The sequence below is a fragment of the Cucumis sativus genome, chromosome 3 (assembly GCF_000004075.3).
Source record: "Cucumis sativus cultivar 9930 chromosome 3, Cucumber_9930_V3, whole genome shotgun sequence".
NCBI lineage: Eukaryota > Viridiplantae > Streptophyta > Magnoliopsida > Cucurbitales > Cucurbitaceae > Cucumis > Cucumis sativus.
Genome location: NC_026657.2, coordinates 24,074,796 through 24,218,974, shown reverse-complemented (window position 1 = coordinate 24,218,974; position 144,179 = coordinate 24,074,796). Strand labels below are relative to the sequence as shown.

The window sequence follows — 144,179 nt, the reverse complement described above, 5'->3', positions numbered from 1 at the left end:
AAGTTGAAAATAAAAATGATATGTTACTTTTCTCAATTTCAGTTTCTTAGAAATGAAAGTTTTGGATGGTAAAAACAAACCTCACATCAATTCAAATTGAAGATGAAATTATTTATTATTTAAGATGGTAAAATTATTTAAGATCTTTGAGAACTTAATTGCACTAACCTAAGAGTATCGAAATTTTACACTAGGGTGTAAATAAAATGGAGGAGAAACGAAACAATATTGTGGAGGAGAGAACGCGTGGGAAGACATTGTCCAATTGTAGGAAAAAGTAAACCCTAGCCACGTGGGAGCACAAGAGTCCATATATTCAACCTACCCACCCTCCTTTTAAAGCCCACTTCAATGTTAGAACTCCAAAAAGATTATCACCGAATTCCTCACTCTTCCCTACTTGCCTCTGTGTGCCATTTTTTTTCTTTTCTTTCTTGTCCCATCAGTAATTAATAAAAACTCTTTCCATATCAATGGCCTCCGTCGTGTCTGAAATCCGCAAGGCTCAGAGAGCCGACGGCCCCGCCACGGTTTTGGCGATTGGCACCGCCACACCACCGCATAGCGTTCTACAGTCGGACTATCCTGACTACTACTTTCGCATTACTAAGTCTGAACATATGACTCAGTTGAAGGAGAAGTTCTCCCGAATGTGTATGCTATTTAAAATTTTAGAATGTGCATTTCATTTCATCTTTTGTTTTTTTTTTTTTCTTTTTTTCTTTTAAGAAAACAATTACATTAGACTTCCTCGCGTTTTTATCATCTTCGTATTATTACTATTTTACATGATTTTACATGATGAAGTGATCAAGCGAAGATCATCTTCTACGTTGATAACAATGCATTCTTTTAATTATTGAGTTATAATCATCTTCTACGTTGATAACAATAACTTATTAATACATTTTTTTAATAACTTTGTCAACCATTCATTTTAGAAGTTTGAAAATCAAATATAATTAATCAAGTTAAATGAGATATTACAATGGAAATTTTTATAGCCTTAAATAAATTCGTAAGAGTAGATCAAATGATAAACTTCAATCTTTTTTTCTCTTTTAGTCCATAGGAACTAATAAAGGCAAAGAGTTAGGTTGTCATGTTCTTATAAAATATCTTATTGTTGTTAGGTTCTTATACTATTTTTGTTGGGTTATAATAGTTTGTAAATAGGATCTAGAATTTTTTTTGTATAAATAGTTTATAAATTTTTATTATTCTTGACAAAACGACAATGGAAAATTAAAAAAAAAAATTATTTATGTAAGATAGTATCAATTTTGATTGTAAATATTATAACACATTAAGTATGAATTATAAAATAAATAATTGTGGTTAATTGATAAACAAGTTTTTGATGATATATTTAGTGGAGTAAGCTAGTAGAATCAGTGCCATATTGGATAGTACCTAGCTCACTAAATTTGTTAATAGATTTTAATTATAAAGTTGACCCTGATCTTTGAATAAATGACTAATTAATAATAAGGATTAATAAATTCTAATTATTAAATCAAAGAAATTTTATTTAGTAATCTTTTGCTTTAGATTTTCTATGGTTAAAAAATAGAATTTTTTTTTTAAAAAAATGGTAGTAATATAGACGGCTATTCATACATTTTACGAGAAAATAGGAGTAATATATATTTATTGTTTTTGCTAGTTTGTAGAATTTTATTTTATTAGACTTGAAAAACTTCTATTAGTTATTTATTTAACATTAATATGCATATGGTATGAAGTATGAAGAAAAGAAGAGAAAAAGAAAAATGAAATATGTAATTGAAAATTTTATTAATTTATATTATAATTAAGAAGATGATGACGATATGGCTTAGGTGAAAAGTCGATGATCAGAAAGCGACACATGTATCTGACGGAGGAGATTCTTCGGGAGAATCCGAATATGTGCGCGTACATGGCGCCTTCCTTAGACGCGCGTCAAGACATGGTGGTTGTTGAAGTACCAAAACTGGGAAAAGATGCGGCTTCAAAAGCTATTAAGGAGTGGGGCCAACCCAAATCCAAAATCACACATCTCATCTTCTGCACCACTTCCGGCGTCGACATGCCCGGCGCCGATTACCAACTCCTCAAGCTCCTCGGCCTCCGTCCCTCCGTCAAACGCTACATGATGTACCAGCAAGGATGCTTCGCTGGCGGAACCGTGCTCCGCCTCGCCAAGGATTTAGCGGAGAACAATAGAGGAGCCCGAGTGTTGGTCGTCTGCTCCGAGATCACCGCTGTCACCTTCCGTGGGCCCTCGGAGACTCATTTGGACTCTATGGTTGGTCAGGCGTTGTTTGGAGATGGTGCAGGGGCGGTGATTGTTGGGTCTGATCCGGATCTGTCAGTGGAGCGGCCGTTGTACGAGTTGGTTTGGACCGGAGCGACGTTGTTGCCGGACTCCGAGGGAGCGATCGACGGACATTTGAGGGAAGTGGGACTCACCTTCCATTTGCTTAAAGATGTACCTGGCCTTATCTCTAAGAACATTGAGAAGAGTCTTAAAGAAGCATTTACACCACTTGGAATTAGCGATTGGAATTCCATTTTCTGGATTGCTCATCCTGGCGGCCCTGCCATTCTCGATCAGGTAACCATTTCTTGATTCAGTAACATTGAAATTAAAGAAAAGAAAATTGTTCATTTGTTTTTTTCCTTTTTTGTTTTGTCAAATATATATATTAATGGAGTAATAGGTTTTGAAGGTCAGAGAAATTTAATCATAATAATCCAAAATAGTGGGATTGAAATGTATAGCATATTATTATATTCAATGATGCATTCATATTTTTTAACAACAATAGGTGGAGGCGAAACTAGGTCTAAAGGAGGAAAAGATGAGAGCAACTCGAGAGGTTCTAAGCGAGTATGGTAACATGTCAAGCGCGTGTGTGTTGTTTATAATGGATCAAATGAGGAAGAACTCTATGGAGGAAGGGAATTCAACAACCGGAGAAGGGCTCGAATGGGGAGTTTTGTTCGGGTTCGGGCCGGGGCTAACGGTGGAGACTGTGGTGCTACATAGTGTCAACATAAAGGAAAGCACCATCAACCTTGCCTCTTATTAATTAAAACCCACTTTGCTGCTTGGTGAGGTAATGGATGAAGGTGTTAATGGAATGGAGCTTTAATTGTTGGTTTGGTAGTTGGTCCGCAGAGTAATGAAAAGTAGGACTTGTCCACTTATGAATTGAAGGGAAAAGGGAAGACTATTGCAGGAAAATATACTATGAAAACTTTTTATGTTATTGTTAAGGTGGTGACTACTATGTGTATTTTAATGCTTTTTCTATGAATTTATATATCCTTAAATACTTGATGCTAAAGCTTTGTTTTTAAAGATTACATGTCGTACAAAGTTTTCACTCATTATCCAATTGTAGGGATTCTGATCAATGTTTCTTTGAGCTTTAAAGAAGAAGCTTAGTGTCAATTATTTCACTCTACCTTATTACATTTAGTAATTTATATTATTCTGCCTTTTTCATCTAACAGCATGAGAGAAAAAAAAAAAAGAAGAAGAAAAAATCAAATTTCATATTATTTTCTAGTAATTTGAATATAATAATGATTGGTTAATGCATAAATAATAAATAGTTAGAATCAAAATATTTATAAAATATAAAAAATACCACAAACATAATTGGAACAAAAATATATATCTTAAATATTTGTCCTCTTCTTTTTTCTTCTTTCCCTCTTTTTCTCCCTCCTCTCTTTCTCCTTCGAGTCCTCCATTTTCATCCTCTCCTCTTTGAAAAGTGTTTTGCCTCTTCAAATGCCAAAAGTACTTTCTTATTCACTTGTGTTCAAAATAGATATATATTAAATAAATAAATTAGGTGTGAATAGTGATCAAAATAAATATATATTAAATAAATAAGTTAGATGTGAATTGATTCATGAAAGTGACAAAAATTGAAGGATGTGAGTTAAAATATTAGAGTTAATTTAGTAAGAGTGGTAGGATTTAAATAAATAAGTTAGATGTGAATTGATTTATGAAAGTGACAAAAATTGAAGGATGTGAGTTAAAATGTTAGAGTTAATTTAGTAAGAGTGGTAGGATTTAAATTATGGTGTTAGTTACACTTATTGCATTTTTGCTAACTTTAGAATATTTCACTCTCCTACAAATAAGATTGATAAGATTGATATGTTGTAATGTGAAGCATTCAAGTATGAATAAGAATACACTTATTTGATAAGATTGATATGTTGTATTGTGAAGCATTCAAGTATGAATAAGAATACACAAATAGAGTTAAATTCTGTCAATAAGTTTTTATTTCTTCTTTTAAATATTCTATTTTGTCATGATTATTTGGGATGTTTATTACGCGCTTCCAACAAAGTGGTATCATATAGCGTTAGTTTGAACTTCAAAAAAATTGTTTCTGCAAATGGAAAACAATAATTTAGTTTCATTCCAAGAACCTTGATCGACTTACGAAAAAAATTCTAATATAAGTTGGTGTATTCGAATGAAAGCTCTACTTGGTTCACAAGATATATGAGACATTATTAATATATAATGGTTTTGGATAACCAAAAACTAATGCGACTTTAAGTTAAGCCCAACGAGAAACTTTACAAAATACCAAGAAAGAAAGATCAAAAGACTCTCACCATCATTCATCAAGTCATTGATGATTCACATTTTGAGAATATTTATGGAGCAATTATGTCACACTCCACCCCAACACCTGCTGATGTCAGTCGAAGTCGTTCCTCTCTGAAACAACCTCAGTTGACACATGACATGGAAACATGAAACAATCAACAATGAATGACTTTTAATTTCAAATACTTTAAACTGTAGAGTGATCCATTTAAAATCTTGTATAAGATATAACATGGATAATGAAAATATAAGTGTTTGAACAATCACAATACTATTATGAAACAAAACATTGTCTTTATATAACAAAAGCTAAGTTGACCTGGCAATAGTAAGTTCAGCATATACGAAGATCCACAATCTGTATCTTGAAAGAGTGAAAACATTTTTGAAATGGTAAGTCGAAAGATTTAGTGAGAAACGATTTTATAAAATAGGTTTTCATAAACATTTTAGTATAAAACCAAAGCTTAAATACATTTATCAGTAAACAGTCATAACATGAAACTTGAAACATTTGCATAGCTTTTAAAAAACAGTCCTCCATAGCCACGGGTAGTATTTACCCCTTCATCCAAATACAAAACAAAATAGGTTTTCATAAACATTTTAGTATAAAATCAAAGCTTAAATACATTTATCAGTAAACAGTCATAACATGAAACTTGAAACATTTTCATAGCTTTTCAAAGACAGTCCTCCATAGCCATGGGCAGTATTTACCCATTCGTCCAAATGCAAGACAGTCGATGAGTAGCTAACCCTCCTCCTTTAAGGTATAAATATATACCCTTCATGATGGCCCATAGTTAAAAATATCATCAATCGTACTAGCAGTGTGAAGTTAACGACATATATACAATAGGTCTCATGGAATATTCGAACATGGATAAAAACATTTGAAAACATGAAATATTTCCTTCAAAGTTTGAGACAATTCCTTGAATCATGAAATCATAGTGTAGCTTGGAAATATCATTTTCAGTAAAATTTATCAATAGCATGACTTGTATAAAAACTTGAGATCATATTTAGCAAATCATTTTACGAGCTATTGGTTGTAAAGCTTGAAAACATATTTAACAATATCATTTAGAAATCAATATGTTACTCACAAGCTATTACTTGTGGAGCTTGATATCATGTTCAGGAAATACTTTAGAAATCATGGTATTACTCAGTGTCACTTGAATATAGACTTGGTCTCGAAATTTCTTCCAAATCTCCTTATCTTGAAAATTCATATTTTATCCTTAATTAATTCATTGAACATGAAAATATTAAAAAAAAAATTAATTTTTTTTAAAAAATAACAAGACAGCCCAAAACAGCTCGAAAATAATTGTGCCCGTCAGCACAGTGAAAAGGGTTGGCCACGCACGTATTACTTGGGGCCTACAGCATGCTAACCTCACTGAGGTGGGGCATGTGTCACGTGATAACCTTGCAATGGGGTTGTCGCGCGCGTGCTTGCCTCCTACCCAGTGCCCCATGCATGCATGGTACGTGCGTTAATGCTCCTTGCACACCATGTGATGCGCTAACCTCTTCAGGTAGGATCATGCGCGCAGCCTGAGCGCATGCCTTGTTGTTCGGTTGTGACATGGCCTTGTCATGTGCGTGCAACCTGACTCAAAATAACCTCTAACTAAAACGCACGCCCATCTCGGCCATAGATGCATTATTCACGGTCACTACACAGATACTGTTTAACTTCCAGAATCATGACCCATCTTTGAAAAATCATAACTTAAAATCCATAACTCTTTTGATAAAAATTTCCTTGTCAACATTGCTCTAAAGTGTCTTAACTTTCTTACCTAAAATTTGTGAATGAAAATTCCAAGTAATGAGTTTGTAGCCCTTTGAAAGTGCACCTTGCTCAGTTTCTCCAAATAAATGACCTTCTTGCCTTCTCTTGATCAAAACACAAACTTCCTTAAATCCAAAACGCACAACAACCCTATCTCATAAACTAGACTCAATTTATGAACTTTTAAGACCAAAATGAGTTCTGCATGAGTGAGTTGTGAGAAATTCAATACTCAAATTGGTCTATTTATAGAGTTCCTTGCATGCAAATAAGATTAAGGTGACACTTAATCATTGATTAGACCCACCGCTTGAGTTAAGATAGGTTGCGAGAATAATGAATAATTAATATTTTGTTTTATTTTTAATAATAATAGTAATTAAATCATTTTAATTTTAACGTGTCAGAAGTAATGTTTTTTATTTTATTTTTAATGATTAAATCATTTTGACCTTAATATGTCATCATTAATGTTTTTTATTTGTTTTTGAAAAAACCGACTCATTGTATCATGTACATGAGTGGTTTTTTTAAATTACCAACCTACCCTAAAATATTCAATAACAACATTTTTTTATGTTTAAAAACAAATAATACTATTGTCAATTTAAGACTAAACATTTTAAGAAACATGTTATTGATTAATTCTAAAATTTCTTAATCAATAAGAATATAAAATATTAACATAAGCAAGAATGAAATAATGAACATAATTGAAATAAGAAAATTATCACTGGGACAAAATGGTTCAAAAATGATTTTCCATGTTACCCACACTTTAATTTAGTAAGATAAGATAAAATGCATATGTATTTTGCAATAATTTTCTTTACAAATGAAAATTTTTTTATACAACAAATTCATATCATAAAACTAAAGAAAAAAAACAATGATATTTTCTTAAGTCGACTTTCAACTTAAGATATAAATATATTTGTTTTAAAAAAAAGAAATTGAATATAAGATTGAGATACTCAAATCAAAGCCATTCGATTTATTCTTCTTTCCTTATCCATAAAACTCCATAGAAATAGGTGAAACAAGCCTAAGTAGAAGAGAAACTTCAAATATTTATAAAAAAAAGATTGAAGAGAGTTTTCTATACCGTTGTAGAAAATAAAAGTTACAAAAAAATTTTAAAATCATCACTAATATGTATTTATAAATTTTGAAAATTAAATTATAGAAATAAAGAGATAATTTTTCATATTCTAACCTTAAATAATAAGTCATGCATGAACGTGAAAATTTGAAAATATTATAAATGATTAAATAATCATAAATTTAAAATCAATTAAATTTGGGCAAGGGTAGAATCGTCTCCAAAAATGATTCTAGCCTTGAGCCACTTCTAATACAGTAAGATAAGATAACATATATAAATATACAATTTCTTTTTTAAAAAAAGAAATTTCGTTTGGTTTCAATTTGGGTTCTATATTTGAAATTTAACTGTAATGCATAAATTTGGTTTCAAATATATCAAACTTTATTAATTTTATTTTGGTTTAGTTTTGGTTCAATTTATTAATCAGTTCGGTTTTTGTAGTTTTGATGAATACCCATGTTATAAACAATAGATAACAATCAATATAATTAACAAGTTTTAGATTTGATCATACATCAAACAACAATTGATATATTCATAACAAGATAACAATCAATATCAAATAGAAATCTAACAACAATCCGTCAAAAATAAGTACAAGATAAGAATTAAAACCACATAGCAATCAAACAAAAATCATATAATAAATCAACAATTCGACAATAAAAATTATCATTAGTAATGAGAAGGTGGTAATCATATGGGTATGAGAGACATTTTGGTCAACTATTCAATTGAATTAGACTTAAAGATTTTGTCATTTTGCAGAATCCTAAAATATGTGCCATGGAATTAAATTAACCAAGAATGATTTGACCTTACATTCTCTAGATGCTATTCATGAAGTAGTTCTTATTCCAAAAGTGGAACATATCTCTCTTTATCTTACTCGTCAAACTCTTACAAAAGTTGAGGCTTCCTCTTCTACTCTTGTTGTTAATTCATCTCCTTGTCATTGTAGCTTGTTTTTAGTTCACACCAAGTAAACTAGGTCGAATACCTTCTCCTACAGAGAGATAGATGGAGATTCAAGTAATCCTGATTTAGATACGGAAGAGCAACTTCATATTGCTCTTACCTTTCATACTCACTCAGATTATGGCTTCCTAAATAGCAGTTTCTCTACCTCTCCAAATCGATTTTGACGTCATCCCTCTGTCTTAACTAATCAAAGAAGTTTTGTTATTGTAACCTCAACTGTGAAGAATATCAAAATAAGAAAACATAATCTCAAGTTCTTATATAGGTCATGCTATTGATAAATGTTTACTAAAATGATATTTCAAAGCTACGTTATGATTTCATGATTCAAGGAAATGTTTCAAACTTTCAAGGAAATATTTAATGTTTCAAATGTTTTTATCCATACCCGAATATTCCATGAGACCTATTGTATACATGCATGTGGTTAACTTTATACTGATGGTATGGTTGACAAACAAATTTTTAACTATGGGTCATCAGGAAGGTATATATTTATACCTTAAAGCAGGAGGGTTGGCTACCCATCGACTATGCTGTCTTCGGACGAATGGGTAAATATTATTCGTGACTATGGAGGATTGTCTTCAAAAAGCTATGCAAATGTTTGAAGTTTCATGTTATGGGTGTTTACTTATAAATGTATTTAAGCTTTGATTTTATACTAAAATATTTATGAAAATCTATTTTATAAAATCATTACTCACTAAATCTTTTAACTTACCCTTTCAAAAAAAACTCCCTCTTTCTTGTAAATCTCAGTATGTTGAATTTACTACTGTCAAACTAACTTAGCTTTTGTTATGCAAAGACATTGTAAAAGATTTCAAATGGGTAACGCTACGGATTAATGTATTTTAAGTTAAAAAACGTTGTTGATTCTTTCATGTTTCCATGTCATGTGTCAGTTGAGGTTGTTTTGGAGGCGAACGACTTCAGTTGACATCACGTCATGTCTCGGGACGAGCAAGCAGGTGTCTGGGGTGGGGTGTGACAAGCAATCCCCATATTTGATCTCGACTTTCAAGGTAGTTTCTTCTCTGATTGAGCGAAGACTGTGGTCTTCACTCGATGAGCACATCTTGAACCCAAACTCTGCCCCTTCTACTCCTAACCCTCTTACTCGATTTTCAACCTCTCCTTTATCTTCTTTTTTTGAAGTCGTCGATGGATCTTCTTATGCTTCTTCCGAGATTCCCTTGAGATTGAAAGATTCTACAATTCCTACTAAGGGAGGTTAGCTTTCAGTCGATGCAGGAGGTATAATAAGTAAAAGAACGGAGAGATGATAGAGTGAATTTGGTATTGATCTTCTATTCGGAAAGAAGGATCAAGTCTAGCTACTCCAACTCAGGGTAGCACTTCTCAATGGAACGAACCTCTTTTATTCCTTTCTTCCTAAAAGATCGAGTTGGAAGAAGCCAAATGTGACGGTCAAATTGTGCTTGGTGGAAGCCAGATTATCCATGTCAAATTTTAACAAATTAATTTGACTTTTTTGTAATTGTGTTTCTGTCACTTTTTAAAACTTTCTTCTTTTTAAAATTTAACTACAATTCTTCCTTTAAAATTTATACAAATCATGGTTAAAAACACAAAAAGAAATAGATTTATTTTTCAAAAAGCAAAAATGAAAAATAAAATAGTAGATCCTTAAAACTTGTTTTTGCTTTTAATATTTAACTAAAATTCAACTTTTGAATTTTAAAAAATATATATAAAAAACATTTAAGTAATGGCTATTTTCTATCCATATCTATAAATGTCACTTATAGACTTCTATAAGTATTTATTAGTGTCCATTGTTGTTAAAATCTGAAATTTTGATATACTTTATAAATATTTTTGACATTTATAGACTATTAATATATGTCTATCATTAATAGAATTGAAAGACTGTGTATACTTATAAATACTTTTATCAATTTTACCGCTTACAATAGTTTTTTTTTTTTTTTAAGAAATGAAGGAAAAATAAATGAAAAAAAAAACTTCAAAATGGAATGAACACATAAATCCAAATGGCATAGACTAACCATAAATAAATATAAAAATAAAGTGAACTAAGAAAGAAATTACATGGAGAGAAATCAAGCTTCGCCGCAATAACCTTAGAAAACAAGTGAGTTGTGGTCAAACTCATTGTAAGACGACTGCCCACATTCCGTAGCAGCCTATGAATTGGTCAGCACCATATTGTAGATCAAAAGAGAGCCTTTATAAAGGAGGGTAAAGGCGTCACCCCCATTTCCCCACAATCCTTTTCCTTCTCCTTCTCCTCTTCTTCTTGCAATCCATAGTACTGACCAGAAAAATGTTGGAGTGCCTTCCTCCGGGATCTCCCACATTCTCCTCAATGCACCAAGGTTTGCCAATTTCTCTTCTTTCTCCACTTAATTTCAATCCCCAATTTTCTCTTCTGCCCTCTAATTCTAACTGTTTGTCAATTTGCCTCAATCGAGAACAGCCCCCATGGATGCCTCCTCCTCCTCGCCTGTTACATCCACAACCACCATCAACCTCTCTCGCATCTACTCCACCGCTATTCTTCAGACTAACTCCTTCAAGGAGATGGTAAGAATCACCAGCTCCATGGACCTTGTGGCCGCCGACACCGCTGATCACGATGAAGATCAACTTCAAGACCTCTCCGGGATGCTCACCCAAGTGCTTAGCCCCAATCGAGATCGCGTCCTTAATGCCCTTCAACGATCCAAATCCACTTCCCTTTTAAATCTCATTTCTTCTTACTTCGATTACAGCGAGAAAACCACTAGACTCTGCCTCACCCTTCGTTGCATCGTTGCTCAAGCCCGTCGACTTTATTCCCCAATTAACACCCTCCTCCAAGATCTTCCCAATTACTCCCTGTCTCAGCCTTATTGCGAACTCGTTGTCCAAGAATTCCATAAATTCAAGGATGACGCCAACCCTTTTCCCCGCCCTGACTCACTGACCTTCCACCCAATTCGAGACCACTTCTGCGATCTCAAGCGCCAACTTGAGCGCCGCCTTCGCAAGTCCAGCTCCAGAATTCGCCTTGTTCGTTCTCCCAACCCCGACCCTAACACCGTCCTTTGCTGCGGGGGTGGTGCTGCGATTACGGCTTACATACCTCCGAAGTTCGCCAGGAGAGAACTGGCCTATGCAGCTCAGCTTAAAGTTGCATCTAGGAATACCTATGTTCTAAAGACTGACCTTGACACGCTTGATAGCCTCGTCGGCCGTCTGCACAACACCGTGGAGGACGATAAGCGTTTCATTCGGCTGGGTTTGAACATGGGGAATGATGAGCACACAATTCAAGAAGTGCTCATACATTTGGGGAAGAACCACCCGAATTTGAGGAACTACCTTGATCTTCTTGAGCAGAAGCTAACTACTTGTCTCATTACTGTCAACCACTCAAGATCTCAACTTCTCAAGGAGATTCTACTTCATCAAACTAGTTCTGACTCTTCTCATCCGCAATGGTAACACTTAACTGAATCCGGGATTCACCCTATTTTTTCTTTCTAAATTTAATTTTGTTCTTAAACTAATATTCAACTTGTCTCTAACCCGTTTAGTTTACTGTTTACACCAATAGATAATAAATTCATACCTTCTGAAACTCTCACAGTAGATTGAAAGCATTTGCTAATTGAGTTATACACGTGCTGTGTTTGATGGGTTGAAAAACAACTTTTACAAACAAGTTATGCATTAATATTTTAAGTTATGAAGTAATCTTAGAATATTGATTTCCTTGTGTGAGAATGGAAAGCAGAATAGTACATAAAGTTTATGTATAATTATGGTATCAAGTGGTGGTAGCATCGCCTTCTTTAGTTTTGGATACTATCTCCTCTGTGGTGATGCCTACGATCTTGTTGGCACTCCCCAAATCTACACAGGAGAATGCCCCATCCGCATCCTCTCTTCCTTTCTTTTCCAAGTTAAAGAAGGCATAAGAAGACATTAAACAACATGAATAGAAATTATCTTGTGCTCGTTAAGTTCTCACTCAGACAACGATCCCCAACTTCTCTAATTTGTGAACTGCTTCGTCCACGTCAAAGTTACAGCTCTGATCAACTGTCTTTGAATCAGCTGCTCACACCGCATGTCAAGCTCCTAATTACATAACCACAAAAATAAGCAAAACATCAACCAGTAACGTCCTATTCATTCATGGTCAATTCTGTGAGTCGTGAAATATAATGGAACCGCTCACTCCACCTCATCACAGAGAGAGAGTGCTCCTTACTTCTTGCTGAATAACTTCATCACAAAGGAGAAGAAGAGTGCCCCTTCCACTGTCTAGTTGTTTGTCATAAACGCAGCTTGTGATTAAGCTCTGATATGACACTAAATTGCCCTGAAACCTATAGGAAACCGGCGATAAGTTAGCACTAGCTCAAGGGGTTTGGGAAATGCATTACTAACTCTTTGAAGCAACATAAAGCTAGAGTTTAGAAAATGAGTAACATTAGTCACATCCATAAGTAGAAATGGGAAGAGAGGAGGCCATGTAACTTTAAGAGAGAGATGTTTTCGCACAGTAACCACCGACTGCAGAGAGGATAGCTAAAATGACTTTGATATCTGCTTCAGGGACGCTAAGCGAGCCAATAACAGTAACCTGTCCAAGGTGGACCGGGGAGCTGAGAGGTGTATTTGTGTTCATAAGTCCATACAGACTTTCGGATAGAAACAATCAACCAACCCGATTTCAGCAGACATGAGGAACGTCACCCAGTCCATTGGAGTTAAATCTGGATTTTTCATTTCGGGCTGTCAAAAGTTGGAAGTTTTTCCATAAATAACCGAGTGCAGAAGTTCCATACAACAAAAGTCGCACATTGGCTAACTTGAATACCAATAAAACCGGAGGAAAATAACAACGAGGGTAGATGGATTACGGAAGCTACAAGCACAATCTCAAGATCAGCTATTGGTATATTCTTCAAATGCTTCACGAAGATACCCCGTTCCATTTCCTTTTTTGTGTTTGCTGGCCTATTCAATTATATCATTGTTAGAAGTCAATAACATTTCTAATTTAAAGTCTAGATAAAGGAGAATCTACGTAAGAAGTCAATAACATTTCCACCCGTGCTCAATAACATTTTCACCAGTGCAGTCCAACCACGTTAATGTGTGAAAAATTAAAATAAAAATTAAAAATTAAAAATTAAAATGAACACGAGTCTCATTTGAGCTTTAAAACTTTTCTTTGAGGTTCAGGAACAAGAAAAACAAGAACCTGTAAACAACGATTATTCAATCAAATGTGGGTTCTTGGATCGTAATCTTGTCCACTAGCTTCGAGATCCTGGAATACAAACAATAGATGATCAAAGCAAGTAATCAAGGAATCAGCAAGACAAAATGCATGCCCATGCTCGATCTCTGGGTTGCAAGGAAGAAAGCAAGGGCCTTCTCTAGTTAAATTAATCCATCCATTAATAATGCACGAACAAATTTAAGAGTGGCAGAAAATCCAACTCTTATGTTCTCAACGGGAATCCACGGAATTGGGGCCTGTGTCCTACTCACATTATCGGTTTTTGTATTTTAATATTAAAAATTACAATATATATTAAATAATGTTTTATATTTTTAAATAGTTAGTTTTGTTGTAGTGGTTGTGTTTTCCTTGCATAACGTCCAAGTTGTGGGTTAAGATGCTTTCTTATAATGTATTTAACTTCTTTTAAATAATAATCAAAATAAATTAATAAACTTTTCTAAGTTGTACGAATTCTTAAAAAATTTAATTTGCAATACATTATATATAATTTTTCGAGAAAATAATAATCTTATTTTTATGGCACAATACAAATATCATTTAGCAATATTAACACCAAGCTTCTCAATTTTGCAAATGCAGCAACTTTCTAATTTTTGTTGATATTTTATATTTTAATCTTTTCATTATTCTAAAAATGTTCATCTCTAAATCTCCACTTTTTCTCTTCTCCTTCGTTTTCTCCTTTATTTTCTCTTCCTCTTGGAGGTCTTCTTTGTCACTCCTTCCATCTCCACCATTCTTGGTTTCTTCTCTTTGCTACGTCTCTTCTCCTCGTTTCCTTCAGCCTCTTCTCCATTGTTCTTCTTCAGGTATGTATTTCTTCCTATATTTTTTTTTAAAGCCCTAATATTCTTTCCTATATTTTGGTGTCTGAAATTGGTAAGGGACTTTGACCATTATCTTTTTTCTTTCTTCTTCTGTGAATCAATCATCATCTATCCGAAATTAAGGCTACGATTTGTTCTTCATCATCTCTTTTATTTGTTTTTTATTTATTCCCCATCTCTTTTACCGAAAGGAGATTTGCAGAGCTTTGTTTTATTTATTTATGATTGGTTCTTTTTTTTTTTCATAAATTTGTATCAGTTTTTTATATCAGTAATATGATGTACTTATACTATATATATTAGTTGACTAATACACTTTATACGTATTTTTTATTTTTCCAAAATTGTTGCAGCTCATTGTAGTTATAGTAATTGTTTTTCATGTGGTTAATGGATGAGCGACTGTGCTATGTGGATTACAAAACAAATTGTGTTTTGGTTGATGGAGTGATATCATCATTTAATTCTTTTTTTATGTGAACTTGATACGTACCAAAATTCAAGTTGGATCATGTATAGAACTTTCAATTGTGTTGCCTATAGGTAGTAATGGTGCTCATCATGTTCTTAAGATTGTTGAACATAAATATGTGACTTAGTTCTTGACATTAATATTAAGGATCAATCTACCCAATATCCTTTAGTTGCTCATTTTATATTATAAAATTTTGGATGTTTAATTGATTCTTTAGCTTTTTCTTCCATAGTTGAGACTGATATGAGAGGTGAATTAACAATTTTTAAAGATGTTGATATTACCAATATTAAAAATGAGTTGGTTTTTAAGGAGAATGATTTGTTTTGTACATAGTAAAGAAATTTTGTTGAAGTCATTCCGCTGTTGAGACTAATTTTGAGTTTAAGACATTGAGATCTAATTCAAGATCTATTGAGTTGGGATGTAATAAAGATGGTTGTCTTTGGTTTGTTAGAGCATCACATTATATGTATTAGTTTTTTTACCGATTTTGTACATCAATGTTGTGATGTACTTATATTATATGTATTAGTTGGTTGACATACTTACTACATGATTTTCATTTTTTCAAATTTTAATGCAATCTGTTTTAGTATTATTAAGTATATGAATGATATAACTTAGTGTATCAAACATATAATATGTATCAATGTTTACTAGTGAAGTATATTAAATGTATCAACAGAGAACCTCAAATGTATCAAGTGTATTTTAATCAATTGAGTATATCAATAAATATAGAAAGTGTACCAATACATCAAGGATATCAAACATATGAACTGTATCAAGTGCATTGAATTTTTCGAGTGTATCGGTGAAGTATAAAATGTTTATCACTAGTATATTTAGTGTATCAAACTTATAGAGTGTATTAAACTCATCAAATTTATAAACAAAACACAACAAGTGTATGAACAACTCATAATAAATGTATCAACAATACAAAAAATTAAACGTATTATATTTAATGCATCAATATATTTAATTGATTGAGTGTATTTGCAAAGTTTAACAAATGTATCAACAACATATAAAGTGTATCAAACCAATGATGTGTATCAAGTGTTACTTAATTCATTGAGTGTATCAACAAACATAGCAAGTATATCAAAAACACATCAAGTGTATCAACAACATATCAAATGATGCTTAATTCTAAAGGATAGATTAGTAATTTTACATTTTTCAAATGCGTGTTGGGCTTGAATTTTGTCATTTTGACAAATTCAAAAGTGGAGTGTCATGGGCCTAATTTCTAAAACTAATTTTGCTATATATGCAATAGCCCGTATAAGTTTATAAGTTGTTTGTGGACATTTATGATTATATATAGGTTTATTGGTTAATTCAAAATTTGAGAATGAATGAGTTTAGAAGTCTCTTTATCCTAAAAAAAACTTAAGATAATGGTTATAAATATTTAAATTTTGATAAATATTGTTTATTTCTCATTTCAAATTTCATCAACCATATGCCAAAAAGAAAATAAATAATATATCTAGTGTAGCATTTGCATTTTCTATAAATAGTTATATGCATTTGGTAAGAAAATCAATTTTTCATTTCTATGCTAAGTTGATTCATTTGTAGTATATATGTTAATCCTTGAATCCCCATCCTCAAATAAGGTATTTTCTACGGTAGCACCATGAATAGCGCATAGCAGAGCAGCGCCCAATACCCCCGCAACTCCCATCATATGAAATGGGTTCAATGTCCAATTATGAAACCCTTGGAAAAATAGGATGAATCGAAATATAGCTGCTACACCAAAACTAGGCGCAAAGAACCAACCAGACTATGGCCAAGAACCAGATTTGAACTGGTGACACGAGGATTTTCAGTCCTCTGCTCTACCAACTGAGCTATCCCGGCCATTTCCGACACATTATCCTTATTTTAATAGATGACTTTGGTCTATGTCAATTGTAAATAAGAAAAAAGGTATTCCAAAGTCTTCTTTTTGAAGATACACGAAATTTCAGGGCTTGGATAAGACTTTTCCATCGTTTATAGTTGAAAAGGATAATCCCAAGAGGTTTTTCAAACCCGAAGATATATTTTTCTTTTTTATCTATTCGGATCTCTCACTCAGTCAAAAGGACGACTTTTCTTGTCCCATATGATCACCACAAGTTTCACACTTCTTCGAGTACCAAGGACTCATAAGAAATCATTAAAATATTTACTTGATTGAAATTTTACTACCTCAATATTATTATTTGAATAAATTTTTGTAAAAAAAAAAAAGAAATAAAACGATAAAAGTAGATAATAACAATACATACATATCAGCAGCTACTTTCGAAGTAACAGAAAGAAAAACAACGGCTGGAGTGGGAGAGTCTGAGTCGAAAAGAGGATTCCCCACTTCTTTCTCTCATTCAAAACCGTGCATGAGACTTTCATCTCGCACGGCTCCTAAGCTAAGTGATAAAAGAAAGAAGAACTCATCTTCTTTCCTTTTTTGATTACCTTCCTCGTGTATGTATAAGACTGAATCCATTCGATTTCTAAAAAGGATTACTAATCCTTAACTTTTCGAGGAATCCTTCATCAGTGGTTGTGAATGACTGATTTTTCTCAATCTTTTCGACCTTAGTTCCGTAGGAGCAAGTTAGAAAGATTGAGAAATAGAACCATCTGATTTGATTTGTTCTCAATAGCCATGTGTTTTTGATGTTGAAACAGTTTTTCTTTATCCGTGGGCAATGAGTTTTGATGTATTAGGGGTATCCGTCTTTATAGAAGCTTTAATTTTCGTGCTTATCCTAATTGTCGGTTTAGTTTATGCATGGCGAAAAGGAGCATTGGAATGGTCTTAGTTTTTGAATATTCACTTAGATCCATACATAATGTTTTGATGGTATGAACTGCCTAAACTAGAATTCTTGAACAGCAAACAACCAGAGTTATTACTCAATACATCAAAAAAAATTCCATTAGTGAAAGATGTAAATCCATTGAAAAATAAAAAATATGCATGCTGAATGAAATGGTTGTTGCTATATGTTACAATAACGAATCATTGGTTTAACTTAATAACTAAATAAAATAGATAGAACCCTCTCTTGTCTTAGGTCGACGGATCTTCTCCATTGAAAGATCCCCTATATGGATAATACGCATTCTCGATCAACGAGCCTAATTCTAATTGTTTTGTTCCGAAGCAAACCACGGGACGGTTCGTCCTATTTAGATATTCACGACCAAGAAACACTGGATTCTCTTTCGGGTAGGCCCTGAAAGGAGAAGGAAGGCTGGAATACCAACAGGCCTCTATTATTGAATTTTTATTTAAATTATTGTTACTAATATGTCATGGCAAGTTTGTAGATTTGGTGGTGAACATGAATTTATATTATGTCAATCATAGATTTTTTTAATAAAAAATCATGTAAACAAATGTTAGATTTACCATAGTTTATTTAATTTTATTTAAACTAATATATCGTTACTAATACATTGTGATAAGTTTTCAAGTTTGATGATTAACATTCTAATAGAAGATTTGGAACCTTTTCAAAATACTTAAAATTTGAAAAGAAGTTGAAAGATATAAAACAAAAAATGAAAAAGTTTTAGAGGTGTTGAAAATCATTGTAATTAAAACGAAAACCATACATTTCATATTTATTTTATTATTTATAATTTAATAAATTAAGTTACTTAAAATGTAAAACTTTTTCCTTATCCTGTTAATAATCAATACATACATACAAAATTCAAACTTAATTAAAAAAAAAAAAAAACTTAGAGTTTTGTCCATTTTGATGCTCATTGTTGATTTCATAACATTGTAAGTTAGACTTTGTGCGATTTATTAATTTAATTTTATAGAGTTTTTTCTCACTCTTTTTCTCTATTAATAATCAATACATATATCAAAATTCAAAACTTAGTTTAAAATTTTATAGAGTTTATCCATTTTGATGCTCACAATTGATTTCACAACATTGTAAATAGACTTAAATTTGAGTTTATGCGACTTATTAATTTAATTTAATGTTATTGGATTTTGTTTCAGTGTTGCTCAATTTTACGGTGACTATTAACAAAGGCTCAAGAACAAACAATATTATATGTTGAAATTTATCTTCCTACTTAGACAATAATTATAGGTTGCAGTTGCACTTTATAGAGTGATCTCAGTAAAAACAACAAAACATTTGTTAAATTCAAATGTTGAAAATTTAACCTCCAAAAAATGTACATAACGAGATTACTCATTTAGTAAGACTAAGTGAACTCATCTCAATCATTCACTCTCTCTTTTGAGATTAAAAGTTTATCCTCTATCCCTATGGTTAGAGTATTAGAAATGTATTAGTTTAATAAACTAATATTTTCTTTAATTGTCGTATTATATTTCTTTAAAATTGTTGAACGTTCCTCAATTCAATATTATTATTATTATTATTATTATTATTATTATTATTATTATTATTATATATATATATATATATATATATATAATTATGAAAGAAAGAAAATATAGATAATTTCAAAAGAAAGAAAGGTCTTGACACGTGCAACGGACGTCTGCGTATTTTAGTATTAGAAATGTGCAAATATTTGTAACCTATATAGGTTACCAATTGTCACATATAACTCTCATTCAATTTCATGTTGTTACATTCATTCTATTGAATTTCACATTGTAACCTATACCATGACATGTTTCATAAATAGAAGTGTGTGGTGCCTTTTTTAGATACACCACCGATGAGTTTAATTATTTTCTATACTTTCTTTCTTCTATATTCTTCTTTTGTATTGTTTCATTGTTCTTATTTAGTTTTTTTTGGTTCTTATTTAGTTTTTTTGTTTTTATTTTATAATATATTATTAGCACAATTCTCTACACTTTCATAATTTGCAAAGGTGTATAATATTTTTTTGTTTTTTATAATGTTTTTGTACATACACATATAGAGTTTACGTGTATAAAATATTTCAATTACACATTATGCATAATTTAAATATTTGAGAACATATTCTTTTATGCCTACTAACAAGTCTTAGTTTACAAAATTAATATTGTTCGTTCATGATGAGTTTATGGTTTGGTTCATCTTAATTTTTTTTATGATTTATGAGATGGTTTATGTTTATGATCTCCAATAAGATTATGGTTCTCATGATTCCTTTAGGTTTGATTCTTATTTTATTTCTTTTATGAACTATGTATAGTTTATGGTTTGTTTTTATGATTTTTGTCTATAATTAATTGTTTTCTTTCTATTAACATAAGTTTTATAAATTGTTTCATCATCTAAATGCTTTTATTTATTTACCTAAACATGTTTTCTATCACTTTTTCAATATGTTTGGTAAAGTTTGAACATGTTGTAAAATTAAGGAGATTTTCAAAAATAGAAAAAAATTATCAAATTATTTAAAACAAAATCATTAAAATACAAAATTTATTACATTTGATTTGTGTTTAAATATTTTTTTAATTAATATTTTTATTTTTTAATGTTAATTGTCATTACTTGATAATTTAATTATAATTTAATTGGTGGTATTGTTGTTAATTTTCCATAATAAGTATAGATGTAATTTTTTTTATTGTGCATTAACCTGTATGTTTTTAACTATTATATTTTGGTTCTATTTATGTTTGTATTTTATATCACGTGCATAGTACATATCTACTGACCATATTAATCTATTTATAAAAAAAAAATCAAAATATAATATTTACCTACAATGTTTTAAAATGCTTGTTTGATATGTTTATTAAACTTCTAATGTAAGTAATTTTTTTTGTCAAAGTTTTATCATGACAAGTCCTACCAAATTAGAATGTCTTATCTAAAGGTGTAAAACCGGTGAGGTTTAAATGGGTATTTGTGCATAAAAGTTATGAAAATAATAAGATCACTAGATATATATAAAGCACTTGTTGCACAAAGATTTTCTAAAAAACATAATCTCTTATGGTGGATGCTATTACATTAAGATATTTAATTAGCATGACTATATGTGAAAAAACTTGATATGCATCTTATGAATGTAGTCACATCATACCTGTATGGATCTCTAGAAAATGAAATATATGAAAATTGCTAAAGAATTTAAGGTAGATGAATCATATAATTCAAATTCTAGAGAATTATATTCAATCAAATTACAAAGATCATTATATAGACTGAAATAATTAGGATGAATGTGGTATAATTGTCTAAGTCAATATTTATTTAAAGAAGATTATCAAAATAATTTGATTGTCCTTGTAATTTTATTAAGAAATTACAGTTAGGATTTGCTCTTATATATGTATATGTTGATGGTTTAAATATAATTGAAACTCTCAGACAGCTTTAAAAGACAATAGAATATCCCAAAAAAATACTTTGAGATGAAAGATGCTGACAAAACAAAATTTTGCCTTAGTTTGCACATCGAGCATTTAGCCAATAAAATTTTTATTCATCAATCAACATGTACAAGAAATATTTTAAAAAGATTCTACATGGACAAAGTACACCCAATGACCATTTCAATGGTAGTTCGACCACTAGATATATGAAAAATGATATATTTCGACCTTGAGAAGATAATGAAGCATTACTTGGTCTTGAAGTACCATGCTTTAATACAATAGATGCACTAATGTATCTTGCTAATAACACAATACCAAATTCTAGGACTGAGACGTTACAAATGGTATCTCCCAGTAAGATGTGGTTTGGGGTCGAACCAAGCGAAAGTTAGTGGATATGAGTGAGAGGGATCTTGAATATATGAAAGTAACATTAAAAAAGACTTAAAAGAATTAAAATTTATGTTTATACCAACAAGATGCACCTTCCTTTTTTATGGCTAGATCATAAGAACTCCAAAGTTAAGCATGCTTAGCTTTGAGCAATTCTATATTGGTTGACCTCCTGAAAATTTTCCTATGATGCATGAATTTCAGTATATAAAATGAGGAAGTTATTAAAGTATATAAAATGATATACTTTTTTTCCTTCATTAGAATTTTTCTCATCAAGATTTTTTCTAGTAATATTTTAACGGGTATTTATTTTATATAGTATGGGTATCTAAGGGGGAGTATTGTAAATAATATAACTACATATTATAAATGTGTATATATTCATAACATATATATATATATATAAAAGTTACCAACTATCACACAACTCTCATTCATTCCATGTAATATTCATCTTATTGAATTTCATATTGTAACTTACACCATGACATGTAATATAAATAAAAGTGTATGGTGCCTTTGTTAGATACATCACAATTAAGTTCAATTATTTTCTATATTGTCTATATTCTTCTTTTGGGTTGTTTTATCTCGGCCCTTTTTGCTGAATATTTATTTTACAAAATTCTTTAAATAAATACTTATATGACAATAACAGTAATATTAATATCTTCTTCAACTCACTAAATGTAATATTTATTATAAAAAGCCAATTTACATGTAACATTATAACTTGTGGTTATTTAGTTAACTATATGTTTATAGTTTTACTGTTTTCTTTTAATTTCTGTATTATTTTTTTATTATCTATGCAGTAAGAATATGAGGTTTTTTTCACGTGCACTATCATAGCTTTAGGGTTGTAGTCCTTTTTAATTGTGGCATAGAAGAATATTTTAAAAGAGCTATTGTATTTGTGTTTAGTGTTAATTGTTCACTATTTACCAATTTGCTAGTAGTAGTGAATCAGGTGTGCCAAATTGCTTAACTTCAATGAATTTTGATGGTCGGGGTGAAGTTTGATGGAAAACTCAATTCAGTCTAATGGCATATGTGCAAAGTGAAGAATGTGTTGATATAATTTAGGTTACACATGTGCCAATTAAGTAGTGATATAGTCCAGTACAGCCTAGGAATAATTCCAACAAAGTTCAAACAGAAAGTTTTCGAGTAGAAGATCAGTTGTTGGGTAGTGATTGGTTCGGACACATGAAAAATAGAGCAAGATTGTCAAAAAGCTCTATATCGAATGTTGACATAGTCTTTTTTTTTTTTTTCCTTTCTTGTCAAGGAAAGCTGTGACTTTCATTCAAGAATACAAAATTCATTTTCATGCTATGTCCACTTTACAATTATAGGAAGGTGATGTTACGAAACAACAAGTTTGCACAGAGATATTGACTCGAAAATTATTTAAGGTGTGTTCTGGAAGTTGTGTTGATGGTGGAATAAAATTTTGAGTGAGTCAAGTAGGGTGAAAATTGCACCATAAGTTTCAACAAGATTTATTGACATATGATGATAAAAGGGAAAACTAGAAAGGTGGTATTCCAAGTGGTGAAATTTCATGTCAATGAAGAAAATGGATGTAGCAAAATGGTTTTGTTCGGGGTGTGTGCTTAGATTTATGATTTTGGTATTTCTTTCGCAACCATCTCTTCGAAAAATCAATGGATTTGATGGTGTGTCATTGAGGATCTATATATGTGATTACGCTACGCGGAAGACATGACCATCACATGCCGCATGCTCGCTATGTCTCTAGGGGAGGACCTTGCAATATAAAAAGTACACATCCTTGTCACGCGTAACTACTTACTCTGCGTTGAATACAAGTTTTCCTTACACTTGTCCAAGTATAAGCAAACCAAGAACTTTCTTGAGTAAGTCGGGGTCGAATAGAGAGGATTTCTATCAAGCATAGTGATAACGTCTACTTTCTCATTTCAGGGGATATACAAATATATACACTATAATGGGAATGTATATCAATCATATTATATGTACACTAGAGATTATGTAGAAGGTGGCATGGAGTGACGCGATGATGAAAAGTGAACTAACTTGCCTTGAAGAAACATGAAGGAAGGTCTCTGCGTTGTAGGCAATTAAATCATGTGGCAGTCCTTATTACAATAGATATTACATAACTATCCTCTAACTAAGGCAAGCAACCTCTCGGGGCCTAAACACCAAAATTGTTCACCTTTCGGGATACAAATGATAAAGATAGTTATGTGATAGCTATCTAGGTTTCCTCACTTGTAAGAACCACATTGTCTCTCTATTTAAGGCAAGCAACCTCTTGAGGCTTAAACACCACACTTGTTCTCATTTCGAAACATCAATGACGGAGGACAAACGCTATAACTGAGCTTGTTGCCAAGCCCCTTTCTACACATATTTAATGTGTTCTTCACTACTTATTCCCTCGAGTAGTTGGTAAATAGCGCTCCTTCTCTCAAAGAGAAACAAGAGATAGAGTGAAATTCAGACTAAACATGATGAACCTTATAAGTGAATCCCTTATCAAGCACTTATCACGTACTTAGACTGCTCATAACACGTTAATTAACAAGATGAAAAGTAAAGAAATGATAGAATGACAGTGGATAAACATGTATTGTATTGATTAATGTAGGCCTCTCGACCATGAAAATATAAGAGTCAAAACAATAAATTGAAACATACAAAAATGGAAAGAAAAGAACTGAGCGAAACCCCAGAATGCATTGTTATGCATTCCTTGGCTCTTTTACAAGTTAGGGGGAATGGTTGGTGAGTTTCTATCTCATATCTCTCACTTCAAAAGTTAACCGAAGAAGAGGTGAAGAAAGGAAGAACATCTACATAATGGAAAGGGCTTATCCCTTTCGCCAACCACCGGAGAGATAGGCCTCCCAGAGTCTCTCTAGCTACTTTTACATGGTAAAGTTGGAGATATATATATAGGTTTATTGGGTGAGAAACTTCTATTCTTTATCCTCAGCACTTGTCAGTGTTGAACGTTGTCTTATCATGTCACATCAATCCAACTAGCTACCATTCTCGTCTTCTAGTGAATCTCCTTGCATTATGAGGTGGCATCTCCCTAGTGATGTTAATTGCCAAACAACTTCTTATCGCTTAAGTTCTTTCACGTTTCTTCATGTGATTCTCTATATTTCTTCTTTTCTTCATCATCCTACAATAAAAACACTAAAAAGCATAGTTAATCAGACGCGTGGAGACTTATATAAGTTGTATTCTCTTATTTTTTATAAATTCGCAGTAAAAGTTACACGTTTTGGTACTTTATCCTATGTTCTGACTCCATTGTTTTACCTAAAAGGCTACTTCAACAGTTTAGTAATGCAGCAATTTAAAACAATGTTTGTCCTCAAGCATATTTCCATACCAATTCTTGTCCCCAAGCACACTTCACACCACCTCCTCGCATCCACTAAACTTCTTGTAATGTTATTTAGCCTTTACTCGCCATTAGGGTCCACTCTCGTTGAGTAATTCCTAAAATATTTCCAAGTTCATAATGCGTCAAGCTTAAGACTCAAAATATCCTTGTTCATTCCCTAGAAAATCTTATTTTCCATTTTTAAAAATAGCTTAAACTTTTGAGGAATTTTCTGACCTTCTTTGTGAAGAAACTTTTATTTATTATATTTGGAGTTTAGCATTGAGTGAAAAATCATGGGTACTCTACGAGTTTGTTTCTCTCTTCAACTATAACTCTTATTGCCACTTTAAACTTTTACTCTCATATTTTTGTTGAGAGGTGGCAACATTGGAGTTCTTATTTTAGTTCAATAAAAATAAATAAACAATTTTTTTAAAATTTACTTTGTTTTAATATTTGTTAAAACGACTTATTTAAATCGTCTTGACGGGGTCTTTCAAAATGTTTCGAAAGCTTTAGCTTATACCTCGCATGTCCCCAAATTTAGAACGTAACAAAATTCTCGTTGCTAAAAAGTGAATGATAAGATTTATTGTAAAAAAAAAAATCTTATGAAAGATTTTTGAGGTAAAACTTGGTCGCTATTAAACTTTCTAGAAATATTTCCTAATTAGGTTTTCTTAATAAGTGACAAATAATACTTAACTTCGGTAGTTTAATCACTAAACTCTTGGTAGATTCTAGAATAATAGAATATTTATTTTATAATTTTGTAAGAAACTATAGATAATATAATCAATAAAAGTTGTAACAAATCTTATCTATTTTATTTTTTATCTACCCCAATTTAGAAATCTAAAAAAGGAAAACGTTCGCGAGTACTCATTGATGTAGTATGTGAGCTATAATTAGTTGGTTAATTAGCTTCTGAAAATTGTTGAAAAGGTGACAGGTCACCTTGTCTTGTTGTAAAAAACCTTGGTATAAAACATAAGCTGTTAATATTTTTAAAGCAGATTATTAATAAATAAAAAAATCCAGATTTCTTGTTTATGCGTTACCTCTCCAAGAACACAACAATAAGTTAAGAAAAATAATGGCTTTTTGAGTGACAAAAACAAATGTTACAAGATATGTAGAGTTCAGTGTCTTAACAAGGTTCACCCACGACCACAAGTTAGAAAGCTGAAAAAAGGGTAAAAAATGGCAAGACCTCCCAAATTGAACTTCATAAACCCTTCTGTGACACATGGCACAAAATGTTCAATTGGCATAATATATGGTTGCCCTTTCTACATGAGATACCTGAAATGAAAATATTAAAACATATTTCAACCATACAACAAGCATAAGAAAAACAGCCATGTTAGCATAATATCCTCGATGAGATTTCCAAAAGAAACAAAACTGATGCAATAAATCTTGCAAGAAAAATACAACTATATTCCAGATTCGAATCAATTTAGGAAACACACCAAAGAGCAGCATTTCTACGAAGAAGAGGTAAATGCATTAAGCAAACTACTAAGCTTGCATCACTAAACTGTTGAAGTGGAAAACTTTCTAGAGCAGCAATTTTTCTTCATTTGCACACCGCCAACACTATCTACAGTTGAATTTCATGTTTTTGTGCTTTAGCGCTAAGATACACTCTGAGAAAAAGCAGGAATAGGTTTGGCCTTTCCATTTCTCAAGGATTGACACCCTGCCTTGCTTTCAGGACAAGCTCCTCTGTAGTCAGTCCTATGATCTCATTGGCGCGTTTTAATCCAACACAGTAATAACGCCCAATTGTATCCTAAATTTAAAGCCAACAGAGAAAGAATCAGATGAAGATCATGGACACCTTCCACATGCACCACACACTATCAACTTATCTTCAAATACTATATATATAAATATTCATTAAAACCATGCTAAGCAATCATCAAATATTCCATTTAGTCAATAAGCCCGTACACAGAAGAATCCTGATGCATTCAATATAATCAATGCAATTTACGTACAGATCCCTTCCTCACTTAGAAACAGAGTAATATACGATATTCTTTTACTTTTCCTCAAATTGCTTTCACAACTTTTTCTAAATTGCTTTTATAAATTTTTTAGATCAATTTTCGTCAGTAAGAAAAACGCTTATAACTAACCCGAGAAATGATTCCCAATTTCTCCAACTTTTGAACTGCATCGTCCACTTCGAAGTTGCAGTGTTCTCCAAACTCTTCTTTGATCAACTCCTCACACCGTAGATCAAGATCCTACTTGCCATCATCATAAAATCACTTTTCACCGTAAATTTCAGAAAATCCACATCAATGTTTTCAAACAGAATCAAAGAAAGCAAGAAAACAAAGCAGCGGCAGAAGATATTACTTCTAAAGTAGCTTTGCCTTGCTCCATCAGTATAAAGAAGGAAATGATCACCTCTTTAACCTTCACACAAAGGGAAAAAACGGATTATAAGTATTGACTAACAGTATATGCATAAGGGTATGCCACTTGCATACCGCAGAACAAAATCCAGCCTAGTTTGTAGAGATATCATATAAAAATGAATCTCCAAAAAACAGCTAGAGAAATAGAGCAAGGAGCTAATATTTAATTTCATCAGCATTTCTAAAGCGCCTTAGAAATCCTGTCATGTTTCTTAACATAATGATGCTCTTAATCAAGAAAAGGTGAAGATGATTACCATCGTATACAGCAGTATGGAAGGTTTTCATCTTCAACTTCATTATATTACCCCAAACGTAGGATCCAACAATTTGTGGGTTAAACCAAACCCAAAGAAAAACTAAATCAATAGGCATCTAAATATTGATTTCAGAAAAGCAATTGTTGTGTATGCAAATTCAAAATTCATCATTTTCTCTATTTGTTGCTCAAAGTTCACCATTAAATGGTTAAAGCAAAAGCAATCAAAGTAATAACTAAATCAACAGGCCTCTAATCACCAAATACAGATGCATATGCAAACTGTAGCAAAAACAGTGAGTCATAATATGTTCACTATTTTCCCATGTATTATCCCAATTTTCACGTGAGCTACTTGCAACATGACCAAACACTAGCCTCTAAGAAAACATATCCTTCAATTATTCAATTACAAATTACCATGGCTCGTACTTAAACAAAACAGTGGCTGACTAAAAGATCAACTTTTGTTGCTAGATTATTCACCATTTATCCACAGATTGCTCCATTTTTCTATCTATCAATCAGGCTGGCAGAAGGACTAAACAATACATACAGTACAGGAAAAATCGCACAGAAAACCAAGATTCTTGAAAAATGAGCAAAGCACTGCCGTACAGAAACATAACCCTACAATGATTCAATAACAATAATTCATTAAATGATTGGATTCTTAACCAACAAATGCCAAAACTAGAGGGTAATTTTGTGACAGTGACTGGAACTCATTGGCCTTCCAGGTCCCAGCTGGAAAATGAAAAGGGAACCACACTATCATTCGAGAGTTCCAGACTCCTTTTGGAGATTCAGAAAGAGACAAGTAAAAATAAAGTCCAATTACAAACATAGCATGCATTTTAATCCTTTTTCTCAAACTTAGAAATTTATATCTGGATACAATATTCATATTTGACAGACAAGAAATTCATAATATACTTACTTCCTGTTGGATCACATCATCACACAAATGAAGAAGTGTTCCCCTTCCACTATCCAGCTGTTTGTCATACATGGATTGTGTAATTAAGTTCTGATATGTAGCCATGTTTTGCTGAAACCTATAGATTTAAAAACAAAAATGGCCAGAGTATACATGCATTAGAGTAATCAACAAAACTGATAATCACAAATTAATTATTAGGAATAGCCTCCTAGTTTCACATTATTCAAGTATAAACAGAAAGGGGTTGTTTACCTCCCAGTGGTTGGAGTGGGTTATTATAGCCCAGACCATGTTTGGGCTTCACTTGTGGTAGTTGGTGTTTCCAACCAATAAAACCTACAATTAACTACATGATTACTATTTCAAATCTCTCTTTGTTAACATGTTCATTGTTTCCTACTCATTCTCTCTTCCCTCTTTGCTACAGTAGGTTTATTATTTCTGCTCAAAGTAAATTACTCTATACCCCAAACATAAACCATTATGATAGTCTGCAGCCAATACCCAACCCACCGCCTCAATTACTACTCAACTCTCTTTTAACCTTCAAGGCATTGCCAATATCCTCGGTGAACATGGCCTTTGTATTATGGCCATTCCACCTCTCCTACTAAAATTAAAATCCCAAAAAACATACTCCACTTCTGTGAAAAAATAAGTTGCAAATTGAACTACAGGGACTACAAACATCAATCCACTATGACAAAACAGCCACGTTGACTAACAGAAGGGTACCACTTTTCACCCATGAAGTTTCTCACGTGGAATGTCCGTGGTTTAGGTTCCTGGAAGAAGCAAGCTTTGGTTAAGAAGGTGATCCAAAAACAGAGCCCTAGTATTGTCCTCCTTCAGGAAAGAAAGCTGTCAGTGGATAGCTTTTTGGTTAAATCTATTTGTAGCTCTTCTTTTATTGGCTGTGCATAGCTCTAGACAGTTGACACCATTGACTCTTTGGGGGCATTCTTATACATTGGAAAGCACCTGGTTACAGGATTCAAGACGTTATTCAAGGCATGTTTACTATGTCCATTCAAGTATTTTTATTTTTTTAAATGGAAACGAGCCTCTTTGTTAATAATAATAAAAGAGACCGATGCTCAAAGGACAGGAGTACTATACTAAGAGCAAAAAGTGTTGGAATTCTTTCCTTTTTTTCTAGGCTTTTTCCTTGTTAGAATCCTAGAATAATTATGGAAAGATTATGGGAATGGATTCCTTATTTTCCTAAATCTTTTCCTTTTTTATTCCATTGTGTACTCTATTTATTCTCCCTTGTACCTATTGCTTTATTCATTAGAAAATAATAACAACATAAACAATCGTGGTTTTTCTCCCGGTACTCGGGTTTCCACGTAAATTGGTGTGAACTCGTTGTCTCTCTTTTCAATAAAAAGGACTAAGGAAAAATACAGCCTATAACTGAAACAACAGAGGTAAACTTAGGAAACACAAATATGATGTCCATTCAAGTTTTTTTGGCTAATGGGTTTTCTTTTTGGCTTACAGCAGTCTATGGATGTTACCATCCAGAATATTGGCAGGAACTTGATGATGTGGCTGGACTTAGTGGTGACTCTCGATTACTGACGGTGATTTTAGTTGATCTGCTAGTCATGAGAGAAATTACATGATCACTCAATCTCTGCTAGTATGGGAGCTTTTAATCAGTGGAGCTCCAATTATAAGTTGTGTAATATCCTGTTGAACGATGGCTGTTATACTTGTCTTTCTCAGGACCAACCTCTTATCTTTCCTTATTGGACAAATTCCTTGTTGCAAACGCTTGGCTTCCCAAATTCATTGTTGTGACCTTCCACCATCTAGATCGAATTATGTCTCATCATTTTCCTCTGGCTTTATCCTCTGGTAGTATTGATTAGCGTCCACGCCCCTTTCACTTTGAAAATTCATGGTTACAAATTCCGTTCTTGGTGAAGAATTGGTGGACTAATCACCCCACTTCTAGTTGGCCAGACCATGGATTGATGACGAAACTGAAAGAACTAAAGTTTTTTCTTTGTGATTGGGAGCAAAACTATCATCTTGAGGCCAGGAGTCTCCCTTCCCTGATTTCACAACTTGCCGCTTTGGACACTTTGGAGGATAATGGATAGATATAGATCAGATTGAACATATTTGAACAGTTGATTGCACAAGATGTATATGGGATGCAATGAAATGGTGATAAAAAAACCCGCTTTTTCCACCGTATTTTTGTTGCCCATAAGCATAAGAGTTCATTCACCAAATTTTTTTCCAAAGAAGGGCCGAGTCTGGTGACAGCATCTGATATCGAAGTTGAATTTCTTCATGTTTGTTCCAATTTATTCTCTAAGAATGGTCATCAGGGCTTTCTGCCCACTAATATTGGTTGTTATGTGCCCTATTAGAGTTGAGGAAGCATATGAATTGGAACACCCTTTCACTGAGGTAGAGCTTGTTTATGTAGTTTCCTCTTTGGGAATTCTTTTTAAATGGTACTGTAATACAACTTGGGGGTGGTGGGATTTCAACCCGGGACCTCTTATCCTCAGGTGTCAGTTGAGTTGCGCAGTTTCCTCTTTGGGAGTTAGTAAGTCCCCTAACCCCAATGGTTTCCCCATAGAATTTTTTAAATTCTTCTAGCCTTCTCTCAAGCAAGACATCAAGAACATGATTATTGACATCTATTCTTATGGTTTTATCAATGCATCATTAAATGAAACATTCATCTGCCTCTTCTCGAAGAAGGTCGACTCTAAATTTGTCTTTGATTATCAGCCTCCTAGTCACATTTTCGTTCCAATCTTATAAATTTGGAAATTATTGAATAATTTACAGAATTGGTCTACAGAAGCTAATGATTAATTTAAAGAATGCATCAAAGAGAGAATGGTACTAACGTGAAATATGTCTTTGCACAGTAACCAATAACTGTTGAGAGAACAGCGAAAATGACCCAAAAGTCAGCCTTGGGCATCTCAATTGAACCCACAAGGGCAACCTATTAATACACACACAGTAAAAACAAGTAAACAAAATATTAAGAACTTAATGACAACAATAGTGCAGTAAAATAAACATACTTAATACTAACCAGCCCAACTATAGCAGATACAATAAACTTAACCCAGTCCATTGGAGTCAGTCCTGGATTCTTCTTTTCAGGCTGTCACAAAAAATTCGGTCACCAATCTTCTCATACAAACTTTTCAACAAGCAAAAAGAATGATCATTAAAATAGAGAATTAACTTACAAGTACTATTTCCATATCAGCCATTGGAATGTTTTTAAAATGCTTGACATATATTCCACGTTCAGGTTTAGACTTTGTACTTGCTCGCCTGAAGAATTACCATTCCTTTTAGATGTCAACGAACTGTACTTTAGAATAATTGGAAAAAAATATTTTCTGATGAACAATCAGCTCAGATGGCAATAGATACTCTCTGACTAGAAAAACTGAAAGCTGGTTGATTGTTAGTAATAAAAGTAAAATGAAATTCCCACTAATATGCACCAATAACGAACAAGACAGCTACAATAGTAAGACAAAATCATCCATATATAACCTTCCTGTCATTAAGTACCACAAACTCCACAATGTAATTAAATAGCCCCCTCAGTCTGACCTCTAACCAACAGTTCAAATTCATTTAGCCAAAAGAAGAATCAAGTTTTGTAATCAGATCCTACATAATCTAATAAAATGAAGCTTCAAAATATAATGGGGCATGCATAGTTAATAGAGCAGTACCTGTAAACTACAATAATCCTATCAAAGGTAGGTTCTTGAATGGTAACCTTGCCCAGCAAATTGGAAGCGCTGTGAAAACAAAGGAGGGGGGAGGTTGGTTAATCTTGCTTTTCTAAGTCAACTAATCCTGACCATTCATAAAATTAAGACATGTCTGTTTAAAGTAGTATTGAAAATAACTAGAAAATTCAATGAGTGAACAGCATTTTTCTTATTAGTCCTATTACCAACTAAACCCCAGAATAACATATAATGAATCTTTTGCTTTAATTTTTCATTTTTTATTCATTCCATCAAACGTAAAACTTGTATAAGCATGATCCAACTGCAGTCAGTCATCAACTGTAAGAAACTATGCACAACCTCAGTTCCATATTCTCCAGACGAACTCTTTCAACATCTAGGTCTTGATCAGCATCAGGGGGAATCTCATCATTCTTCTTCCTATCCTCCGTAGATCGTGAAATTGGCCGTCTGCAGAGAATCTTTTCTAACCTGCAACCACACAAATCAAAAGCAGAAAAACATAGTTTGGATGGTGCTCAAACAGATGCTGTTTCATACTCTGAAGGTTGCTCAGAAGCCGTTTTATTGTAAAAGTAAATGCGATGTGCTCAGAAATCTCCTTTTCATGATGTCCAACTAGAAACTGCCAATGATGGCAAAAAATCTTTGGTCTATAACAAGTTTATGCAACATAACTCTTTGATTTGATGTTTGACTAGCCAAAGTAAAATAATTCATATAATTATTCACAGGCCTACAACTGATAGTAAATGAAATAAAATGTTCACTGATTTCAAGTACTAACTTACCTCGTTAACCTTAACAGATATGCCCAAAACCTTCCGATAAGCATGTCTACTTTCTCCATGAAAAAAAAATCACTCGTTTGGTCAATTCCAGTTCCTCGCCTGAAAATAACATACTGACGAAAGAAACACGGTACAGATGAGTGAGACAAAGAGAGGCCTGTGTCCATTTAGGGTGAGTTTAAGGTTATGAAGTTGAAAATGATTATACCACTCATGAATTTCCCATGCACAGAACTGAAAACAATAATTCCGACCACCAATTATATCTAGTTTTCCTACAAACATTCATTTTTAGTACCAATGACAGACTCGTGTAACATACGACAAGAACCTTTGTGGCCAGCGTTGTGAACATGACCAAAGTACAGCAAAGAAGTTTAAAACTATAATCCTAGCTTTATTTCTGTCTATGAATCTCTGCATTGAAACTTTGACCTAAGAAAATGGAGGGATTGAAAGGAGGAAATAGAGCCAGACTTTGGCACCTGAATCATAAATAATCAATATCTAATCTATAGTATATATAAAGCATGGATGAGCAGAAACTTTTTGTTCAAATTATGTCCTTTCATTATAAGGTTTTTCATTACTACTTTGGTGGCAAATATGTCATTTAAATCCAAAATTAATGTAGTTAATTGCTAAATTAAATTAATTCTTTTTCATTAAATTAATTTATTTTTAGTTGTTTATTAATAAAATGATTGAGTGATGTGATGATTTATATTTTACTAAATGGTTGAGTGATGTGATGATTTATATTTTACTTTTCTGTTGTTTAATTTATTCATTTATTATTCTCTCCTTCCACTACTCCTCACTCTCTAGATGGACAAAAATAACTCTCCCCCACCTCTAGAAAAAACTCACATTTCTCTCTAATTAATTCAAAACTCCTCTCTTCCTCATCCATTCTTTTCATCTTTCTCTTAACCTTTTATCTCCCAACTATTCACATTCCCTTTTCTCTTATTAACTCTTCTCTATCTCCCAACCTTTCAATTTCCTCCCTTTGAAATTTTTGGGTATAAATATCTTATCTTTTCTCCATTCCTCATCCATTCTTTTCATCTTTCTCTTAACCTTTTATCTCCCAACTATTCACATTCCCTTTTCTCTTATTAACTCTTCTCTATCTCCCAACCTTTCAATTTCCTCCCTTTGAAATTTTTGGGTATAAATATCTTATCTTTTCTCCATTCATGCTCATAAGTTACACAAGAAGAAATCAAATGATCATTCTCTTTCAACCTTTTGCTTTTGTTGTATTCATCTTAGGCTTTTTTTTGTTAGAATGTAAACATGGAATCTAAATATGTTCGTGCATGTATTTCTAGATGGGATGTTTACATTATGTAGCCATGGAATTTATTTTTTAATTAGAATGTAACATATGGGATGTTGGACATTGTAAAATGATACAAAATGGCAAAGTGTGGTTAATATTTTTATTTTGTTTGAATTAGGTAACTTTTGTTGGAATCTAATTATTAATTATAATTAAAAGTAATAGGATGCTTTTCGTAGAAATATGAAAGTACTTTCTTCATTTTTGTCCTAATAAATAATGACTTTAAAGGGGTTTTTTCAAAAATAGATAATTTTGACAAATTATTTACCCTGCATAGAACAAAACCACTAAAAGACAAAATTTATTGCACTTGATTTTTTATGTAGGGTAAATATTTTGTCAAATGTTCTAGTGTTGATAATTTTCCAACTTCAAATTTAATTAATTTTAGAATTTTAAAAGTTTGAGAATTTAAATAGTTTTATCCAATAACTATTAAAAATTCATAACAAATTTATTATTTTGCAATAAATTTTAGAATTTGAAAAGTTTGAAATGTTAAATAATCTAGCAACCTTACTCAACACTTGAAATTTAAATAATCATCACTCTGTACCTATTTTTTATAAAAATCTTGTGTATGCTATTTATTTTTTTTCCACACTCAACCTTTTTCTCCAAAATTAGTTGTTTGATGAATCACATTTTTCCTATAAAAAGTTATATAAGTTTATTTTTCCACACCAAATTTATTCCTTTCCCATGACATGGGATATTAGATAATTGTACTAAGTTTTTTATAAAGTAATGTGTAATGTTATATTTGAAAAAGTAATTTTTAGTTTGATTTTAAACATCCACAGTAGATTAAAAGTGGGCATATTGAAAATAGCAAAATAGTGAAATTAGGGAAGTTTTTAAAAATAGAAGAATTGGCAAATATTTACTGCCCCTACAAAATGCATAACTAAAAATGAATAACTAAAATTTTAACCTAAAATTTTAACTCAAACCCAAAGTATCAATTTTTTATTTTTTTTCAATAGGATACGGATACTTTCCATTTTCTTCTATTTGTAAATTTTTCTTGAAATTATTTCTAAAATATAGACAAATCTATCAAAATCTCTATAGCTCATTTGAATGTTTTTGCTATACTTCGTATGTAGTTTCTTTTTTTTTTTTTTTGCTATCTATGACAATATAATTATTTCAAGTGCGTGTACTAATCTCTTCCATCCAATAGATACTTCCATGTTTTCTTTGATGAATACGTTCTTCTTATGACATGAAATAATGTAAACTTTGAAAAGAAATTCATATCAATAACTATGATAGAATTTGCTATAGATGGTAAGTATTTTGTTATCTTTAAATGAAAGTAGTATATTTTGTTAAAAAGCAAAGTTCGGTTATAATTCAATAATTTAACATTGATTATAAGATTATTTTTTAATATATTATATTTTACAGAATACACTAAAGGACATTTTTAAAAATAGCAAAAGAAATTAAAATATTTACAAGTTATAGCAAAATTTTGAATTCTATCAATAATAGTCTTCTATCACTATAGCATATCAATAACTATGATAGAATTTGCTATAGATGGTAAGTATTTTGTAAAATTTGCTATTTTTGAAAATTCACCTACATTAAACATTAAAACATTAACATAAAAATGATTTTTAATCATCTCCCAATTTTCCACTTTCATTTTGGAATATTAAAATGATTTTTATTCATCTCCCAATTTTCCACTTTCATTTTGGAATATTTTTTTTATGCAAACATTTTTCTTCAATAAACTCATTATTAATTAATTTTAATGATAACAATAATGTATCTTTTATACATTTTTCTTGAATGATGTATCTTTTTTATTTTTTAAACTTAGATTTGTTAAATTTATGTATCTTTTATTCCTTTTTCTCGAATGATGTACCTTTTGTATTTTTTAAAATTAGATTTGTTAAATTTTGTTGTCATATGATTCTTTCCTATTGACTTCAAATTTTCTCCATTCATTTAATAAACTAAAAAAATCAGAATAGCACATGTTGAAAGACTAGCAAACCAAATAAGTGGAAAACTCCAAGAGCAGGTTTGACAAAGATTAAGGCTCAAAGCAATGCGCCTTGGGCCTTTTTATTATTTTTTAAAAATTCAAATTTACCCAAGTCTAAATGCAAAATTTCTTGTGTTTAAAGATCTGGTTTTTCATATTTTCTCTTCAACCATGCTTTCTGTTTTTAATATAGAACATTCATATATAGTGCTCCTTAAAAAAAAGACCCAAGCTTTTTCTTTATGTCTTACGCTTAAGCTCCGAAAGACTATTGCACTTTATCGCATCTTGAGCTTTAAAAATCAAAGAGTCAAAAAACGATCTTTTAATGAGTTGAAGAAACTTTAAGGTTTCCAAAGCTATGTACAAATAGAGTACATACCTTGTCAACAAAGTCTGGTAGGTTGGCTTGAGGATGTGTCGCAAAATATTTCTTTAAAAGAACCTTGTCAAGCTACAAATTAAAAAGATAAACATGAGACCAGAGAAGTCGATATGAAGAATATTGCTCACGTATGAATTAAACAAGTCCACCAAGATATTCTTTAGAAACATAATAAATACTATATCTTGAAGAAAGAATGAAGTACAAAGAATATGATACTCAAATCTGGAAATATATTTTTGCATTTTCTACACGTACATTTCCCATTTGAGATCTTAAAGCATGCATAACTGAATACAAACCTTGGATTCATCAACTGTAATAGGAAGATTTAAGAGATACTGCCCTGAAAGTGCAATTTCAATCTCCTCATCACTTGCTATTTTGAAATTGCTCTTTTCCATAACCTGTATAAAATTGAATGCTTCCCAAAATGATCAATCGATACTACTGTCTCATTTTTCAACGTGTATGCACTTGCAAGTATAATTATAAGAATATTCCACGACATACAGACATGCATACTTGTTATAGGATCTCTAATTACTCCATTCAACCTGCTGATCTCCTTTGTAATCATAGCCCTTGTGCTTAACCCTATTTAGTTATTTAGAAGAGAAACATTACAGAGTTCAACACAGATTGAGAACAGGGCTCGATCCTACTTGGATGATTAGTAAATACCCTATTTTTGTTAAGGCTCACGTTGCCTATTTATTTTTCCCCTTTGTATTTTTCTGGTTCATATAAGAAAAAGTCTCTATCATAGTTATCATAGTTTTTCTCCCTGTACAGGGGTTTCCACGTATCTTGGTGTGCTCTCTTATCGTCTCTTTTAATATAGTATCAGAGTGAGGTGATGACGAAACCCTAGAAACTACCATTGACGAAACCCAAACAAAGGAGCAAATGATGGAGGACCCCATTGTCGGCGAGACAACAATCGGGGTTAGTGCCGTTGTTCAGCTGCGGCAACTCCAAGTGCCACCAAGCTCTGCTGCAACCGTACACCATTCTAAAAACCCTAACCCAAGTGCCGCAACCCTAGCTCAGTCGAAATTTGAAGGTGGTGAATCCTTGGCACAATCTACAGGAGAAGTTGAATGGCCAGAATTACTTTTCTTGATTTCAATCTGTTAAAATGACAACTTTGGCTTTCTGGTAGGAGAGATACCACGACCTCAACCAGGTGATCCTTAGAAACATCTCTGAGGAGGACAGGATTATCTCATTTGGTCTATGTTGATTAACAATATAGAGCCACAGATTGGCAAGCCTTTATTATTTGCTACTACTACTAAGTATGGGACACAGCTCAGAAGTTGTATCTAAGCGTTAGAATGCTTCTCGTCTCGACACACTGAGAACAGTCCATAAATGCAAGCAGGGGACTATGGATGTAACAGCTTGTATTAATAAACTTTCCCTCATTTGAGGGAAAATGGATTTATGTAGAAGATTATCTGAAAGTGTCCCAGTGATGGCATACACATTCTAGAATTGAAGAAGTTGACTTTATTGTTGGCCTTAACTCCAAGTTTGATGTGGTTTGTGGTCACATACTAGGCCAAAGACTTATTCCCTCCTTGATGGAGATCTGTTCTGAAGTCCATCTAGAGGAGGACCGCATGAGTGCTATGAATATTCTAACCACTCCTGCCATTGATTTTGCTACCTTCAATGCAAGGTCCTCTACTCCTGATGGTGAGAAGCACAACGGAAATCTTGTTCCAGTTTGTGAGCATTGCAAGAAAACATAGCACACAAAAGAACACAATTGGAAATTGCATGGTCGTCCACCAAGTGGTAAGAAACGTCTGCCAAATGACAAACAAAATTCAGGTTGTGCATATGTGAGTGAATATGCTAGAACATCTCAACCATACAGCTCCACAGGAAACCAGGATCCTAGTCCTCCCACTCTCGGAGCTATTGCTCAGTTAGGTATCCTTAGTTCCCCAGTTTTATCAATATTGATGGGAAGAATCCATAGATTCTGAATTCGGGTGTTACAGATCACTTGATAGGTTCTTCTGAGAATTTTGTCATATCTTCCTTGTGTAGATAACGCGAAAATAAGAATAGCATATGATTCCTTGCTTCCAATTATCGGGGAGGGGCATGTTTTCCCTCGAGGAGCCTACCTCTACAGAATGTGTTGCATGTGCCAAATTTTTTTTATAATTTGTTATCTATTAGCAAGATTACCCGCAAGCTTAACTGCAACTCAAGCTTAACTGCAAAACAACTTTCTTACCCGATTTTGTATCTTTTCAGACTTGAGCTCGGGAGGATGATTAGCAATGCTCGACACAATAGGAGAGTCACCTCCTTGACGATGATGCTTCCTTTAGAAGTACCTCTAGGACCAGTTTATTATCTTTGTATTTTACTACTTCTAAGAAAGATTGTATCTTGTAGCATTTCTGTTTGGGCCACCCAAACTTTTAATAAATGAAATTTTTATTTCTCCACCTTTTCTCGAAAGTTGATCTTTACTTTATCGTGTGATGTATGTATTCGTGCTAAACAACATAGGGCCTCTTTTCCCTCACAATCGTATAAACCAACCTAACCATTTACCCTAATCCATAGTGATGTTTAGGGACCGTTCAGGGTTACCACTTCTTCTGAGAAACGGTGGTTTGTGACCTTTATTGATGATCATACCCGCCTTACATGAGTTTACCTCATCTAACAAATCTAAGGTCAATTCCATATTTCAAGATTTTCATCACAGAGTACAAACGCAATTCAATGCCAAAATTGCAATTGTATGGAGAGACAACGGTCGTGAGTTCCAAAATCATACCCTTCATGGGTTCCTGTCCTCCAAAGGGATTGTCCACCAGAGTTCTTGTGCGTAGCAAAATGGGGTTGTCAAACGAAAAAACCTTCACCTTATGGAAGTAGTGTAAACCCTAGAATACCAAGAGAGTTGTGGTTTAGTATATTGGTTGTGTTTGTGGTTTCAGAAAGAGAAGCTTGAGAGGTAATTAGTTTAAATGTTGGAAGGGAGAATTCATAGTGGGCGGCCAAAGGAAAAGGAAAACGAAAGGAAGAGAAGTTCAAAATTTTGGCCAAGTGTTGGACATGGAAGACTAAGCGTTTTGAGTGTGCTAGGCGGCAAAAAACCTCAAAAGGTCATGTCCTAGGCGGCCAAAGAATGACATGAGTGCTAGGCATTGAGCATGGTTGAACAGCCACCATGTCCAGAAAACCTCTAAGGGCAAAGAGTTGGGCAGTAAAAAACACCCTAGGCGAGGAAAGCATGCTAGGCAGCTAAGGGTTTGCATGATACAGCCAAGTTATGCCAAAAGAACCTCTAACGGAAAAGTTGAGACAAGCCATGCACCTATGGCTAGGCGGCATGGTGTGTGTGTGCCGAGAGGCTAGGCGGCAAAGTCTAGTCAAAGGCTTTGCGAGATGATGTGGGATGCCATATGACCAAATGAAATTCTAGGCGTTCAAATAGTGTCCAGTGGAGTGGATTCTAGATGTCTAGGCAGGCAAAGAATTAAAAAATGGCAAGCAGGAAATGGCTTAAGGCATTGCAAGGACCAATATATAAGGTAACTTTAATAATGTGGCATGGTATGCGTTTTTTGTAATTCCAATTGCAAAAGCTCCCAAAATGAGTCTAGTTTAATGGGTTAGGCTGCTGAACAAAGAGAACGTGCGGAAGACATTCATCCATTGAAGGTAAGCCTTGAAAGTCATTTCTCGGGTAAACTAAAGCAATGTTGATTCTCCAGAGGCTACAAAGCTCATTATTTCGAACCTAGAGCTGGAATTTTCAGGTAATGTAGTTAAGAGGATAAGAAACAAGTTTGTAGGAGGAAATTTCTTGATTTGAGTTATGGATTTTAAGTTATGAATTTTTAAAGTCGAGTCCAGATTTTCGAAGGTAATCTGAAGCTTCAGGCCGTGAGTGTCAAAGTTGGGCGTTGAAACTGGCGGCAAGGCTAGTCCTCTATATATTCTTTGTGCCTTCGCTTCGCAGACATTTTTCATCGAATTTCAGACCTCTTTCTCTTAAACTACTTTGTCTTTCTTCTGATCTGAGTCACAGCCTTTTGAGAGATTAGTGGCACGCAGCAAGGTGTTTGTTGCGGCAAGGCAGAGCAGGTGTTGGGCACAAGGCTGGCGCCTGAGGCATGTGGCTGTGAGGTTACCCAGTGCTGCCCAAGGCCATGTCATTGGCCTGCCTATGTGCACACGCAGCATGCCCATGACAGTGTTGTGGCATGTGCTGTGGCTTTATGCTAAAAATGATTTTTTTGGATTTTTGTTGAATTTTAAGTGGTTTGTTGATATTTTTAAGTATGAGAAGATTAATTTTGATATTAATTCCTTCTTTCAGACCAAGAAGAGTAAAAGGATAATTCTTAGGCCATGGAGTTGGGCTACAAGTTGTGAGTGACTAATGCATTTAAATAACAATTTCTAAGCATGAGTTTCTAGCTAAAAGTTTCTAAATATGCTTTGAGATTTCTGAAAGATATTCTTGACTGATTTAGTAAATGATTTGCAAAGCATGAGTTTAATAAAGAGTTATGTTAAGCATGTTTTATAAGCTATTTCCAAAGCATGTCTTATAAAGCAGGAGATTTGTAAAGAATGTTTAAGCAAGCATGTTTCCAAGCTATTTAGAATGTTTTGGGTTAAAGCAAGTATTTATATAAGTGTGCTTTCAAAGTAAAGATTTCAAGAATGTTTTACATATGTCTATACCTGGTTGATACTCTCTGCCTACTCAAGTTATTTGCTTTTATGTTCCATTTTTATATGAGGGCTATAAGGTCTGACAAGGCGATAAAACCTATGGTTCCCAGTACATCAGGGAAGGTACAATTATTGTACCTAAGGGAGGAAGGTTACAGTTAAACTGTGCCTACTATTTTGTTTGGGCTTCTACTATGGATACGCAGGCAAGGAGGAGAATAAGGGAAAAGACAATATGGTAGTTAGTGTGTTTAATTAGTGGGAAACATTGGAAGTGTATTAGAGCTAGGGAGCAAAAAGCTGTACCAAGGGTACGTTGATTTGTAAGGAAGGTTTAGATTTTATTTTGTCAATGTTACAGTACTTTTGTATGAAGAAATTACTAACCCTCTCAAATTGGTTAGGTGATGTGTTTGTTTGAAACTGTTGTTTGGTTTTAAATTTCAATCTCATGGTGAGGAGAAATACTTCTCCATCACTTTTGCAAAAGATATCTCATTGGTAAACGAGCAAACTACGAGGCCCTGTACTTTGTCAAAGTCATGCAGAAAATAACAGGTACAAGTTTGAAAACAGCAAAGGGTAAATGCTCAGAATAAGAATCACATAAATCCTCCTGGATGAATCAAGAAAAAATAAGTCAATTGTCAAAAAGCTTTTGATGTTAACATTTAGAATAGTGTTCTGAAGGAAACCATTAAGTTAAGTTAAATGTCGGTGCAATTTATACCGAAAGCCGATGCCAAAGATATCAATTGAGTGAAGCAAGAACCAAAGTAACAGGTCAATGTGCTTCTTAATAAAAACAATGTATTTTTGTCCAACTTCAACCATTAGTCAAAATGCCACATTTGTAATTGTCCCAATTAACCATCTGAGAAATCCCCACTTGTTGGTTTGGTACATAACATTCAATAATGCACTTATACTCTCTCTCTCTCTCCCTCTCTCTTTCTCTCTCTCTCTTATTTTTATCCTCCTTCACAATATTTGCTAAACATGCATCTCCCACTCCTCATATTATTGATTTCAATCTGGACAAAATTTGGTTTTCCGAATCTCAGTTGTCATAGAACTCCTAGGAATTCAATATCTCCTATGTAGGTGGCCATCACAAGGTTTAAGCTTATTGCCCCAAAACCATTTTTCTTTTTTATGTTCTATGGTCAATAAGTCAATCCATGATGATTGGGAAGTTACTTTAGAAAATAATTAACACTATGAACAAAATAAAAGAAACAGAGAACTTGTACAAACCTGAAACAGGTAAGAAAGAAAATTTTGTTCAAGCACTTCAATTTCATCAGAGGATAGATTCTGCTGCTCCAGCTTCTGGGCTCCATGAACAGGATCAAAGAGAGAGTAGAGTTGCTGAAATCAAAGTAGATCTGTCTCAATTCAGGTTCACAAGCAGAATAGTAACAGTGAAATGAAGACCTTTCATTCATGAAGAATAGTACCATCAAATCCTCAAATTGAAGAAGATACCAAGCTCGAATTGTGTACTCAATTCTCTTGCAAAGTTTTAAGAACTCTGCCCGATCAGAACTATGTTCTAGAAAACAATGAAATAATCAGTAGCCCCAATTACAAAGGGAACATAATTCTCTAGGATTTATCATCTCAGTTCAGCAAGCAGGTAAGGAAAAAAGTTCATGAATAGCGACCATTCTTAATACCTCTACTAGCGGATACTCTTATAATACAAAACGAAAAGTCATGGACCAAGGAAAAGAGGTTATCATCAAAAGCAGTGTAGAATATAATAATAGCAGTACAAATAGAACACTAGCACCAGGCCATCCGAATGGATGTTACAAAATTGACAAAAACAGGTAGTTTGGATTGCGGAGAAACGCAGGCAGTGAATCACACTATAGCACAGCAGAATATCTGACATAATTAATTACATGGATAACCATTATGAATACCGCAATCCTAGAAACTCATAGAACCACTCAAATTCGTAAAAAGAAAGAACCCCAAATTCATAAATCACCCAAAGGGAGAAGTGGTCGAACCAATTAGATTGGCCAAGGTCATTATAAGCTTCGGCTTCAACACCGGAATGACAGATTCACGCTCCAGCCGAATTACTTCCTTGTTCTTCCCCATTGTTCAGAAGCTGAACGAGGGTACGCCACTGGCCTAAGAAAGAGAAAGGCGAGACAATAATAGTACCTGAGGGAACGACCAAAATACAGTAAGATTCTTTGGTATAGAACGGAGGTTTTTTAGATGAGAATATTGAATTTATGCCTTCCAAAACAAGGCAGCAGAAAAAGGAAAGAAGAAACCTCCAAATCAGCAAACTGTAACGTCTGAAACAGTGTCAAGAACAGTCCCAAGTCGATTCCAAAACAAAATCAAATCATAATTACGATGAATAGAAGCAATTATTTTATCGATAAAGACAATATATAAAGCAATTTAGGTTTTGAATCTAAAAAAAAATTGTCTTTCTTCTCAACCAGAAAAAAGTTCTCATGAAACAGAACGATCCCCGCCGGCTCCGGAGGGAAATGTTGTTTCGTTTTGTTTTGTTCACACCTATCGAACAATTTCTTGATTTTTTTATTTATTTATTTATAAATTTAGCGCCAGGCGCCAGGTGGTATGATCTCTACGCCCTTTTCATTTGTTTGCTTTCAGAGTAAGAAATATGTGGATTTTGCTTAGCCATAAATCGGAATAATGCAAATCTTTTTATGAGTGGATCAGTGGGTCAGGCTGACATGCCGACCGACAAATTCAAGTTCGGAAGCCGAATAAAATTCCCCAATTTTCCGATTTTTAGTTAATTAAGTGTTTTATATTTATCGTGAACTCACTTCTATGTCCTCTCCCTCCTTTTAGTTTCATTGTCGCTTTCACTCCTTCAATTTTACGCCAATTTTTTTCTACCAACGGTCCGAAAAGTGAGAAATGTTTGGACAACATATGCCCAAGTTAAGAATCCATTCTTAGAGAGAATGATCTAATGGGTAATTTCAAGGAAATAAATTGAATTGTTTTCGCTAAGTTTGTAACATTTGTAGAATCAAATCATAAAGTCAATTTACAATACGAATGAAAAGATAGATTATTATCATAAGGTCGACTTATAGGGTTCGCCATATGCCTTATGAGGAGGACCCATATGATCTCACTTAATCGGTCACTTTATGTCTAGTTGATTAAATGAAATCTCAAATTAGTATCAATCAAACTAATCATATAACATATCAATGATGAAGTGACTTTTATAGAATCATTTTTATATACATTTAAAATGGCTTGAGACATTTTAGGTACGCACAAAACATTTTGGGTGTGTTTGGAAGAAATGTTAGAGTTATGATAAAACTAATTTTGTGATAAGAGGTGTTTAGGAAAAGGATTATGTGAGTAGGGCTGAAAAAAAAAACTACATAAGTAAGACTTGAACTTTAGTTAGAAAGAGAGCATAGTTACTACTAAACTATTTACAAATATTAAGTATTAAATTGTTTTGTTTACACATATTATATAAAGATAATAAAGTTGAGGGGGACTCGAGCCCCCTGGGCCTATACTAAATTCATCGGTGAGTAGTGTTATTATAGTTTTATGATAAGGTGTGTTTGGGGGAAAGGTTATGTGGGTAGTGTTGTGATAAATTTGTTTTTTGTATAATTTTTTTTTATCAAGCTCATATTTAAAATTCAATAGACAAAGTGAATCATTTCTATTTACCAAATTGACTTAATTTGTGGGTTGGTTTAGTCCATATTGAACATGTGGGTGTTTAGTTGTTATGTTTGATTACATTCACAATTTCAATTATCTTTTGTGACGCACCATGTAAAAGCGAAAAAAATGAGAGCAAAGAAGGAAAAAGAAATAAAGTACGTCATACATTACTACATTAATACGAACAAGAACAACTGAAAGTGAAAAAGAAGAAGTCCAAGATCATTACAAACATAATTAATAAACAGTTAATAGGTATAAGCATAAAAAACATTAACAATAGTCCGTGGAAGTAAAAAAAAGATCAGGTAGCGCCTCGTAGAATCACGGTGCAGTAGTCAAGCTTATCGTCGTTTGTCAGTTCGAGGAAACCCTTCATATCGGCAAAATTATGCATCAGTATTCGATTGCACTATGCCCATTCAAACCTATTGAGCTCAGGTATGGCACACAGTGCTCGAACGACCACCCTACGGGTACTGCTTTCATTCTCAAGTGCCAACCGCTCACTATGCAATGATCCTCAGCTGGTTGATTTGGCAGGTCATGGCATCCTTAATGACGTCAACTATTTTCAAATTCTGCTCTTTCTGCTTTCGCTTTGAGTTACTCGAACACGTCCTACAATCGCTTCCTCAATTAGGTCGTGGGATGTCGTCAGGGGACATGTTAAACCCATGGCTGGACATAGAAGGAATTTTCATATCATTCAGATCCATGTTTGAAAATTCCTCGAACCCGCTAGGAACGTTTAATCAAACGTCAGTGAAGATCTCTGCACATGCTTTTGTTGTCCTATCTTTTCCGAAGAAATACGACAATTCATCGTAATATGGGAATGACTTGTTGAGGAGGCCCTTAGTAGCAGGATGACTATGCATAAGGCAAAATAAGTCAAATAGTGAATTGGCCATTTAACAAAGGAAAAAAAAATTATTTTCCTTGTAAAGTACTACCCTTTTTTCCTTTTTCTTTTTTTAAAAATCCATTTAAGTTTGATTTTCTTTTGTCTAATTTTAAAAGTTTTTCGTTTCCATCTAAAATTTAGAGCTTTCTATTTTATTCATTCCAACATGGGTGTTTTCCAAATACATTTGGTAGTAATAAAATTAATTACAGTTTTCTTTTTCTTTTGTATATGTTAAATTCATTGAGATCCAAGTCAATTGGTTGGTCATGATAGCAACAGGAGATCACAAGACGAACATAAAGAAGTTTTTAAAAAATATGAATTCACGTACGTTTTCCAAAACTCATAATCCAAAAGCAATTTGGTAGTAAACTTACAAATTTTCTATTAGAGCTAGAGACAACGTTATCGACAAAAAAAAAAAAACCTAAATATATCTCTTACAAAAATGACTCATTGGGTCATTTCAAGAGAAATTATTTATTTAGCAAGTATAGAGGTCGACATATGAACATGAAGGCCGAGTTAGGATATGTGGTAGAGAATATGTCTAAGGTTTCGATTGGAATTGTTGTAGCATTTAAATAATTACTAGTAACAACGTTTCTAAAGAGAGTGAAAAGATCAACAAATGTGGACTTGTTGATCTCTTTCTACTCGTTGCTGTCTAGTCAGAAGTGGTGAGGAGAGAAATTTTTTAAGTAAATATGTATATTATTTTTATTAAAATGTTACTATACACGTGGTGATATTTTGAATCTAATTAATATATTTTCAGCTGAAAAACAATATCATACAATTAATAATAATGGAAGCTAACTTTTCATGGATGCCAAAAGTCTTAAAAAGCACGGACAAATATGTATGGTTGGATTTAGACTTTTTTATCACGATAGTCTCAAAGCCTCACATCTAATTAACATATTAAAAGAGAGAAAAAAGAAAAATCAAATCAAAGAATTCCAACCCTAAAATTTGATCAACTAAACATTTTTTTGGTAGGGAAGAGGGGAAAAAGGAAAAACAACAACAAAAAGGAGTGAAAGAGAGACAGTGGAGTGGAGGATAGTAAAGATAGGAGGCCCGTTGGGCTCTCATCCAGTCATACCTCATTTGAACCATATCGTTTTTCTGGTGTGGAGCGTGGGGGCATGCAACCCCTTTCTCAAAGATAGACACCCACTACCATTAAAGTTGACACAATTATGGAGCTTAAAGTGGGGGTCAACATATGGATAAAATGTAGGTATTTTCGTGGGATTTTATCTCATATACACTAATGATATAAACTCAATTACGTAACAACTTAAAGTTACCATTTTTTCCATAAAAAATAGATTCAGCTTTAAATTTTAGCTAAAAAATGTTCAAATTATCAACGTTATCCATCATTATGATAATATTATTTCAAAAATGAAAGAATTTCCTAATCACACAAATATGAAAAAAAATGTAAAATGACACAAACAGGGAAAAAAATGAAACTAATTTTGAATTTAAAATTTGATATTTATTTGAATTTAAAATTTGATATTTATTATCATTTTAGTTTGAAGCATTTAACATAAATATAACAAAACATCAAAACTTTTACCCCTAGTTAAATAAAAAAGATATTGAAGTTGGCTATTATTTTAAATATTCTAGGTTTGTCATTCATTTCCATATTTTTTCTTCTCTTATTTTTTTCTGTATTTTTTTATATTTTTTTTAAATAATAATATTTGTTTTCAATCAATCATAAATTTTATATTTTTTTTTTGTTAAAGATCATGTACCAAATCTAGACGAATCTTGGTACAAGATCGTGTACCCAAATATTTTATCAATATTTTGTCTGTTTATTACATTTAAAATAAATATATTTATTTAATAAGAGATAATACATATTTATTTTTTAAATTGTAAATATTTTGTTTATTCTTTTTTTCTCATATAAATTTCATTTTTTTTAATTTTTTATTGTCATTGTTATATTGTTATTTAGATGATTTTTTCCCCTTTTTTTTCATTCCTATGTTTTTATATTACTCGAGTTTTGTACAAATGTATGTATGCTTTTTTAATTTTTATTTTTCTATACTACAAATTCTATAGTTTTTTGAAAATATATCGTGATTTATTGAAAATATACTACAAATTCAAATTGACTTCAATAAATAATATGAAAATTATAACGTGTTAATTTAGAAAAAACACTTTAACTATAGGAATAACATTGTCCATGAATATAATATATTCAGTTGTAATTCAATGAAAATTATGAAAAACATGTGTGGTTGATTTAGGTGACAGAATTTTTATGAACTATTGTGTAACTCTTGAAACGACATTTTTTCATGGACTAAAATATCTTATACATTGATCCTAATATAGTTGTTCGAATCATTGAAAAAATCATCATAATATACTATGTAACTATAATATACGTCCATAATACCTTAAGGGAACATTTAAACAGAGACCTACAATTAATTAGTTGGAATTTTAGGAATATCAATAATTTGCTTAAAATTGAAATAAATTTCTATAGCTTAAAGACTAAGCATGCTTCTAATAAAATTAGAGATTACAAAGAAGAAAACTTACGTCGTTGATGACTCTAAATCTACCAAACGCTAAATTATTGAGCACCACTACTTGAAGACGTTCCTATTTTCTAAGCTAGAGATTGGGTGAAAACCAAAAAATAGCATAAAATTTTTCTTGAAGGAAGATTTTCGTTTACTTAGAGAAATCAACGAGAACACAAATTTTCAAAAACTGAAATCCTTAGTCATACTCCTACTTCCCACTTAAGAGGGAGTTAGAGAGATCTTTGGGTTATGTAGAACACCTACATTTCCCATTTAATTAATTCATTTAATCTAAATTAAATTATATTAAATTAATATTTTATTTAAACTAATATAATGAATATCTTTCATATAATTTATAGTTTAATTTAATTAAATCAATTTAAACAAACTATTAATTAGTTCTCTAATTATATAATTTTAAAATTAAATATCTTATATTTAATTTAATTCAAATTTGAATCATATTTAAAGATAAATTTCTGTTGTAACTTATAGTTGTAATGTGTATCATATACACATTAAATTTTAACATATGGTTTTAATATGAATCTAATTCACACTAATATTTGAACTCATTCAAATATTTTATCTCTCATAAATTAATTTTGAATCATAACCAAAATTATATTTATATAATAAAGTTTAATTAAAATATAAACTTTATATTATAATGTATCACCATACATTATATTAATTTCCAAAGTAAATTTGAACATTTCAAATTACAACAATACAAATAAATCTCATTACCCTTTACGAGCTAGGAATGAGACATAATGGACCTACAAATCAAAAACTAAAACGATATGAGATTAATTGGCTAAACTCAGTCCACATTAATCAATATTCGTTAACTGTGTGTACACTTCACTAAAGACACACAGCTGAACTCTTCTCACTATAGATATATTTATGTGTCCACAGATATAGACCAATAACAGTAAGTTAGTCCTTCACAAATGTTCGTAACACCAGTTGGGTCAAACTACCATTTTACTCATAGGTTACTTCTAGTCCTTAAATATCAGTGCTCATCTAATGAACAACCTATTTATGGTTCTACCACTAAACAGAAACCTCTCTCATGTCATAAAGAGGGTAGAGCCTTTTGCTCAAGTCTCGGAGACGCCATTTAAGGAAACACTTATCTACTTACTCTAAAGTCGGACATGGGTGAATTTCATCTTGCGCGATTACGTTTCCAACTCTCCACTCGGCCTTGTCTCTATAACGATAAGCATATTGAGTCAGCAAACTGGTCTCTCACTCGTACAAATCAACAGACAATCTCTCGCGAACAAGATTTTATAATACACTCAAGATTAAGACTAAGTTACCTAGGTCATAATGAAATATAAACCTAACTAGTTAACTAAGTTACATCTAGTAGTTACTATTTTATGACCTGGTCTTATGTAAACTCATTACCTAGGATATCGTCACTCGTATGTCACCTACATGAACGTGTTGGATCATTGTGTTTGCATCAAATACAAAGTGAGTCGTATCCACAGTGTTACCAAGATAAGGTACCTGGCCTTGTCATTCTAGGTCTTTAACGATGGACCAAGGTTGGATGAAACTTAGGAATAAGTTCTCAATTGAATATAGAGAGGAAGTGTCTTAATTTTTAGAGGTTTCAAAGTATTACGTTAATGAGTATGGACGAACAAGGTGTCCATGCAAGAGACACTACAAGAAAATGGAGCTTTCGCAATGCCAAAAACGACGTCGCTGAAAGTAATGTCGGTGTTGCTGGACTTTCTGCGACGTTCGTGTTAGTACGTTGCTAAATACCACTTTCTGCGATGTCTGGAAAACGAACATCACAGAAAGTGTACTCATTAATATATTGTTTCGCTTTACTGCGACATCCGTCTCGGACACGTCGCAGAAAGAGAAATGATCATTTGAAATTATCAAGCTTTCCGTGATCACTTGGGTACACACTTTTCAATATATAATTTGTTTAACTTTCCATATGTGATATTCTAACAATACTTTCATGTTATTTATAGGTTTGGCGTCCACTGCACGACAACATTAGATATTAAGTTTTTATTAATTTTATGTAATGTTTTGAATTAGGTAATTAATTTCTTGTATCGAACATATTTATCTTATCATTTGATTTCATAATGAATAATACTTTTATTTCTATCAATTTACTACAAATTTTATATCGAGTAAACCAATCAATATATAATAATAATAGTAAAATTATAAAAAACAAAAAAATTAAAAAACCTTTTGCGACGTCTGCGTCGCATAAGCCTTCTGCAACGTCTGCGTTGCAAAAGCCTACTACGACACCGATGTCACATAAGCCTTCTGCGACGTTTGCGCCGTTGAAGCCTTATGCGACGTCTGTGCCACCGAAACGTTCCGCGACGTCTGCGTCGCAACAACCTTCCGTGATGTCAGTGCCTCAAAAGTCGTCCATGGCGTATTGGGATCGTGCGTGGGAGAAATATTTTGCAGCGTCGCGGAAAGTATCTCTGGTGGACTTTTACCGACGTCGCAGTAGCTTTTTGCGACGTTGTTTGTTTTTTCGGCAACGTGTCTGTGTGTCAGGGAAGAGCTGGTTTCTTGTAGTGAGATGTATGAACTCAAATTGGAACTCATTAGAGGGTGTGGAGAGACATTTATTAACAATTGAAATATCCCTCTCCTATAAAGATTGAGTGTATCATAAAGAGTATGTGAACTTGTATAGAGGTATAGAAAAATTTGATGAAGAAACTGACAGTAACCTTTTTCCTAAAGATAATGAAATGTTGGGTATGTTGCATGACTTACAAGCTCTGATTGAACACGAAGAAGAAACGGCGAAGGAAGATTTGGAGAATGACATGTCATTTAATAGTAGTGTAAAGCAAGAGCCGATGAACATATTTCAGAAGTTATTAAACCGAGCACGTCGTGACCTATACACTGGTTGTTCAAAATTTTCATCCCTGAACTTTTTTGTTATATTGATGCATGTGAAGGTTCTCAACGGTTGGAGCAACAAGTAATTCAACATGTTGTTAGAGATTTTAAAACGTGTGTTTTCAGTGTGTAGTACCAATATCTCTAGCTCATTCTACGAAACCAAACAAAAATTGTGTGACTTGGGCTTAGGATACGAGACTATTCATGCTTGTGAGTATGACTGTGTATTGTACTAGAAGAATTTTGGAGATTTACAAAATTGTCCAACTTGTGGTGAGTATCGGTACAAGGTTAGTCCTAATAGAGGGAAAAAATTATGCACAATGTATTGCGGCATTTTTCGTTGATATCTAGATTACAACGTTTGTTTGTAAAGCATGAGGGAACGTCTGACATGAGATAACATAAGGATAAATGAGTTGAAATGGAATATGTGTTGAGACATCCAACTGATAAAGAGGGATGAAAGCATTTTGATTGTGAATTTCCCGAGTTCGCTTCAGATCCATGGAATGTTCATTTGGGATTAGCTTCTGAAAGATTCAATTTGTTTGGACATATGAGTACCTCGTACAGTATGTGGCCTGTGGTGTTAATTCCTTACAATTTGTCACCTTAAAAATGCATGAAAGAGTCCAACTTCTTCATGTAATCACTAATACCCAGTCTAAGATCTCCTAGTAGGAAAATTGATGTTTACCTCCAACCATTGATTGAGGAACTGAAAGAGTTATGGAGTCTTGGTGTTCGTACGTAGGATTCTCTTATTGGTCAATTTTTCAGTTGTATGCAACTTTGTTATGGATGATTAATGACTTTCCGACGTATGGTGACTTATCCGGGTAGAGTACAAAAGGCTACCAGACATGATCAATATGTATGGAAGATCGATCGTTATTCAGGATAAGAGAAAAAATAGCTTTCATGGGACACCAACGTTAGCTTCTAGATAATCATGTTTTATGCAGAAGTAAGCTACATGATGAAAGTGTAGAGCCTAGGCCTCCTCCAATTCTACTGAATGAACATGATATCTTAGAACAACCAGATTCACTAGAGTTTCCAGTGATGAGTAAACATCCATCATGGAAAGATAAGAAAAGAAAAAGAGCTCTGAATTAGACTAAGAGAAGTATCTTATTTTAACCTCCTTACTGACCAAATCGACTAATACATCATAAATTGGATGTATTGCATATTGAAAAGAATGATTGTGACAACTTGGTCGGTACATTGTTGAATATTGAAGGAAAAACAAATGATACCACGAATGCTCGATTGGATCTTCAAGATTTTAAAATAAGAAAGGATTTTCACCTAATAAAAAATCAGTAACATATTGGTGTTCGTTGTTGTTGGTGTATTTCCCGCTCCACATCACTTCTGCAAGTGGTATCTTTGTCCTTTGTAAAAAGATAGAAAACCCTCAGCATTGGGATACCTCGTGTCGCATAGGTAGTAATACCTTGTTATGATATCGAGTGTGTTAAATGTTGTAAGTGAGGAGGTTTTAAATATTGGTGGCAGAAACTATGTCTTTGTAGTTACCCTTCGGAACCCTAAGGTCGTTCGGTCATGAAACAGCCAACAACACTAGGTTAAAATGTCGCAAAATTGTCTCACTGGACCGCACGAACTTCCTTTGCATCACTCGATTCTTCACATTGTGCATGATCACGTGCAGGAACATAGCTACCATCTTCTCGACATCAACAATTTCAGTTGATGCTAATCAAGCGGCTGTTCAAAGTAGGTGGCACAGAATGACAAAACATCTTCTGCCCATTCTGGCAGTTCGACGACAAACAATGTCGGAGCCATGGATCATGTGGAAGCACGCTAGGTGCCTAATTCTATGCCTAGTGCTGTACAATTTTTGTTGTAACCTCTTGTGATCATTCATTAATAGGTTCAAATTCATTAGTAACTTATGTTGAAAGACTGTAAACACAATTAGTATTTTCACACTGGCTTCTAAATCCATTTGAAGGTGCAGACTAAGAACATGGTCAAGTACGTAAATGGTTAATTGGGTTCAAGAAAAAAATATGCTAGAGTACGTCTCCTATTGTAATTAAGAAACACATACGGTGTACTTTTATGGTTGCATGCTCAAAAAAATATTTATAGTCTCATAGAACCATATAGTGTAAAAAAAAACAAGTGAAAAAAGGAAAAACAATTGTTATATTTTAAAAGTTTCACTAGCGTATTCAATTGATGCAAATGCTCTTATATATTTTTAGTTTGGAAAAACACCTTACCACAAATTTGTTAAATTAATGAAATTCGAATGGTAGTTTACTTCAAACTGTAGTATAATTTGTTTACTAAAAGCAATTACATATTGTAAAAATGTTTTATAATAAGGGAACTATGTGAATAATTTATTAAATTACTTGACTCAAATAGATAGAAAACGTAAAATTTGGTTTGTGTTAGTGTGCATAACATTGTGTTTTTTTTTCTAGCAATCGTATATGTCAATAACTTTTTAACCCATGAAGGTAGAAATTTTAATAATGAATTTCAAACATTCTAACAAACACTTCAATAATTATGTTAGAGTGAAAACCCTTTTTATCACTTCTTTCCTTCTATCAAACGTTGTCACTTTTTATATTTTCTAAGAACAAAATTAATGCGAATGTCTAGGCTCGAATTTGTAATACGTTGTAGTTTAACAAAAAATGTTTCATACTTTAAATAAAATGTTTGGACATAATTTTTCCTTCTAACCAAGTGTGTAATGCATGTGGTTTTCCAAAGCTAAACTCACTTAGTTTGGATACGTACTACAAAATTAGACATAAGAATTCAACTTGCATAAAACACATGAAAAATGAACTTTTAAATTACATTAGAAAAAATGTAGCAGTTCATATACAAAGTTCACATAACTATTGTTTGTGGGTAACCTTTCCTACATATTACAATGTACTAACTAAAGAAAATATGCTAAAGAAAATAAATAAAAGTAAGTGAAGAAGAAAAGTAGTATTAGCTACACATATTGTTGCTAGAAGAATGAAAAAAATGTTTTGAGTGCATATCGTTTGCTATCGACAATGTACCCGTATGACCCAAAAAAGAAAAAAAAATGTTAACAGTAATCAAGAAAAAGCAAGTAAATAAAGGGAAAAACTTTCGTGCCTCAGAGGAACGAAATCCGTTCAAGAATTTGAACTTGAATTTTATATAGTGGAAAATATGTCTTCAAATATGCAATGCTAAGAAATGATTGACATTATAGGCATGAAAGGAAGAAGAAAAAAAAAATGAAAAAATGACCTTCTAACATGGATTGCAAAGACTAAGAGATATAGGAGACATTTTAGGCATGGACAAGAATAACAAGTAATGAAAAAAGTGACCTTCAAACATGGATCGCGGAGAAATGAAGGACATTATAGGCATGAAAATGAAGAACAAGTAATGGAAAAAATGTCCTATCATGGATTGCAAAGAAATCAATGACACAATAGAAGAAGAGATGATTTTCGAACCCACATTTGAATAAAAAATGGCAGCTTCACAGTAAATTATAAGAAGGAAGAACGTGGATTTTGGAAAAGAAGGGATGCACTTTCATACTTCTTCATACACGTAAGGAATGGATGCAATCACAGACACACACAACTTCATTAACTTGATTGCATAATAGCAAATCATGAAAGGAAAAAAAAATATAAATGGAATGGATGCATTAGTAAACATATCAAAGAAGATGGAAAGGAAGTTCTAGAATGAGAAACGAGGAAGGAGGCACACAAAAGACATAACGTAGGAGCATGTATATATAGATGGGAATGAGCTAAATTAATGATGCATTCAAGACACCTAAACAAACAAATCTGAACAAGCATTGTGATAATGATAGTAGACAACACAAAGCATAGAGGAAAGGACATATCTTAGAAGCTGAAAAGATAGTCAAAACCCTAATCCACCAATCCTACCATAAAAATACATGATAAGTATGCACAAGTATGATGAGACAGAAGCATCAGCGGAGGGAGAAAAAAATATTACGAAAATAGAACTTCAGATGGTATGAACGGGTATAAAGAGACAAAAGCATGAGGAATGACATAAATTACGAAAATAGAAAGTCATTACAACAACATCAGAAAATGTAGGTTGTGCAATCAAACATGAAGACAAGAATATAACTATATAGACATGTAAATATGAAAACCAAACAGTAATCCAAATGGAAAGAAATCAGAAAATGTAATTTTCAGAGGACCTCATCATCAGAGTTTGAAAAATTGAGTGAAGACGTTAACCTCCATGCCTACCTTGCTCAGAACAATCTACTGCCACTCTGGATGTAGAATTTGTCAATTATCGATAAAGGGGAAGTCCAACAACAAGGGAAAGTTTGAGCAGAAAGACTAGAAGACTAACCATGCAACGAACCAGATAGGGAAATGAGAAGGATTTTGGAGACCTCAAGCATGGAAACGAAGCTAGTCAAAGAAATCCAAAAAATGGACAGTGAAGCGTTTCAGAGGCAACGAATTGAAATGCTTCCATCAAAGAAACACAAACGTTTTAAGATCTGCGATTAGGAGAAAAAATGTAGAGGTTTGTTAAGAACAAGGATGAGGAGTTTGAAGACGCAATAAGAAATGAGGAAAATGGGTTGTGGTTTTCGTATCAGACTCAGTATGTGCAGTAGTGTTGTGTGTGTCTGTATCTAATTCTACGTGGTAAGTCATTGATCATAGTCATGGTTATCGCATGCTAGATACTCACTATGAATCTCTTCATTATGCAATTACTAAGTCCTCATTGAGTATAAATTTTCCTATTGCTTGTCCAAGTATAAGTGAAACAATAGGTTTTCTAGGTAATCCAGGTTCGAACACAGGAAATTGATATCAAAGCTTAGTTTTATTGTTCACTCTTCATTCAGGCGGTATACAGTAATATCTATACAGTGTGGTAAAGTGTAAATTCAAACTATATCTACTTATCTACACTAGAGAGTCTGTACAAGGGAGATTAGAGTGAAGGCAAAATGGAGGTGTGAACTAACTTGCATTAAGAAAGAGTGAATGAAGGTCTCCGTGTTACTAGGCGATTAAGCCATGCGACAACCTTGGCGCGATATAGCCCATAGTTAACTAACTTATGATTAGGACGATCACCTCTTAGTGCCTTAGATGCCACACTTGTTCACATCTTGGGATGCAAATGACTAAGTTTGGTTAACTGAGATATATCTAGAAGGGTTTGCTTACAAGAGTTATAACACTTCTCTTTTAAGGGTGACAACTTCTCGGCGCCAAATACTCACACTTGTTCTCCTTTCGAGACACAAATGATGGAAGTTATCTCGTCAAGGTGGAGTTTGTCTCTAAACTCCTTCTTGAATGTGTTAGCCATATCCTTGCTACTTGCTCTCTCGAGTAGTTTACGATTTACACTGGCCAAGTGATGACTATAGCTTGATAATACGCAAAAATGTTCATCATTATAGCCCTTTTATTAGAATAATGAGGTCAAAACGCATAAGAAGATAATCAAAACGTATAACTTGTATTGTAAACACATAAATATTTAGAAATATAACTTACATAAGTGTCACACTTGTTTTATGCGATTATCATGTTGAAATGCATGATATGTGGACAAAAAGAAAGGAGCAAATCGCAAAGGATATCTTGTGAGGTAGATCACGCGATGGGAACTCACCTGACAACTAACACTTCTAGGCGAAAAATCATGACATCATGTGAGGAAAGCTCACTACAAGACAAGAATGGTAGTTGGAGTGATGTGACTTCCTAGGACTGATAATGGTGTTGACAAGATCAAAGGAACAAAAGTTTGTCACCTAAAGTTACCTATAAAAGCACTTCATCTTCACCAAGAAAGAGGAGGTCTAAATAGACCACAAAGAGCGACGTCTTAATGGACCGCCACAACACACAGAAAGAGGTCTGCATGGACCAAAAATAGGGTTTGTATAGACAGACACTTATTTATCTTTTCGATCAAAGTGTAATGCAAAAGCTTAGATTTTAAGAGGATAAGAGTCATCCCACATTCGCCCTAACTTGTATTTTACTCCACTCTTATTTCTTTCCATTTTTGCACTTTGTTGTAATATATGTTGTTCATATTGTATAAGGACCTAAGGCCTACATTCTTTATATATATATATATATATATATTACATGTTTATACTTTTTCAATCCATCATTTATGGATCTTTCACTTGTCAATGTGTTATTAATAGTTAAGTTTGTTGTAAGTTCTTGATAAGGAGTCTAGCTTATAAGGCTTATCACATTAGTTGAGCTATATTCATCACTTGGCCAGTGTCAATCGTAACTACCCAAGAGGATAAGTAGCAAGGATAAGGCTAATGCGCGCAAGGAGGAATTTGGTAAACTCCACCTTAGCGAGATAACTTTCCAACATTTATATCCCGAAAGGTGAACAAGTGCAGACATTAGGCACTGAGAGTTTGCTGTCATTAAACAATAAGTTCTATAAGTATTATAAGTGAAGTCTTCTATATATATCTTGCTTAATCAAGCACAATCATTTGTATCCGGAGAGGTGAGCAAGTGTGACATTTAAATACTTCTAGAGAAGGTCACTTTAATCATGAGCTAATTGTGCAAGTTATATCACATTGAAGCTCTCACATTGCTTAATTGCCTAATAGTGTATAGACCTTCCTTCACCATTCTCTCACAAGCAAGTTAGTTCACTTAATCTTTCATTTTATCATAATTTACCCCCTGTACATGAGTCTCTAGGTGAGTGTAAATAACTTTAGTTTTATTTATATATTCTTTTACCCCAAACTTCATAAAGCCTAATGGATGAGTAACACTCTATAACTAATATCTTGAAACAATTTCTCGTGTTTGACCCTAGATCACCCAGGTAAATCTACTGTTTCGCTTGCACTTGGACAAAAAGTAAAAAAACTTAGATCCAACAATTACTTAGGCTTCACGCAATAAAAAGGTACATAGTGGGCACTTCGTATGCTATGATCATGACCCATGACATATCCCTTAAAATGAACCACACAATAGAGAAAGATATGGCAAGTACATTACATGCACTGGACCTACTTAGTGATGTATTGCAGTTGCGTTACACAGATGTTAGATTACTAAGACTAAGTCCCAAGTAAAACAATTACGTTATTCCAACAATGGAATCAACACAAAACCAATAAACCATAGTTCAACTAACATGATAAGTGTTATAAGCTAAGTTCCTTATCAAGAACTTATCACATACCTAAACTACAAATAACACACTGACAGATGAATAGTAAAGACATGGTGGATTGAAAAGGTATAAATATGCAATATATCAAGGAATGAAGGCCTTAGGCCACTGTATAATATGAGCAAATACATTGTAAAGAAATACAAAAATGGAAAGTAAAAAAATGAACACATTACAAGTTAGGGGAGATGGAAGATGACATTTTCTCTACTCAGACCTGAAGCTTTCACCTACAGAATGACCGGATAAGAAGCAAAAAAACTCTTACAAACGGCATAAATGCTACTCACTTTTGCCTCTCTATAGGATTTGGCTCATTCGGGTTTACGATCAGTCCATTCAAACACCTAAGTTCTCTCAAAGCCAACCTCTTTAACTTGGTAGGGTTGGAGTCCTTTTATAGGAAACTTTTAATGGGAAACTTCAATTCTTTTGAACATGTCAGCGCCTAATGCAACTATTGTCAAGTCATATTAACTCCAATTACCACTCTTGCCTCCACTAGGTCGCGAAAAATGACCTTTTAAGGCGGGATGTGACAAGTAACAATTATGAAAGTTAAAATAACATGTTAAAGATAGAGGATCGAATTAAAATACTATAGATTTCATAAATTTGGAGGATTAAGCATGATGGAAAAATTAGAGAAAAATGAGATTTTGAACACTTGCCTTTGAAGCTTAAAATTTTCCTCAATTCTTGATGAAATTGGATGAAATCAAGTTGGAAACCACCAGAAAGATCTTTTCTAATATCCTCAAGGCTTAAGACTTGATTGTGAGATCAAGGAGGTGACCAAATTTGTGAGTGTTTTTTTAGAGAAACGAGTGAATGAACACTTGAGAATTTTATGCAAAATTGAATAAGATTCATCATCAAAATTATTCAACTAATGTGTGCATTATATAGCCAATATACATGCAAATTAAATCACACTTGCAAAGTAATTTCAGACACAACATGTTATTACATAGTAGATTAGGTGGAAAAACATTTGATGAACACCATAATCAGCACATAACTTCTTCATAAAAAAAAGAGGGATTGTGGAATTATCCACTAACCCATGGTCAATGTCAATCTTTGACTTCTAATGGTCAAAAGTCTTTGACTTTTGACAAAAAAAAATCATACTTTGCTATTTGTTTTATTTGATTTATTTAATTAAATGATTAGTTTAAAATAAATAAATAAGTAAAAAAATTTAATTAAATTTCACTTAATCCAAAGCAATTTAATAGGCCTAATTTGAATCTCTATTCAAAATTTCAATATTTAAATCTCATTTAAATACTTTTTCTCTCTCAATTTGCAATAGTTAATTATATCGAATATTATTAACTATTCATTTTCTCAACTAATTTGAACAATTCGAATTTCTGATCACTTTGTTCTAAGTTTAAATCCATAACGAGCCAATAGAGGTACCTAATGAACCTACATATCATGAGCTCCAATGGTATGAGATTAACTGGCTAAACTTTTTTAATTGAGTTAATTAACATTTGTTAAGTAATTAATTGTCCCCTATAGGTCGTAGCTATACTCTCCTTACAGTAGATATATTTGTGTCCATTTGATATAACCATAATTAGTAAGTTATTCCTTTACAGGTTATTCGTAATCTCTATTGGGTCAATTTACCATTTTAACCTCAAGATTACATTTTGGTCCTTAAGTCTTAGTCTCTAATGAACAATTGGTTTAAGGTCCAACCATAAACCAAATCCCTCTTAGACAAATAAAAGGGTGGGCCACCTTTGTTGAAGACATAGAGTCAACACTTATGAGAACAACCTATCTACTAACCCTAAAAACGGGCAGAAATGAATTTTGTCTTGCATTAGATCTATATCCTTAACTATCCACTTGATCTTACCCTTGAAATAGGAGGTCTACTGAGCCAACACTTATGAGCTACCCTCACCTATGCATATCTAAGGACAATCTCATGTGAATAAGAGTTTATAGTTAGCGGGATTTAGGTCGAGTTACTTAGTCATCATAAAGTAGAATATTCAATTTTAAACAACAAACAATATTATAATGTAAACGTGACTATTTCACGGTCCAATCTTATACAATCTCATTGCATAGGATGTTCTCACTAACATGTTTTGACACGACGTCTTGCGATCACTCCGCTTGTACTAAATACAAAGTGGGTCGTATCCATAGTGTCTCAGAATAAGCCGTCCAACCCTATTACTATACTATAAACCATTTAGGCTATTGGTTGAACTTAATTCACATCTATACCTCTACGTAAAGTTTAGGTGCTCAAGCATTGGTCAAGGAACCTTGTTTATTGGATTCTGCGTTTATTACAAGCCAATCTCCTTTTCCAATAATAAGAAAAATACCTCAATAACAACTTTATTAAATAATAGAAAAGTTTAACATTAACAAATCAAGAGTTTTAGGACATAGAGCCCAACATATTGATCATGTTAATCAGAATCTGATAGATAGAGAAAATGGTGCACACAACAACGATGTTATGATGGGCTAACACAACCGTTCACAAATTGTTAAAGGCTTCACACCCAAAGGAGTATGAGTGCAATTTTTGAAACCAATACAACACACAAGATATGTAGGCTTAGTCATCCAATGTGACACAACTGTAGCCGACAACATCACTTTTTAGTTTACAAGAGGCATCGACATACATGACAACAGATTTATAGATCCCAAAAGAAGGTAAGATATATTTACTCAAACTTCCATCCATATGAGTGTAGAATCAAACCTGAAATGTGTTTAAATAACCTATTACCTAGTCATAATGGAAAACAACAAAAAGGATAAATTCTTTATGAACGACCTTGTTTCTATTATTTCAAATTGAAAGCCCCAACACAATCCAAAGCAAAGTGGCTTGTAGATAAGGAGGTAAGATGCCAAATCCACATCCTGTTGGCAAAAGGATGTATCATCTAGAAAGAACCAATCGGGAAGAAGCATTCTCCACACTTGTTGAGTCCAAGTGTAGTAGAAAATAATATACTCCATAAATTCAAAACTATCCCCGTATATAGGACAAATATGAGAAACGTCTATGTGTCCTTTTTAGAGGTTATACCTAATTGGAAGAAAATTGTGGTAAGCCCGCCATATAAAATGCTTTATCTTTTAAGGAATTTTCGCATCCCACAATTTGTTCCATCAAGTCTTCCATCCACTAACGCTAGACGATGAACGATTACATTTATGAGCAAGAGCAATGAAGTAACCACTCTTAAACGTGTACATGCTTATCGAGTCAAAATGCCACACCCATTTATCTTCGTATTCATGACTAATGATGAGAGTCTAAGAAACATCATAATTCTAGTGACGATTGACGTCAAGAAGGTTGGCAACTATTAAAACTATATCGTAAAAAATGAATGTGATCATTTTAAACGTGGATGTTTTTAAAACCCAAATATCAACGATAACATTCATAGACATGCCATCCTTAATTTGTTTTCTAATCCCCAATTTAAGTAACTCCCCAATTTGTTTTTTACTCACTAAGACATCCAAACCTTTTTATTTTGTTTGCAAGTTTACTATTTTAAAAATTACAAATTTGCCATTGATTTCACATGAAGGTCAAGCACGTTTTCCATTCCATTGATTACAAGCCACTCAACTCTAAGTCGAGGTTATCAAATATTATAAGAAATTGCATGACCTAACATAAGACATCTGTCATACTTCAATTGTATAAGTTAAGAAAATCTTAGCTCAATATCATACCTTAAAAGATTCCACTGTCTAAGTTGTTAGTCTTAATGTGATAGTTTTCTTGATATACATTTGATCTCAATGGTTAATTTCCTTATGGTCTCACTCAACATCTATTAAATAAGTGAATATGTTGTATTTATTCATGAAAAAAATTGGTCGAAATTTTCTGTCAACAAATAGTTAAGAATTTATTCTAAAAAAAAGTTCAAAAGTATTTATTAATGAAAAAAAAAAGTAAACATAATTACGAAAAACAATATTTGTTAAGTAAGAATGATTGATACAAGGGATAAAAGGAGCTTTTAAAACAAAAAATTTAGATGTAAAGTTGAAAAAAATGAAATAGCGGTTCAAATGGTGGGGTCCCAAGGTTTGAGCGTGGACCGGCTTTGTCTCCCCTTCGTGGGACGAAAGGGCGAGGGAGAAGGAGACGATCAAAAACTGGGAAGCGGGAATCGCAGAATTTGGCACATAAAAATGAAGCGCCAAACTTCCCCACTTGCCAATCACAGATCAGTGTCCGTACATCCATCGGGGGCGCTGCACCCGCGCCTCTACTACAAATGAAAACCCCCACTCGCTTTCCAAGCCGCGCTTCGCTCACTCTTTCACTCACTCGCCACTCCCCAACTGCTCGCGCCATTTCTTCTTCCCACTCCTTAAATCCCTAAAACCCTTTCCCTTCTACACTCCGTGTTTCCTCCATTCAACTCTTCCCCTCCACGTATTCCCCTACTTCTCTCTCTCTTCTTCAATGGCGTCCTTTCGTTTTTCCTTTTCTTTTGCCTTTATTTAGCCTTTGGTCTTGTGTATTACCGCAGATTTATGATTTTTTGAGCTCAATCATGGTTGTCAAGTCCCGGGTACTACGTTCTGCTGCCAATGGAGAGCTGCATTCTCCAGTAACTCCTGAGGAGAAGCCGAAACGCTCTAAAGTAGCTACACCTGGGGGAAAGAGTGCTAAAGCTGCGGCACCGGAGGGAGATGCGGAACATCCATCTCCTTCTCCTATGAGGAGGACGAGTGCTCGAATCATAAAGATGAAGGCTGAGAAGAAGCTTCTAGCGCGTCAAAGAGTAGAGCTCCTTGATGAACCCAGCAGTGGCAGCAAAAGGAAGAAGACGAACAGTAAGGTAAAAAGTAAGCGTAATACTCCGAATGTTAAGGAGGAGGTGAGGGAAGATAAGGGCGAAGTGGTGGAAGATGAGGCCGTTGTTGTTCCGGCGTCCAAAGACGTCACTAAATCTAAAGACGGTGATGCGCGCAAACCGATGGAAGTGTGCGCGCCAGAAAAGAGGACTGGGGACGATGTTGGTGCAGGTAATATGGTTGAGAAGAGTGACCATGTCAAGGTGAAGGAGACTCTCAGGTTGTTCAACAAGTACTATCTTCATTTTGTACAGGTTCGTCGTAGGGAACCGGAAATGTTACTTCGCTTGAAGTTATTTTGAAATCTTTGGACATTGAAGTTTATAGTTGGCTAACTTTTGGTTATTGCATGTTCATCTAAACCAAAAGGAAGAGGAAAAGAGGTGTAAAAAAGCTGAAGTAGCTAAAAAAGCTCCCAAACGGTCAAAATCGAAGGTAGGCTTGTGTTTCGGCCTTCTATAACTCATGAAATTCATTTATAGTCTTTCTCTGTGTGTCCTACGGTTTGAATTGTTTGTCCATTTGACAAAAAAAGGACATCTATATCAGACTGAATAAATGGCTGCCTCCACATTCTCTTATTTCATATTACTTGTCACATCAAAGAAAATCAAAGCACCAATACTATGTACATTAATATTTGAATTTGAATCCGGTTTTTTTGGGGTTTTAAATCATTCTCTCATTTCTACGTTTTGGATAATTTGGCAAGGAAATTGCTAATTACTTGAAATTTGTGCAGAAGGAGGTTCCTGTAGAAGACACGAAAAACAAGTCGAAGCGACCAGATTTGAAGGCAGTTTCTAAGGCAAGTTGTAATTGCACACATGAAGCCTCAGGCCTCTAGCATGAGATTTTGTTTGACTGATTTGTTGCTTTGCACATTAACTTACAGTATCCTGCTCTAGGAAGCAGAGAAGTATGATTCTTTCTTTTTGAACTAACAGAAAATGACCCCAGTCTGCTCCCTATATTTCTACAATTTCACAATGGTATAATAATGTCCACTTTAGGCTAAATACTTCGTGGTTTTGTTTTTGGTTTAACCAAAAAATCTTATATTGATGGAGATAGCTTTCCTTATTTATATATCAATGGTCTTTCCTGTGTCTTGCAATGTGAGACAAGGATCATAAATAAATAAACAAGGAAAGAATTCCTTGGTTTGTAAAGGAGGGCGATTGTCTCTGATTACCTCAATCCTTAATGGACCCCTTCTGTATTTCTTTTCCATTCTCAAAGCCCCTAAGGGCATTAAGAACAGGGAAGATTTGATTAGACACTTCTTTTGGGGTGTGGTGATTATAGTGTGGGAGGTCATCTTGTGATTGGATTGTTGCTTCCCTGCCTCTCATGCAAGAATGGCTTGGGATTGGTTCACTTGAACATAGAAATTTGGCCCCTCTTATCAAATGGTGTTGGAGATTTGCCAAGGAGGATAAGGAGTTGTAGAGACGTGGTGACAACTAGTATTTATGGGGAAGATGGTAGGAACTAGTAGTATATCAATCCAAATTAAAGCACTCAATTCAAACTACATATTATCCAGCAATCCCAAGTTAGATTCGAGTTTCAAATGAAGCAGAATAAACAATTTGAAACTCACCAACTTAAAGGAATAGATCAACTTATCTAGACTTCTAAGCAAGATGTACAAAATGTTAGGCATCTACCCGTGCATTTAGTAAACCCCAACAAGTATAGTAGAAAATATAGTAACAAAGCTCAGTATATGTATTGAAGATAGAAGAGGACACAATAGTCTGTGTTATATTTACCTAAGGAGGAAACAAGTAGTCAACAATATGAAGACACAAAGCAAAATAATTTGGAAATATAGTAAACACCAAACTAGCACATTCAAGAGAGCTGATGATCCTCTCCTCAAAAGCTCCTTTCAGCCTCTACCAAAAAAAAAAAAGTGTCCATTCGATTGATTCTCATGATTTCCTTCTATAACAATTCTCGTGGTCCCCTTAACTAAGAATCCTCCTTGTTAACGTCCTTGGTTGATATTATCTTCTGTGCATTTCCTCTTCTACCCTTCCTTATGTATGTCTACAACATCAGATGCTTAACAAAATACTAAATCATGTTTAAATGAAGAGATATGACATTGATTTATATTGGTTCACCCAATTCTCTGCTCTTGATGTTGGTTCCACTAAAAAACTTGGGAGAAGAACCCAAGAGTAACATAGGATGATTTCTCTCACTTTTTTCTCATGGAAAAGGCTGGCCAAAAACTCACAGAATCTAATAAAAGCTTTTGCCTTTTTCTTAACTTCTTTCTTTTGCTGCAACCATCTGCAAAAAAGACCCACTCTAAAGTTATTTAATTTTTAAGTTATAGTCTAATGGTGGAATGAAGGCATCATCTAATGATGGAATCTTAGAGTCAGGGAGAATATGTGTCTTTGCTATTCCAAATTCAGGTATGAGTCCATTCAAAAAAATCATAACAACCATCTTCTCTCGTTGAACTTTAACATAAGGGCTAAAAGGTAACAACAAGCCAAGCTCAGGAGTGATCTTCTTAAGCCGCATAAAGTAGCTGGTGACAGACTCAGCTTTCTGTTCCACACAAAAAAATTGCATACAAACTTCAAACATTTTTTGCACTTGCTCTTTACTTGAATATGGAAAATCTAAAAATTCCAGAAGTTCTTTAATAGACTCACAGTGATCAACCAAATCCAATTATCTCACTCTCAATTGAGTTTTTGATCTGAAGATATAAACGAGCATCATCACAAAGCCAATCCTTCTTCTGCTTTGCATCTTCTGGGGGATCTTCGGTCATATGATCATCCATATCGGTACTTATCAAATAAAACAAAATTGTCCGACGCCAATCGTAATAATTAGATCCATTTAATTTATGTTCTGTGATCTTAGAGGCTAAGGGAATAACGTTGGAGACTACCAAATTTTTTATGTCGGTCATATTGAAGTCACACACTGATTGTAGTCCACACAAACAAAGAGAATCAATCCAAACAGCTGCAAAATTGGAAAAAGGCCCAAAACCAATAGCGTAACCTTCAGTTTTCGTTGAACCCGAATGCTATTTGATAGACCCAATGGTACAGACTGACCGGAAACAATGGTTCCAGACAAGCCCAGAAGATGGAGGACAAATCGGATGTCTCACACGCTGGCGTGAGGGTGAAGACGAAGAAGATTCCAGCGGCGCGTGAAGGTCACGTGCGGTGTTTTCCGGCGATCGGCGAAGATAGACTTGGGCGGACGGAGGTGGTGTCGAAAAATGGTCAGCGGAAGGTAACCTAAACTTAAACCTAATGGAGGAGGAAGCTAATGGCCATTCGAAACCCTAATGGCTTTGATACCATGTATTCTAGAATTCAGAGAAGTATATTTCTTATTCATGTTGAGTCAAATGAATGTTACATATTTATATAGAGAATTAACTAAACCCTAGAGACTATGTAAAATTACAATAAAGGACATATGAGATATATATGAATATATATATATATATCATAACAAGCCTCACCTTATCAAGCGAGACACCGGACTTGGGCGTTGAGCCTAGGGGCACGCTCAAGATCTAGGAAAAATGGTACTAGGAAAGGTAGTAGAAGTGTTCCAAAAATTATCTTTGAAGTTTAAATGTCTCCCTGTGGAGATTTTGGGTAAGACGTGATTGATTTTCCAAAAAAAGGTTCCTCCATATTCACACAGTTTTTCTTCATTTTCTTTATTGGAGTTAGGGTTCTTTTTGTTCTTCGTCTTTGGTTTCTTCCTGCCTTCAAGTTCTGTTTTTGTCGCTTTTGGTTTTGGCTGGCTGTTTCCAGAGTGGTATTTTTTTTTTTTTTGGTTTTTCTTAGTGTTTTTTGAAACCATTGAAAGTATTTTGTGTAGCTTATTAATTAGATTACTTATTTTTTATGCTTCCTGTTATTTGCTTTCTTTATTTCACTTCCATTGAAGTTTGTCACCTTAAGCATTAATTTCTTTTCATTTATCGATGAAAAGTTTTCTTTTTTGTTTAAAGAAAAAACCAGGGACAGGGTTAATTCACAGCAAAAGAATAATGATAAAATAGATGAATCTAATCTTGTAGAAAGTTCTTACGCTTATGAGTGCTTATGCTCTTGATAATAAAAGTTCGTAATTTAATCTAATGTCCCCTCACTCATTTTTCCTTTTTCTTGTTTATAAAATCTATTACAGATGTTGGAGACAAATGAAATTTTGAACCATGAGAAAAGAATTGGCAACGTTCCAGGTTGTTTATTGCCCTTGAAAATATTTACTCTTTCACGGTTACTTGTTTGTGGTCAATAAATGATGGGGGATAGCTTCGTGGTGCACATATGAAATTGTTGAAAGAACTGAACGTTCATTTTTGTTACTCTCAGTTTGAGGGAAAATGTACCTAGATCGCACAAGGCCTAGCTTCCTTGGACTACTCTTTTTTGTAGGCTTCTTCTTTTGTGCTTTATTTGTCTTATTGAAAGCTAATAAAGTATAAAAAAAATATGAGTAGATCGGAGTAAGTAGCAATAACCATGAATCCTGTTTAGTAAGAATTCAACCCCATGCTAAGGAGATTAATCAAACTCTTTTAGAGGAATTTTTTCACTATGTATGCGAAATATAAGGTAGTTGAAATACTCAAATTCTAGTCTTAACTTGATAAGCATTGTTCCCAATTCTTTTGATATTTTTCAAAATGCCGAATTGTCCCTTCCCCCAGAACCATTCTCATGGAGAACCTAGGAAAGATACATTGAATTGAATGAGTCTGACACCCACTCTAAAGCCAAAGGTGGCTAAAAGGAGATCTTCAATGAACATTTCTAAAACACATTCAAAGTCTTCCAATCATTTGTAACCATGAAGGGAATTACAAAATATTTTCTTGTGATTTGAACACCATTGAGTCATATGCTATATGTAGAACTATAAGAAACCAAACTTTATCTAGAAAATGAAAGATAACAAAAGAATAGGAAAACGGGCATAAAAGAACAACCCATATTGAAGGAGCCAAACAACTCTTCTATCTTACTTGAATTATTATGTCTATTGTAATTTGAGCATTAGTCTCCTTTCATTATATCAATGAAAAGTTTTGTTTCTGTTTCAAAAAAAAAAAAAAAAAAAAAAACTATAGAAAATATAAGTTTTGTTTCTAGTCTCTAACTAATAAGACCTAAGATGATCCTAGTATAGGACCCAAACTCTAAATCAAAATACTAATGGCTGTAGGAAATCTTGGTGCCCTGATACCATCTGACCACTTGATGTTCAGGAGAAAAACACCTTACCAATTCCCAGTTACTAATCCCCTTATAAAGGATATAAATTAGAAAAGATTATAACTACAGGTTTTATAACTAAGTAATAAGTTATTTACAATGTTATATACTAATTCATATGCTATAGCAGGTATCAATATTGGGCATCGATTCTATTCACGGGCTGAAATGGTAGCTGTTGGATTTCACAGCCACTGGCTGAATGGAATTGACTACATGGGGTTGTCATACAGCAAAAAGGTAAAAGGAATTTCCAATTTACTTCATTTGACAATTTATTTGCATTACTATTATCATTCAGTCTTCTTATCATCATTGTTATCACATCATATTTAAGAGCTGTATGTTTTATCAAATTTATTTTGGAGCAGAATCCTTAAAGAGAGTTAGTGTCATCATTTTTTGGGTAAAAATACGCAAAGAGACGGTAGATTTATCCATAGTTTGATTGAACTTGTTTAAGGAATCTTGGTTATACAGGTTTGGGATATGGAAATGTTGAGAGTATGAGATTTTACAACGCATCATATTGTTTGGCAATTCAAGCATTTGAAATAATTTGTGTGCACATATGAACAAGGGTATTTTAATTTTATGCTTTCCACACCCATATAATACCTGTATAATATTTAAACATTGCCTTGAGCTATATTTATTTAGAGGGTGGCCATTTAAAGTAATATGAAACCATGTAATTGCATTAAAAATAAAGAAAAAAGTAATTTAGAAAAGAGTCTAGCTAATGCTGGGTGAGGAATGTAGTTTAAAACTCTTGATGCTTAGCATGTGCAACTATTATAGATGTAAATGAGGAAATTGCCTTTTGGTTTAATGTGATTGAATCCCCAAGTGAGACTAGGGAGTAACTGTAGCACTAGTTGAGACTCCTCTTTGTTAGTTCTTTTGGTTTCTTTGATTCCCTTAATGTTTGAGATGTTCTGTCGAGCATGGTATAGATAACCTTTTTTGGACTTTTGAGATGTTTTGTCGAGCATGGTTTGGATAACTATTTTTGGGAGGTTTTTGGGTGGTGAAGTTCCCTTTATGCTAAAGTGTTCGTATCTGTAACATTTGTTTGATAAGAAGTTACACTCGGCATGTTCAATTTTGGCTTCCTTTGGGCTCTTCTTTCTTTCTCTTTCCAGGCTCATTCTCTATATGATTAGGAAATGGTGAATGCGGTTGAACTTCCTTTGAAGAAGAGACCTTCATTTTTGGACTCTCAAACCTTATGATGTTTTTTTTTGTAGTTTTTACCTCTACCTCTTTGTGCCCCTTCATCCACCCTTCTTGTGCCACTCGTTGGAATGTTAAGGTATTCAACAATGTCTTCTTCTTTGATATTGAATCTGAAGTTAGCCAACTTAGTGTGGAATCTCCTGTGCTGCCTATGGTATCCCTTTGGTGATTGAAGACTCTCTTTCTGATGCTTTTGAGTTCCTAATTCAAGAAAATGATAGGAGTTCTTTCAAGAAAATGATAGGAGTTCTTCCTCCTTCTATAGTGCCTAGCAAATTTTTATCGCTTGAAGCTTGTGGTTTTGTTCACGAAGTATCTTAGTTGTTTTGTTAGCTGTTGGTTGTTGTGATTGTTGTTCAAGTTTCTTTGGAGATAAGTTCTTGTTTCATGGGTCCTTTTTGTTTTTGATGTTCTTTCTTTCTCTTTTTAAATTTGCTTTAAGATTTTGTTAAGTTTTTGTAAGGCTTCCCATTGTGCACACATGTAAAAGGAGGGGTAGGAAAGTAAAGGAAAGGAGGGAATAAGTATCAACATGGAAGACAAGTTAGGAGTGGGACTGCGAGGAGGTGATTTGGTGAGGTGGTGGGGACCATGAGGGATGATAAGAAAGTTTTTGCAGGTGGTAGGAGAAAGGCCTTTTGAGTGATCAAGCTTGGAATGTAGGAGAGGACTTCCAGCCCTCGAGAAAGTGCTGGTTTTCTTGTTATCTTTTCTATTGTTTCTTGTTGTTTGTCTTCATGCTATCTTCTGTACTTTCCCTTGAAGTTTACTAATAAAATTTTCGAAAGGTATGCTCTATTCTTGGTAGTGTGTTGTTGGAAATTTTCTGTTTGCAGGGGAAAGGATCCTAACAGTTTTATGGTTCTATCTTCTTTTTCATTTCCTTTGGGAGTTCTTATACTTGGATTTTGAGCTATAAAGATGGTAACGTTGGTGTCACAGTAAATGCTTGTAGGTGCTTTCTGCATTCTTATCCTGTAGTGTCCCCAGCTGGCTGACAGTTTTTTCTATTGTTGGAAAATGGAATATACTGTATCAATCTGTTCGTTAGTTAACTGTTTGGCAACTTTAATATGTTTTTTCATATCATGTTGTATTAGATTTTAAATCATATAAATGGTAGCCTTAGCGTCATAGTAAATTTGTATGTGTTCTTTGTTCAGAGAATTCAGTTTTTCAAGTATTCTTTGTATCTATATATCAATACTCTAACAAATTTCATGGAGTATGATAGAACACTACTAAAAAGGTAAGTTCTCTCTCCCTTTCTCTCTTCCTTCTCTCCTCCTTCGTTTCAACTTCATTGCCGGCCGATTACCTCTCCGGTAGACACTGCTAGTTGTTATCTTGTTCTTTGGCATTACCCTAGCTACCATTTTTTCTTCTCAAAAGTGGAAGTAAAAAGCTGCAAAATCGACAACCTTTTTTTCTGCATCTAGCATGAAGATGAAGCTTTTCACATTGAAGATGTTGAAGCTAATATTTCTATGACTTTATCAATCCTTCAACTTAGATGATTCATTCAAACGGTGAAAGATTCGAATAAGAAATCTGAAGAAGTTTATTTCTATAAGATAGAAAAAGTTGAATGTGGAAGGGTTGAAGCTTCCAAATTTAGATTCAAAAGTGGGTGGGTTCTGACATGCATTGCATGGCCTTGTACGGGAGGGAGATCATTTATACATATCCCCTGAAGATAAAGAGGGGTGGAAAAGTTTTGGAAAAATCTTGGGAGACTACAAGGACATCCATGACTACAAAATCTGGTTCTCCACCCAATCCATGTTCAACACCATTATGAAGCAGCCGAACAGAAATATGAAAGGAAGCAATGCGGAGATATCAAAATCAAAAGAAACTCCCAATCATAGGTAATTTATGTAACTCAGCACGGATTCTAGAAATCTCATGATCAAAGGTTTCCAACTTCTCTTCAATCCTTTTTTTTGCCATCGCAATTCTTTTCCCAAGTAGTTATGCTCTGATACCAATATGATAGAACACTAAGAATTTGTGTTTGTATTGTATTGATATGAATTTCAGAGATTACAATAAAGAACGAATGAACTCAATTCTGGAAATAAAATGCATTAAAATAGAAAATAAGAACAGTTCAGAAACTAAGAACAAAGATGAAATAGACTTCCCTCACTCCCTTTCCTCTTTCTCAAAGAAACTTGCAGAAACCACTCATCCCCCCTTCCTCTCCGAATTCCTTCCCATTTAACCACTACTTCCTTGTAACTAACTATGGACTCACCATTGTGGTCCTCTCTCCTACTGCTCTCCCCTTCATTCACACATGTATTTCCCTTCTTCTTCCTCTTACTGTATTGTAATACAATAGGGGGTCTATCATATATGTTATAATATGTATTTATATTATTATGTATAGTTGTCTTTTATTGTAGTTTTACATTCCCTATATTTTGGGTTTCTTACTTTCCTATATCTTTGTATCTTTTATCTGGTTAAATAATAATAGATTATTCTCCAAAAGTAAAGAGTACATGGTATCAGAACCTCTAAGGTATTCGTTTTCTATTACGGCTATGTTAGGGTTTGTGCTTCTTACAAAGTTAGGGTTGGCACTTGGGTTATCGAATATGAGTGACCGTTTGTTGACACAACCCAACCCTTAAGGAGCACCCCTATCTTTCGCCATGTTCTATATTTTGTCTCTGAAAAACGTCACACGTAAGGCTCACATGCTGCTGAAAAGATCGATCTTTGTCACCACTTGTCGGCACGTGGAGTGCTTGAGAGGTTTGTTTTAGTTGTTGTTGGTCGGGTTTTTCTCGGATCCTAATTTTTGGTCAATTTGTTTATTTGGTTCCTTTGAAATCTATTCGTGTGTGAGGTTATTTGGAAAAATACCCTTTTGTTTCTTTGGTTCTAATTTGGGGTTCCTTTAAAATTCCAGAGCTTTATTGGCTAAGTGGCTCTGGCGTTTCTCTTGAAACCGATTCTTTATGGCATAGGATCCTTGTGAGTACTGAGTAAGCATGGCACCCATCCCTTTAAAGAGACTTCAAAAGGGGTTAAAGGCACACATTGAAATCCCTGAAAGGATATTTCCTTTGAGCTTCCCACATTCTCTTGGTTCACTTGTTGTTTTCTGGGGGATGGTAAGGATACGTATTTTGGGAAAATCATTGGGTGGGGAAGAGTTCTCTTTGTTCTTTATTTCCCCGTCTCTATCATTTATCCTCGTTAAAAAACAGCATGGTTTTGGATTGTCTGGTTAGTTTGGAGAATCTTATGCCTTTTTTCTTTGGGTTCCATAGTAATTTGACCAATTTGTTGCCTCTCTTCTTTCCTTACTTGAGGGTTGTATTTTTAGGAAGGGGAGAAGGGATGTCCGTGTTTGGAATCCTAATTCTATTAGAGGTTTCATGAGTAAGTTTTTTTAGTCTTTTGTTAGATTCGTCTCCATAATCTGAGTGGGTTTTTGATGTGGTTTGGAGGACGAGGTTTCCCAAGAAAGTTAGGTTCTTTATTTGGCAAGTCTTGTGTAAAGATACTGCAGCTGTATCTTATTTTATTGATTTTCCTTAACGAATTACAATATAGAATTGGAAAAAAATCACACTTCTACTTCCTAGAGACACATTCGAAACAGGATCAAAACTAGAACAAGAAAAACTAAGAGTAAATCGTAACAATAAAGAACGATCAAAACAAATAATAAAGGACTTGACTTGGACCCTCTGCTTCTCCCGAGCACAGAAGACGGTAGCCCCTATTTCTCTTGAGTAATTCTTCTTCCCGATCTCTTTCCTCTCCCTTCCCTTTTAATCTGCTTTATTAACTAACTAATGAGAAAGATCTCCTCCAATATTCTCTCCTCTTGTAATCCCTCCTAGATTCATGCGTGGGTCAATATTGTTGTTTTTATTTTTCCTACTATATTTAAACAATATCGGTGACCTAGCATCTTTCTTGGGCGTATTAACACTATAAATAGGTTTGATAGGAAGAGGACTTTGCTTGTCTGCCCTTTTTGCTGTATGTTTTGTCAGAAGGTAGAAGATTTTATTCATCTTTTCTGGGACTGCCAGTTTGTGAGAGCAGTGCGGAGCTCTTTCCTGCAGGAATTTGGTGTCAATTTTGTCGGCTCTAGCCTCTAGGAGTGTTAGAGCGACGATCGAGGAGTTCCTCCTCCATCTGCCCTTTAAAGATAAAGGTGGCTTTCCTTGGGTGGTTGGGGTGTGTGCTATTATTTGGGACATATAAGGCGAGAGGAATGAGCGGATTTTTAGGGGTAGGGAGAGGGAGCATAGTGAGATTTGGTTTTTGGCTAGATTTCATGTTTTCCTTTGGGCTTTGATTTCAAAGCTTTTTTTGTAATTATTCTATAGGTGACGTTTTACTTAGTTGGTCCCCCTTTTGCTAGTTGGGGTGTTTTGGTGGGCTGTTTTTTTTTGTATGCCCATTTATTCTTTCATTTTTTTCTCAATGAAAGCTTTTTATTTTATAAAAAAATTGGGGGTTGTTTCGCTCTTTGGTTCACCTGGCTTTCCATTATAATTTGCTTTCGTCTGCTTGTGTGATCTACAAATTTGTGTGTTAGTTCATAATGGATGAGGTGAAGCATATGGTGGTATCTATTGTGATTCTCCTAGCATCAAAGTTAATTTAGCACAATATAAATGGACCTAATTACTATGATTGACGTTGAACAATTCAGTTTTATTTACTTATTACTTATATGGATGATCATATTACTGAGGATCCTCCAAAAGATATTAGGAAAGGCTTGGCTTCTCAATGTTTCTCAACTCTATCTTCAGATTAAGAATTCCAGAGAAAGGAAAGTTAAATTTTGACTTCCCATTTAGTGTTAGTAGTGTGGAAGTCGAGTTTTTTGAAAAGTCAGATGACAAATTGAACCAATAGTGGCAGACCTGAATGCTTTGTTCTAGTGTGAGGAAGATCTGGATGTGTTCAGTTGTCTTCAGATAATTTATCTCAAGTTTAGTCCTGCAGATTCCTGCATCATCTGAAGGCCCTGGTAGCTGAATGTAATCTTGTCTTGGTTCTATTTTGCTTCTCATTTCATACAGCGTTGGTGAAAAGTTCGATAGTTAATTGAACTTATTTAATCGAATACTAGAGGATTGAAAGATCCAAAAAAAGATCAACCCTCAAAAGATTTTTTGGAGACAGAATTTGGTCTTGGTTATTCAAGATTCAAAGAAAAAGGATTTTGACTTTGGCGGATTTGTGGGTTGAAAGGAATCAAAGAATATTTCATGACTAGTTCCTTGTGTTAGATATTATATTACATTTACCTTTACTCATCAACTTAAGCTTTTGGGTCAATTGGTGATTTAAGACCTTGGTTAGGTGGATTGTTATGAAATTACTCGTAGAAGTGCTATATTTTTGTGCATCCTTCTAAGAAGACTTTAACAGTTACAACATTCAGAGTTCATCTTGATTTTCACCTTATCTGTGGGCTTGGAGGCGATGGGCCATTTTGTTCTCTTTAGTTCTTTTGCTTTTGTTGATAAGTTTTTTGTTCTAGAATAGGTTCTCTTGGGTTTCCTTTGTATTAGTTGACATTGCGATATAGGCTTTGAGTTGGTCTCAAATGGAAAGTTTTGTAACGTTTGTTAAGGGTCTTAGGGGGGTGGGTGTCAACATAGTTGTTTGTTTGGGTGTTCCTAATGTTTCTTAGATCTTTAGCTCATTGTATAATTCTCATATACTTTGAGCTGTCTTATTGTTATATTAATAAAATAGACTTGTTTCCTTTTTGTTAAAGGAAAATTCGGATTTATGGATTATTAGTATTTTCCATATTTGTATTTTTCCTTTATTAGTACTTTGGTCTCTATTTATTCACCAATGTAATAGGTTATTATGGATTTATTCAATATATTATATAAAATTATCATTTTTCAAAAAAAAATTGAGAATTCCATTGAGAGTGAGGTTGTTGGTTTGGTAGATCATTGTAATTCTGTGAAGGTGCTCTTTGAATTTCTATAGTTTGGACCTTGTACAGTTGTACTTATATTTCTCTATAGAAGGGTAGTTTGGACCTTTTACTTATATTTCTCTATAAATACAACATTTCTCTCCTCATTTTGGAGAACAATCATTTCTTAGAAAAACTAGACCTTTTGGTTTACACCATTTATTCTCTCTCAAAAAAAAAAAAGAAAAAAAAAAAAGAAAAGAAAAATCATAATCCTACCCTTCAAAATGTAAACAAACATTGCTTTGAGATTGTTTATAGATTTATTCTCTTTTATAAACTTTTTATGGTAGGTTTATAAAAACTTAATCAAAGGATCAAATTTTGTGGAATTAGACAGTTGTCTCATGAGTCTAATTGATTCTTGGGTAGATGGCCATCATGGATTGAACCTAATAAGATTTGGACCCTTATTAAGCTTCATGTTTCACTTTCGACTTTAACTTGAAATTTTTTTGCAATTATTCTATAGGCATTATATTTCTTGATGATTCCCTTTTTTGGGCTTTATTTTTCGTATGTGGCTATTCTTTCACTTCCTTTTCAATGAAAGTGGCTGTTTTTTTTTTATAGAAAAATCATATTTGATGTACTATATAGGTAATGTGTGCAATAGTTTCCATTTATCTAAAGAGGCAACTTCATTTTTTTTTAATAAAAAACAATTTCATAGATGAATGAAATATCTGAAGAGTTACAAATGATCGGGGTTACAAAAGATTCCTCCAATATGATACAAGGAAATTTAAGTTGTATATTGAGGGGCTGTATATTTTTATAGCAAAATGAGTATTAAAAATAGATGATTGAAAATACCTTTTGTAAACTATTATAGTATATATATAGTTATTGGAGCTTATTAGTCTTTTGTCATTTATTATCATTTACTATTCTTATTTTAGGGTTTTCATGTATGCCTATATATTTTGAACTTTAATGTATTTGAGGGATGGGTTCTCTCATATTTGTGTCTTATCTTACTAGTAACTATTCTGAAGATTCTATTTGTATAGTCACTTCTTTTAGTTGGATTCCTTTTTTGTGAGTTTGACTATTTGTATGCCCTTGTATTCTTTCATCTTCTCTCAATGAAAATTGTCATTAGAGCCGCAGGCTCCAACAAAGCCTAAAATGATTTAGAACTATCATTAAAAATATGCGAGGAGAAAGGGCAAAAAATAATATGGAAACAAATGTTGAAACAAAGGCGATCATTTAATTTGTGTCAGTGTTTCCTATATGATCTCAGTATCTAACATAAGAAGTGACCGACTCCAGGGTAGTATGATAAAGAATATTCGTTAGGATTAGGTTCTTTTCATTTGGATAGTTATCCATGACAATTTCTTAGGATTTTTTTTCTTTTTGAAAATAATTGCAGTACAGTAATTATTCCTTCCCACTTGCGGTGGCCATAGTTTTATCGGGCATGTATGAGGATGATTTGGATAATGCTGAGGATGTCATTTACACTGGTCAAGGAGGGCAAAATTTAACTGGCAATAAACGTCAGATTCGGGATCAAAAAATGGAACGTGGTAATTTGGCTCTCAAGGTATGGACTTCCCTATATTCTTTGATCTTTTGTAACTTGATAAGGTTCAGGGAGTTAATGAAATTTAGGGAATGAATATAGCTTTTTTATGATAACAGAAGAAGGGCTAAATGCTGGAATTTCTGCTATTTTTGTGTAAATATTTTTTTTAATAAGAAACAAAAATATGTATTTATCACAAAAAGAATAACCTAGGGGCAGTGAGGTGAGAAACCACTTCACCAAGAAAGCTAAATTATCAAAGCCTCCCAATTGTGGAGGATTTGGTTAAGGCTGCATATTAAAAAAGACCTTATGTCTAAGAGTTCATCTTTAGGAAGTAATTTGTACAAGTTTACGAACATCCACAAAATAAGGGAACTTATCTCCAAAACTCCTTTTGTCATGTTCTTCCAAAGCTCCCATAAGAGAGCACGAGTAGCACACCTCACAATGTTTTTAGTTTACTAAGAATCTCCATCTTTTTAGAAAGACACATGTTGATGCCAAAAACATTAAGGCAGAATTTGGAGTGAGACGTGAAGTTTTGAACTTCAAGGAGTTATGAAGTTTGTGGAGTTTTTGAACTTTTAGGGCAAAGTGTAAGGAGTTAATAAGACATAAAATTGATGAAACTCTTCGTCGTCCACTTCCATATTTGGCCAAATACTTTTAACTCGAGAATGGCATCAAGATAAGGCCAAGTGACCTTTTCCAAGATCAAGCTTTAGAAGGAAACCTTCTTCCTTAAGACGTTGCACTTGCCTACGGCCTCAAAGGCAATTAAAATTGCATCGATACTTTGTCGTCCTCCAACAAAAGCTGCTTGGTATCACTAATCATGGATGAGAGAGTTTTCTAAGGCCTTCAACAAAACTTTTGCAATCAACTTTTAGAGGGAAGTTACTGTGCTTGCCCACCCATTTAGCTCTCTTGTTTAAGGATGATGCATAAGTATGTTTTATATGTTCGCTTATTGATGACTCCCTTTTCAAATAAACCATGGAAAACCTCTAGGCTCTACTAAACCGATTTTTGAGACATTCCATGGTTTTCTAAAAGAAATTTGTTGGGCTTGGGGACTTCAAATTGCCTAGTTTGAAGAAAACTTTATGGATTTGTTCTTTATAAAACAAAGTCTCCAAATCGTTATTCAAATGGTTTCCCACTGGATCCCAACTAACACCTTTAAAGATAAACCTCTACACTTTGTCTTTCAAATATAACTTCTTGAAAATTTTATTTTATACTTTGTATCTTGAAGCATTAGTCTCTTTTCACCTAGGAAGCACATATACTCTTAATTGTACAGAGAATTGGTATTAGATACATATTGGATACAAATACGTTCAAATATGTGGCAGATACATGGTCTGGTATTTGATTTAATTTTTCAAATTTTTTTTCAGATACATGTATCCCCATTCCAGTTATGCGAAGGGGATACGTCTTAGCCATTTTTTCCTATGTTAAAGCCTAATTTTTCAAAGTTAAAGCTCAACAACTTTAAAAGTCCAACCCAAAACCTATTTTGTTTAAAACTCCACTTAAAATCTAGCAATCCATAAGAAAAAACATGGCTAAATTATTCAAAATGCTCCTTAACTTTGCATTTTGTGTCAAAAGTAACCATAAACTTCCAAAAGTATAAAAAATACCCTTAAACTTTCAAAAAGAGCTCAAAATTACCCTTACTGTTAGTTTTGGATGGAACTGTTAAAGCTTTGTATAACTTTTGTATATGAACTATTGAATTTTTTTTGTTAAAGCTTTGTATTACTATCATTTTAAATTATTGAAAAATTTCAAAAATACCTTTGAACTTAAAAAAAAGTTAAAAAACTACTCCCACAATTAGTATATGAACTAAAGTTGTTAATATCTCATTGAGAAAATAAATCTAAATTAAAATCTTTTGTATTGTTAGTATAATGATATTTGAAGTTGTTAGGTTTTATGAGATTGACAATATTTGCTTTATGGCTTTGGATATCAGAAATGCCATTGCATTGCTCTTGTTTTGAAAAATGGATTGTCTACATAAATATTCATTATGCAAAATACTTTCCTTATTGATGATTGCTTTTTGTCTTTCTCCTACCGACATCTTTATTCAGTGCGCAGTTGCTTTGGAAGTTAGGGTTGTTGATCATTTTGATTCTGCCGTGTATATTTAAAAGACACTTAGTCCGCCGAGTTAGGGTTGGCCGTTCAGTTTGTCTTAAGAGCAACATTTGTATTATCTTGTTGTAACTGTTTCGACTTGTGTTAGAAGAAGGGAATGTTACATGTATTAAAGACATACTTCTGTTAAACCCCTAATCTTATACACATATAAGAGAAGGGGTAGAACCGGGAATTAACATGGCTCTTGGCAATTCGGGCAGCAAAGAGAGAAAAAGCATCACAGAGAGCCCACTGTGGGAGTTGGTATTTATGTAGAATGTTTTTGGGGATTACTGTTAAGGTTTTATAGTCTTTTTAGGTTAAAGTTGCCATAGCCTTCATTAGGAGAGGTTTCTGGCCTTCTCTAGGAGCTGGGTGTTGATTTTTTTTTTCCCACTGTTTTTTCTGGATTGTTTCTCTGTTTGTGTTACATTCTGAATATTATCATCAATATATTATATGAGAGTGTTGCCACTGTTTTGTCTTGTTGGGATTTTTCTGCTCTTTGGGTTAAGAATCTGAACGAATTGGTACCAGAGACTTAACATTATGAAGAAAACAAGGTATGTGGCTCAAAAACAATTGGAAGAGACAATGTAATTCAGTGAAAAAGGGATTAAGGAGTTAGAGAGTTATTGAACGGATTAAAAAAAGGGTTGGAACAACTTACCGAGGACATAAGGGAGATTGCAACCATTAGAAGGAAAGAAGAATCTGGTACTTCTAATGCTTCGGTACAAAAGAAGAAAAGAAAAATGGATGATGGGGAATATGAGCTGGTGATGGAATATGTGACTTTAGACAAAAGCAAATACAAAAAACTGGAGATGTTGATCTCTTAACAAGGGAGTTGGGAGATGCGCAGAAATTTCGTTGAGCTCATTACATGGGTTTTTCGATAAAGGGGACCATAAAACTAAAGGAAAAAAAATCAAAGAGAGAGAAGTGGTGATCTTAATTGACAGTGGTGCGACACCCAACTTCATACATCAGAAGATCGTTCGTGAATTAAACTTACTAGTGGTGAAAGGAATTAACTTGATTTCAAATTCATTACCCATTCTCTGCTTTAGTTGACTGGTTTGTACTTGATTATCTCTAGACAAAACAATGTCATCCACATACAATATTAGAACTACAATCTTTTCAGTCTTCGAAACCTTAATATATGATCAAAGTGCCCTTGACTGTATCCTTGACACTTGACAAAGGTAGTAAATTTGTCAAACCACGCTCTAAGTGACTGTTTTAGACCGTATAAGAATTTTTGGAGTTTACAAACCTGTGGATCAAACTGGGTTTCAAATCCAGGGGGTGGTTCATGTAGACTTCCGCCATTAGGTCTTCGGTTAGAAAGGCATTCTTAACATCCAATTGGTATAAAGGTCAATCTTTGTTTACAGAAACAGATAATAGGACTAACAGTAATGGGAGAAAAAACTTTTGAATAATCAACACCATAGGTCTGAGTAAACCCCTGTGTAGCTAACCTTGCCTTGTGTCTATCATGAGTTCCATTTGTTTTGTATTTGAGAGTGAACACCCATTTACCACATAGTTTTATGTCCCTTCGGTAGAGCACAAACTTTTCAAGTTTTATTCTTTTCAAGAGCCTCCATCTCTTCCATGACAACATTCTTCCATTCAGAACATTCTAAAGCAGCGTTGATATTTTTTGGTATTATGATAGAATAAAGACTTGTCGTAAAAGCTCTGAACTGTGGAGAGAGATTATCATAGGAACATAGTTACAAATGGGATGTTTTGTACAAGATCTGGTACCTTTTCTCAATGCGTGGGAATGTCAAGGGAGGGATCATACTTCATCAAGTTTCCTTGTATGACCCTGTTCAACTTCATTATTACTGGTTTTTGCTCACCCTCACTCTTATCACCACTGTTCTTTTCTTCCATGTTTTCAAGAACAACATCAAACCTGTCATTCTCTCTCATTTTTCTATTAGTACAAGGTTCAATAAGGTTTTCCATGCCTTGATCTCGATGAGGTTTAGAGTCTGGGGTTGGAGCTGACTGACTAGTAGGGGACTCAATTTTCTCTATGAGATTCTTCATGTAGTATGTTTTTCTGGCAACTTGGTTTGTAGGTAGGACTATGGAGTGAGGATCAAAGTCAGACATGGTACTAGAAGTGGGTTCGAGAAATTCTAAAGTGCAGTTGGACTCTTCACTCACACTCTCTCCCTGAAGATGGCTAACGGGAAAGAAGGGTCGGGTTTCACAGAAAGTAACATCCATAGTGATAAAGTATTTCTAAGAAGACGGATGTAAACATTTATAACCGCGATGATGAAAGGTATACCCAACAAACATACATGCATGAGCCCTAGTGGTAAATTTGGTCTGATTAGGCCGAAATTGTAGACGTATGCGGTACACCCAAACACACGAAGGAGAACCTTAGAAGTTAAATGGGTAAAGGGGTAGGACTCCTTAAGACAATCTAAGGGAGTCTAAAAGTGGAGGATATGGGAAGACATTTTATTGATTAAATAAGTTATTGTAAGAATGATATCACCCTACATGTATGAGTCTGACGGAAGGGAAGTAGATAGCATAAGAGAACGAGCTACTTTTAGAAGATTGTGGTTATTTTACTTGCCATCCCATTTTGTTGTGGTGTGTTGGCACATGAGCTTTGGTGAACAATCCTCTTGGAGGCTAGGAACTCACTAAGGTTATGGTTTTGGAATTCCTGTCCATTATCGCTTCGAAGAATTGTAATTTTTGTATTGAATTGCGTTTCAATGGTGTGATAGAAGTTTTGAAAAACAGAGGAAACCTCATATTCATCTGTGATAAGGAAGACCCTGGTAAGATGGGTATGATCATCAATAAAGGTTACAAACCACTGTTACCCGGAGGATGTAGTGACTTTGGATGGACCCCAAATGTTACTATGAATAAGAGCGAAAGGTTGTATGGGTTTATATGGTTTTGAGGGAAAGGAAACCCAATGTTGATTTGCTCAAATACACACATCACAAGATGGAGAGGAGACCTCAATTTTAGAAGATCGATAGGTAAACAAATATTTCATATAATTAAAGTTTGAATGGGCCAACTGAAAATGCCACAACATACAATCATGTTCTGAAGTGCTAAAATAGGAAGACAGTAAACTAGCCCTAAATAGTACTATCGAAGTTATCTTCATCAAGAATGTAAAGGCCCTTACTATGTCGGGCAATGCCAATTGTTCTTTCAGATTTTATGTCTTGAAAACAAACAGATTCATGTAAGAAGATAGCTTTACAGTGCAGTTCATGAGTGATCTTGCTGATAGATAGCAAATTGTAAGAAAGTTAGGCACATGTAGAGCATTCTGGAGAGCAAGGCTCTCAGTGGGAACTATTTGTCCTTTGTCAGCAATCGGGGATAAATAACCATCGACGATCTTGATTTTTTCATTGTTAGAACAGGGGGCAAAAGAGATAAAGTGCTTTGAAGAACCTATCAAGTGATTTGTAGCCTTTGAGTCTAAAATCTAGGGATTCTTCGCATTAACATTAATAAGCTCAAGAGATTGGGGTATACTTGATCGAGCAATGGCACCCAGAGTAAAAGTCTTGGTTTGGCTTGCAGTAGAGCTAGGTGATTGAGAGTTGTTGGCTGTGGTAGTCTTACTAACGTGGGCACGCTTTGAGTTCTGTTTCTCGTTGGAGGACCATTTCTTACCTTTTGGGAGACGACCGTGGAGTTTTCAACACTGATCCTTGGTGTGCCACTGTTTCTTGCAGTGTTTACAAACAGGGATTGGCATTATTCTTGTCATTATCATGGTTTGAGGACCGGGCACTGAAGGCAGTGGAGTCAGTGGTAGGAGTAGTCAGTACACCCATGACATTAGTACGGTCTTCTTTAAGACGAACTTGAAAACACACTTCCATTAGGGAGGGAAGAGGTCTTTGTCCCAGTATACGACCACAAACAATATCAAATTTGGGATTAAGCCCTGCAAGGAAATTATATATACGGTCAGCCTCCTCAAGTTTAACATATTGTATACCGTCATTTGGCATGTCCCAAAATGTCTTCATGCACAAATCCATCTCTTGCCAGAGAAGGGATAGCTTTTTTTCTTTTGAAACAGAGTCAAAAGAAGGGAGAACTTATTGAATTAGGAAACCTCGTCCAGGGTCTCTTGTTTGCAATCATGGACCTATTTTCTCGGTGTATACAATCGAGAGACATTCTGATGCTTTGAGTAAAGGGTCTGAGTTGTATCCCACAATTTTTGCAGTGGTGCGTATAGTAGAGGCTTGCCAATCTGAGGTTCCGTACTATTAATCAGCATGGACCAAAAGAGTGAGTCCTCCCTTTTCCAAAGCCGTTCCAAGGCATCGGACGATCTGTCTCTCTTGTTTAGAACCTGAATTGGTGGCAACCTTCAAGGAACATCTTTATCGATTGGTATCATGATAAATAATTTTGCCCATTTAATTTCTCATCTGGAAAATTACTTGTAGACGATCCCAAAGAGCCAATTATATAATTCGAAGGCAAATTAGGGAATGAAGTTGGTTGGTTTGGAATGTGCCGAAGACTCGCCTGCTTCAACCCCCAATCTGTTATGGAGTTGGTCAGTTCTGTTACTAAAGAAAAAAGGTTGTTGTAAAGGGTTGAAAAACCGTGGTGCGGAACAGACAGATTTGACAGTTTTAACAGATTTTCTGTGAAGGGTTGCTGTCTGGAAGGCATGAGCGGCACATGGGGCTGTGACCAACTGGAAGAGTAGGATGGTTGGAGAGATGACTGTGTGTAGAAGTGGTTGGGCTGAGCGGTTAGATGGAAGGATGGGACACGTGGGCCCACGCACCTGGTAGAGGTGGCGCATGAGGTTGATTCTGGTCGGAGGCTGCACGGATGGTGGCGAGGGTAGGCCCATTTTGTAGAACGACGGTTTCTGAAGCTGTTGGAGTAAGTTTTCCATGGCGGCAGTGATGACTTCTGGTTTGGTCTTGGTTTCTCCTAATCTGTTTTCTAGTGTTTCATTATTGCGTGTCTCTTATACCATATCGAAAGCAATAAACATGAAAACAAGGCTTATGTGGAAATCCGAGTACCGAAAGAAAGACCACAATATTTTTGTTCTTATTATATTTTATTATTTATAGTAGGTACAATTAGGGAGAATAAGTAGAATACACAAAGACATCAAAAACGAAAAAAAGAATTATGGTAAATCTTTCCATAAACGGGCCAAGCCCACTAATTCTAACGGAAAGATACCCAGATTTTTTTATACATTAAAGGAAATAGGTAAATTGGTTGGTTTACATGTGCTTTGGCTCAGCGACTGTTCGACCAACCTTTCGGTTTCTAATTGCTAGAATCCAACTCCGACCTATCCCATTTCCATTCTACTTGGTAATGCATGCAGGTATATTTTGGCTAAAACTTCTTCCATCATATATTATTTTCCTTAATTTATATATGATATATCTTTGAACAATGATGATTGTTTACTTCTTTATGGCTTCTCTTTTGAGTTTATAAATTTCTTCAGGAAGCGTCTTCAGATCCTTTCATTGTTATAAATTTTTATTATGTAATTTAATCCTCGAGATGTTTTGGTGTCCTCTTTGCATGTTTTAAGGTAGTCTGAGTGTAGATTAGGAACCTTCGATTTTTTGTTTATTTATTATTTTGTTGTTTTTAATGGTTTTTGTGAAGACTACTCTTTTATCTTTGTTCCTCAATCTACACACTTGATTGTAATGCGGAGCTTCTGGTTTGTTTAAAGTTTTAATCTTTTACTGACTGGTTGTCCAATAAATTCAGAATTGTATTGAGCAAGGTGTCCCAGTTAGAGTGGTTCGGGGGCATGAATCTGCCACTAGTTACTGTGGGAAACTTTACACATATGATGGCTTGTATAAGGTATTTTTTTAACAACGAAGATTCTATTGTTTTCTTTATTTGTTAGATTCAATCTATAAAGCACCGATACTGCTAAAAGGGTCAAATGTAAGTGTCAGACACATGTCATACACGCCTCCAACGCTTGTCTGACACTCCAGCTGATGTGTATTATTTTTATTGTTATTATTATTATCTTTTTATTTCCAACATGTTAGGGCATGCTGTCCGCCAGAAAAAAAAATTAATAAAATGAAACAAGACCCACTATTGCAAGCCCATTTACCAGGCATTTTACGCCCATTAAAATGAATTATTCAGCCTTGTTTTAAACAAAAATCCTAAGGCTTTTACATACTTTCTCCCGACTAAATCACATCCTCCTCAAGACCCCACTATTTCTCAATTAATTGGGCTGAGTCAAATCCACAATCTGCTATTTTCACAACAATAAAAAAGACCCCACTATTTCTCAATTATTATTTATAACTTTATCAACGGTGAGGACTTCAACTTTAAGACTCATGACGGCTGACGACTTCTGTGACTTCTCTTACTGTTTTTCCTTCCCATTTCTGTTATTTTTTCTTCCATTTATCTTTATATTTTCTTTTTCCATTTGTTATGTATGTGTACATTTTGCATAGTATGTCAAATATTCTCGTATATATTTACTTTTTGTGGAAAAAAACGTGTCCTTAACATGTGTCTAACTTTTTTTAAGTTGACATGTTGCCGTTTTGGTGCGGTGCTGTATTTGTGTTGTGTGTTAATGTCTGATGTCTCTTAGGATTCAGTAGTCCTATGACATAGTGGCAGTACATTTTTCAATTAGACATATTAAACCGCCCCTTCCATCCTATCATATTGTACATTCTAGCATTATTGAGTTTCAGTTACAATCTCGGACTGCTATATCTAGTTTAGTTTTTGTTTGCTCTGGTTTTCTTTGTTCATCTTGATGTTGGTTTGCATTTTTCTCCCTTTGGTATAGCTTGCTTTCTTGGGCTAGATGCTATGGGTTGGGCCTTATTGTTCCTTATAATCTCGTTGTGTTTCTAATTACTTTGTCCTTTATACGTTGAGCTTTGGTCTCACTCATTATATCAATGAAGAGGCTTGTTTCTGTTTTTAAAAATAGTTACATTTGCAATATTTCAATGTCATAGGCAATGGCATGCACAATATTTACTATCATGTTGAAAAGTCGTATAGTTCAGAATCACCTAGTGTTGGATTTTTAAGTATTTTCATCTGCTGTTATGTTATGACAATTCATCTGTGACAAGGATTCAGGTAAAAGTCCTGCATGTTCAGTAGTATCTTAGGCCCCGTTTGGTTACTATTTCGTTTTTATCTTTGGTTTTTGAAAATTAAGCCTATTTCCTCTCGATTTCTTATAATAGTTTGTATCTTTCTAACTTTTTTAAGTACAAGGGTTGAATTCTTAACCAAATTCACAGACAAAAACAATTTTTTAGGTTTATGTTTAGACTTAAAGACCAACTTTTATTTTGTCTTCAAAATTTGGCTTTGTATGTTAAGACGTTGTTAAAAAAATAGATAGTAATGCAAGAAATTTAGAGATGAAAGGTATGTGTATAGGCTTAATTTTTAAAACCTAAAAATAAAAGAAACCAAAGGGTTACTAAACAGTTCTTAGTTTTCATTTTTCAGTTAACAATGTACTCAAATAATCTTATTATCTCATGGCTCCTGAAATAGGATGCTAGATCATTTATATGGTTTGGCTATGCTCATTAAACCATTCCAAGAGTGAGCATATGATTTTCAAATAAAATAACTTGACCGAGTAAAACATTTCCAGATATGTTGCTTTTAATATGTATTAGTTTTACAGAAGCTGCAATTTATGTTAAATTGAATTAACTGGAGATTATGAAATTTTGTTGATACTTAAAGTTATTTAATTGCTTTTTATTACATAAAGTTAGATTTGTTATTCAATTGATTCAGTACTTCTGTATTTCACAGGTTATACAGTATTGGGCAGAAAAAGGTATTTCTGGATTTACTGTGTTTAAATTTCGTCTTAGGCGGATTGAAGGACAATCGTTGTTGACCACAAACCAGGTCTTTACCTCTCTGATTTAATGGCTTTTTTTTTTATTTTTTTGAGGATTTTATGACTTTTAATCTGTGTTAACAATACAGTTTCCATATGGCGTACTCTTTATCAAGTGTCTAGAATTAGCTTCATGTTTGATTTATGTCAACTGGAGTTCATTTGTAAACTTCTTTGCATTGAACCGTGTCTTTGCTTCAGGATAGTTTGTATCCTTTCATTTTCCTCCAATGAAAAGTCCCCTGTTAACCTCAAGTCATGTTCGACCAATGAAAAGGAAAGCTCTTTTGAATCTTTCATAGTGTCTTTTTTTTATTACTTTTAATTTTTTTTAAAGCATTATCTGTCTTGGTATGTCTTAGTGCCAATGTACATCTTTCTATAGCTCGTTAACCTCACTTCACTTTTTATCAATTGGAGAAATCTCTTGTAACTTCTTTGGCTTGGACTCTTGCCCTTCTTTTGTAATTTCATATGCCAATGAATTTGTTTCTTAAAAATTAAAAGCTCTGTTTTTCTTAGACAAGCAAAATTGCTATCCCATTTTACTCAATCCCAAAATCCAATTTTCTTTAGCTTAGAATGTTTGAATCTTCATTACAACTGGCAACTTTTAAATCTAAGCATGCTCCCTCCCTTCCTCTATTTATGCCAATGCTTGTGATGTACATTATTATTTCTTCATTTAGCTTTTTTTCTTACTACATTTCCTTTCCTCAGCCCAATTATTTTGTTTCCTTTTCTGTTGTCATGGCGCATTCCTTTCTCCCTATTGTTAATTGCCTAGGTTATAAGCATTACAAGTTTGAGATTTCATAGTACATTTAATTGAGTACATGTTTAATGATAGAGGCGATACATTTTCGTCCCTGCCTTGATCAATATAAACATTTTGCCCTTTTCACAGGTTCAATTTATATATGGTCGGGTTCCCAAATCAGTTTCAGAAATACGTGGGTATGAAATTAAATGAGCTGATAAAGATGCAAAGACATTATACTTCAGGGTTATTTCAAAACTAAAATATCATTTTATGTTCATTTTTGTTTATTTATCTCATTTAAATGCTCCAAGGTTGGTGTGTGAGGATATCGCTGGGGGTCAGGAGAATATTCCTATTCCAGCTACTAATTTGGTTGACGATCCACCTGTTGCACCCATAGGCAAGTGAAACAGCAAAGTTTGTTTGATCTCATTAAGTTGTTTTGATCAATGTTTTAGACTTGGTTTAGATATTCTTGTACTAGATTGGAAGTGCATCTGGTACATTTGAAGTTGTTTCATCTGCCAGTTCTCTTCCTGGTTGGAAAGGAGAACATATTGGCTGTCCTTATTCTTTCCACCATCCTTGTTTTGAACATTGCTTTTTTGATTTAGTTTCCTTATTCTTTTCACTATCCTTGCTTTGAACATTGCATTTTCGGTTTACTGTTTTAGCATTCACTTGCAAGAAATATTTTCACTCCAGTACTCTTGTTCTATTTTACTTACATATGTAAGCATGCTGGTATTTGATACTGTACGTTTAAGTCTTTTATGACACATAAATATGATTTCTGGACATAGTTATCTTTTTCATCATTATATTATTCATATAATTTTTTTCCTTTCAAGAATTTATGTATTCCACAAAAACCCAGGATGTTTAAAATGATTTTGTTTGATATAATATTAAATCTGTCTTCATCCACAAGCTTAAGCTTTTGGGTCAATTGGTGATTTAAGATGGTATTAGAGCAGTATAACCCAGGATGTACTGTGTTTAAGCCCCTCATTGTTGTTCTCTTCTCATTTAATAATCATTTTCACTTGTTGGGCCTTTCTTCATATTTCGAGCACACAAGTGAGGTAAGTGTTAGATATAATATTAAATTTGCCTTCACCTACAAGTTTAATTTTTGGGGCCAATTGTTGATTTAAATGATTCTTCAGGATATTTGATTTTTACTATCTTATCTTTAAAATGTTCATCTCAATCTCCCGTTAAGTTTTCCCTTCAAGCAAAAGGTAGTTTCTATTATGAATGTATGCTTTTGAAAACATTTCAGGTTTCACTTATTGTAAATCCATTAAAGTTGCACGTGGTGTGAAACTTCCTCCGAATGCTAATGGATGTGACTGTAAGGAATCATGTATCACTTCAAGGACATGTTCGTGTGCTAAGCTTAATGGATCAGACTTCCCATATGTGCAACGTGATGGTGGAAGGTCTGGATGCCATTCAATCTTGATTAGATATATCGAAATCTCTCTAACTTGGATATTTCATGATTCTGATATGTGAGCCTTTTCATTTTTAGACTTATAGAAGCCAAGGATGTTGTTTACGAATGTGGTCCCAATTGTGGTTGTGGTCTTGGTTGTGTGAATCGAACTTCTCAGAGGGGGATCAAATATCGACTTGAGGTTCAAAGGATGGATCTTGTTACAATACTCCTAATTTTTCTTTTCAAGAATATGATTCAGTTAAATATTAAATTATTCAAATAAAATATTGTATCTTCTGTGATCAGGTTTTCCGAACACCAAAGAAAGGGTGGGCTGTTAGATCCTGGGATTTTATACCTTCTGGCGCACCTGTTTGTGAATACACAGGAATACTTGCAAGGACAGAGGATCTTGATCATGTATCAGAGAATAATTATATCTTTGACATTGATTGTTTGCAAACAATTAGGGGCATTGGTGGACGAGAGGTACCATACAAGATTCCTTACATGAACTGTTCATAAAAGTTAAATCTCTGACTCTGACAGTGCATTTTTTTTCCTTCAAACTTCAATTTTGAGGTATTATTTCAATTAGAATGAAATAATAGCTAAAATTTTTTTTCAATGGCTCAAACGTAAAAGGACTGCTATATTTATAGTAAAGCACAATGGTTTAACAAAAACAGTAGCTAACCGGCTGTAAGTGGCTGGTTGAAGGAGCTGTACAAGAACTATTTGAAAAAGTTAAAGAACGACAGACTTTTGAAATCAACAAATACCCTTTGCAAACATAACTATCTACCTCTTGGGTATTGTAAATGTTAGTTCATTTGAAATAGACTTTAATAAAGTACTCTGGCAGAACTGAGATATTCTCTCCCTTCCTTGCCGATCTGACTCAACCTGCAACCATCTCTGATCATGAACCTGCCAGTCACCAAACAAGACAATGAAGATGCTGACAGTCCCATCGCCTATGACCATTGAGAAAAAACACTTATCCGTTGAAGCCGACTGTAGACAGGGGGAGGAAGAATCAAGACCAAAAAGACCACCATTAATTGCTCCTTCATCTAGATCAAACTTTCTACCTTCATTAGCTGACTGATTGCTTTAAAACTTTGCAACATGCTCCCCAAAATCAACTTTTCTTTAGAGAAACATGAGTCGATAGACAAACTGTCTGGGTTGAAAAGATAACTATCGAAAAGGGATCTTACTGAAATAGCTATTCTCGAAGTATTGGAGGATTATCAAGTTATAGGTTCCTGTGTTACCCACAGATAAGGCTTTTTCGTAAATCATCTCATCAATACACGACTGATGCAAGCTCCAAGAACTCAAAGACAAAATCTTTATATATGTATGCTTAACTGGCTGGTGCAACTAACTAAAATGGTCTTCTTATATAGGAGACAGACCTTTTACAAATAAGGAAAGAATAAAAGCAATAAAGGATAAATATTTGAACAATAATAAGTATATACAAATATAGAATTCCAACACTCCCCCTCAAGCTGGTTTAAAGATGTCTTCCATAGCCAACTTGTCAATCAATTTATCAAATTGTTTCTTTGGTAGGTCTTTAGTTAGGAGTTAGGACATTGACAATTTGCTCTGATGTAGGAAGGTAAGGAATACATATTATTCCTGCTTCAAGTTTCTCTTTAATAAAATGCTTATCAGCCTCTATCTGTTTTTTTCTATCATGTAAAACCGGATTATGGGTGATAGAAATGACAACTTTGTTATCATACTCCCTTTGCTCTCTGTTATGACAATTGTGATCATGAGAGTACTTCTCATTACAACGAAAACAGAGGCCTTTTTCCTTTCTCGCTTGAAATTTCGCATCAGATAGCCTTCTCGACAGTCCTTCCTTCTTAGTTTCACCGGATGATGTCCCCCTTAGTGTGATCATCCTCATCGGAAAGATCGTATTACCCTTATTATCACTAGAACTCGCCGTTGTATTACTTTTAATATTATAAGAGTTTTGAACGGGGTATTTACCTCCGTCGTAACCTTTAAGGTTTGTTTCATTGCGGATAATCTTCCAGTTTTCTACGAGCTGAGCCAACCGCATCATTTGGGTTAAACCGACCGGATGGCAAAAATCAACCTCAACCTTGATCCATATCAACAACCCATTCATAAATGTCTCTTCAACCACTCTGTCTTGTAGATCCGATAATAGTGCCATCAGCTTATCGAATTGGTTTCAATATTCCTCTACCGTCGTTTCTTGTTTAATTCTAAAAAATTGGTCGCAGATCGATCCTTCTCTCACTAATCAGAACTGAACAAGCAATCTTTCTTTGAGATTCAGCCAACTTGTAAACTTGTCGCGTTCGTCCTATGCCCAATACCAATTCAGTTTCGAGCCTTCAAAATTGATTGTAGCGACCAGTAACTTCTCAACATCAGTCAACTTATGAATCTAGAAGTATCTATCAGCACGGAAAAGCCAATATTCGGGATCTTCTCCTTTGAATATTGGCATCTCGACCTTCTTGAACTTATTTCGTTCAGAACTTTTGTCGTTGCCTTCGATATTTTCTTCCTTTGCTTCGATTCCGTTTTCTTTACTTGTCGAACCTCCACCTACTCTGGTTTTCATTGTCATCGTTTCTCGTACATTAGATTCAGCCATTTTTTCACTCATCACGGAATACTCTTTCGCAATCGACTCCATAAACATCAACGTCATCTAGTGAGTTTTTTCCGTTTGTGCACTGATCGTCGTCTACTTTTCTTCCATCATCGGTAACTTGCTCAATTCCTAATCGTGTACTTCCAATCTTTCTTCGATGTGTTTGTACCATCATATTTCTTCTTCTCAGAACGACCACTCTGATACCAATTTGATGGAACTCCTCTTGAAATCAAGTAACGTATCTTTATTGCTTAGTATGTAAATTTGAATTACAAGCATATCAAATTGAGAAGATCTCAATTTGAAGAACAATCTCTCTCTCCTGCTATCCTATCTCTCAAGGAAGAGCATGAGCCTAATATCACAAGTGACTAACTCACCTTCCCTTCTTCTCTCTAAACTTTATTTATACTAATCGACTTATGAATTAACGAACTCCTCAGCTTATTCTTCTTCACATGTGCATCCCCTTGTGGTCCCTTTCTGTTTCTTCTTACTTCTACTATATTGATGTATGATAGAGGGGTCTATCACAATCCCTCCATTCTTCCCGAGATTGTCGAATTGTCCTTCGCTATTCCTTCGATGCATTTTAGCAACAATTGTCGTTGTTTCTCCAACTGAATGTCCAGTCTTTCGATACTCTTCTTCAATGACAGCAGCTTCTCTACAATCGATGGTAATTTATGCAATTCTACTTGTATTCCTGCGATCTCTTGGTCGAACTTTTCCAACTTCTCTTCAATTCTTTTTTGCTCCATCTCCTTACAGATTCCAAGGTAAAACCTGGCTCTGATACCAATTTGCTAGAACACTTGCTAACAAGAACAAAATCTTAATTTATTATAATGAACTATAAAAAATACAAGATAAATCCAAGTATAAGGCACTTGGAACCTTCCTCTTGAGTACTCTCACCCATGTCCTAAATCATTCCACAGAATAACCTCCCTCTCACTTACCCTCCCTTCAACTTGATTACAAGTTTCATTTGTCGAAGTCTCAGATTGACTATGCAAAGGATCCACTATCCTGTCTTTGCTCCGTTTAGTATAAAACTTAAATTCAGAAACTTGATCAATACGATCATTAAAATAGTTAATGAACAATTAAACCACTACATTTTTTGTACTAACATAGAGAAATAAAATGTAAAACAAGAAAATTCAGAACTTTTGATTCCTAACAATTAACCCACTACATTTTTTGCACTAACTTTTGATTCCCAGACAAATAATATTGTTATTTAAAATAGTTAAGTTGGCTAGTCTTATCTCTGAAGCACAAATAATATTTCTTCATTGATTATGGGGTGGGGATGTTAAGAAGCAATCAATTTTTTTGGATGCTTGTGATAAATAAGTCTATTAAGATGGTCCAATCATCCTTAGACAACTTCTCAATATCCAATTACTATAAAAGACGACTATTAAACATTATAAACTAATAATTTCAATTTTGCATCTAAAAACATATTTGCTAGCTAAGGTTTTTTTTCTTGTTTTTATAGTATATTATTGGTCGAGTTAGTCGTTGGAAATGAACAAAGTTGGTGATTGGAGTTGGTTGTTCAAGACGATTTTCGATGTTGGCCGCTAGATGTGACCGTTGTTGAAGTTGATTGTTAGAGGTGGTTTTTGTCGTTCTTGGTTGCCTAAGGTGAATTTTGGTATTGATTGCTAGTTGTGGTTGTCATTTGTCATTGAAGTTAATTATCAAAAGTGATTTTGGTTGAAGTTTAGCGTAGAGGTAATTGTTGAAGCCCTATGTCGAAGGTGGTGATTGAAGTTATTTATCAAAGGTGATTTTTGCCAAAGTTTGTAGTTGTAGGTGGTTGTTGAATGTAGAAGTTGGTTGCATGAAAATGATCTTGAAAGTTGGTCGTAAGAGTTTATTGTCGGAGCTTGGAATTCGTATCGCAAAGGTGGTCACCAAAGTTGATTTTCTTCGGAGTTTGTTATCAGAGATGGTTATCAAACCCAAAATTGGTCATTGTAGTTAGTGACACAAAGATGGTTGTTGGAGTATGACATCGAAAGTGGTTGCTGGAGCTCGAAATCGGTCATTGGAGTTAGATGTGTGAAAGTGGTCGTCAAAGTTGGTTCTTGGAGTGGCAACGGTAATTGTCAACGGTGGTTAATGGGTGAACCAATTGGGGAGAAGGGTGAGTTGGTAGTGAGCTAATATATTGTAACAATTCAACTTATCTCACGTTGGTGTGCCAAACACCCCCTCGTTGAGATGTTCTGATGCACCTCCTGATCCATAGGAATTTTGCTTATTGCTCTATGCATAACTCTCTTGTACTTGGAGTATTAGTCTCATTCAATTTTATTAACAAAGAAACATGTTTTTCTTTTGAAAAAAAAAAAGAAAAAAGAAAAAAGAAATCATAGAAGATTGCTTTAGAAGAAACTATTGGATATTATATTAAATATACCCTCACCTATCAGCTTAAGCTTTTCGTTGAATTGGTGACTTAAGATGGTATTAGAGCAGGTGGTCTAAGATTGTCCTGTGTTCAAACCCCTATATTGTTGTTTTCTCTCCAATTAAAGTTAATCTCCACTTGTTGGGTTTTTCAGATATTTCAAGCCCACGAGTGAGGGAAGTGTTAATGATATTTAATTAAATTTGCCTTCAACGACTAGCTTAAGCTTTTGGGTTGAATTGGTGATTTAAAATGGTATCAGAGCCCATTAAGCCCAAATGAGTGTTCGGTCCAAGATTGGTGAACCCAAGGAGGCACCATCTTGAGGGGGGAATATTGAGATGTTGAGAATCCTACATTGAAAACAAAATGGACTCACACTCCTTGTAAGATAGATGGGCTACTCTTCTTGTAGCCAATTGGTTTTGAAATGGAACCCCATACTATCGAATATGAACTTTTGGGTTGAATTGGTGATTTAAGAAGATTTCAGAGCAGGTTGCTACAGGATGTCTGATAGAACACCAAGTAGTGTGTTCTATTTGTTCATTAAACAACCAAAATATTACAAAAAAAAAACAGTAATTAAACTAGTCTTGAAAACACAGAACAACTGAAGAACTATTACAGAATTCAACCCAATTCAAAATAAAACATCAAAACAGAAAGATACTTCACAAAAAAGGAAACTACTTCTTAAGACTTTAATAACTGACACTTTCTGTAATTCTTGCTCTCCAGGAAATTGCTGCCCTGTACTTTCAGAAACTGATTAACCACCTCCATTTTTCCTTCCATCTCTCCTTTTTAACCTCCTCCATGTAACTAGCTGTGATCCCATTAAGGTGGTTTACACTTCCATCACCCTGTGCACGTGCCTTTCCACTTGTCGTCCTTCCGCTATATTGTATTGCAATTGGTGGTCTATCAATGTTCTGCGTTCAAGCTTCTATGTTGTTTTCTCTTCAGCCCACAAGTGAGACGCAGTGTTAAATATTATATTAAATTACCCTCACCTATCAGTTTAAGCCTTTTGATTGAACGGGTCATTTAAGAGATTTAAGAGATTTAAGAGAAACAAGGTGTGGTGGTTAAGCTGACATAGAGAAAGCTTTTGATAAGATTGATTGGGAATTCCTGGTGTTCACCCTCAAAGCTAAAGGGTAAATGGCGAAAATGGATAAAGGGTGGGTGTTACCTCATTTAACTTCTCTTTTATTAATAGTGGTTGTCCCAAGGGAAACATTGGTGCTATGAGAGTCCTTAGACATGGCAATCCATTATTGTCATATTTTTTGTTATTATTATGAATTGTTTTAGTAGAATTATGATCGATGCGTGTGAGTGGGATTATTAAAGGCCTCCCTCTGTGTCCACCATCAACTTTTTTGCTGGTGATGTCACCCTCCTTCCGGAACTGGATGCTCCTGCAGTTGAAAACTTTTTTGGCCTTGTTAACTATTTTAAAAATACATCAGGGTTGACTATCAACCATATAAAATTTGAGATTATGGCCATTAACTCTACACAATATGTTATTAAATCTATTGCTAGAAAATATGGGTGCAATTGGGTCAATGGCCTTGCATATATCTGGGTTTGCCTTTTTTCCCCTCCCTTTTGACAAGCCACGTACAATATCATATGGAATCATATTGTTGAGAAAATTGATAAAATGCTACAATCATGGAGCCAAGCACAGCTCGGTGGTTAAGTTGAAATTGAATACTCTAATATTCAAATTAAATTATACGAGCTTCTAATTTCTATTTCATCCTGTCTCTTTTTCTATTACCATGCTAATCAAAGATATTTACTTTTTCTATCCTTGTAGAGGCGCTCAAGAGATGCATCCTTGCCAGCAAACAATTCCTTGGATGTTATAGATGATCGAAGATCTGAAAGTGTGCCAGAGTTTTGCATTGATGCTTGTTCCACTGGAAATATTGCAAGGTTTATAAATCATAGTTGCGAACCTAATCTTTTTGTTCAATGTGTATTGAGCGCACACCATGACATCAAACTTGCTAGAGTGGTACTATTTGCTGCAGAAAACATACCACCCCTCCAGGTTTCAACTTACATGTGTTTTGCTCTTACTATCAAATGCTAGTACATGTTAGTTTCTGCAACAGATATTTGTTCTTTTGTTTACAAAGAGATAATTTTTTTATTTTTATTTTTGTTAATCACCAGTCTTTTTGAACTTCCGTTAGCATAAATTATTGTTACACAACTTTAGGTGATGGGAAACTTTTAAGCTTCTTTTTTTTTTTTTTTTTGAGACAAGCCTCTTCATTAACAATAATAAGAGAGACTAGCGCTCAAAGTACAAGAGAATTATACAGAGCTCAAAAGGGCTAAAACAGATTCTGACAATAACCAAATCGAAGTCAGCAATAACGGCGAGCTAATCCAAATCCTCAAACCCAAAACAACAAATGAAATATGGAGTGTAAGCTATGTACAAAATAATTAAAACAGATTGTCAAAAGGAACCCGAAGTAAGCTGACAATTTGCTCACAATAAGCTTCGAGATGAGTGAAGGAGCACCTGGAGAACAACAACCAGCCTTGCTGAATCTTGAGTTAAAAAACAATAATTGTTCAACCAGTTAGAAACATTTCTTGAGTTCAGCTTCTTCATTGAATCTAGGGATAGTACTAATTTTGAATTAAGTGGTTCCAGCAACTTGAATCCCAATCTCTTTATCTGCAACCTTCAAACCATCCCGAGTTTTGCTATACAAATTCCACTGTAACCAATTATTGAACCAAAAAATGACTAAAATCAAAGTTCAAACGAAAACTAGTTTGCACTCATCTACTAGTGACTTTAAATGGGTTGGAATTTAGGAGCTGAGACTGAGAAGGGGAACAGAGGTCTGTTTTCCAACATTCAATTTCTCTTCATTTTGAAACAAATCATTGAGATTAGTTTCTAAGGGGTTCTTCAAAGAATGATCCTTCAGCTCATTTAGTTTTCCCAAATGATCATCTTCCTTGTTGCTCACACTAAAAGGAGGGTATAAATCGGAATCACGTTTCTTATTGGATGGAGGACCCGGAGTTTGACAAGGGGAGTCTCTAAAAAATTTAACTTTGGAGGAAGGTAAGGAAAACACAGAATATTTAAAATATGGATGGCAGGATCTCTGAGGGACTGATTAGGTTTAAAGAGAAGGAACTTGAACCTCTGTACAATTTACCCTCAAAGAATCAGGGTTTTGATCTAAAATCAATTCTGCCCTTAAGGTACTCCTTGAATTCTGAATCTCTGCCCTAATTGAAGATGAAGAAGTTTGGCCTTGAGTATCTTTTACCTTTAAAGATTTAGAATTTTGAGCATTTTGGTTTGGCAACATCTTTGTCTTTACTAGAGCCTTTTTTAAGAGATCCTTCACCCTCCTTCTAACAAAATGTTTGGGGAACGTCTTAGAGGAAGTGGTGGTTTCTTTGATTTGTATGCTTTTTGGATGTACCTCATAAACCAGATCTAGCTGAAGATGCATGAGATGAAGATAAAGACGCAGATGAAGAGGAGAGGCTTGAGGCTTTTTTAGATGGATCTGCGATGGGCACTGACTCGGCCTTAGTGGAAGGGACAACCGACGCTGAAGAAGCAGGAGAGAGAGACCTTCTAACGGCAGAACTTGGAGCTGTAGAATTCTAGCAATTAACCGATTGGATGAGTTTTGGATCTAAATCAGACGAATTAGACTGAATGTCTCTAGTTCTCGGTGGGCAATAAAGAGGGAGCAGCCATAAATCTCTTTCTTCTTTAAAGGAACCTCTTCAACTTCTGCTTCATTATCCCTCCAAAAATGAAGGGATTGTTGTTTAAACTTAGTGTTTCAGTGGGCTTTACAACTGTGAGCATTAATGACGCCTTTTGGAGGGAAGGAATTAATGCTGGACTTCCCCAATGACTGATTGACTTCCTTAGTAGTTTTGCTCTTACTATCAAGGCATTGGTTGGCCTTCCGCCTTCTCCATTTAAGAAAACCAAAGAGCCCAAAAGAACTCTCCTTTGTTTGCACCCTTTCAAATTCCATCAGAGTTCACAATGACCTGTGGATTTACCTCATGCGCAACCACTTTCTCCAACTCTGGTGAAGAAAACTCATGTTTCTGAAGTTTCAACTGATTGAATTTTGCCGACTGAATAAATGGATTTCTGGTGTGTCCTTGACGTGTCTTGTATCGTAGATTAAGAATTTGATGGTTTCTGATGGTATATATGCAATTTTGCTTTATTAGAAAGCTTAAGAACTTTTCCTTAAATAAGGATCCTCCCAAGGAATAAGTCAAATTTAACAAAGTGCATTTTTGTTCTTGTTATCCTATAGGTTTCTCAGCATTAGGAATAAATAAAATTTTAAGTTCCTTCACCATCGTCTGATGTCATGAAGCTCGGTCTGTGGCCACAATAAACCGGTTTGAGCCACTCATATATATGACTAAAAATTCAAATTTTATTTTCAGAAATTGAAGCAATAATTCGAAGTACAGAAATTGATAACTTAATTGTGTTCGTTAACAGTTTTTTTTTCCCTTTCTGTTGTCTTTTTTTTTTTTTTTTTTTTTTTGTTTCAAACTTTTGTTTCCTCACAATTTTGGAAAACTAAAAATCAAATGTTAGTTGAATGGAGCATTCACAGTAATCAAATTAAGTTAATTTATCCCATTAGATTATGTGGAGGATATTTATTTTGGAACTTTTTAAAGTATTTGTTACTTCATTGCAGGAACTGACATACGACTATGGGTATGCACTTGATAGCGTGTATGGTCCAGATGGGAAGATAAAACAGATGCCCTGCTTCTGTGGTGCAACTGAATGTAGGAAACGCTTGTTTTAGTCTAGGGAAAGCCATCAGATGCTGGTACATTATCATTACGGTACCCTCCCTACTGTTTTTATTTCTTTCGTCTGGTAAATCAATCTTTTCAGTTTCTTTTCGCCCCCAATTTCATCACCGAACTCATCGTGTTTGAATTTGTTCTCTCATTTCTAGGTACATCATACGTCCGCACAGATCCACCCCTCAAAACCACATTTTGATATTACTCATAGGGGAAGTTGTACATACATTTTTTGGGGAAAAACTGTTGAAAAGTTTTAATCCGTGATGCCTTCTATATTGGATCGTTCAAACCTGATTTTGTTTTGATGTGATAATCTGTGTCTTGGACGTTTATTAATACAACGGTTATAAAACTTTACGTCTATATTTTATTGTTTTGGCTGAATTCTTGACTTAGTTAAGTAGCTACGCAAAAAAGTTCCAATCTATCTCTGAATTATTGAGGTATAATTTGATTGCTTAGATGGAGATTGTCAGATGGTGGATGCAGACATTATCTGTTTTCTTTAACATAATTTTCATTTATCTGTACTGAGTTTAAAAAATGATTGTGGTTCATTTTCTGACGTAGGTAACGGTTGACAACATTTTTTTAGTACCACATACGAAGGTATGAGAATTTGAAGAGTATATATTAATTACTATTTGTTATGCTATGCTATATTGGTAGAAACTATTGACACTATTTAGTATGATAGTAATTTTTAAAGTACTATTAATCCATATAAACTTTATTCATTTGTCATTGTTATGCTTTTACATTTGAAATCTAATTCCTAGTTTGTATTTCAATTACATTTTTTTTTCTTTTAATATGTAGGTGACTGACATGTTTCTGATGCGAAATTGCTAGTCTCTCATCTCACCACCTTGAATACAAAGGATGGAAAGATAACTTTCTTTTAGTTTCTAAAATTGTAGTTACTAGAGAAAGAAAGTGTACAGGATCATAGAGAAGAAATTGGAATCCAAGAGGCCAGTCAACAAACAAGCTACTTCGTTCAGTAAATGACGGCCACAAAAGGTATATGCTGGAAAAGATTATTCAATTAAAAAACATCATTATTTTCAAAGTTGATGATAAAATGTCATTTTATAAACACTGACCTATTGAAATTTGGAAAAAGTAACAATATTCAGAGTGAATTAAACCTGGCGAACCAAAATTCCTCTTTATCGTGAGTGGCATTTGTTAATTGTAAATTATTATTTGGTTGATAAACTGGATTAAAAATCGGACCGCTTGGGATAAAATTGGTTTGGTGTAAAGTAAATTCTGTGGGTTGGCCTGAAAAAGAGTTGCGGCCTTGAAGTTGGTGGAAAATTATTATGTTTTAATATAGGAAGTTTTTCACCTTTCAAAATTCACCTTTTTTTAGAAAAAAAACAATGGTTTTAAGCATGTCTTCTACCTTTTTTTTTCTTTTTAAATTAGGTTTTCTAACATTTTCATGATTAACATTTATAAAGAGGATTCCACATGGTGATGTTGCATATGTATCCATGTGGAGCAAAAGAAATGTTTTAAGTTTCATTTTTATTAGCTATTTAAAATTTCCCATTATGTCTGCTGATTTCGCTTGCCTATTTGAAATCTCCTTCCCAACCAAAATTGAGAAAGTAAGAGGTTTGAAAAACAATGAGAAGGTATTTGGCAGACCAACAAGAGATGAGTTGTGTTGGCATGACATATACTACTCATGGTTTGGCTAGTTTGTATAATATACCAACTCTCTTTCCAATGTATTACCATTGTCACACTTTGAGAGCTAACTTTGACAACTACTTTCACATATCCAACTCTAACTACTGATTTTGGGCTTTGGCAACCACCTTCGATGACAAACTTCATTGATTGTCTTCGTGTGATTGACTTTTGATAACAAATTCCCACCTTTACAAGACTGATTTTGGCCACTATGGATGCTTGTATCTCCAAGATTTTGATCCTTCACATTCACCTTGATTCCGCCCAAGCCCAAGCCAAGTCGAGCCTGCCTCCTTGATCGAAAGGGACCTAGTCCTAAGTCTTGTATTTCATAAACTACCCCCACGTAAAGTGAAGACCATTTTGGACATTCTCACTAAGAAAACAATCTGTTGGGTTCATTCTCTAGTCAAGAGAGGGAGGCTTCTTGGCTTAGATAGAAGGAAATTACTCGAAATTCACTCGATAAGTGATTGTTTTCTTTTACGAGAATGCCTTGATCATGTGATGTCGCACTGGATTGAGATCGATTAATACGAAATCAAGATTAGTTCTCCGTCTATCCCTCATTTCTTTCATAAGAAGGTATAAAATAAGTAAAGAAATTTTTCGTTCTTTGCCAAAATTATTACGTAATCAAATGAAATAAGATACAAGTCAATAACTCTTCTTCTATTAATCCTTTTGAGAAATCAACTCCAACTACCAATTTTGTTGTTCATCTACAACTAACTCGATCAAATACTATACCATGTAAAAGAAGCTTGGACAATATAAATGCTTAAATACAAATTTGAATTATTAGTTTATAATGTTTTATAATTGTTTTTGTAGTAATTTGATATTGAAAAGTTATCTAAAAATGATTGGATAAGTACACATATACTTTATTATAATTTTATTTAATTGAATTCACATCTCAAAGGAATCTTAAGAATTTGGAGAAATATGTATATAGTTGAATGGGGAATAGAAAGCAAAGCAAAACCAAACACAAATAACCAACAAAAAAAAAAAAAAAAAAACTCACAAAATGAAGATTTGTTTTCTTTCTTTTTTTTGAAAAAAGTAAATTAGTGAAAATGGAAATGTGTTCTTTGATGATCCTTCAAATTTGAAGAATTGAATGTGATATTATTGAAGGAATATAGTGACAATCCATTGGCTGCCAAGATGATTGGGAGATTCAACTAAAACAAATGATAATAGAGAAAATACGAAGCAACACTCTGAAGGAAAAAAGAAAAGGTAAAAGAGAATGTAGAAATTCATTAAGAAAAATTAGAATAAAAGGTTTTGATTTCTGTTTTGTTTTACCATTTATTTATTTGTGTTGGTGCAAAAAGATGTGGTTTAACTGTTGTTCATTACCAATAAGATAAAAAATAACTAAAATAAGCCACTATATTTCTTACATACCATCAAGAATGGGGACTTATTGCCCAAGCCAGCATTTGCCAATTCCGACCAAAAGTCATAGTTCTTAGCTTTAAGCTTAGATATACCATACATGAATTTGATATCCTACAATTTTTTTCTTGTGTAATAGGGTGAAGTAGATTGTAGATTGATATGTGTTAATGGATCGCTTTAGATACAATCTGTAACTTGTAAACTCGCCTAATCTCAAATGGGGTGTCAATAACTGTTCCAATGTCCCTAAAATATCGTACATCAAACAAGGTGCCCTAAAAGACCATCAAGAATAGTTCAACACAAACAAAGCCCGATGGAAAAAGGTGTAATTTAAAAGCAGCGTCTTGCTATATCAATCAGGCTTTCAGGCTTCAGGCTTCAGGCTTCAGGCCTCCTCCTCCGACTCCATATTATTAGCTCTAATTCTGTACCGGCGGCCTGGCTTCTGTGAGCTGTTTGTTTTAGTTTCTAATTTATCAGGCTCATCTTCTTCCATTGAACAAACATCATCAGTCTGATCATCCACGGTGGCAATGCCGATAGACATGCCTCTCTGGTGCACAACCTCCTTCCCAACTCCATTCTGCCGAGGAGAATTTTCAAGCATTATTGTATCATCTGCTTTCTTTTTTGGTATGAAGGTGATGGATTTTGGAGGACCAGTTGGAGCATCATTCTCATGCGACTCTATTCTCTTTGACTCTCTCACCAGCTGAAGGAAATTCATATAAGCTTTCTTGTTAGACTCTTCGTCTACATCATTGGATGAGTCAAAAGTATAATGCGTGTATCTTGAAGGATTTTGTAAGTAGTCCGGGACTTGAGTGGCCCTAGATGGGAAGGTCACTTCGTTGCCAACCTCAGCAGCTCCAGGCAAAGAGTTTGTTTCCGTAACAAAATCTTTAGATCCTTGAGAAATTTGAGTAATTTTACATTCAGGGTCAAATCGGACACGCTTGTGCAACTTCGCATCTAGATGATTGTCTTTCCTTTTTAAAATAGATTTTGGGTTTTGAGAAGTATTGCTTTCAGAATCAGTGATGGCTACGGCACTGTTCTCAGAAACGTGCAACAAATGGATCGTTTTAGAAGCTTCGGCATCTTCCTTGAGTCTAACTTTTGCAGCCAAGTGATTCGCACGTGGATCTCTGGTGAAGTTCCTTATAGAAGTAGGAAGCTCGGTGGATGAACCTATTTCAATACCACAGTCAGATATTTCTTTCATATACAACCGATCTCCATTTTTCTCCCTGCCAACAGCAACTTTATCATACTCATCTTCCTCTTCCTGCAGAATTTTTTTCAGTCACACATCAATCCATTATACATTTCAGGAGGCAACCCTACAAATCAAATTGAGGACATAGACTAATACACGACAGCTTAAATGTCAAATGATACACCATATTCCAAAATGCACCAAACGATATCCAGTATAATCACACAAGGATCAAGGGGTTAATTACAATAGATTTTATTGTAGCTATGGCACCACTACCATGCATTTAGTTGTAAACTATGAAGCCGAGACAGATACGGATACATCAATTTTTAAAAAGAATAGATAATGATATGTTTGAATATATGATTTTTTTAAGGATATAGGTAAATTAAACGTAAAATATACTAAATGTGAAAATCATAAAAGGTCAAATTAATGACAATGGTACAAAATACAATACAAATATTGGAGTAAAATAGAAAAGACATCAAAATTATGAAAGCAAAATAATCAATAGAATGGGTCAAATCTCTCGTTAGCGTATGTGTTTTTTAGCATCAGATGAAATATTTGTGTTGTAAATAAGGCAAACAAAGTAGAGAAAACAGTAGCCTATTCTCCGTATATCTTCTGGTTCCTTCCCAACCATAAGCCCTATAAGAACGTGTAGCCTTACCACACGACATAGGATCAAATCTCAAACGCTATGTAGATAGCTTAAATTCGAAATACCAACTTCTCAGTTTAACGTCAAGCCCTACCAACTCATTTCCCTACCCTACCCATAGAGCAGCAAAAACACGTAAGTCTAGATTAATCAGAACAGTTAGCAAGAGATATACCTCATAATCAAGCGTGCAATCTCGGCCAATGGAGGACTTGATTTCCCATTCTTCATCTCCATAATCATCAGGTTTAGGGAACTTACTGGACGACCCATTGGACTCAGGATTTTCGTCCACATCATCGAGGTCATCCTCGAAATCGTCTCGAAATCCAAACGAATTCCTCTCGTTTACCTTCCTTAGGCCGTCGAAGAACGAGGTCGGTGCGAGGTCCGATTCGGGTGGTTGTTCTTCCTCTTTCCCTTTGATCCACTCTCTCCTTTCGATTTCATCGTCGGTAAGGGACCATAGAGAAGATAGAGATGAATTGAAAGGTGAGGATGAAGAAGAAGAAGTAGTAGATGAGGAAGAGAGAGAACCAAAGATTCTGTCGACACGAACTTTAAAACTGTCGTCCATTCCGGGGGGAAGGGGTTAACAATGGTGAGTTTAGGGCAGTGTTTTGATTTCAAAGAAATGGATATGGAAAAGGAAACATTTGGCGTTTGATTTTCGCTTCCCGTCGGATCTTTAGCGGCGGGTCAAGTTGGGAGTCAGCAACTTCATCGGCTCATTGGGCTAATGAATGGGCTTACGTTGGTATTGGCTTTGGGCCCATAGCCAATTATTAGGGCCAACTAAAGAATAGCCTTTTTCATGTTTTGATTTGTAAAAATATAATAAATACAAAATATGCAAATGTCCAACATACCCCTAAACTTATACATGTAAGCTACAACGTTTATTCCCAAATTGAAATTGGAGGAACAATTGTCTTTTCTACAAATCCCTAACCCTTTTAGCACATCAATCACTTCACACCTCTTCCACTGTACAACAAATCTTGAAATAACTTATTGCGTTCTTCAAATGACATTTTCAATCTCACAATCTCAAATCCTTCATCTTCAAGCTCAAAACCTACAACCCTTCACCTCTCATCTTCACTATTAGGGGTGTTAAAAAACCAGATGAAAGAAACGTATTTTACCAGGATGTTTATTAATGGCCCAACTATCTTTTTTTTTTTTGGGAGTTTTGTTTTGCCAAAACAGGATAATCTACATGTAGACATTGAACAATGGTTGATGATGAAGAGCTTTTTAAAACTTATCAATTAGGGTAGATTGACCTTTGACCTTTTAGTGGATGCAATGCACAAGGAAACCTCTTGCAAGTGTGTTACATGTATGACATTGGGTGAGTTTGTCTTCTCCATCTCCTAGCATTGGCATCTGATCATATGTCTACTTTGAGTACGACACAAAACTATTTTGTGAGAAGAATTGATGTGAAAATTATGGAAAATAGTAAAGTTGGTTGCTGATAGTCAGCCAAGATAGAAGGACTTACAACAAAAAGAAAGTTTTGAATCACGTAAAGTAACATCGTAATCCATACTCATTAAATAATAGTTTAAGTAATAAACGTTTACTAATAGTTTTTGTATATTTATTATACTATATGCTCGAAAACTGTCAAACCTTTAACCCTTCAAGAAGAAAGAAAATGTCATGGACCATTTTTAGTAGAGGAGAAGCAATCCATTAAAGAAGTTGAATTACAACTTAAAAAACATCAAACAAAATTAGATGTAGTGAACCTGACAATTAATAGAATAAGACATTACTTAATTGACAACGAACCAACAACGGAAAGACTAGAGAGGATAGAGAAAAATGAAGAGATGAATCAAATGTTGAATGAAAATCAACAGATTGTGATGAAGAACCAAACCTTGGTAGGAAAACAATGGAAGAATTTATAGATAAAAGGAACGTGGTGGGAAAGCAAATGAAAACAATAGAAGAGCATTGGCAGAAACAATGTATTAGTGAAGAATTTATGGTATGTAATATAATTATAATGAAATTGTTTGATTTATAACACAGCTTGATACCTTCATACATATAATCAGGCGGTATCTAAGTTGAAGAAAAAAGAAAAAACACTTGATATTATCAAAGAAAATCAAGACAATCCAGACATTGAAACAATTTGTGGGGTTGGAAAATTAAAGCCAAGGAAGGATGATGAAAATGATGGAGGTGGAGGAACAGTTAATACAGAACACCGAACAGTAGTTTCTAATATAATGACTCACAGCAACCCCAACATTTCATGCCAAAAGAACAAACAGAATCAAAGACTTTACGCTACGAGACAATAAAATAACAATACGTTAATATGTTTATTTCATGTAATAGCAAGTCGAAGATGTAGATGATTGGATTGGCAAGGTAATAAGTTCAATAAATGAGAAGTGGATATATAAGAGTTTGTCCAAACAACAGACGAAAAACTCTATTGTGAAAGGTATGAAAAGAATTTGATTTCAAATTGTATGTTAAACTAATTGTTACTAAATGTATAATTAATAGAATGTTTTAAGGACGTAGTTATTAGACAACCATCCTATGGAGTGTGTAAAGTTCAACCATCCACAGCAGCACAACCAAAGATAGCAAAGAAGAAAAAATTGGTAATATATAATTGGAACACTCAATTAAGCTGGTAAACTATGTACAATACATATATTATTAGGAATATGTTTGACATGCCTTTTTGAACTCTAACTCTTCCCTCGTCACTTTATATATTCACCAAATTCATCTTTCTGTATAAAATAATGATCTAGATATCATAACAAGTCCAATGCAAACAAGAATCGATCAAGATAGAGCTGAAACGTGTCAAAACAAGTTTCAAGGACCTTTAATTTTGGTAATTTTCTGGGAGTGAAGCATTGACCACAGCGACGTTCAACAATATTCCATGAAGAATATATTATTATTTTTTCCTTTTTATGCAATTTTTAAATTCACATATTTACATTATTTGTGTATATATTTATTTTATTTTATTTCAAAATTAAATAATAAAGATAATTAAAAAATAGAATATAAGTATCGTATCAATTCACCGGTAAGTTCTGGTTCTTCTTAGTTCTGGTTCTTCTTAATATTTTTAGTTTTTACTTTTCAGTCTATGTGATAGATCATAATACTTATATTGTTTAATACTAATTTTGTAGAGTAAACATATCAATGTGGAGAGATATTTTAAAAGAAAAACAACAATAGAAACTATAGATGCATCATCTTCAAACAAGAGACAAATACCTGATTTAGATAGATTTTATACAGAAATCAATTTAGAAGAACTACCTGCAGATCCGGGTCTAAGAACTAGAATTTCTTAATATAACTATAATATTCAAGATCAAGTTGCATATCTACAAAGTGTCCTTGTCAACCTCGAAATCATACTTTTCCATTCAAGAAATTTGTGGCAAAGTCAAGACGATTTAATCCAGCTTTGTTTAAATAATATCCTATTTGGTTAGAATATAACATTTCAAAGGATGCTGCATTTTGTTTACGTTGTTACCTATTTAAACTAGAAGTAAGTGAAGAATCAGAAGAGGAATGTTTGGTTAGTGAAGGATTTTCCAATTGGAAAAAGAGAAATTGCAAACTCATGTTGGTGATCTAGATAGTGCACACAATTAAGCTTGAGGAAAATGTGAGGCTCTTTTAAAACAAAATCAACATATTGAGACTATTTGAAATATGATGTCTGACCAAACACGAGCTGAGTATCGAACTCGATTAGGTGCATCAATTGATTGTACTCGATTTTTATTACGGCAAGGTCTTGCATTCCATGGACGTGACGAGACTTATGATTCGAAGAATCAAGGTAACTTTCTTGAATTATTGCGATGGTTATGTAACTATAACAAGGATATTGAAACCGTGACTTTGAAAAATGCTCCAAATAATTTGAAATTGATTACACCTGATATTAAAAAGTATAGTGTACTGCATCACAACAAAGATTGTTAATATAGTTATAAGAGATGTGAGTGACAAACAATTTTCTATCTTGACAGACGAATCAAAAGATATATCTTCAAAAGATATATCTTCAAAAGATCAAATGTCAGTTGTACTATGATATGTGGATGAAGGTCATGTGATTGAACAATTTGTTGGAATCATCAATGTCAATAATATACAAGTGTTTTATCACTTATGAAAGCTATTGATGGTTTTTTTTTCTCAACATGGGTTAAGTATTGCTGATTTGAGATGACAAATATATGATAGATCAAGTAATATGCAAGGTGAGTTCCATGGCTTGAAAGCACTTATTTTGAAAGAAAATGAATGTGCATTTTACATTCATTGTTTTGTTCATCAACTTCAATTAGCTCTAATAAATACTGCAAAAAATCATATGAAAATTGTCGGTCTTTTCTTTACTGCTACAAATGTAATGAATGTTCTTGGAGCATCAGCGAAACGTCTAAGATATTCTATGAGAGAAACATAGCATGAAATTTTTTGAAGTTTTAAATAATGGTGAAATATCTAGTAGACGAGGATTAAATCAAGAGATAATGATTAAAAGACCCAGATATACTCGATGGGGATCACATTACAACACTTTAACGAGTTTAGTTACAATGTTCTCTTCAATAGTTGACGTGCTTGAGACAATTGTGCACAATGGATCAAATTCAGAACAAAAATATGAAGCACGAATTCTAATGAATTCAATATTGTCATTTGACTTTGTTTTCAACATGCATCTCATGAAAAATATATTGGGAATCATAAATGACTTGTCTCAAGTCTTACAAAGAAAAGATCAAGATATTGTGAATGCAATGAATTTAGTCAACCTTTGTAAAGTGGACTGCAATCAATGAGAGAGTCTGGTTGAGATTCATTATTGGAAAGGGTTTCTAATTTCTGCAATAGTCACGATATTAAAGTTCTTCAAATGGATGCTATGTTTTTAATTCGAGGACGAAAAGGTCGAAAATCTCAACCAATTACAAATTTGCATCATTATTGTGTTGAAGTCTTCTATGTTGTCATTGATATGCAACTTCAAGATTTGAATAATCGTTTTACTGAAACAAGTACTGAATTGCTTCACTGTGTGATCTGTTTGAATCTGAGTAATTCATTTGCTGTATTCAATAGTAAAAAACTTAGTCGACTTGCTCAGTTTTATCCAAGAGACTTTTCCGCTATTGAACTCTCTATGCTTGAGGATCAACTTCAAAATTACATTATTGCTATGCATTCAGAGTCTGTTGAACTAAAAAACATTGGTGATCTTGCAGTGAAAATAGTCGTTACGAAAAGAGACTCCGAGATAAATAAATACACTAACCTTCCTATGTTTCATTAATTTGAACTTAATAATTCACTCTCAAATTCGGTTGCATGACATACGCAACATGCTACGTGTATATATATATAAAACTTAGAGCACATCTAGTTAAGACTTAAGATACAAAGGTTAGTTGTTTGAATTGTCTACTCTCTTATCCAATTAAACTTTAGAAAAAAAAACAATTATTTTGTTTGTAGCTAATTGAGTATACTAATTTAGAGGTTTTAGATTCAAATTTCACCCTATATCCTTACTTGTTTAATATATTAGATGCAGCTACCAAAATGATATATGTATATTAATGTAACGGGAGAGCTGAACTTTTTGAAGTCTCAAAATAATAATATTAGGGTTGGAGTGATGGTGGGAAGGAAATAAAAACGAACGTAATGTTGAAATTTAGGGGTCAAATAATATGGAAAGGAAGGTTGGAGTGATGGTGGAAAGGAAATGAAAGGAAAGGAAAGTCGGTTAAATAATAAATAATAAACAATAATAAAAAGGGGAAATTGAAATTAAATTGGAGGACGATGAGCGAAGTGGCCGAACGCTAACGACGAACTCTCTTCTTGTTCCGCTCCGAGATTTTCATGTCCATCCTGCCTTCTCAAATCCAGGGTTCCACTTCAACTTCTTCTTCCTCTGCTTCCTCTCTAAACCCTAATTCCCACCATGGACCTGATTCTCTCTTCTCCTTCTCCTCTCCCACCCATTCCTTTCCATCCTTGCGGATCTCCGACCCCCAATCTCCTCTCCCCGACTCCTCCGACGTTTCTGGTGAGTTTCTTTTTTCTTTTTCTCTGTATTCGGATGCTTATACCTCTCTACAATGCTACTATATTGGAACCACTATTCAATTTACTGGACAACTTTGGTTTTTCTTATCACCCTTTAATCACTATACCTCTCGCTGCTCACGTTGCTCTATGGTGTTATGTTCTTCTTTCTGCATTTGACTATGCTGAAGATTGGCCGCTTGGGTCACGTTTACTTGGATTACGCAATTCGGATTTTTCTATTCACTAGGCAATAAGGAAGTAGAATGGATACGGGATATTACCTTTTTAGCTGTGTTTTCTGATTCTAGTTTTTAAGCTACTGATTATCGAAACGAGGGGCGTTTTTATACCATTGTTGATCATAAAATATGATTATTTCTCATGTGCCATTACTTTTAAGACTGGTGTGTATTTGTATTTTCTAATATCATTTACAGAGAATAGCTATAATTGGTTCATTTCATTTTCTTTATGCAGGCTCGTCATTGCAACCTGCAAATGGTGCTGAATCTTCCAAGAAGGTATGCTGTATACTGGTTACTTGTTAGTAATTTAGCCTGTTAAGTGGGTTGGTTTAATTATCAACTATGCAATGAAATTATAAGTCCTGTAGTGCAGATATCGACTAGTTATATTAGGTGTTTTTTTCCTTATATTACAAGAAATAGTAAATCATTTTGATTGTTAAAAAATAAATAGAATTAATTGGTTTTTGTAGTACGTCGAGAATGATCATTCCTAAAGCTGAGCATTTGTTTCATCATATATTAGGTTCAACATGTCTGTGCTGGTGTCTATGACTAAGTCTTTCTGTAATTATTCTTTTGATCTTATTTTATTAGATTGGTGGCCATTTTCTTTTTATAGATTGCCTCCCTTCTGTGGGCTCTCCCTTTTTTATATGACCCTAATTCTTTCACTTTTTATGGCTGAAAGTTTGGTAAAAGAAGTTACCCATGAATTAGTTTTTTGACGTGTCATGTCTGTTTTCCTAGACTTAATGAAATAGATCAATCTTTTGGCATTAGAAGTATTTATATAAAAATACAAAATGTTCCATTTTCCTTTAAATAAATATTGCAAGTGGTGGCTTAGTTAGGAAAGGACATTATATAGGATTTATTAAGTTGTAAGGCGGCTGGAATTCTTCATGGTCCTTTTACATTTTGTATTAAAACAGATATGGATATTTTACTCACAAGACAACATGATTTTTTTTTTCTTGACTATGTTCTTTGAGAAAATGTCATATCTGCATATTTAGTTATTTTACTGTATTTTCATTGAATAATATTGAAAGTAGAAACAAAGAAGACACAAGTTTACGTGGAAGCCGGAGTACCGGGAGAAAAACCACAATATTTTTCTTCTTATTTTCTAATAAAAATACAATAGGTATAAGAGGGGAATAAATAGAAAAATACAAAGCGATAAAGAAAGGAAAAAATATTTAGGTCAAATTTTCCAATGGGCTAATCCCACTCATTCCAACACTCCCCTCGAGTTGGGACGTAAATATCAATGATGCCCAACTTGCCAACATAAAAGTCAAAGTTTGGTCTGGTAAGCCCCTTGGTGAGGACATTAGCAATCTGTTGGCTTGAAGGGATGTACGAAATGCATATGCTCCTACTGTCAAGTTTTTCTTTGATGAAATGTTGATCAATTCTAACATGTTAAGTTCTTTCATGTTGAATTGGGTTGTTGGCAATAATAATAGTGAGTTCATTATCACAAAAAAATTCATTGATGTCTCACTCCTAATGAAGATCAAATAGGACTTTTTGGAGCCAAATTTCCTCACACATTCCCAAACTCATAGCTCGATATTCAGCCTCAGCGCTGCCCCTGGCCACAACTCTTTGCTTCTTACCCCTCCAACTTACAAGATTGCCCTACACCAAAGTACAGTATCCTGAGGTAGACTTTCTATCAACAATAGATCTTACCCAGTCAAAATCAGTATAAGCTTCAACACTTCTTCTGTCGGTCTTCCTAAATCTCAGACATTTACCAGGAGTTTCTTTTAAATACCTCAGAATCCTGTTAACCGCTTCCATGTAATCCTCATAAAGTGCTTGCAGGAATTGACTGACGGTGCTCACAACATAGGAGATGTCAGGCCTAGTGTGAGATAAGTAAATCAGCTTCCCCACCGGGCACTCTTATTTTTCTTTATCAATAGGAACCCTGTCACCTAAATTTTCGAGTTTGACATTGAACTCAATGGGTGTGTCAGCAGGATGACATCCTAACATACCTGTCTCAGCTAATAAATCAATTGTGTACTTTCTTTGGGACACTGAGATGCATTCTTTGGATCTAGCAATCTCCATCCCAAGAAAGTACATTAGATTTCCCAAGTCCATGATTTCAAACTCAGACCCCGTCTTCTTTAGTTGAGCGATCTCATTAGTATCATCCCTAGATAGCACAATGTCATCGACATAGACACTCAATACTTCAATTTTTCTATCTTAAGACTTTGGTGAACAAGGTGTGATCGGAGTGCCCCTAATTGTACCCTTGAGACTTGATGAAAGTGGAAAATTTGCCAAACCATGCTCTTGGTGACTGTTTCAACCGGTATAAGGACTTCCGAAGCTTGCAAACCTGATTATTAAATTGAGCTTCAAATCGTAGAGGTGGACTTATATACACTTCCTCTTTAAGATCCTCATTCAAGAATGCATTCTTAAGATCAAGTTGCTATAGGGGCTAATCTTTATTCACTACAACAGACAACAAAACTCTAATAGTGTTCAAATTTGCAACAGGAGAAAAAGTCTCAGAATAGTCAATTCCATAGTTTTGAGTGAACCCTTATGCAACTCGCTTGGCCTTATGTTTGTATCTGCTTTGTACTTGAGTGTAAACACCCCTTTGCATCCAACGGTCTTGTGTCCCTTAGGGAATGTGCAGAGATCCCAGGGCTTGTTCTTTTCCAGGGCTCTCATTTCTTCCACGACAACAACTTTCCACTTCAGACACTCTAAGGCAAGGCAGATACTCTTGGGTATTGTGCTAGAGTCAATGGTAGAGTCAAGGCTGGCAGTAAAAGCTCTGAGCTATGGTGAGAGATTCTCGTATGACACATAATTAGATACAGAGTGTTTTGTACAGGACCTACTACCTTTCCTTAGTGCAATAGGAAGATCAAGAAATGGATCATACTTACTAGTATTTCCAGAATGGTTCGACTTAGTTTCGTTTTCAATTTGTTCAGTAACAACCTTGTTCTCATTGATCCTGTCCTCTCTGTCTATAACAACCCCATCAATATTGCCCTGTTCACCCATATCTTCCGGAACAGCAGTCCTGGACCTGTCATTCTCACCTGCCTTATTGTCGGTACGTGAGTCAGTTGAATTCGTCTCAGACTTGTCATCCTCACTCATTCTGTTATTATTGTATGAGTTAATGGACTTAGTCATACCTTGATCTTTTATTGGTTCAAAATCTTGGACTGGAGCCATCTAAACAACAGAAGACTCAACTCCCTTTCTGAGATTCCTCCTATAGTAGGTTTTCCAAGGAACTTGATTTGTGGGGAGGACTGTACTGTGAGGGTAGGGTCAGGTAAGGTAACCACAGTAGGACAAGTAGACTTTAAGGGAAGTATATAGTTAGACTCTTTCCTCACACTCTCTCCCTAAAGTAGGCTAATGGAAAAGAAAGGGTGATCTTCAATGAAAGTGACATCCATGGTAGCAAAGTACTTTCGTGAAGATGGGTGGAAGCATTTATAGCCTTGTTGGTGCAGAGGATACCCAACAAGCACGCAACCCTGAGCCCTAGGAGTGAATTTAGTATGATTAGGACCATGACTATGGATATAGGTTGTACACCGAACACCCGAACACCCGAAGGGCAATATTAGGGATGAGACGGGTGAAGGGATCGGTTTCTTTGAGGCAATCTAACAGTGTTTGGAAGTGAAGGACACGAGAGGGCATGCGGTTGATGAGATGAATGGCAATGAGAATGGGATCACCTCAGAGATAGGAAGGAAGAGAAGTGGACTACATAAGGGAATGAGCAACTTACAAAAGACTCATCCTAGAAATGCTACTAGAGGAGGCATCATCATCAAGCAAGTAAAGAACCCTATTGTGTCAGGCAGTGCCAATCATTCTCCTCGAGCTCAAGTCCTGAAAAGAAACAGAATCAGATAAGAATGTTTATTTGCAGTTTAATTCACAAGTAATCTTGCTAATCGGCAGAAGATAATTTGAAATTCGTGGCACATATAACACATTGTGGAATGAGAACCCGTTAAAAAATGAAATATGCCTTTCTCGCCAATGGGAACCAAGGAGCCATCAACAATTCTTATCTTCTCATTCCCAGCACACGGAATATAGGACACAAAGTGTTTAGAGGGACCGGTTAAATGATCTGTGGCGCAAGAGTCCGGGATCCAAGGATTCTTATCATCAATACTAATGAGACTTAAGGATTGAGGTATACCTAATTGCACAATAGCTTCAAGTGTGGTTGTACTAACATTTTCACTCACATAGGAAGAGAATAAAGTATAGGGAACGAGGTTACCTGATTCTCAGAATACATAGGTACAGGAGTGTTGGATGTCGTCTCTAGGTTAGCGTCAATTGTTGCAATCTGTTGTTGAAGCCCTTTCAGTTGCTATTGAGCTATTCCTGAAGAAGAGAAAGCTTGCACATTAGGGTTGGAATGTGCCGAAGACTCACCAACCTCAAATATTGAGTGAATTTGAGAGTTCCTAATATCTGGATAATAACTAAGGTCATTGGGTGGCAGAGTATACAGATTTGACTGCAGAAGTGGTGGTGACTGGCCGGAGTTAGGTGGCAACACATGAATCGACATGTGGGGGACATTACAGGCCGCAGATGAAGACAATGGTGGCACAATTAGGTCGGTCGGCGGCATCTGAACAGGATGGGCCAGCGCATGGGTGGCATGTGGATGATTTCTTGTGGCGCGACGACGATAAAATCTGTGGAATTATGTTCCTCGATGTTTTCTGAAGGCAGTTGAACCATTCGTTCATGGCAGCGTTGATCTGAGCATCGATGGTAGTGCTAAAACCGGCGGCTGGCTCCTCTATTTGATTTCCATCATTAGCTGTGTTGTTTAGGGTTTGTTCAATGTCTCGCTTTGATACCATCTTGAAAGTAGAGACGAAGAACACACAAATTTACATAGAAATCCGAGTACCTGGAGAAAAATCATGATATTTTTCTTATTATTTTCTGTTAAAAATACAATAGGTATAGGAGGGAAATAAATAGAAAAATACAAAGAGATAAAAAAGGAAAAAATATTTTGGGCAAATTTCCCAATGGGCTAAGCCCACTAATTCTAACAAATAACATATTTATGACAATAGTTGGTGAATTTTTTCGTTCACTAGAGTAGACTAGGCAAGTCAGTCAGGTAGTTGAAAATGAAGATTTTTTAGTGTTGGTAACTTAAATCATTGTTTCTTGTGGACTAATAAATGGAAATGAATAATTCAATCTTAGTTCATGTACTTTGATGTATAGGTGAGTGATTCAAACACTCTAAGTGATTTGAAGATGCCAGCTCGGCAAAACACTGGTACCCAGTTGCAGTGTCAATCCAGTGGACATGAGGATGGATCAGTTCTACCAGGGAGTAAAATGTCATCTACTCTAAATTCTTCTCATGATCAGCAAAGTGCTAGGTCTGCAAACTCTCATGGCAATAACAAACGATCATCTGGAAAAAAAGCCCAAATCACAAATGGCAACCATTTGCTTAATTTTCAATACGATCCCATTTCTCGTCCTCATCCTCGAGCCAGAGCTCCTCCTCCAAGAAGACCACAGAAGATAAAGCCGTATAACAAGGATCTCTTTCTGCAGGCTAATTACAAATTTGTGGTATTAGATTCAGGTTATTATACAGATGAATATATGGATCCTGATAAAATGCTGCATTGGGAGGATATCGTATGTGTAAGGTATTCTACACCATCACTGGTCCAGTGTCCTATTTGTCTGGAGCATCCACTCTGTCCTCAAATTACCTCATGTGGACATATTTATTGTTTCCCGTGCATTTTGAGGTATCTGTTAATGGGCCAGGAGGATCATAATGGTGACTGCTGGAAAAAATGCCCTTTGTGTTTTGTGATGTTGTCTCCCAAAGATTTATACACCGTTCATATTGAGCTGTTGAAGCAATATTCTGTTGGTGATACTATAGATTTTATGCTTTTAACTCGCCAGAAAAATTCATTTGCCATATCATGCAAGGATAAGCAAGAGGATGATATCAGGTCAAGTGACAACGATCAAATCTATGATTCTTTCTCAAAATTTATATTTACATCTGATGTGGATCTCTCAGTTCGGAAAGCAGTGTCTTATCTAGATGCCTGGCTAGCAAAAGCAGAAGCAGGGCAGGTAGATGACCTTGAAAAGCTTCCATACGTTTGTGCTGCATTGGAACAACTGGAGCAGAGAAAGAAGTATTGGAATGAACATCAGGCTTGTTTTAAGCATAATGACTATCAGATAGGGTCTAATGTGCTCCTGCCAACTGACAGTACTAGCAGTGCTGGCTCTAGAGCATGCAGTTCCAGACGTGAGGCTTCTTCCATTGATATTAATGAAGGCTGCAAGTTTCAGGGTAATATAGTGCAAGATAAGTTGAACTATTCTAATCCTGTGAATCAGAATGGGGCTATGGATGAATCTTTAGAACTTCAACAAAACTCAAACGAAATTAGAGATGCAAAGGACAAAGACTCGTACAATTTTTACCAGGTGAGAAATGCTATCATCTTGCACCTGGACATCAGTTAGCTTTTGTACATTACTATGCCATTGTATGTTTATAACTGATCAGATACGTCAAAGAAATACTGGCACTGATGTATTTGTTGTCCCTTGCTTTGGAGTCCCTATTTGTATAGTGTATTGCATTGTTACTTTCAAATTTTATATTAATAAATTAACTGAAGCAAGGTTTCCTGGGAACTGGTAATTTCTTATGGTCCATTTATCAATTTTTTTACATGCATTTTCCTTACCTGCCATCTATTTATTTTAGGCTACGGATGGCCAGCATATCATTCTCCATCCATTAAACATGAAGTGTCTTTTACAACATTTTGGGAGTTACGATAGGCTGCCACTCAGGTTTGTATAGATACTAGGACAAATTATTTCTTTCTTGCACATTTTGAAAGCAAAGGATTGGAGGTCTTGGGTTTTACTAGTTTTAATTATATTATCTCATAATTGTTCCCCTGTGTGTAGAATAAGTGGAAAGATTTTAGAATACGAAACGGTGACTCAGACGGAAGCTACAAGGAGGCGTTATCGTTATTTAAGTCATTTTTCCTTAACAACATCATTTCAGGTATGCTCATTCTTTAACAGTGTCATTTCAGGTATGCTCATTCTTCAATTTTCGCGAACAATTTCTATGGGCTAAAAAGTCGTTTATAATATTTTCCCCATAAAACTTTTCAGCTCTGTGAAATTGATTTGACCAACCTATTGCCTTCGGTCTCCATGATTCCCTTCATGGATGAGATAAAGAAGCGTGAGAAGCAGAGGAAACAACTTGCAAAAAAGGTATTTTGTGAACTTAGCCCGAGGGCTATTTCTCTTCTGCTATCCATTCACTATGGGCTGATTCACAAGACTTATGCTTACCCTTTCAACTTCCTGATCCCCCGTATTTATAATCTCCCCATCTTAAAAGCTACTATGCAATTACAATTAGGCCCCTATAATGTTCCGAATATAATCTTATTGATTCTAATATACATTCCTAATTATTAATTACAAATATTGGTGTAGTTGGTAAGTTCCCCGTTCTTTCTAGTTCAGTTGGTCGTTTCCCCTTCAATTCCCATGTACGCAAGCCATTGCTTGTTTCCTTTTCAAGTCAGCGTTGTTGGACTGTGTGACGTTGTGGTTATTAAGTCATAATACTGTATTTAGTACTTGTGATCTAAAAGAGGTCAGTATACTCCATATCCCATTTTAGATTAATGGCACTAATGAAATCTCAAGCTAACATTTTAATACTTCAGTACTGTATTATGAAGTTGGTTTATGTATAGCGTTCCTTGGTAATCACAATTCACAAATTTTCTTATTATAAGATGCGAAGGGAGAAGATCAAAGAAGAGGCTTCTTCAACGTGTTCTTTGTCAATGATGGCCAGTTCAGGAAGTTCATATCATCACAATACTCCAATCCTTTCTTTGGATGACTTTGAAGGTAATAATTAACCTTCTGTCACATTGCCCTTATCAGTCTGCTTGTGCTTGAAGCTTAGTGATGAATTCTGTCGTAAATGTAGACTTGTAACAATACTTTGTTCTTCATGAATTGAGAGAATAAAACTGAAGAGTTGACTTACGAGGTTAAATTTTCTGTTCTATAAGAGAAGTATATGCTTTTAGGGCTATTGAAATTCTAGTCATGTGCAAACAAAAGAAAAATAGTGTAAAATTTGCATTTGTATTTTGTAAATTTTGGTTGATTTACAAAATGTTGTGAATGAAGAAAGGGGAAAAAGAATATACTCGGAATAGCGCTTCCAAATAAGCTCTAGGTTAGGGGATCTTTCTGTTCAGAACAATTCTTTCTCTTGAGAGGATGATGGGGTTTTCTGGTTCTCTGAATTTACTGGGTGGTTTGTCCGCTTCTTTAAATAAGGACTGCGACGGTATCGTGGTTACTGGTGGTTGTTTTTAATGTATTATCTCTTCCAAATATGTGTGTTTGTGTACACATGTAATTCTACTTTCAGCCTTTATAGAATTTAGTCCGTTGGAGTTAAATTTGGATATCAGTGGATTGCATGATGGCATGGGGCAACAGAATCAAACCCATTGTACTATGGTAATGTCTAATTTTGGGTGTTTTTATAATTGGATTTACTACAAATGGTATTGCATCAGAAAATATTTGTCAACGGTAATTGACATGTCTTCCCTTTCCTTTCCCTTGCGGTTGGATGTTCAAATTCTTAACCTACATTGGTTGTGTTAGAAAGAAAAAAGTTCACTTTTCTCTTTGGTTCCTCATTGTTTGGTTTGAAATTGATAGGTTATTCAGTCTAACTATTTTTTGTTATACAATCATGGATTTGGTTACATAGTTTATTGATATTAATTTCTTTGATAATTCATCTCTAGCTTTAGGAAGTTCTCCTGTGACATCATCGAGCCCTCCTGTCGGAGGAAGGCAACTATTCTCAAGTGTTACGAGACTGGGCTTCGCTGCCGCACATGATTCTCCATCCTTAAGAATTGAGGAAACTGATTCTCTGCACATTCATGAAGTGAAAAGTGATTTATCAGTTGCCAGCTCGGGTACTTATCTAAATGCCTTTTTGGTCTTGTTCATTGTATATAGCATTTATTAGGAACAACTTTTGAGAGTGCTTAAATAATAGTTTGAAGCTTAAAAATGTGTTTATAAGCATTTATTAGTCCGTAACTTCTTTTTACTAAGGCTGACGATTGTGTTTGTTGGAATTTTCATCCTTGGGCTCCTTCTAAACCATGCTTGTGTATTTGCACAGCAGGCACGCAGAATGCAACTCCATCGTTTGCTAATGTAATATCGAGGGCGAAGTCTGGAGGAAGTATAGAATCTCCAAAGGCGAATGAAGTGGTGGGAAAGAAGGGGAAGAAACCGAGTCGAGTTCTGTTATCCACTGCAGGTGGACGGCGCTATTGAATAGTTTAAAGCGATCCTCTCGATTGTAATAATAATGGTATTTGCAATTTCAGATGTATTTAAAATCTATATGTCCATTTGCACTATCGGGCATTTGATTAAAATCTTAGAATTTGCTTTTGGTAGTTACAAGTTTGTGTTTAAATAAAATGGTTTGTTATTGTTAATCTATCCTTTCTATCCCACTGACAATAATGCTGAATTTGTACAATTCTATGTTTAAATATTTTTATCCTTTAAATATTCGTCAAAATTTTACTTGCCAATCCAATTTTATTTTACATACAAGGTTTTAACTAATTAATTTTTATATATATGAGGTTTGAATTAATTAGCCCCACGTACCTATAAAACTCATTGTGCAGAACTCACTCTGCATAGTGAGTTTATAATATAAATGAGTTATATATGTATGTATGTGTGTTTATATATATATATTAGGGGCATTTCTCAATATCGCAAAAAAAAAACTAAAACTATTCATAAAGTATGACAAAATCTATCCAAACCTCCATGATTTTAAGTTTTTTATTCTATATTTTGTAAATTTAGTTTCAATTTTATAATAATGTATATGTAGTTAGCGAAATTATTTTAAATAACAAAACTTCTTATTGTGCCTCTCATCCGTTTATAAATAATTTGTAAATATATCATTAAAGTTCTAAATATATGACTTGGATACTTCTACTAAGTTTGCGTTGAGTACAAGTTTTTCTCTCACTTGTCCAAGTGTAAGTGAAGCGAAATGTTTCTTGGATAAGTCGGAGTCGAATGGAGAGAATTTCTTATCACTCTTAACTAAAACACCTACTTCCAATTTCAAGTGGTGTAAATCTATACAATATAATTATAAATTAATGTATGCTAATTCTATTATTACTCTAAGGGGTTCTGTAGAAGAGGGAATGGAGTGGAAGAATTATAGAATGCAAACTAACTTGCATTAAAGAAATGTGCGCGAAAGTCTACGCATTGTAGATGATCTAAGAAATGCAATATGCCTTGATGCGATATATATCATTTAACCTCTTTTAAATAAGGAAACCAGCCTCTCGACAACACCACATTTGCTTGCCTATCGAGATACAAATGATGGAAATGCGTTACACGATATATATCTAAGTTTCCTTATTTATAAGCATCACATTTCCTCTCTAATTAAGGCAAGCAACCCTTTTCGGTGCCTAAACGCAACACTTGTTCTTCTTTGGAGACAAATGATGGAGGCAAAACAGTAAAACTAAGTTCATTTCCAAACTCGTGTTTAATGGAGGTTTCTTTACATATTCTCTCGAGTAGTTGGTGACCAGTGCTTGCTTGATTCCTTCTCTAGAAGAGAATCAAACGTGAGACAATATCTAGACATTTCAACATCATCTTGTTGGCAATTTAATGCTTGTATGACCGGTTGTTGAAAAAACCTCAACTAGTACCAAACTCATGTACATATCCGCAATGGAAGTGGTTTGAGGTAACTACCAATTGTTTGGACGTTAGTTGCACCATGTTAGCATATGAATATTTACAAATTCATTACATTGCAAAATTGCTTAGGTGTGTTAGATGACACGTACATCAAGGTCAATGTTAGTGTAACTGATCATCTAAGGTATAAGACATGAAATGATGAAGTTGCAGCAAACGTCCTAGGTGTTTGTGATATGAAAGGTGATTTTGTGTTCATCTTAGTTGGCGTGGTGGATGTAATGCACCAACAACAACGCAAAAGTTCTTTAACATGAAACATTCTTTTACACTGAATGATATTGAAAGAGTGTTCGAGTTGTTGAACAGTCAATGAGCAATCCTACAACGGAAGTCATAACCCAATTCAAGTCCAAGTTTAATGTTGAATGATAATGGCTTGTTGTCACTTGCACAACCTTATAATTAGAGAGATGACTAACACTGAATTCTCCGACTATTTGGATGAGGGTGATTCAACCTACGCCCCAATTGGAGGTGACGACATTCATTACATTGAGACCTCGAATGAATAGAGTTAAAGAAGGGATGAATTAGTGCATCAAATGTTTAGTGAATAGGAGTTACGTAATTAGTAGTGTCCTTACGGTTATTTAACTATTGTAAATGCATAGGGTATTTTTTTCATTCGAATTACTAGTGTTTTGTGACATGTCTGCAATAGTAACACAATTCATGTATGTTCATGTTATGATCACTTAATGATAAATTTAACCATGTACAATTTATTATGTTACATACTATCACCCTTATGTTACTCATTGTTTAACGTGTATATATACGCTAGAATGACAAGTTCTTCAAGAGCACCCAAACGTGTTTACATGATAAGGTAATCCTAATCCTCAGTCCAAAGATCTAAGCTATTAACATAGCAAGAACCTTTGAAATAAGCAACTAACACCTCCTTATACTAATTTAGATCAACCAAGAGAATGTTCGGATTAGATTACCTTTGATATCATAGATATAGAAGCAAGATTTGAAAATCTTGTTCTAAATTGAGTCACTCCACAATCAAACTTGATAAATGTTAGATTGAATGAATTGTATGCATTTTATCATAAAAATTGCAAAAAGTTAAGGGAAGAGTCTCAAAATGAGATTTCAAATTGTATTCTTCTTGCAAGTGGAAGGATAAATACATTATATAGCCTTGTAAAGATCTTCTATTTTAATGAAAATACTAAAAAGTCAAAATAAAACATTAACTAAGCTTTCTATCTTCCAACCACTATCTTTAATACTAGCCTATTAATGATAGTTATCCTAACTTGTCAAACTAAAAGAATTGAAAATACAATAAAAATATAATATTAACTAAATCACATGGTCGTCAAAGTATTAGATTCATGGAAGCTGAATGTGTACCCCATAGTCCGCTTCAACCGAGAAAACATTGACATCCAATATTCCAAATGGTCCCTTATCTCTTGTATTAACATGTGGCACATGGAATTGAGGATGAACCGACCTATTAATTCTTGTACATGAAGAATGAATAATTGATTAATCTTTGATGCCTTCAATCTTGTAATTGGTTTGTATGGAACATCATGATTCTTATCAAGACTAGAGAGAAAGAAGCCAAATTGGTGGAGTGCTTGGTGGAGTTACTCTCATATGGTGGGTAGAGATCAAATAACAAGACCTTCCAACCTGGGTACTTGGCACAACTACAATAGATGATGGCATAGAAGTTTTCAGGGAGTAATATCTAGGGATCATCGACTATAGATTATCATATCAAATCCCTAAAAAAAACCTACCAAGATATCGAAGAAATGCGAGGGCTATCATACAGTGGCTTCAGATGGAACAAAGAATACCAGTGTATTATCGCAGAATGGGCGAAATTGTTCGATAGTTGGGTGAAGGTATGCATTTTACGACAACTTTGTACGTTTATAATTCCAATCAACAATTAATCTATTAAAATGTTTGCACAGAGTCATCATGCAACAAAGGGCTTCTTAAACAAATCGTTTCCTTATTATGATGACATGTGCTATGTGTTTAGTAAAGATTGGGTTGCAAGAGCACGATCAGAGACATTTGTTGATGTAAAGTTTAATGTGTCATGTGGCTTCGATGGTGTTCCCCTTGATGATTCACATGATCTAGAGATCCCGATGGTGTCTAGTTAAGGATTGGATATGTCACCTAATGACCTGTTGGGATCGAAACACGGACATGTCGGTCAAGTGCAGGCAAAAATGTTTCGAGTGAAAGCAAGAGGAGACGAGGTGGCCAACTATCCCAAATGGTCGAGGTCATTAGGAAAGCAATGGAATTTGTAAATGACTAGTTGAAGGTGATTGCAGATTGGCCAAAAGAAAAATATGCAGTAGAGGTCAAACTGCATGGAAAAGTCGTCAAATGCAACATAACACAAACTATAATAATCTACATTTTAAACACAAATTATAATAAAACACTATAATAGTCTATACCAAAATACAACCTATACCAAAATACAACCTAAACTATAATAACTGGTATCAAAAGTATAATTCTCTACAGAGATGTAGGATCTGTCTGAATTGAATTAAAAAAAGATTTTTTTTTTTTTTTTTTTGAAGAAACTCATGTTTACATTCTTTTCTAAAAATGGTTTAAAATACATTTAAAAATCGATTTTGATTATCTTCTAAATACTTTAATTTTCTTCTTTTCAAAATAACTTATTTTCTAAATTAAAAATTAAAAAAAATCAATAAAGAAAAGAAAAAGGAAAAACAAGGAAGATCGGAGAGGGTTGGAAACTGGAAACTGAAAACTGATAGATGTACCCGATTCAAGCTTCTTGAATTGCATAGGAAGATCGGAGTCGCAGAGTGATTCGCTCTCAGTAGTCCCACTTCCTTTCTTCTTCCACCTTTCCCATTCAAGAAATCCGGTTCTCGATGAGATCTCTCAAGCCCGCCTCCTCCAACAATGGCGTCGGCAGAAGGCTTACGCTTCTTCATCTTGTTTGCGCCGCTGCACTTTTCTCTTTTCTTGTTTTCGTCATTCAATCCTCTTTCTTTGCAGGTTTCTCCTCCTCCAATTCCTTATGTTTCCCTTTACCACTCATCTCAATTATCATCGTTTCTTAGCTGTGTTTCTCTTTTCTTCTTTCAAATTTCAGGTTATCACCAGCCTCTTGTAGATCTTAATAGGGAGGAGGTTCGGATTTTGTCGGATTTTCAGTCCAACGTTCAGCAATGCGTGGTTTGTATTATGCTTGCCTTTACTTCAATTGCTTTCATTTTCTGTTCCCCTTTTCTTGTTGCTGGACCAAGGGAAAGAGTTCTGCTCATATGATCATTTCAAATGTAGTTGATTTCTGAATCAAGTGGATTTATTGATTTCAATGCTATGAATTATGGTACTGTTTGTTCCATGTCCAATGCATCCTTATGTTAGTTATGCCGTCTGATCTCCACTTTTGGTTACTTGAAGGCAGAGATTTGAGTGTTTCTTTTTTCTTTTTACCCCTCCAATAACCCTGACTATGAAGCCTGTCATGACAAATCTCACGACCTACTGTTTGTACATATCCTGACAATATCTACTGTCTTTTCCTATACTGCATCATAGTTTGTGTAGTATTTCAAACCCTTGCATTATCTATGCGGATTACTCTCTGCGGTTTCAATAATCTTTTGAACTTCATCTGATCATAAAATTGGGTATAGGCAAACCGGGGGCTTGGACTCACTGCACATATCATTGACCACTGCAAGTTGATTCTCAAGTTCCCAGAAGGCACAAATAGTACCTGGGTCTCTCTCTTTCTCTCATCTGTGTCAATATGCATCTCTGTTCACTCATTTTCTTTGTTGCTGATTTGTTATGCTTTGTACTGACAGTATAATGAGCAGTTCAAGATTTATGAGCCTTTGGAGTACCCGTATGATGTGTGTGAGGCAATATTATTGTGGGAACAGGTTGGCATTGGTCATCTTCGAGTTATGCAATCTCTTAATGAGTATTCACATCCATTCTAATGTGTGTTGAACTATACAGTACCGCAACATGACTACTGTCTTAACAAGAGAGTATTTGGATGCACGGCCTGATGGGTGGTTTGATTATGCTGCAAAGAGGATAGCTCAATTGTAGGGTGACTCTCATCTTATTCCTTCAAGTCAATTTCTTCTGGTGGTTTTATTTGAACCAGCAACTACAAATGTTTTTGGTGGATTGAAGTCTATTGATCTTTGTGTAGGGGAGCAGATAAATGTTACAATAGGTCTCTTTGTGAGGAACACCTAAATTTGATCCTGCCATCAAAACCTCCTTTCCACCCCCGGCAGTTTAAAACCTGTGCTGTTGTGGGAAACTCTGGAGATCTTCTGAAAACAGAGTTTGGTGATGAAATTGACAGTCATGATGCTGTTATACGGGATAATGAGGCACCTGTAAATGAAGTAAGCTAACTGCACTAGCCAATTCTTTCAATTATTTACTCGAGCATTATGTGTTGTTTATTGATTTATTAAAGGGCTTATTGAGATTAGCTAGAGTCTTTTACTCAGAAATTTGTCCTGTAAATAGTAAATTGAAGAACTCTTGCTGTGGACATTGATGCCTTATGCATTTGTTTTGACTTAAGGCATTCTTGCACACCTACAAATAAATTTGGTACCCACAGTTGTTTCCCTTTCCATTTTTCCAAGTTATCCCCCGCTGGTTATGTGTCACTATAGACCATACTCATCAAGAAATCATCGAAAAGACCAACATTTATTTGTTTAGAAAGATTTAGTTGATTGATTCTCCGTAGTTTCTTGTCTTTGAACAAGACACTTAATACTTCACATTTTGTGACATTGATTGATTCTCCTCTGTGATCAAGTACTCTGAAAGATATTAGATACTCATAATTGATCCATATGATTCCATGTAGAAATATGCCAAATATGTTGGTCTGAAGAGGGATTTTCGTCTTGTTGTAAGGGGTGCTGCTCGCAATATGATTGCAATTCTAAATGGGTCTGGTAAGGTGTCTTATTTCTGTTAATATTAATTCAACTCTGTTTAAGATGTTGGGTTAAACAATTTCTTTCTCTCTTCAGATGACGAGGTACTTGTTATAAAGAGTGTGATTCACAGAGACTTTAATGCAATGATTAAGGTAAAAAGCTACTTCATATTCTCATGTGGCAAATTGTCTTATTACTGTACAGTAGTGCTGACAGAAGGTGAGAAAAGATGAAAGCAGTATGAGATTTAGGAGATGAGCTAGTTTTGAAAATTGTAATGATTTTACTGGAAGGGAAAGGTTTGGTTTTCACAATTGTTTCTCTTCCTGGATGCTTTGGAAACTCTTACCTTTTGTAAAACATTTGCATGTTTAATATTGCAGCTTATTCCAAATCCAGTTTATCTCTTCCAAGGTATTGTTCTACGTAGAGGTGCCAAGGGAACAGGAATGAAGTCTATTGAATTAGCCCTTTCTATGTGTGATATTGTTGACATATATGGCTTCACCGTTGACCCTGGCTACACTGAATGGTAAGTTTAACTTGCTGTTGCACTCAGTTAAATTGGCCTTCATTTTTCTGCTCATTTACTCGTGAATAGAGTAGGTGACTTATTTCCTAGAACTTTTATGTCTTCACTAATTACCTCACGCAATTTGATGTAACTCCCTTGTATCAGTTTCCATTTATATTAGGCCTAGGCATCTTCTCTCGACAAAGTTATTGCTTGCTTGCAGGTTGTCTCTTGTGTTCTCTTTCTTACCACTAACAAGTTGAAATTATCTCTGGTCCAGGACAAGGTACTTCTCCACACCCAGGAAAGGCCATAATCCACTTCAAGGAAGGGCATACTACCAGCTATTAGAGTGCCTTGGTGTAAGTTCTTTTAATCTCAAAAAGGTGTAACCCATGTATATATACTCATTTGGCTTGGGCTTCTCAGGTTATAAGGATACACTCTCCCATGAGATCTGAGAGGAAGCAAGATTGGTCTGATGTTCCAGATCGAGAAATGATTAGGATGGCTCATGCTGCGGCCTTGAGCTTGAAGAAGAGTCAGTCAGGTCAAGGTGGTGATTTGGGTCAGTTTGGAAGCTGTAAAGTGTGGGGCAATGTGGAGCCTGGGACCGAAGGTCCTATCTCAGGATCCCCTGATATGAGTGATTCCAGGAAACACTCGAGTTATAGTAAGTGGGAACTTACACCTTTCAACAGTTTGAGAAAAGAAGCACAAGACCATTATAAGCAGATGGAAGGGGTTTCCCTGTACAAAATGGATGGCAATAAGTTGGATGATCTTGTATGTGTGAAGCATTCTTTGGATTCTGTTGTGTAAGCATAGTTGAGAACGATGCGCTATGCATCAATACCTTATTTCGATTTAGGATTTACCCATTCCACATGTCTAACTGGGTCTCTTTGCTATTTTATTGTGTAACACCTCGATATATATGTACTTGTTAAGAGAATGCCTTTCTGGCTAGCTACAAGCAATAGAGGCAAGGTAAGGTAGAAACCCAGTTCTTTCTGAGAGGGTCTATGAGACATCGTGAGCCATGGGCAAAAGATGATTTATCCTACTTGGGTTTCCAATGCTGGACTTACAGAGCTCTGTGAACTGACGAAATGACGTTGGGTCAGGATTAGGATCATGGGAAGCAAGAAAATGGAGTCACGTTATTCTTTGGGTTTGTTTCTAAATAGGTTGTAAAGCTTGTATTTTATCCTCTGAAAGAAAAGTGTATCATTAGTTATTCTTGGAATTATTTGTACAAACTATTTAAGTTAAAGTGTCCATTTTCTTGTTTGGCTAATGCAACAAAAATCTAACTATCCAATCCAAATTATTCCATTGCATTTTATCATTTTCATTCACTTACAGTGAGGGTTGGCGAAGACTTGATTAATTGAGTTATGCTTGCGTTATTGACTTGATTAATTGAGTTATAAATTAATTGAGTTATGCTTAAGATAAATTTCATCTGTTTGAAATTCAATTGTCAAAATTATTCGTTGATGGAATTGAATTATTTATCATCAACTTATAAAATTGGTTAAGCCGGATGGTCAACACTCCCTTAGTTACATTAATTTGAATGGTTAATTATTGCCTATAACACTCTTGGTGGTATGTTATAAATGTTTGAGGCATTTGCAAAATAATTTAGGATAATAGAGTCTATTTCACTACATTTTTTAAATTGCAAAAGTAACAAATTTAAAAACAGGTAATCCTTCGATATAATTAATTACTTGTGATATTTGTCATATTCTCAACAAAAAAAAAAAGAGGTGCTATGAGTTCAATTTTTTTTTTTTGTTATCTGATTCAATTTTTCTAAATTTTTTTTCTTCTTTGCATTGAACTTCAACCAACCATGTTAATGCCTTACCATGAAAAAAGATTATATGTTTTAGTTCTGAGAACTTTCTATTTGTTTTTGCTCAAACTTCTAAATTTCGTCTTTGAATTATGTCTTCAATAAGATATTGTAAGTTATATAAGTTGAATTTATGGTTTTAATCCTGCACCCTTCGTTGTTACTTACACTGCCAAAAGAAAAAGAAAACTAATAAAATATTGTAATTTTTAAACTTAAAATTATTGTAGTTTTTAACGTTTAATAGATTTTTGTTGAAAGAATTGTTAAAATATTATAAAACATATTCATCCAAAACAATTTATATATTATACGGCTGGTACAAATTGATAAAATTGCAAAGCAACAACCAATATTAGACTAATATTTTTCTTTTAACTTTTATCTTCGATTAATTTAATCAATGGTGAATTTTGTAAATGATGAAAGTTGTGCAGAACCTTATTTCATAAAAGTTGGTCAATATTGTTTACATAATTTTTAAAAGATTAAAATTAGTGGGTAAATTAACCACCGGTCTAAGATAAAAAAAAAAAACACGAAACTTTTACCCAAAGGTATAGTATAATTAGGTGAAATTGAAAGTATGAAACAAAGAACAAAATACATATTTATTTCGGATGAGTTAACGTTTATTTGGTCCCTGAAGTACACTTAATTTAACTTACAAATATGTGGATCCAAACATATTAAATTTTTAATTTTTTTGTTTGGTGATTGTCATCTTCTCTCTTTCCATCCCATCTTCTTCATGTCACATTGTCTGTCTAGTCGTTACCCCTTCTTTGTCGAACCACGCCACGATGGCGTCTTCATCTTCCTTCGATGAACCATGTAATCATCAACAACTTTATAAATGTAAATGATTCAAATTAGGAGTAAATTCATCTCCTGCTTTATTTATTTGTATAGGTCTTGTATTTATCCTTTAATTCTTCTAATGTAAAATCACATAATATTTATCAATACAATATTCTCCACATGGTCTCAAAGACTAAAAGTTTAACCTAGCTTTCCTTTAATGTCGTCAACCCTGTACCTCATTTGTACTAGTCACTGTCGCTCCTCTCCGCCACAAAGCCCGTCATCGACGACATCGTCTCTAGATTGGTCCAGTTTGTCTTCGTTCGTCTTTGTTTCTGTCCATTCATCTTCGTTAGTTAGTCTTTGTTCGTCTATTTGTAAAAAACTTCTCAGATCTCATCCGTTTGCTCTTTTGTTTGTCTCTGTTTGTCGAAGAACTCTATGTTCATCGTCGTTTCTCTGTTAGTCGAAGACGTCATCTCTAGATTTTGCCTGTTTGTTCGCGCTCGATATTCCCATATCGTCCCTCTGTTCTTCTTTACACCGAACAAATCTATACCAATTTCGACCAAGCTTCTCGAATTCACTCAGATCTGACTAGACTATTTCTTAGATTTGGCTTCCTGATTAACTTCAGTTCACAACAACTCAGTCCCTTCTGTGGGTTCCTCAAAATCTAGCTTCAATGGAGAAAAACCATATTATTTATCCTATTAGCACAATCCTTGATGGAACCAATTATCTCACCTAGGCAAATCAAATGAAAAACTTGATAATTGGACGAAAACTATGGCGTACTATAACTAGCGATATCATCAAACCAACTAAATAGGATAAGAAGGATGATAGTAAGTTTATTGAATTCATGCCTCGAAGATTGGGACAGTAAAAGTCACCAAATTATCACCTGTCTTGGTAACACATCTATCCCTACTATTCATGTACAATTTGATGCCTTCAAGGATGCTAAAAGTTATGGGATTTTTTGTCTACACGCTCTAAATTTATCGAATTAGCTCATTACTATCAATTGCACAATACTCTTGTCAATCTCAATCAAGATGTTGGTCAATCTATTAATGTATACCTAGCAATTCTTCAATCTATTTGGACTCAGTTTAATCAAGTTAAAATCGACATAGATCATCTTTGCCCTATTAAGGTCCTTGTGGGGTTATGTCCAAAATATGAATTTATTAGGGTTGCCCTACTTCACAGCAATCCCTTGCCCTCATTGGATGCAACTATCTAAGAGATTTTATTTGAAGAAAAATGTCTTGATATCAATCCCTCCAAACAATTTGTTGTTGTTCTTGCAGGCACTTATCCACCCAGTGGAGAACCAAACACATTTTGTAAGAATTGTAAGCTCTCTAGTCATAAGTTTATTGATTTTCCTAAAATAGAGTGTAGGTACTGCCATAACCGTGGTCATATTCTGGATAATTGTCCTACAAGACCACCTTGACCTTCAGGTTCTTTTACAAAAGCAAGGATACTAAACCTGGTACCTCCTATGTTGTCGTTGTTACCTCAGATGATTCCACCTTCTCCCATCTTTAGATAAGTGATCTTAAAAGCTTATTAAATTAGTTAATGTCATCATCTTCCTATGCTCTTGTAGTCTCACTAGGTAATCGATGGCTTCTTGACTCTGCTTGTTGGCTGTTGCAACCATATGACATCTGATTTTTCTCTTATGATTACTTCTAGACTTGCAAAATCTTTACCTCCAATTTATGTTGTTGATGGCAATTGTATAAACATATTTCATATTGGCACCATTGATACTTCGAGTTTGAGTCTTTCCCATACTTACTATGTCTCAAACTTAACTTTAATCTAGTGTTCGTTGGTCAATTGTGTTGTCTTGACTTAACTGTTTCTTTTTCTCCCAATGGTTGTCAGGTTCAGGATTTGTAGACGGGACAGACGATTGACACGAGTCACAAAGTGGAAAGATTATTTGAGCTCATATCACTTTAGCTTCCTTATCCTTCATCCATCTCTACTTTTGTCACTAACTCTGATACATATCAGTGGCATCTTTGTATTGGTCATGCTTCTTCTGAAAAACTTTGTCATTTAATTTTCGTTAACAATTTGAATAATGTTACTAAGTTTGTTCCTTTCAATTTCTTAAATTTCAAACTTGATAAATAACATGCCTTGCCTTTTTCTCATTCCACTTCTATATGTGATAAACCATTTGATTTAATTCATTCTGACATTGATGTCATGCCCCTACTACTATTGTCCATGATTATCGCTATTATATTCTGTTCATTAATGATTACTCTCGATTTACATAGATTTATTTTATTAAACATTATCGCTCTGAATTATCTCACACATATATTGAGTTTGCTAACATGATTCACACTCAATTCACTTGTCCTGTCAAAACCTTCTGCACTAATAATGCCTTGGAGTATAAAGACTCAACGTTTCTTTCTTTTCTCTCCCAACAAACTTTTCTTTCTTTTCTCTCCCAACAAAGCACTCTTGTTCAGCAATCCTACCTCCATACCTCTTAACAAAATAATGGGCATGCCGAGTGCAAGCATCGCCACATTCTTAACTCGGTACAGGCTCTCCTTCTTTCTGCTTCTTGTCCTGAGAAATTCTGGGGTGAAGCTGTAAACCCTAGTACTTGAACTGCTTAAAAATATTAAGTGTTAAGTGTTATGAGAAGCTTAGTGTTGTTTTTCTTTGTTAGGTGTGTTGGGATTTATGTCCTAAAACTCGTAGATTGTAAATATAATCAATTGACTGTTATTAATAAAGTGTTATTATTGTAATAATTGTTATTGATTAAATTATTAGTTTTGTCTTGATAACTCAAATCCAATAAACTAACATCCTAAGCTGTCTAATGACACTTGAACAATATGTAGTGACATATAGGGATCAACGTTCAAAATCAGCTTAAAGGGTCTATAGTATATGGATAAGGCTGGGTACCTTATCCTGGTAACACTTTTGATACGACTCACTTTGTATTTGATACAAACACAATGATCCAACACGCTCATGTAGTTGACATGCGAGTGAGGGTATCCTATGCAATGAGTTTGCATAAGACCGGACTGCGAATTAGTAACCACTAGATGTAACTCCGTTAACTAGTTAGGTTTCTATTTCACTAGGATGATCTATGTAACTTAGTCTTAATTCTGAGTGTGTTATGAACTTCTGTTCGCGAGGGATTGTTCTTTGATTTGTACGGGTGAGAGTGGCCAGATTGCCGACTCAATAAACTTATCATTTTGGAGACAAGACCAAGTGGGGAGCTGTGAACATAATTACACAAGATGGAATTCACTCATTCCCTACTTTAGGGTTAGTAGATGAGTGTTCCCTTAAATGGTGTCTCCAGGTCTTGAACAAAGGGCCCTACTCTCTCTCTCCATGACAGGAGAGGAGTTTATGTTTATTGGTAGGACCATAAACAGGTTGTTCATTGGAGGAGCACTAGTATAACCCAGGGGTAAAACGGTAAATTGACCCAGTTGGTGTTACGAACACTCATGAAGGACTAGCTTACTGTTATTGGTCTATATCCATGGACACAAAAATATATCTACAGTGAGAAGAGTTCAGATGTGAGTCTTCAGTGGAGTGTACACATAATTAACGAATATTGATTAATGTGGTTAATGAGTTTAGCCAATTAATCAAGATCGTTGTAGCTTCTAATCTGTAGGTTCATTAGGTCCCCTTCCTAGCTCGTAAAGGGTAATGAGATTTATTTATATTGGTTGTAATTTGAAATGTTCAAATATACTTTAGGGAATTAGTTTAATGTATAGTGATACATTATAATATAAAGTTTGTGAAACTTTATTATAAATTTAATTTTGGATATGATTCAAAATTAGTTTATGTGAGATAAAATATTTGAATAAGTTCAAATATTAATGTGAATTGGATTCATATTAAAATTATTGGTTATGAGAGAAACTTATATTTGAATATGATTCAAATTTAATTTAAGTTAAATATCTTATACTTAACTTAGCTATTAATTAATTGAAGAATTAATTAATAATTTAGTTTTATTTAATTAAATTTGATTTAATTAAATTTATAAAATGATATTGCAGAGATATTAATTAAATATGACTTAATTAATTATATTAATATAAATGTATAAGATATTGGAGAGATATTTATTCAAATAAGATTTGAATGAAATATTTATATTTAATTAATTATTTACTAATTGATTGGTTGTTAATTAATTAGTAGATTTGATATTAAGAATCTCATGATTCTCTCCTATTCCAAGAAGGAAAGAGAGCTATAAATATCTAGAAGAAAACAATTTTCTTAAAAATGAAGTTCACTAAGAGAAAAAAGCCAAAACGTTTTCTCTCTGCAAAAGGAGTTTATCTCAAATATCTCTAAACCTTTTTTCATCCCAATTGGTTCCCACAAACCAATCTCATCCCAGAGGATAGGAAGGTCTCCCACGAGTGGTGTCCCAATTTGGAGATTGATTTGTAAATCAGAGACGTCATTGAAAGTAAGTTCTCGTATCTTATCTTTAAAAGCATGTTTAGAATCTATTTAGAATTTTGATTCTAAAATTTTGACAATGTATCGGTATTTTAAGATTCTCAAATTAATTTGAGAAACAGTTCTTTAAATTATTCCGCTGTCATAGGGCTTTTATCCCTTCAAGGTGAACAATAGAAGATAAATTGTGGTTAAGTATGGAAGTTGGTAGTTGGCAGCCAAAAGGGAAAGAAGAGAAGTTTGTTATTGGTTAAAAAATGGCTAATTGTTTAGAGGTTATTGTAGCAAAGAGTTAGACATTTTGAATGAAGAGTTGGGCGTTTTGGAACAAGGCTTAGGCATTTTGGTGTTCGCATAGGCCAGATGAAGTGTCAAGAACCTCTAAAGAGGTTATCTCAAGCATTGTGCCAAGTTAGGCGGCAAGTATGTGGAAGTTGCTAGGCGAAAACCTCTACAAGAATGTGCTAGACATTTAGTGCTAGGCGAGGGAGCTTGCTAGAGGTGTCTTACCATTTTGGCTAAGCATTTGAAGAAGTTATGAGGTTAGTTTGTGCTACACGAGCAAGCAAGCTTAGACGAGAAGAGGTTTGCAGCCAAAGTGATTAGAGGTTTTGTTGGTGAAAAGACATGCTTTTGGTGAGGACTTTTTGAAGGTTAGGCATTTGAGGTTGATCCTAGGCATTTTGGACAGTCAATGTAGTGATTTCTAAGTGTCCTTAGCATGCAAAACAATGGTTCATGCAAGCAGGTGTTGGCTAAGTCCACTTTCCAGACAACTGTATAAATAGGTTCACTTCAAAACAGAATTTCTCTTAATTCTCTTGTGAAAATTGAGTGTTTCAAATTGGATGAGCTTTTTCTGTGAGTCTATTTTTTAATGTGGGTCTGCTGAACAAAAAATATTAAGGGAAGGTGGAGTTTGATGATGAAGAACTTAGGAAGGTCAAATTTCGAACGATTCTGAGTAGCGGTGAGTTTCAGGAGGCCATAGAACTTATTTCTTTGAATTTGAAGATAATATTTTGAAGTAAGATAGTTTACTCATTTATAAGAAAGTTTAAAGAAGAAAGTTTTACATTTTGAGTTCTGGATTAAAAGTTATGATTTTTTGAAGTTGGTAGTAGTTTTCTGAAAAATTTTAGTGTTCTAGGTTGTTGTGGAGGTCGGCCGAGCATAAGGGTGAAAGGGGTTGTTCATTGCGCAAAGTAAGCAAAAGAGGTTATTTTAAGTGATTAGAGTGTCACGCGAGGTGGCCAAATGTATAGCTAGGTGGCAAAAAAAGGGCACGCCTGCCAAGCTATACGCACTGAGTGTGCCTGCGTGCGTGCGTTGTGTGATCAAGTAGTGAGCGTTGCGTGGCACTCTAGCACGTGAAGAGGCTAGGCGCGCATGGAAAGCACATTGCCAGACTCCCTGATGGTCTACGCGTGGGCATGCATGCCTGCCGCCCATGCCATGTGGCCAATAGTGTCAGGACCCTCAATTTTGACATTTTTGATGTTTTCGAAATTTGTGAAGTTTGTTTGAGTAATTTCAGATTATGGAAGGTTAATTTTGGTTTAAGTTCTCAATTTTTAGGACAAAGTATTCGAAAAATTTATAGTCCGAGAGGCTAATCGAGTGGTGTGAGTGACTTTAAAATATTTTAGAAATATGTTCTATCTTATGTAAGTTAATTATTTTATAACATGCTTTTCAAAAGTAAAAGTGTTTGCTTGAGCTTGAGGAAAAAGTTATGTTTCATTACATAAGTTTGAGAAAATAATTTTTAGTATGCAAGTGATGTTAAAACATTTGTGACTATGTTTGAGATGAGGGCCTCTTTGGACGCCTAGCTTTGCCATCTCCTAGCTATCTACAAGTTAGGGCACTATTGATGCCTAGGTCATTCATCCTGTAAGTATCGTATCATGAGATAGAACTTCCATGCCTAGTTCTTCATCTTGATTGATATACAAAGATTTACGGTATAACAAGACAGAGAAAGAGGTTACAGTTCTATGTTTCAGAAAGATATTTTATACGAGCTTCACATTTCTTTAAAGTTTGTTTAACTGTTTTACTCAAGCATATGCTTAAAGCGTGTTTCATTAAAGTTAGTCACTCACTGGGCTATCCAACTCATGTTTTCCATTTGTTTGCTAATATTTAGGTAGAGATCATGGAACCGATACCTGACTCCATTGCCAATCTGCTAGTGACATAGTTTTGAGTCCCATGTAGTATATATTGTTTTGAGTTAGTCTTTTGGGTTATATGTAAGTTGAGAGTTTTGATCATGGGGTGTTCGAGTCTATTAGGTTTAACTCTGATGTTAGTTGTTTGTATATGTCTATTATCATACTTATGATGCCTAGTATTATGTAATGGTGGGTTTCACCTCATTAATGTTATGTTGTTTGATGGTTGTTGTCATTTATTCTTCCGATGTGTTTTCATTTTAAGTAGAAGTAAGTTCAAGGTCGATAGTTGTCACTAAGGTTAGATGCGATATCTGTTGGCCAGTTGCACCATCTCTTGGGCTAAAAGTAGATGGCTTGGGAGGGAGGTGTGACAGAAGATGCTTTTACATCCGTCTAGACCATCAATCATTTTCCTCCTTTTGTTCTTCAGAACATCTCTCCATTTGAAGACTATATGGTACTCCTCCCAACTACTCTAATCTAAATAAATTTGATTGTGCCTGCTTTATTCTTTTGCATCCTCATGAACACATTAAACTTGAACCACATGTCCGACTCTGTTGTTTTTTTAGCTATGGCACAAAACATAAATGTTTTTATTATTGAGATCCTCTTTCCAATAGACTTCGTATATCTCGCCATGTCACCTTTTGGGAGCATACTATCTTTTCTCATTTTTCCTCATTCCCCACCTCCTTCTCATGTTTTCATCCTTTCTTCATTGATATATCTGTCAAACTTTTTCCTCTCTCTAAGTCCACTCTTGATACTAAGCTTGCTTAATCTGCACCTACTTCTACAAATCCAAACCAACCATCTGTTTCCAATGATGTTCTTAAACCTACTTTAGATACCCCCCTCTGTCATTATACTTGGATAAGAGAACCTCTCATCCATCTCCATGATTATCAGTGTTTTTCCACTATTGTTTTTCCTTGTTGAACCTACCTCTTATTAATACGCCAGTAGTAGAAAGCGATGAATGATGAATTGCAGGATCTTGAAAAGATGCACACTTGAAACTATGTTGATTTACCTTCCTTTTTCCATCTATCTCCCTTATTTTCTTCACCAAATTGGATCCCACAACCTGATTCTAAGTCTGGAGATTAATGGGTCAATTCTAGTGGTTGTCCCAGTTTGTGTACGTGAGGAGATATTGAGTTTTCTTTTAAAAGCATGAAAGGTAATATTCCCTAAATCCTAAATTGTTTAGTTTAGGGTTTCATGTTAATTAGAGGCAATTAGGGTATAATTTCGATTCTTTTTCCGCTATGCATGTCTTAGTTCTTTCACTACAATTGTTTATGTCATATGGCAGTTGAAGTTGTTTCGGAGACGAATGACTTCGGCTAACATCACACCACGTCTTGAGCCAAGCAACCAGATGCCCAGGACGGGTGTGACAATTTGGTATCAAAGCAATAAAGTTCCTAGGGAACGAAACAATAAAAGGTTAAAGTTTGATTAAATAACCTGATACCAGTTCGGTATCAGAAAAAAATTAGTCTTTGAAAAGGAAAATGTTTTAAAAAGTTATTTTATAGAAAAATAGAAAAGTAGTTTCAAATGAAATTTTGTTTTCGATAAAGTTGGCTAACATGCAACGTACGTAAGCAACATTTTAGGCACAATCTTGCCAAAAATCCATGTGAGTATTCTCTACTGTTATTTCAAGCACTAAAACAAGAAAATGTGTGTTACTCATAGATCCATGGAAAACAATAACATAAGAGGACGACTAGAACTTTATGGAGTAGAAAAGTATGGTGGTTCAATGTACCCTATGGAAGCTGAGGAATGGATGCATAAGGTCCGAGAGTGCCTTGAAATAATTAGTTGTGAGGATGATGTAAAGGTAACGTTAGTAGAAACTATGCTTATTGACGACGTGAAAGAATGGTGTTTACATTAAAGGAATATTTGACTGAAAAAGCCATACAAGATTGGGATGTATTCCAAAGTATGTATGGAAGAGAATACTTTTCCAAACACTATATAAATGTGAGATTGAGAGGAAATGGAGGATGGAAGCAAACAAGAGTTGATAGGATCTTATTCTGAAGAAGGAGAAGTTACTTCAAAATTAAAGAAAAAGAAGCATTGTTATAAATGTAAGAAATTTCTGATAAAGTTGTATGTTAGCACTATCGTCAAACAAGACAACATAAGAATAACTGTTTAGCATTTAGTTTTGGATAGACAAGTAGAAATGAGAGTAGTATTTGCAGTTCCATCAATTAGACGACAAGTAAGTGGGGGCATCAATTAAGCGAAAGGATAAGCTTAACTAGTATGTCTAAAAGAAAAAGAAGATGTAATAAAGCTAAAAAGATGTAAAAGGTGTGTGTTCTTTTGTTCATTTAGTTTTATGAGTTTGTATTTGCTTTCTCAAAGCTGCGATTTTGTGATCTCGTTCCTCAACAACTTTCATCAAAAGATTAATTTTCTCTCCATCTCGGTCATAGCAGTCTCGTCTGTTACATCAACCATTATGACAAAACATCATTTCCCTCCTTGTCACTAGAGAAACAATTAGCAAGAGGGAAACTTAAAGTTATCATACAAGGAATTTTCCTTTATGACAACTCTAACTTTAGAGGAGTCCATCAATTGCTTCAAGATGTTATGTGTGATGACAGAACCTTGACCTCGTTCCTTGATAATCTCCTTTGAACAATTTTCGGTGACGTGTTTCATGTAAGCATCTCTTGCAGCGGTAGATTTGGATGCAAATTTCTTCGGTGTCATTAGTATGCATGTCGATTTGGATAACAAGAAAGAGATGAGAGCTAGAGAGGTCCCACTGTGTATGCCAATTTTTCTGCACAAGAGAGGTCCCACTGTGTATGCCAATTTTTCTGCACAAAGTTTTCGAGAAAACGTGTCTTGTGGAGTTGAACTTGTATAGATGAAGGGAGTCTTTTTGTTGTTGAGAAAATTCTCTTCAGCCTTTAGAAGCATAAAATTTTTTAACCCCCACAAATGAAGAAAACTCTTCTATTTATAGAGTTCTTAGATCACCTTTATAAACTTGGGCTTATTTGGCCAATAGACCTAGCCTTTGGTCCAACCATATGAATTTGGGCCTTATTTAGTATTTTGGCTAAATTAAACCTAGTTTTGGACTCAATTGAATTTTAGTTAAATTTACCAAATTATGTCTTCAATTTCAATTAAGGACATATGTAAATTTACAATTAGTCCCAAATATAATTTCGTCATTAATTTAGTAAATGACGTGACTATTTATGATGGTTTAAAATTCTCATTAATAGAAAAAAGAAAAAAAAAATAGAGAAATAAGACGATATAAACTACTTGTGCTATATAACAACAAGAGTATTTGTTTGTTTTAGTTTGTAAAAAGTTTATGAGTATTTTTTGAACTTTTGAAAAGTTAAAAGTTTAGTGTGTTTTAATTGTCAAATACGACTTTTATTTGACTAGTTATTGTTTTAGTATGTTGGAGAAATTTTTATTTTAGATTTTTATGTGATTGTTTGGAATTTTACGTTCTAACCTAAAATTTTGATTTTTTTTTATTTGTTGGTGAAAATTGGAGTGAGATTTGAATAGATGAGATTATTTTATAACTTTTTTTTTAAGTTGAAGAAGAGTATTTTGGAAACAAAATTTTAAAAATTAAAAGGAGGTTTTTAAAACTTTTGGAATTTCAAGAAGGAGCATTTTTTTTTTATATAAATTAAGGTTTATTCTTTTCAAACAAAGTTTAGAAGTTCATTGTTTGTAATTCAACTTTTGAACGTTTATTATTATTATTTTGTTATGCTTGGTAATATTTTTTTATCATCACAGTAAAATGTTAATTTTGTAGTGTAGAGATTAGAAACTTATGAGATAGTTGATTAAAGATGAGGCTAATCATTGTCCATAATAATATTAAGTTAACAAATATTTTTATGTAGCGGAGATGAGAAGCATTTTTAACAAATTAAGGTTCATACATTGAGAGTGATTCATTGGGAAGGGAAAGGCTAGAAGAATTTAGCCCACACAAATGGGTGTATATCTCTATGATCTTCAACTCCAAAACCAGAACGCTGTTTCCCACTTCAATCGGAACTGGAACTCTCATCCTTCTCAATCCCCTAATAATCCTGAACTGAATCCTTCTCTCACATTCAATTCCCCTTGGATTCTCATTTTCAATCGAAGTCCGGTTCAGATATCTCCAAATGCAGCAATTGCACAGCTGCTTCTTCTGTCTCTCAAGTTTGAGGTTTGGGAATAATCTTTTATTTCTTCTCTCCATATCTCCCAATTTCTTGATTGCTTCCTCCTTGCACACTTCGTAAGCTGAACATTCTTGAATTTGTTGTATAATGGTTCCATGTCTCTCATATACCCATGACGTTTTTCCGAGCAAGAATATTCCCCTGACCCCAAGAGGGAACATACGAGCGAAGAAGGCTCTCTTCTTACTTCAAAACTGCAAGAATTTCAAACACCTCAGGCAAATCCATGCCAAAATCATTCGTAGTGGCCTTTCTAACGATCAATTACTTACTAGGAAACTGATTCATCTCTACTCTACTCATGGAAGAATAGCGTATGCGATTCTTCTATTCTATCAAATCCAAAACCCTTGTACGTTTACTTGGAATCTGATAATCAGGGCCAACACTATCAATGGTCTCTCTGAACAAGCTCTCATGTTGTATAAGAACATGGTATGCCAAGGAATTGCAGCCGATAAGTTTACATTTCCATTTGTCATCAAAGCTTGTACAAATTTCTTATCCATTGACCTAGGAAAAGTAGTTCATGGGTCTTTAATCAAATACGGGTTTTCAGGGGACGTATTTGTGCAGAACAATCTGATAGATTTTTACTTTAAGTGTGGACATACACGTTTTGCTTTGAAGGTGTTTGAGAAAATGCGTGTTCGCAATGTGGTTTCATGGACAACCGTGATATCTGGGCTGATCTCTTGTGGTGATTTACAGGAAGCAAGAAGGATATTTGATGAGATTCCATCTAAAAATGTTGTTTCATGGACAGCAATGATAAATGGGTATATTAGAAATCAACAACCTGAAGAAGCTCTTGAACTGTTTAAGAGAATGCAGGCTGAGAATATTTTCCCAAATGAGTATACAATGGTGAGCTTGATCAAAGCATGTACTGAAATGGGAATCTTAACTCTTGGTCGAGGGATTCACGACTATGCCATCAAGAACTGTATCGAAATTGGTGTTTATCTTGGGACGGCTCTGATTGACATGTACAGCAAATGTGGTAGTATAAAGGATGCAATAGAAGTTTTTGAGACGATGCCTAGAAAAAGTTTGCCGACATGGAACTCAATGATCACTAGCTTAGGAGTACATGGGTTGGGGCAGGAAGCTCTCAATCTTTTCAGTGAGATGGAAAGGGTAAATGTGAAGCCAGATGCAATCACTTTCATAGGCGTTTTATGCGCTTGTGTACATATAAAGAATGTAAAGGAAGGATGTGCTTACTTCACTCGAATGACACAGCATTATGGTATTGCACCAATTCCTGAGCATTATGAGTGCATGACTGAGCTATATGCTCGTTCTAATAACTTGGATGAAGCCTTCAAATCAACAAAAGCAATATCGATAGAGCCTGATTAGGCTTCCTTGGCGTTTCTGTTGAATAATGAGTAAAGAAATATGCAAATGCAGGAAGTGGGAAGTTTGGCCAACAGCCCTTCTATTTGTTTTGATGCCAGAGCCAAGCAGGTGCGGTATTTTCTGTTGAATAAGTGAGCTTACTACTTGCTTTTCATACTCTTGCATAGTATACGACAAACATTAATTGTTATTGATTCTCATTGCAATAGATCATATACCCTGTTGATTTCAATGAATTTGAAATTGTTGATAGCAAAATAGGTGTAATATACAAGAGTTAAACGTGCATTTCATTATTCTTATGCTTGTGCAAATTGCAATTCTTGTTCTGGAATTCCCACGTGGACATACTTCTCTTCTATTTGAAGTTATTGTCAGTAAAACATTATGAACTTTTGCGGTAGAAGTTGGTTAATTTTTCTAGTTCTTGAATAAAGCTCCATTGGTGGAAGTAACCCTTCCTTAAAGTTGTTAATATATTATGATGGTGTAATATACATATATAAAAAACACAATGCTTAATTCTATCATCCATGCTTAAAGACATTACCAGAACCACATGTAGCTGACACAACCTACCTAAAATTAAAATGAACGCGAGTACAAGAAAAGGGTTGGTGGAAATAGGTTAAAATTTTGTTCATTTTTCTATCTTTGCTTTAATCCTTAAAATAGATTTCAAGTTCCAACTTCTTTGACAAATTTAAACTCATAAAATTTCTAAGACAAACGAAAATAAAAAGTCGAAAAGATTATAGATAGTGGAAAAAAAAGAATGTAAACTCAACTATTACAAGTATGTAT

General features: G+C 34.4%; 8 protein-coding genes and 1 non-coding gene across 17 annotated transcripts; 6 read left to right on the top strand and 3 right to left on the bottom strand.

The window, feature by feature from the left end:
* The first annotated feature begins 347 nt into the window (after positions 1-347).
* Positions 348-3,450, top strand: LOC101205211 (chalcone synthase 2). Its single transcript, XM_004145659.3, has 3 exons — positions 348-654; positions 1,842-2,599; positions 2,814-3,450. The coding sequence occupies exons 1-3, from the start codon at positions 474-476 to the stop codon at positions 3,075-3,077; spliced, it is 1,203 nt and encodes a 400-aa protein (XP_004145707.1). The 5' UTR covers positions 348-473; the 3' UTR covers positions 3,078-3,450.
* Positions 3,451-10,741: 7,291 nt separating this feature from the next.
* On the top strand, positions 10,742-13,592 carry LOC101204968 (UPF0496 protein At3g19330). Its single transcript, XM_004145658.3, has 2 exons — positions 10,742-10,898; positions 11,000-13,592. The coding sequence occupies exons 1-2, from the start codon at positions 10,847-10,849 to the stop codon at positions 12,007-12,009; spliced, it is 1,062 nt and encodes a 353-aa protein (XP_004145706.1). The 5' UTR covers positions 10,742-10,846; the 3' UTR covers positions 12,010-13,592.
* Positions 13,593-16,935: 3,343 nt separating this feature from the next.
* Positions 16,936-17,008, bottom strand: TRNAF-GAA. The gene has a single exon. It is a non-coding gene; the product is annotated as a tRNA-Phe (tRNA).
* Positions 17,009-26,547: 9,539 nt separating this feature from the next.
* On the bottom strand, positions 26,548-44,550 carry LOC101204725. Of its 4 annotated transcripts, none has more exons than XM_031882781.1 (16): positions 44,210-44,538; positions 43,934-44,093; positions 43,373-43,467; positions 43,170-43,283; positions 37,490-37,594; positions 37,185-37,256; positions 33,444-33,556; positions 32,992-33,123; positions 32,629-32,697; positions 32,128-32,215; positions 31,968-32,039; positions 31,774-31,874; positions 28,889-29,006; positions 27,679-27,687; positions 27,402-27,512; positions 26,548-27,052 (listed from the first exon to the last, which is right to left on the bottom strand). In XM_031882781.1, exons 2-16 carry the CDS (start codon positions 44,025-44,027, stop codon positions 26,945-26,947), a joined length of 1,401 nt encoding a protein of 466 aa, XP_031738641.1. In that variant the 5' UTR covers positions 44,028-44,093; positions 44,210-44,538; the 3' UTR covers positions 26,548-26,944. The 4 variants fall into 4 exon arrangements, with proteins under 4 accessions (XP_031738641.1, XP_004145705.1, XP_031738640.1 ...); XM_004145657.3 differs by having other exon boundaries at positions 27,628-27,687; positions 44,210-44,530; XM_031882780.1 differs by lacking the exon at positions 44,210-44,538 and having other exon boundaries at positions 27,628-27,687; positions 43,934-44,200.
* Positions 44,551-63,463: 18,913 nt separating this feature from the next.
* On the top strand, positions 63,464-101,719 carry LOC101204477 (histone-lysine N-methyltransferase, H3 lysine-9 specific SUVH4). Of its 5 annotated transcripts, none has more exons than XR_004215351.1 (17): positions 63,466-64,453; positions 64,569-64,634; positions 64,942-65,007; positions 68,397-68,451; positions 69,618-69,727; positions 78,094-78,267; positions 86,215-86,313; positions 88,288-88,386; positions 89,286-89,335; positions 89,453-89,541; positions 90,427-90,586; positions 90,679-90,784; positions 90,892-91,074; positions 97,510-97,746; positions 100,424-100,561; positions 101,115-101,153; positions 101,364-101,719. XR_004215351.1 is itself a non-coding variant. In XM_011653290.2 (17 exons), the coding sequence occupies exons 2-16, from the start codon at positions 63,896-63,898 to the stop codon at positions 100,535-100,537; spliced, it is 2,166 nt and encodes a 721-aa protein (XP_011651592.1). In that variant the 5' UTR covers positions 63,469-63,774; positions 63,872-63,895; the 3' UTR covers positions 100,538-100,577; positions 100,694-100,928. The 5 variants fall into 5 exon arrangements, 3 of the variants coding, with proteins under 3 accessions (XP_011651594.1, XP_011651592.1, XP_011651591.1); XM_011653290.2 differs by lacking the exons at positions 101,115-101,153; positions 101,364-101,719 and adding an exon at positions 100,694-100,928 and having other exon boundaries at positions 63,469-63,774; positions 63,872-64,453; positions 100,424-100,577; XR_004215352.1 differs by lacking the exons at positions 101,115-101,153; positions 101,364-101,719 and adding an exon at positions 100,694-100,928 and having other exon boundaries at positions 63,464-64,453; positions 97,510-97,628; positions 100,424-100,577.
* Positions 101,720-103,667: 1,948 nt separating this feature from the next.
* On the bottom strand, positions 103,668-106,233 carry LOC101204233 (hypothetical protein). Its single transcript, XM_004145655.3, has 2 exons — positions 105,732-106,233; positions 103,668-104,955 (listed from the first exon to the last, which is right to left on the bottom strand). The coding sequence occupies exons 1-2, from the start codon at positions 106,131-106,133 to the stop codon at positions 104,053-104,055; spliced, it is 1,305 nt and encodes a 434-aa protein (XP_004145703.1). The 5' UTR covers positions 106,134-106,233; the 3' UTR covers positions 103,668-104,052.
* A 5,155-nt stretch (positions 106,234-111,388) lies between these two features.
* LOC101203987 (RING finger protein 10) lies at positions 111,389-121,615 on the top strand. Of its 2 annotated transcripts, none has more exons than XM_011653287.2 (9): positions 111,389-111,683; positions 112,163-112,206; positions 117,217-118,464; positions 118,751-118,839; positions 118,960-119,062; positions 119,176-119,280; positions 119,817-119,934; positions 120,858-121,034; positions 121,250-121,615. In XM_011653287.2, exons 1-9 carry the CDS (start codon positions 111,497-111,499, stop codon positions 121,402-121,404), a joined length of 2,226 nt encoding a protein of 741 aa, XP_011651589.1. In that variant the 5' UTR covers positions 111,389-111,496; the 3' UTR covers positions 121,405-121,615. The 2 variants fall into 2 exon arrangements, with proteins under 2 accessions (XP_011651589.1, XP_004145702.1); XM_004145654.3 differs by having other exon boundaries at positions 121,247-121,615.
* A 4,007-nt stretch (positions 121,616-125,622) lies between these two features.
* Positions 125,623-129,719, top strand: LOC101203742 (sialyltransferase-like protein 1). Its single transcript, XM_004145653.3, has 11 exons — positions 125,623-125,925; positions 126,023-126,105; positions 126,573-126,659; positions 126,747-126,824; positions 126,904-126,995; positions 127,106-127,307; positions 127,787-127,877; positions 127,956-128,014; positions 128,246-128,394; positions 128,657-128,738; positions 128,806-129,719. The coding sequence occupies exons 1-11, from the start codon at positions 125,799-125,801 to the stop codon at positions 129,196-129,198; spliced, it is 1,443 nt and encodes a 480-aa protein (XP_004145701.1). The 5' UTR covers positions 125,623-125,798; the 3' UTR covers positions 129,199-129,719.
* Positions 129,720-141,701: 11,982 nt separating this feature from the next.
* Positions 141,702-143,775, top strand: LOC105434922 (pentatricopeptide repeat-containing protein At3g26630, chloroplastic). The gene has a single exon (XM_011653286.2). It carries the CDS (start codon positions 142,098-142,100, stop codon positions 143,373-143,375), a length of 1,278 nt encoding a protein of 425 aa, XP_011651588.1. The 5' UTR covers positions 141,702-142,097; the 3' UTR covers positions 143,376-143,775.
* The last annotated feature ends 404 nt before the right edge of the window (positions 143,776-144,179 follow it).

Coding starts and splice junctions, on each gene's coding strand:
- LOC101205211 (XM_004145659.3), top strand. CDS start 474: ATGGCCTCCGTCGTGTCTGAAATCCGCAAGGCTCAGAGAGCCGACGGC. Junction 655..1,841: donor GGAGAAGTTCTCCCGAATGT/GTATGCTATTTA, acceptor GATATGGCTTAG/GTGAAAAGTCGATGATCAGA. Junction 2,600..2,813: donor GCCCTGCCATTCTCGATCAG/GTAACCATTTCT, acceptor TAACAACAATAG/GTGGAGGCGAAACTAGGTCT.
- LOC101204968 (XM_004145658.3), top strand. CDS start 10,847: ATGTTGGAGTGCCTTCCTCCGGGATCTCCCACATTCTCCTCAATGCAC. Junction 10,899..10,999: donor ATTCTCCTCAATGCACCAAG/GTTTGCCAATTT, acceptor AATCGAGAACAG/CCCCCATGGATGCCTCCTCC.
- LOC101204725 (XM_004145657.3), bottom strand. CDS start 44,027: ATGGGGAAGAACAAGGAAGTAATTCGGCTGGAGCGTGAATCTGTCATT. Junction 27,688..28,888: donor ATGATGTGATCCAACAGGAA/GTAAGTATATTA, acceptor CTTTGTGTGAAG/GTTAAAGAGGTGATCATTTC. Junction 27,513..27,627: donor AAGGCAAAGCTACTTTAGAA/GTAATATCTTCT, acceptor GATGGCAAGTAG/GATCTTGATCTACGGTGTGA.
- LOC101204477 (XM_011653292.2), top strand. CDS start 63,896: ATGGTTGTCAAGTCCCGGGTACTACGTTCTGCTGCCAATGGAGAGCTG. Junction 86,314..88,287: donor CATATGATGGCTTGTATAAG/GTATTTTTTTAA, acceptor TGTATTTCACAG/GTTATACAGTATTGGGCAGA. Junction 89,336..89,452: donor TCAGTTTCAGAAATACGTGG/GTATGAAATTAA, acceptor AAATGCTCCAAG/GTTGGTGTGTGAGGATATCG.
- LOC101204233 (XM_004145655.3), bottom strand. CDS start 106,133: ATGGACGACAGTTTTAAAGTTCGTGTCGACAGAATCTTTGGTTCTCTC. Junction 104,956..105,731: donor ATTGCACGCTTGATTATGAG/GTATATCTCTTG, acceptor AAAATTCTGCAG/GAAGAGGAAGATGAGTATGA.
- LOC101203987 (XM_004145654.3), top strand. CDS start 111,497: ATGTCCATCCTGCCTTCTCAAATCCAGGGTTCCACTTCAACTTCTTCT. Junction 118,840..118,959: donor TACGATAGGCTGCCACTCAG/GTTTGTATAGAT, acceptor CCCTGTGTGTAG/AATAAGTGGAAAGATTTTAG. Junction 119,935..120,857: donor TTCTTTGGATGACTTTGAAG/GTAATAATTAAC, acceptor ATTCATCTCTAG/CTTTAGGAAGTTCTCCTGTG.
- LOC101203742 (XM_004145653.3), top strand. CDS start 125,799: ATGAGATCTCTCAAGCCCGCCTCCTCCAACAATGGCGTCGGCAGAAGG. Junction 126,825..126,903: donor CAATATTATTGTGGGAACAG/GTTGGCATTGGT, acceptor TGAACTATACAG/TACCGCAACATGACTACTGT. Junction 128,739..128,805: donor AGCTATTAGAGTGCCTTGGT/GTAAGTTCTTTT, acceptor TGGGCTTCTCAG/GTTATAAGGATACACTCTCC.
- LOC105434922 (XM_011653286.2), top strand. CDS start 142,098: ATGGTTCCATGTCTCTCATATACCCATGACGTTTTTCCGAGCAAGAAT.